Source organism: Amborella trichopoda, chromosome 9 (assembly GCF_054954075.1).
Source record: "Amborella trichopoda isolate Santa Cruz 75 chromosome 9, AtrichopodaSantaCruz75HAP2 v2.0, whole genome shotgun sequence".
NCBI classification, from domain to species: domain Eukaryota; kingdom Viridiplantae; phylum Streptophyta; class Magnoliopsida; order Amborellales; family Amborellaceae; genus Amborella; species Amborella trichopoda.
In genome coordinates this window covers 36,433,217-36,577,395 of record NC_142344.1, presented here as the reverse complement: position 1 = coordinate 36,577,395, position 144,179 = coordinate 36,433,217, and the positions used below count along the sequence as shown (strand labels likewise).

Below are 144,179 nucleotides of genomic sequence, written 5' to 3'. Positions count from 1 at the left end.
ACAAATTATATGAAAATGAAATTTGGTACGTGCCATATTCTCATTGGGGCGCACCTATAAAATATATTAAAAATAATTTTTCTATAAAATATAATGACAAAATACCCCTTAAATTTTTAAGGGTATTTTGGTCTTTTATTTTACTAAAAATATATTTTTTACATTTTTTGCTAGTGTAAGTTTAGTAAAGGATTGGACGTACAAAATTTGGTGTTAAAATAGTTTGTAGAAAAAAAATTAAAAATAAAATAGTGTAAAGACATGATATTGTGAATGTGGCAATCTTAGCCTTCTATTCGGAATAGACGGTTGGATAAGGGGAAGTATATAAGTCTTATGTTGTAGGAGAAGCATCGAAAGCTTACCTCACTTATATACCTCAAGTTCTCTCTTTTTCTCTCTTCCTGAGTCTCTCTCACTCTCTCTCTCTCCTCTTGTGTTTCTCCAAACACCTCTCTCTCCTCTTGGTAACCTCTCACCTCCATGAAGCCCTTCTTTCTCTAGAAGTTTGGGAGAATGGTTTTTAAAAAATGCATGTCTTTTTAGATTTGTTTGGCCTAAAAAAATAGGTTTAAATGAGCTCAAGGGGTAAGAAGAAATAAAATCTACAATTTTTATGCCCCAAAATATCTTTTAAAACCTTGGGTCTATTGTGAAATAAAACTTAAAAATAGGGGCTATGGAGATATTTTCCCTTTTTTTTTCACCAGTGCTCAAAGGGCCCTTTTGGAGGCATTCGTAATCACTGATAATTCGCTGGTTCAAATACAATTAATCGCAATAATAAATTATCGATTATTTAACAATATCCAACATAAAGTTACTTGAGATAAACTTGTAGGTAGTTTTAATATAAGGGTCTGTTTGGGTGTACACATTATCACTGATGATTCACTATTTAAATAAATTTTTTCTTTAACGAACTATCTATTGTTTGGCAGTGTCCGTAATAAAGTAATTTGAGATGACTTATAGGCAATTATATATATATATATATGTGTGTGTGTGTGTGTATGTGTGAGTGTGTGATTTTTTTAAAAAATTGTTTTTACTTTATTCAAAATAACTTGTTGAAGTACCATATTTTTAACTAAAAATAATTTTTAGCTAAAAACAGTTAAAAATAATAAGAAATCACTAAAAAGGTTTAATAACTACATAGTATTATGTATAATATAAGTAAGTGCAAACAATTGATAGTATAATATTATCCAGAGTTTATTAATTTCAGATAAGATAATCTATTTTAGATCAAGTTAATTTTCATCCAAATAGACCCTAAGTTGATATCATCTATTTCTACTTTCTTTATAGTAATTTCTTGAAAAATCACATGTTTTTAGCCTGAAATAGCTAAAGGGTGCGGTTTGCATAGAGCCCACCTTCAAATAGTGTCAAGAAATATGGTTTCAATACTGAAAATCTTTATAATAGCCTTATAATATATTTTCATGTTAAATTATAAAATTTAAAATTTAAAAAATAGTGTAGATCGAGCAAATCTATGAAAACTTGAATAATTTAAAAATTGACGATCCAAAAATGCGTTACAAGATACAGTATTTCCAAGACTTGAAATCCATTTTTTCTCAAGTCTATGCATCTTGATGTCGAGATAATCAATTTGAGGATGTTTTGACATCAAAACAACCTCTTCCATTGAAATTTTTTAGCTAAGCTTTAATTTGATTGTTTAGAGCATAGGCTCTATATAAACTTTTCCCGTAGCTAAAATAGCAGGAAATCACGGAAAATATCAAATAATTAAATAATATTATACATAACATGGCATAACAAACAAATAAAAATTTAATTATATAAATAGTATATGAATTTTAGATAAAATAATCTATTCTAAATAAATTAATTCAAATAGGTCCAAGGTCATGGATCATACAATTGAGAGAGAGAGAGAGAGAGAGAGAGAGAGAGAGATTCTCTCAACATTTTTCCTTGCACAAAATAACCCAATATTGCATCCTTTCCTAAAAGCAAAGCCCAATGCTCAGAAATGTCATACACCATGAGCCATGTCCTACTACAGAGGGAAAAAAAACAAAAAATAGTTTTGCAGATTAGGTACATCTTTTGCGCTTGGTCCTTCCATTTTGTAGTTTGTTCATCCCTTTTAAGGGTCGAAAGTTTAGTGTTGCCTCCATCGATCTATCTCTTTTGATTACTACAACCACAAGGATTCATTCACAAAAACAAATTCCGAGACTTGATGGATGGCTTACAGGGTTCGCGCACATGGAAGATGGTTCTTTTACTAAAGTTGTGCGACTCTCAGCCTCGATGGATGCTTAATGGTTTTTGCTTGCTGGGAGATGATTCTTTTTCTAAAATTTCTTGAAAGGAGAGGAAAGAGATGGAACGGGGTTTTTTAGGCTCTTATTAAGACAGATAATCTAGAACAATATGTTATTGTTTTTTCATCTTAGAAAAATAACTCTTTTATCTCTCTCTACAACTCCTTTTACCGATGAGACAACTAGAGAGAGAGCTCTGAAACCTAGAGAAAGAAATCTATGTGCCTCCTCCGGTTCTATGGAAAACAATAGATCTTAGTTGCATCTCACAGTGCGATAGCAACTCTGGGAATAATAATATATCGGCAAACCAAAACATTGGTAATAAATCGTTTTATTTTAAAATGTAGTATGAAAAAATCGTGTAAAAAATGTAGATCGTCCAAAATAAGGTGAGTTATAGAATCGTGAATATTTTGGACTTTGCTAAAAATTCGGACTGAAAAAGTAGGATATGTAAAAATGATATAATATAGGATTATGATTTGTAGTTATTGTATAGATAATTTAGAACACTAATTTAATGGCCTCACCTATTGTCATTAGAGTAATAATAGATAATTCTTTTGTCGAATCTCTCAATAAATCCAACAACAATGCTTGTTCCGTTGTCACAACACCAAACCTATAATAGATTTATTCGGGTATAAAAATAAACAACAATACTAACAAGAACTGTAAACCCGTCATGTATAGGATTATTGTTCATACAAAAATAAAAAAACAAAACCCCTAAGTATAGCTTTGTAGTTAACTAAAACAAAATACAAACATTCAAATCTGTAAAATAATGGTCTAATTCAAAATGCTATATTATATACACTGATAAAATAAAAAATAAAAATAAAAATAAAAATATGAATTTAATCAAACTTCTCTATGCATAAAGAAAGCAACAAAATGCTTAAGCAAATTCAACTCTCACATTGATTTCCTAGCTGCCTAATTTTTTAAGTATCATTGTATATCCCTCTTGCTCTTTATAAGGACGTTTTAGGTTTTTTTTTTTTTTAAATAAAAAAATAAAAAATAATATATATATATATATCATTGTGTTACTCATCTTTTAACTCTATCTATTATTATCAGATATATGACTATTTTGATATCTTAGTTATTAGGGAACATATACATATTATTGTTGACCTCAATTAATTGGAAAAAGGCTTTGACAACGATGATAATGATAATACTGCTTGTATTTTTCGCACATTTTTTATAAGAAACTTATTGATGAAATTTTTGATGAAATATTTTGTTAAATCAAGATTCTTAATTTACTCCCACTATTAGTGCCCTTATCTTAAACCAAAAGTTAATAATATTAAGTTAATGAAGAAATAAATTTATAATGAAAAAAAAATTTGAAATTTTTTTTGAAAAAATCAAAATACGGAATCACATAGGTTACATTAAAAAAAGTGATTTTTTGAAGATATTTTGAAAAGCTCAGAGTTCTTTTTAAATAGAGACTTGCTAACTATGATTTTATTGCAATAAGGATGTTTAGTTATTCAGCAGATTCTCTTTTCACATAAGTGTCAAAAATAGAAGTAGAACGGGAAATACTAATGCAAAGGCAAAAATTGTGAGGAAAAAGAAAAAACCTAATTATAAATGAAACCAAATCCATGGTATCTTCTGGTTTTAGAACCTTACTCCTTACCTGAATTGTTTTTACTGCTAGGACTGTTTGTTTCTTAAGCTATTTCTTTTTGGGTAAGTTACAAAGAGTCTTTGTTGTGGAAATAATGGTAAGGGAATAACCTGCAAATACAACTAAATTCTAGAGAGAGAATCAACGGAGAAGAAAAAAAAAAAAAAAAAAACCGAGACCTCGATCATGCACAATCAAAGAGAAAATAAAAAGATGATCCATATCTCTTTCTCTATGTGTTTTTATTCACTTACCAATTCAATGTTTCAAAACAAGCCACACGCCCTCCTCCCACGTAAAAGAAACAACCTAAAAACAATTTAAAATAAGGTTTGTGGTTTTTACAAGGTTGCAACCTTAAACAATCAAAAGTAAACAATCAAAAGTAAGACATAATACTGGTGTTAAAAATTCTTAAGATGGTCCGAGAATCTATTTTCATTTCAAAATAAAAAAAATTATACTCTAAAAGTTCAAATTAAGTACATCTATAAACACATAAAAATCTTGAAAATGGAGGGTCTATGTAATGTGTCGCAAGATGCACTATTTTTAGGACTTGAAATCTGTTTTTTTTTCCTTTCATATTCATACATCTTTACATCAAGATGATCAATTAGAGGGTTTTCTAACTTCAAAACGACCTTTAATAATGGATTTTTTAGGTGCATCTTAATTCTACATTTTAAGATTGTATCTTTTTATAAATAATTTTCCTTAAAAGAAAATGAAAATAAATCCAGTATTTGTTAGAAAGAAGAGAAAAAAAAAAACTAGACTTAACAATTTCTCTAATTATTTTTCTTTTGATCCCAATCTACTCGCTCCAATTATTTTAATCCAACCACCTTTGCTGCAACATCTTCCTTTGGTTGGAGAGAATTTGCCATCGCGTTAAGCTTTTTGTCACTAGAGGTATCTCCTTGCATAAGGAATTAAGTGCTTGACATTGAAAATATCGGAAGTCTTCATATGGCTTGGTAAGCTTTTTGTCACTAGAGGTATCTCCTTGCATAAGGAATTAAGTGCTTGACATTGAAAATATCGGAAGTCTTCATATGGCTTGGTAACTTTATCTGAGAAGCATTGTCATTTATCATCTTTGAAATTTCACATGGCCCAAATCTTTCAATTGTTGAGCTTGTTGTACTCCCTCGTAGGATAATGTCTTTGGTCAACAAAACACAAACATAATCATTGAGTTTGATTCTTGAATTCAACTTTATGAAATAACTCAAAATAGGAATCACCAAATTCATTGTTACAAAATAAATAAATAAATAAATAAATAAATAAATAAAAATGATGCAGTTGTGGCATCGTCAGCCAACAACCAACAAATACATGCACGCTCTAGAGAGAGAATGAATCAATTGAGAAGAAAGCCAAAGAGAAAAAGTCACAAATGTAGAGAGCCGAGACCTATACTATTCCCTTTTAAGAAAAAAAAGAGTACAACTTTCTTTTAAACTATTGTTCTCTTTTTTAAAAAAAGAGTAAAACCTAACAATTTCTAATTCAGGGGTGGTAATGGACTCATACTTGATGGGTAGACCCGACTCGAGTGGCTATGAGTCCAAACATTGGACCCAATGTCCAAATGTTGGTCCTGAATCCATGTAGACCTGACTCGGACCCTGACCCGAATAGTATTGATATTTAAATAATATTTAATATTTGTTATATAAGTTATATTTAGATAAATATTATATATTTTAAGTTGTAATTGTTTAAGCGCAAAAATTTTGGCAGAGCAATTTATAAGCTCCACCTCATTTTATGGGCCTAAACTTGCCGTCTGTAGTAGATAAAAGGGTTTGGACGAATTGTAACCCGGGTGAGAGACTGACCACAAGACTGCCTCATACGGATTAGCAGTGGTGCAAACTTGTGAAATAGTTGAATTGAAATTCACATGAAAGTTTTGAAAGGGGATTTTTCGAGAAAAGAGGGGGAGATTGGAAAAAGGTTTTAGAAATAAACTGGAAAATGAAAAGAAGGAAAAGGAAGAGGGGTCGAACCTCAAGCTAGGACCCCAAGCCAACACTTAGAGTCGATGCCAATAGGATGAACCTTAGGGCTTTGGGGATATTAGGTCTAAGGTTTCAATGAACTACGATTAGGGTTTCAGTGTAATTGGATTAAAGGGGCTCAGGGTCAGTATTCAGTTCAATAGAGTTCCAGTGATATGTTCAAAAATATGGGTGTCAAAATGGGGTGGGGGCGAGGGCGGGGCCGGGGCCGGGGGAGGCAGAGGCGGTTGCGGGGGGGGGGGGGGACCTCTAATTTATAGACTAGGACTCCCTTAAATAATATCACATATTTACGATAATAATATCAGATATTTATGATTTGATATGGGCCATCTATTTCCATTGCCATTGGTGGTCATGTTGGTGCTCCTACTAGCAACACCCATACTTGGCACCATCAAATCATTTGAAAATTGAGCCGTCAGTGATGACATTGGGGCGAAACGAGCAACCATTCATTAAAGAAAATGTGATTCTGGGTGGAGGTGTGTTGTTAGGGGCATGAAATGATCGACAACACAGGTGGCAACGCTGAGCATTACTATTGGCAACACCTATTCAATATCAATTTCAGTGTTGCTGGTTCTGACCCGAGCATTAGCACCCTTAGCACAAGAATAAGGATGGTTACTTTCCACCACATTCCAAGGTCTGACATTTGCTAACAGTTTGGGCCAATGATAAAGTGACATTGCTAGTCATGACACCAATGTTGGTACTCCTGGCACTGGGATAATCGTTGTCACTTTCCATCACATTCCAGGGTCTAAGTTTGCCAGCAATTTGAGCATATGATGGTGCAGCATTGTTGGTCGTGGCATCAGTGTTTTTATCCCTTTCATCAGGGTAATAGCGAACTTTTCCTGCTGCATTTCGAGGCTTGATGTCTGGCTTGCAAGTTTCTAACTTGTGCCACCATTTTCTTAGCGTTGCTCCTCGTGTCGCTGGCATTACTACCCGCTCACTTGTTTCTATGTTGGCCTGGACACCCCCATCTTTGGCAGTGCTACCCTCAGAGTTGGCGCTGCTATTCATGGTGTTGGCTTCTGGAGGCTCGATTTACATGCTTATGACTTGAGTCAGTGATTTTCCAGCACTACTCCTCCCAACTCAGGTGTTGGGACCCTCGTCGTCAGTTTCTATGCTGACGTGGGCACCCCCAACTCTACGTTGCTCCCCCCAAAGCTGGTGCTATTTGTCATGGCGCTGGCTTCTAGAGGCTCAATTCGAAGGCTTGTGACTTAAGTTAGTGATTTTGCGGTGTTGCTCCTCTCAACTCGAGAGTTGGCACCCCTATCGCCTGTTTTTGTGCTAACGTGGGCACCCCGAATTTTAATGTTGCTACCCCTGGAGGTGGCACTACTAATCATAGCGATAGCTTCTAGAGCCTCGATGGGCTATATCAGACAATTTCTTCTAGATTATTTAATGCATTAGGGTGGTTCTTGACCTATCAAGGGTTCCTGTTGAAGTTCAACACTTGATTTTAGGCCTAAATTATAGAGCCTATGAGTGTTTATAGGGCTTGGGTTCTAGGTTATTGGTTTGCAACGCTCGAGTGGCCTTAGGGTTCGTGGTGACTAATTCGGGATCCATCAATTTCTGTTGGGTGTACTTTTACCACAATTCAGACCAGATGACTCATACTTCGCCTCTGGAAAAGTATGGATACTTAGTCCCAATGGAAGACTAAGAGTAAAACCGTTTGGGGATAACGCAGTGAACCTACGGAGGATGAGTATGGTTCTCATTCAAGTGAAGTCCTGATTGACTATGATTGGAGCATGGCTTAGTCTTTGGATTTTGAGAATAGGTTGAGGATTGTTTTAGCGGTTGTTTAAAACTGCCTAGTGATGGCTTAACCCATCTCAATCTCCCAGAGATGGCTTAACCATTTCAGTCTCAACAGCAGTCTAGAGCTGCTTAGAGATGTCTTAACCCATCTCAGTTTCAGCGGCAGTCTAAAGCTTCCTCGAAATGAATTAACTCATCTCAGTTTCAACAACAGTCTAAACCTGCCCAGAGATGGCTTAACCCATCTCAGATTCATCAATAGTTTTGAACTACCCAATGATGGCTTAACCTGTAAGGATCAAAACCTTTCTCAGTTGGAGGAGCTTGTGCGGTAGTAAAACTCCAATGAAAGAGGTGGAGAGCAGTGTTATTGCCTTTTGTGTTATCGCCTTTTGTGTTTTCACCATTTGTGTTATCGCCTTTTGTGTTATCGCCTTTTGTGTTATCGTTTTTTGTGTTATCACCTTTTGTGTTATCGTCATTTGTGTTATCGCCTTTTGTGTTATCATCGTTTGTGTTATCGGCTTTTGTGTTATCGCCTTTTGTGTTATCGCCTTTTGTATTATCGCCGTTTGTGCTATCATCGTTTGTGTTATCGTCTTTTGTGTTATCGTCGTTTGTGTTATCGTCATTTGTGTTATTTCCTTTTGTGTTATCGCCTTTTGAGTTATTGCCTTTTGTGTTATCGCCATTTGTGTTATCGCCATTTGTGTTATCGCCTTTTGTGTTATCAAAATTTTGTTTTTGTGTTATCAACATTTGTGTTATCGCCTTTTATGTTATCAACTTTTGTATTATCTCTTTTTGTGTTATCGTCTTTTGTGTTATCGCAGTTTATGTTATCGCCTTTTGTGTTACCGCCGTGCATGAACAAGACTGCCAATTGCTAGATGCATACTGCCACACATGCCACTTGTACCACCCCAGCCAACGGGTACTTGAGCCCTCTCTCGAACGAGCCATTCATTCCCACCCTCCCTCTCTCACTAAAGCCCCACACTTTGAGCCTTTTTACCTTTGTGCCCACTATGACTCCTTGTAGCAACTGATGGAAGCTTGAGTGGACTGCCAAAAGGAGTTTTGAGGCACCTGTCATACAAAGTAAGTGAATTAAATCATCCTTGTACCGATAGTTTTGATGCATGAGATTAGGGGAAATTTTAAGTGTGATTGTTGAGGTAAGAAGTGATTACATGTTAGTAGAATCATTAATTGTTTTTACAGATTGAAGCCTTATTGTTTGATGCATTTTAGAGTTGTAAATGACTCTGTTATTTATGAAATTTGGTAGAAAAATGCCCCTGTAAATTTATAGTAAGAAGGAAGGAACTCCATATTGTTATCTTTTGTGAATGGAAAAGTTTTTGAGTATTTGACGGGGCATGTTCATGAAGCATGTTAAGTGTCATTGTGAAATCCCAGGAACACATATATGTACTTGTAATAGGTTTTTGAATAAATAAATGATAAACGAGCTCAAATCACTACCATTGGAAAGATATGTGAGTCTACTGAAATGTTCATGGTTAAATAATGTTCAAATTCCCTATAAATGAGAAGTTAATGTCTCAAAATGTGTAGGTATATCACTGTTAACATATTGTACTGAATTTCAAGCTGTCACTGCCATTACCATGAGTTTTGACTAGTCAAATGAAATCCAATTTCTCTTAAACCATTTCCATTTGAAAGATCTCTAAGTTGACTTAAAGTTGCATGTTGAAGGTATTTCGAAATTCCTCCTAGATTGAAAGTTATGCGTGAAATTATGAGTATATGTCACTGTTGGCCGAATTTACTAGATTTCTAGAACTGTCATTTTCGTTGTTATAAACTTGTGAATAATTGCATAGAGTTCAAATACTTCCAGAAGATCCTTGTTGAAAAGATACATGTCTTTACTCGAACTTTGGCTTTGAAACCATCTTAGAATACTTAATGGATTGAAAGTTATAACTTTTCAAAGAGGGACATGTCACTGTTATCATTGTGCAGCAGATTCCAAATAGTATGTTTCTATTGTACTAAGCTTTTGAAGAGGCAAACGAGGTCCAAACGCTTTCGAACCACCCCCATTTAAAAGCTATGTATATCCAGTGTAAAATTAGTTTTGGCACTCTCCTAATTCCAAATGGATCGGAAGTTATGATTGATTATGACCGGATGTCACTACCTGAAATTGCAGAGAATATGAATATGTGATAGTGTAATACTGAACATGTGATACTGTGATACTGAATATGTAATAGTGTGATACTGAATTTGTGATAGTGCGATACTAAATATGTGATACTGAATATGTGATAGTGTGAGACTGAACATGTGATACCGTGATACTGTTACTGATACGGTGATACTGATACTGATATTGTGATACTAATAGTAATACTGATACTGTGTTATTGATACTGATATTGATAAATGTGATATGAAGCACTATGCAATGGGTTATCTATTAACAGTGCGATGTGACACGATGACATGTGATGTAGGAGCATAGACTTGCACCACGATGAGATGTGATGTGGGAGCATGGACTTGCACCATGATGAGATGTGATGTGGGAGCATCGACTTGTACCACGATGAGATGTGATGTGGGAGCATGGACTTGCACCACGATGAAATCTTTCCATAACTCCTGATGAAAGGAAGGGAGCTAGGATGCGATGTGAACTTGGTTGGGTCGTGCCCCCCAAGATGTATGGGCACTATCCATTGGGACCCCTTTTGTAGTGTTACGCTCTCTAACAGGATTCAAAAGGCCCAGAGCCTATCAATAGAGTATTGGGGATTGTGTGTATGTGAGGATAATATGAAGTGGGTCACCCACTTATCATTATCTTCCTTCCTGAGTGATGATAGAGGTCCTAGCAATGGGATTGGCTTGGCCTGATAAATAAGACTTCTATTTCGGGAGTAGGTGGGTTAAGGAGTGAATTAGCTAGTAAATGTGGTATTTGGGTAAGCATATGATTTTGTTAAGATTAATACTGTTGAGTAAATAAATGATCTCCTTCCGTATCGTATCCAGTGGGATAACATGTTATTGTTGCACTGTGAATTATCTGTGATACTCTGATGGATGTGGTTTTAACATATGACTCATGTTTATTGAGGATTTTGTTATAATATCGTGTAATTGTTATAAAATGATATTCTTAGGCAGGGAAGTAAGGTGTTATGATCCACTTACTGGGCTTTGTAGCTCATTCCATTTACTTCCCTCTTTGTATATTGACAGCTGTAGGGGTTGAGGACAAGCGTGTGGCAATAGAGGTTAACTACGTGAAGATCTGCTCAACGAGGAAGCTTTCTTAGGCTATAGGTGTCTGGTGGCGATGCCACTGTGTTGTTTTGATTGATGTACTGTTAAGTCAGGCTTGTAAGCCTTGAACATTTTTGTAAAGAATCTTGGAATTGAATGAATACCTTATGGTTTTAATTTATTCAGTTTATAATGCTTGATGTATGAGTTTTACTTACTTTTTCGTCGTTTGCTTTGATTTTGTACTTCTAACACGCGTTGAGCCATTCCCACCTGAGTGATATTTGTGACCTCTGGTCGCGATCCTGCACTCTTTCGCCCTTCATAGAGTATGATAGGGGTCAGAGGGCGAGGTCGTGACGTAACCCATCATCAGTATCATTGTCCAACAGTTAAATCCTTAAAATCTTTACGAATCACGACTAATTGATATCTATAAGAAGGGAATTGTTTCTTCAAGAATAAGGAACTCTCTCGTTTAATCAGCACCGTTGAACTCTAGGCTCATTGTTTTTATCACCTTTAAAGTTTCACATGGATTGAGTTGAAACAATGGACGTGGCTATAGCCCACTACCACCGCCATTGATGATAATGATGAATCTTTGGTTCCGCTCTTGCAAAATCATAGGGTTCGAAGGTTCGAGAAACGTTAGAAATTGCATAGTGAAGGTAACCTAGCAGAAAGATCAACAGGTGAGAAGATAAGTACAAGAGGTAAACCGAAGGTAAACTGCATATGAAGATAAAGATCGTGCCCTGCAAGATTTATGCGTCAGTTTAGTATATAAACTCAGACGAAGATGGCGGGTGAAGATTCGAAGATACGAAATACATAATTATCCTTGATTCAACACTATAAAAGGGATACTCTTCGGTTTAAGAGGGGGTCACACTTTTTTTAGAGACACAGGGGGCACTTTTATGAGAGACACAGGTCATGTATTTTACAGACACTGTCTAGAAGAGATATAAAGAGTTCTTCAGAGGTTGTACCGCGGTAAGAATAAAGAGAAGAGAGTAGTATTCAAGATGCCAAGAGAGTGATAATCTTCTCCTACAATTCGCTTGAGACCTATTCCCTTTTAAAAGCCAGACTTGAAGGATAACAAGTCTCTGCTTAACAGGTATACGGGTCGATATGCATTCGAAGTTATCCTTTCCCTTTAACATGTCTATATTTTCTTGTTTAGAAATGAATGTATGGGTTTCAAAGTCATAATCAAAGGTGTTCGACTTATTTTAATTCTTCAAAGTCGATGTAAATATACCATATGATCAAACCTCTAGAATTGCTCAGTACCCAGTATAAGTAATAAAGCATGTATTTTTTATATGATTTGCATAGGTGAATTTGGTCCCAAATGTGATGTCCTCTGGTTTTCCATCTGGAGTCTAAGGTCAATTTAAAAGAAAATTTCGTATTTCTTTTGACACCTACACATTTCAGAGCAACCAGTTTCTTGGAATTTCCTCAATGGGGAATGTAGTGTCTACAATTGCCCCTCTTTGTTGCTCATGCTGCACGCACTTGGTGTAAGACAAGTGGCAAAAAAGTAAACTCCTGAGGCACAAAGACAGAATAATACAGAGTTAAACACAAGGGGCTTTTGAAGCGGATGTTATTTGAACATCTGACAAATGTTGATCCGTGGCGCCTCTGCAGGACCTGGATATGAGCTTAGCTCATCAGTCAGGGTGATCGTTGAGAGCTCCATTGTCAGCAAGCTTAGCTCATGGTGTCAAATTCCAAGGGAGATAGAGTTCTCTAGTATTTGAAACATAATTTTTTTATAAGGGAATGCAGAGAATTCCCAACTGAGTGAATTACGGGCTACCTCGTGCCCAGGTGTTTCATATGGTATTGGGTTGCAGGTTGGCTTATAAGGATGTCCAAGAGGATTCAGTGGACTTTAAGAGAGTTTGTGGATTTCAAAGGGGGTATGCAAGCTTGGTCTCCAATTCAAGATACTTTCCATCCCACGACGTCCCTTTCTGAACTAGAAAGTCTTTTTGGTGGGTTTTGATCATCATTACTAGGCATGGCTCCGAAACCTTCATGTTTTTTAAAAACCTTTTTAGAAAAGTTTTGAAAACATGGAGAATTTTTAGAAACTGATACCTATGCCGGGTTACGATTTGAATCAAAGAATTAAAGTTTTTTGAAACAACAAAAGTAATGTTTTGAAATTGTCCAAACTGGGATTGTTCCTTGTATTTGGAGTTTGAAATCAAGAATTTTAAATTAAGAATTAAAATTGAGAATTTGAAATTAACAAATTGAAATTAACAAATTGAAATTAAGAAATAGAAAATTAAGAGTATTTTGAAAAGAGGGAGATTTTTTTAAATGACTTAGTTAGCAGTTTTAGCTCGTGCAACTATGGAGCCAATAACGTCATATAGTGATGGATTTGGCATTCTGTTGAAGTGGTGGTTGTCGCATAGCGATATACTTCCTCAAATAGACAGCTTAGGGGTCTTATTAGGCTGGCTAGGATTCACCTATACTACATATCCATGTTGTGAAAGAGTACATATCTTTGCCAAAAAAACTGAAGTTCAGCGCTCAATACTGAGGACTATTCATATGGGGAAGATTATATCCACTTCATGTCCCCCCTTCCCTCACAAGGGGTTGGGTCGTCCTTCTAGCCCTCATGGCCATCTCGAATGCCCGGGCCTCCATGGGGTAGAGGGAGGGTTTCTCTTCTTAAAAAGAAGTAAATAATATTGGGTCCCTCATTTGTTTCATTAGGGTCTTCTATAGAGATAGAGAGTTTGTTGCCCCTTTCAAACTTTGACATGGTTGGGACTTGTCTAGGATTTTAGTAACATCTGGTTCCCTTTTGAGGAGTGGAAGGGCTCCAAGAATGCCCTCGATGGCCATCGGGGGGCTCCATGTGTCATCACGGGGAAAGATATCCCCTCACTTGATGAGCCAAGGTGTTTTTGGAGGGTCTTGAAGTATTTCGCCGCTCATTCGGTCTTCCTCTCTTATCCTAAAATTTATTTGGGATAGAAAATATAGTAGAAAGCTCAAATTTTTAGCTCAAGTTTCCTTGCCCTTGGGATCATCCTCGAGTAGGTATGGCCCTTCCAGGGTTTCTTGTATAAATCCTTCATTTCCTAGACTCTTTGTTTAATGCTTAGGCACATCGTGATTGGATGGACTTGTTCCCTGACAGTTGCTTACTTTTTACAGTTATGCCATGTCTTCCTTTTATATTTCTGTGCATGACTGTTTACATGATCTGGATTGATGACCACTGAGTACACACATACAAGTAAGGCCGGGTGAATTTGAAATGCTGCACCCCCCTTATGAGTAGATTCCTTCAATAGACTTATAAAAAATACCACATACAAAAAACGAGTCAGCCCTTTTTTCCTCGAGATGAGAGAAAGGATAAGCTCTTTACACTGATTAATTTCATCATCGACAGGAAAATCGTATTTTCATAACGTGGTGGTTAGCAATTTAGACTCATGCAACCTTTTAGCAATATTTAGAGGTGTGCCTTACATGACCCCTTCTATAAAGTGCACCCTAGACATCAAATAATAGAGTTGAAAACTTTGAGCTAGTGGCAATGAGGGTTTTGAGCACCCATTAAAGCTCAAAAATGCTTTTGAACACCCCATCTATGCTCGAAAGGATTTTGTGAAGAAATATAGTAAACTGCAAAGGCAAGCATACCCGAATATTGCATGGGCATAGTGCATGATTGTATACTAAAATTGTATAAAAGCTGTATTTTACAGATTTAACAACTATTAAATGTATAGTTCATGTACATGCAATTCTTTATGTATAAATCCACCATTGTAACATCAATTTTAATCAATCGAGAGAAACAATATTCTTTCATGGTATCAGAGATAGTTTAAGCAAAGATATTTTTTCTAAAGAAAGAGTTTCGTTGTTTTTTTTATCGATGTCTTTATTTGTCTGCAAAATCGAGCAAAGAAATCAGGCTTTGCAAAATCCAGCAAAGAATTTTAACTCTTGTTAAAAGTTGGATGGCTCCAACAATTTTTTGATGGTTAGTACAACCGAAATATTCTTTCTTGTTTCCAATTGTATTTTTGTTGCTTGATTGACCCATCTTCCTTGGTAATGTGTCTGTCTTTCTCTCTTTGTACTATCAAGTAGATCTGTTGGGGGTTTAGTTCCTCTATTATATTGGAGTTTGATTATTATTTTTTTGGAATATGTTATTTGCGATATGTGTTGGGGCCTTCTATTATTTGTATTTTGAGGCTTTTTCTTTAGTGATTTGTTGGGGTTTTTTTCTTTTTTGTGTGTTTGGTCCTTCTGATATTTGTTTTTGGGGCTTTTTCTTCCATGATCTGTTGGGGTTTTCTCCATTTTTTTGTGATATGTGTTTGCTCCATTTTTCTGTGATATATGTTCGGGCTTTCTGTTAAGTATGTTTTGGGGCTTTTTCTTCCATGATCCGTAGAGATTTTCTCCATTTTTCTTCTCCCTATGCTTGATGTTTTCTTCATTGTCTCTGTACTTCTCATTTCCGTATCATTTATTTTCAGTTTTGCAAAAGACCATTGGTGGAGAATTTGCAAGACATATTTTCTCTTGTTCCACTTCAGTGCTTGTTGTCTCTTGGAGAGCAAGGGAGATAGCACGATACCTAATAATTGATTTGATAAATATATTTATAAAGGTGGGGAGGATTGCACCTTAGTGGTCCATTATATTACTTTGGTCTTGCACCTATTAGGTATTTCTCTCTCTCTAGATTTTTGGCCTAGTCACACCTCTAAACTTGTACCTACTTCCTAGCCGTGCTTCTGAACTTACATCTACTTAAGTCAATAGTTATTTTCTTTTAATTCTCTTGTTTTCTTCGTCGTGCGGCTATAAGTGTTTATCACTTTCTTATTTAAATGAAAAAAATTGAGTCTTATCAGCTTATACCTATTAAACTCAATGAAAATAACTACGCTTTTTGGGTTTCATTTATGCGGAATGTAATTCATGAAAAATGACTACTCAAATATATAGATAACACCCAAAGGAAACATGATGAAGCAAAAAAATAGAAGAGTGGAGAGTAAATAATGCTAGAATTATATCATGACTGAGGGGCTCATCAGATAGCACATATGGATCAATTTGAGCAACTTCAAAATTGCCCGAAAGCATGGATCTTTCTAGATGAGATTTATTATCATATTAACTAGGCACAAAAGTACCAACTAGTATAGGAACTGCACTGACTCAAACAGGGAGAGCAATCTATTTAGGAATTCTATTATTCTATGAAGATATATTGGGATGCTCTAGCACTCATAGAACCTGCGACTGAAGATGGTCCTAGTGCAGAAATAGTTGCAAAATCTCGAGATGCATTTTAAATTATTGAATTTCTAATGGCACTTTGTCCAAAATTTGAAAGTGTCAGAAATGCTCTGTTTGACAAAAGCTCTCTCCCTACTCTGAATCAAGTATTTTTTTAGCTAATTGTAAAAGAAACTAAGATTAAATCCCTTAGCTCAGTTTTTATGGGTGAAACAATTTTTGTTGCTACTCATCCTCAAAGACCAAAATGAAACTAGTCATCATCAATAAAATCCCTCCTATGTCCCTCAAAAGAACATGTCATCTACCAGATGTAATTTTTGTAAAGAACTTGGACACATGAAATTCACATGCCCAAAAAAGAAGAAACATGTCTTAGATATTATTGTTGATACAAGTCAATCATTGAACAATTACATTTCAACTCAAGCTGCAGATCACACCCCTAATACTACTCCACCCACTGTGATACTTACACTTGAACAAGTGCAAACTATGCTTCCCAGTCTTACCTGACCTTTGAACCCTGCCATCCTTCTCAGGTAACTCTGCTTCCACTTCTTGGCTGATTGACTCATGAGTCTCTCGTCATATGACATCTAATGAGTCAATCCTAGTAGACTGTATATCTTTTTCTGATACTATTTATACTGTTGATGGAGTTACTATGAAAGTTTTAAAAATTGGCTCTATATCTCTTAGTTCTGACCCTTCTGGTAAATTAAGGGTTTATGAATTTGTTTCCTATTAGTAAGATTACTCACTCAAATTGTAATGTTGTTTTTTTTTCTTCTTGTTGTTACATACAAGATCAGCAGTCAAGGTAATTGATTCAGACTGGGTATAAAGTTGGAAATCTATACTGCCTGGACTACCTTGATATCCAACATCTTTTATCTATGTTGTCTCTACTGTTGATGACATATCTTTATGGCATCAACGCCTTAGTCACATCTTTAGTTTTCAGTTACAATTTTATTATCTAGTAATGTTCTTGGTACTGTTGAAAATAAAAACTTTACTGATGTCTGACATTGCGAAACTTGCAAGCTTGCTAAATCTCATGATTTACCCTTCTCTCGAAATAATTTGATTTCATTTTCTATATTTGATCTTGTTCATACCATGTGTGGGGACCTGAACCTCTTCTATCTAAAGGAAGATCATGATATTTTTTTAACCTTTATTGATTATCACACTCATTATACGTGGGTTTTCTTTATGAATAATCACATTAAATTTTATAGAATTTTCACTCAAGTTGATTCATATGTAGAAACCCAACTTTATACAAAAATTAAAATCCAATGCTCAGATTCTGGAGGGGAATGATTAGTGGGTTGCTTCAAAAAAAATTTCTGACAAAAACATTCAACACAAAAAAAAAAAAAGATCTTATACTTTAGTAAAAATTGTGTTGTAGAGTGTAAAAAGCGCCATATATTAGAAACCACAAGAGCACTTCTTCTATCTACATTTGTCCCAAAAGAATTTTGGGTAGAAGTTGTTCATACATCAGTTGATCTCATCAATATTATGTTATCCTCCATTTTATCTGAAGAGTCACCCTTTGAAAAATTGTTCACTCGACCACTTAACTATTCCCTTCTGCGTGTGTTTAGTTATATTTGCTTTGTATTGTTACCCTCAATTGAGAGACAGAAGTTGTCTCCCAAGACTGTCAAATTCTGCATCATATGTTACCCTAATTAAAAATGATATAAATGCTATGACCTTGTGACCAAAAGCCTTTGGGTATCCCGATATGATTTTTTTTTAGCATATTTTTCTTTTAAATAAAAATGATAACTCATCCTCGCCTTTCTTTTCTAGTTTCATTTTCTGATTCTGTTTCAACTTCTTTCGAACATTCTACTTTTGTCCCTCAAATTAAAAACTAAGAAGAAATTCAACCAACTCATGTTGACAATCTTGATCAGAACCTGTTATTCCTATGTCGCTCCTTATTCTTAGACGAAGCACCCGTGTATGTATCCCACTTGTTTGACTTGCTGACTATGAAACCTTTTTACCTCAACGTCAAGTCTTTCTTGCTTCTATTCATTTGTACTTTCAACCCCAGATTTACAAAGAAGTTGCAAGTCAGCTTGAGTGACAACAAGGGATGACAAATGAGCTAAATACTCTTTATCACATGCATACTTGGGACCTCTTACCTCTTTCAAAAAGAAAGACTGCTATTGGATGTTGATCGATATATAAAATCAAAAGAAAAGCAAATAACAGTATTGAGTGATACAAAGCTTGCCTTGTGGCAAAAGGTTACAACCAATAATATGGAATCGAATTTGTATAAACCTTTGCCCCAGTGGCCCATATGACTATTGTTCAGACATTGATGTCAATAGCTTCCATTCAACAATGCCCCTCTATCAATTAGATGTTAAAAATGCTTTTCTCAATAGTGATCTTGTTGAGAAAATATATATTAAGTTACCTCTTAGGGTTGTGGATTCTTAAAAGAGGGTGTGTAAACTTTGACGAGCCCTCTATGGACTCAAACAAGCACTCCTGCTTCGTTTGAAAAATTCGCAGTGAAGTCCTCTTTGTTGGATTTCGTCAGAGTCATTATGATCCAGACATATCTATGACTAAAACTTCTGAAGGGCGAGCCCTCTTGTTAATATACATAGATGACATAACCATTATGGTAATGATATGGGCACAATTCATAAAATTAAACTGAAGCTCAATCAAACATTTGAAATGAAAGATTTGGGGTTCTTGCGCTATTTCCTTGGATTAGAGGTTGCATATTCCCCTCTTGGTTATCTGCTCTAATAGCTAAAATATACCTCAAATATTGTTTTCCAAACTCGATTAAAGGATCATGCAAAGATAGTTGATACCCCTATTGAATTGAATGTTAAATTTCACGTTACATATGGTGAATCTCTTTCTGATCCAACTTTTATAGACAACTGGTTTGAAAAATGATATATCTAACAATTTCACACCTAGATATTGCTTATGCAGTTCATGTAGTTTGTCAGTTTTGAATGCTCCTTATACTGTCCATCTCATTCTCGTCTTGCGCATCATTCGTTATATCAGGGATACCCTTTACTAGGCTTTATTTTTCTCTTTTTCTTCCTTACTTGAGCTTCGGGCCTAGGAAGACTTGGATTTTGCAAGGAACCCAAATGATCACAAATCTACCACAAGGTTCTGCATTTTTTCTTGGTAATTCTCTTATATTTTAAAAAAGCCAGAAACAAAAAATGTATTGCTTAATCTATCACGGAAGCTGAATACAAGGCTATGAGACAAACTACCACTGGGATTGTTTGGCTCCGTTAGCTGCTCGTAGACATGGGTGTCACTATTACTACTTCCACTCCACTTTATTGTAACAACAAGAGTGCTCTTTATATTTCAAGAAATTTGGAGTATTATGAATGCACGAAACATATTAAAGTTGATTGCCACTATATTCGACAATAATATGTGATGGGCACAATTTCTCTGTCTATATCCCTTCTGTTACTCAACTCATGGATTTCTTTGCCAAGTCTCATTCTCCGCAACCCTTTTCGCAGTTTGTTTCCAAACTCTCCTTGATTCCTTTCAAATCATCTTGAGTTTGAAGTGGAGTATGAACAAATGTAGTAGCATGCAAAGGCTAGCATAACCGAATATTGCACGGACACAGTGCATGGTTGTATCTAAAATTGTATAGGAATTGTATTTTAGATATTTAACAACTATTAACTGTATATTGCATATATATGCAATTCTTTCTGTATAAATTCACCTTTTTAGAATCAATTTTAATCAATAGAGAAAAACATTATTCTCACATGTTTCAGCCAAAACCTATAGATATATTTCTTTAGTTTTCTTTTTTCTGATTTCCTTAAAAAGAATTTCCCATAAACCTGCTTGTAAAGATCCGGGGCACATGCATTCAAGGGACTCAATTAGTAATTATGAAAGGTTAAACATCTTACATTCCCAATGGTGCATTTTCCGCATGCACTACCTTGAGTAAGATCCGATCTATGAGTATTTTTGTGGCCACCAATTTTGGGATGTAACCTCTTCATCCGAACAGCCAAACTGAAAAAATGTATATAAAAATAGTCATGTAATAATCATAAAATATTATAAAAAAATATTCTCCGAGGGAATAAATATAAATGTCGGGACCTTTGCATCACAAACTTTACTAGAACACAAGAAGTTGCTGACTTTATACATGAATAGGTTGCCATTCTGCTAAAAAGAATACATTTGATTAAGTGATAATAAAGCATATGTGGACTCCAATCAAATGCAGAAGAATGAGAATTAGAATATAAGAAGGTGGTTTTGGGAATGTTGTTATTTTTATTTTTATTTTGACTAAAGTTGCTTTTGATGGCTGAAAAAGCATATGGCCCCATTGGCTTTTGAATCCGTTTTACAGAGAGCTCACTTTCTTCTGATGGGTTCGTGGGAAAACCACTTTTACTGAGATATGAATTAGTGTGGAGAATATGATTCTCTCTCTCAATTATCTTGTTTTTCATATTGTTATGGCCATGAACGATGCTCCAATGTCAACGCATGGTTGGGAGATTAAAAATTGAGCACCCCACCATCATTAGCATCCCTTGGTTTTTTTGGCTTGGAGATGACAAGTTGAGCACCCTTTATGTTTTTTATATATGTTAAATATGGGATTGGATGGTGGGACGTTATGTTGAGGCATCCGTTTAGGGGTGGCAATGGGTCGGGTCGGGTCGGTTCTGGGTTCTGTCAGATCTAGACCCAGACTCGAAAAACTGATATGGGACCTGGATCCGAACTCACCAGATCCAGACTCGGACCCAGATCCGAGACTATAGTGTAGGACCCGACCCAAAAAATAAAAATATTTATGTATTTAACTATATTTAAATGTATTTCATATATTGGGACCCAATTAATATTACCGGACCCAGACCCGAATTCAGACCGGACCTAAATAGTGTTTGAGTCCAAGATTTGGGTGACTGGGTCTAATTTTGGACCCATACTCTACCCCTCGGGTTCTGGGTCCATTGCTACCCCTGCATTCGTCCTAAGAAGTCAAATGACAGTGCACTTCGGTGGGATCATTTATCTTTGTTATAAGGAGTTCACAATTGCTACTAGCCATTAGATATCAAATCGAATGGCTTGAGGTGTGTCACAAAATTTGAGAAAAGTTAGTTTTTTAAAAGTCTAGTCAATAACATACTTACAACCAACCAATTTGAAATTTGACAAATAGAAGTGATTGTGACATCATTGTATTAAATAAATGGTCTCTTTGTATACCTTTCCAAAACTTAATCTAAAAATAATTTTAGGCCACCACTCTTCGGGATGTAAGATTTTCAACGTATTGATCCGATCTAACTTTTAAAAAAGAAATCAAACGCATCGTATGTGCTTAAGAAAATAATATACTAATATTCTATAGAGATCATCTAAGTATTAGATGGTCATATTCAAGAGTTAAAGGACTTAAAAATCTATTTTTTTCAGATAATTAGTCAATAATTCATAGATGGATCCAAAAAATTCATATAAGAAAATCGTCGTAACTCTTTTTACTTGTAGTTTGTTTGATTTAGGAGAAATTTGTGTACAGATCGTCTTGGAATTAAAAGGTCCAAATTTTCCAAGAAGTTATATTGAGATTCTATTTGTTCAAAGTTATTATTATTATTATTGTTATTGCTGTTTCAAAAGCTCAATTTCGAACCTTCCAAGTACTTCAAAGTTCAGAGTTTAACACCATTTCAATATATATATATATATATATATATATATATATATATATATTAGGAACCATTTGGAAAGTTAGATATTTTTAGGGTTTTTAGAAAAAAATTATAGGCGAAAACCAAAACCGAAAATTGGATGATCTCCTAGTAGCGTCTCTGGTAGTGACTTCAACCAAAAGAAAGTCAGAATGATTCGTTAGGGAACTCGGCTTGGAGATAAGAGGGTGTTATAGGGGAGATATAGTTTTCCAGGTTGGATTTTTGAGATCAAATAGGCAAAAGAGTGGAAACTTATAATAATGAGAGAAATTAAGGCGAGAGTTTATACATGTGGTTCCAAGTGTGGATTTCAATTTGATTAATTATTTGCCTTTAATCGAAATATCGAAGTGTTGGGAGAGGCTTTTATCTTAGATTTATGTCATCAGCTTCCATGACTATTATATGATGGCGTGATTAAATACCTTTATCACCAATTTTCCTATAATTCCCACCAAATTTTCCATAGACTTAATTTGCATTTCAAAAACTCTAATTTTGGATGGACCTTTAAGCACCCTTGATTTTTAAAAGGCACAATCCGGATCACTTCATAAAATATGGGATATCCCCCTCTTTATTCTCTCTCTTCCTCTTTGAAAATTTGTATTTCCATCACTTCCATGAGGACCACTTCACACATGTGTCATAAGATTTCATAAATCACACGTGAAGTCATAAACTTTATAGGCAGCCAATAGAAAATCGACACACATTGAAACTACCTATCTCCTAAAAAATCATTGGCTAGATTTTTTAAATTAAAATTAGTATTTAGACGATCAATTTCCCATGCACATGTGCATAGATTGATGGGTTTTTGTGAAATTTAAAAGCTTTATGAGAGCATGTAATGAATTTTATATAGTGGAACAATGAACTCTAGTAGGAGTATTATCTAAAGGGATAGAAGTTTGCGATTCTGATGTCGACACTCAAAAGACTAGATGAGATAGGTCGAGTTAAGTTGTAAAACCTTATAACCTTTGATTCTTTTAAAATTTTGAAAATCAGCTATGTTCAAAATATCGGATGAAAATTGGCCCCAAAAGGACCTTCAAGTCGTGCCCGGATAACCACTTTCGTATACCGTTTTGAAGGTCTTCAAGTCACGATCGAAATGCACCCATTTTAGGCCCAGGATAATGGTTGGATGGGGAGTTATAGTCGAAGAAGGGAGGAGAGGTCGCATAGATTGTTTTTTGCATAAGCATGGAAATTTGCTAATCTCTTTAAGATCGCTTTAAATCCATCCCTTCATCACGGGCGAGGGTTTTTGCAAATGATGCTCAGCGAGGAGTACAACATATCCAAATTTCATCCTGATCCACATTGTCAATTGGAAGACACATGACCGTCAAGTTTGCTCAGTTTTGGGGTATGGTTGCAGAATTTGTCATTTTTGTCTATCTTAAACTACAATGTTGGAATAGTATGCTATACACCCATTTTCAAAAAGTTGGGCCTACAGGCATCCAATTGAGATGAAATTCATGGGTTAAAGGTTTTGGGACCTCCCGAATCCATTCGTGATGTTTCCAAAACCATCGAGATCAACTTCTAGGGGTTTTCAATGATTTTGTGCACTTCTACCTATACACATAAGCTGTACAATCCCCTTACGTAGACTTTCATGTTTTGTTGAGCACGGACATCCGAATGAGTTGGAATTTGGGGATGTCTTTTGGGGCTATAGAATCTGCCTTCAAATTTCTTTTCACACCAAACCGGGGTCATCTAGGTGCTTTTCAAAATGTGGGTCTTATTGCTTGCTCCACAGAAGTTTGGGGGCATAGAGGTTTGGGTGTGCCATGGTTTTATTGGGTGAGTCCTGGGCCATGGAAAAGTAGCGTTTTCACTCTTTTTTAGCCCGAAGGAATCTTGAACGGGTCTCATATGTGCTTCCAGAGCTGTTTCGAGCTACCCAAAAGCTGCGGTTGCTGTCATGGCCTCTTGTGTTCCCATGAGTCAAAAATATGTGCAAAGATGCGAAAGTTTGTATCTTTTCGACATCCTGAACACACGAGACGAGATGTTTTTTGTTTTAAATGTTTTGAAAGGTGAACTTCTGAACCGTTTTTCAGATAGATTTGAAAGTTGGAATTTCAAAACTCCTAAATACATTATTTTTTATGTTTTGGTTGGTTACTTTTGAACTTTCGGATAAAGTAGAAAAACAATCAAAAATGTAAGACGTCAAAGTAATATCGCACAAAATATGGGTAAGGCGGAAATACATCAACTTTTCTTGGTCCATAGATAAATTTCTTTTTTAAACTAATAAAAACTGTTTTAGACAAAAATCATAGTTAAAAAATAAAGAACTAAAAAATTATATTATTCCCTAAATTTATTTCAAAAAATAAAAATAAAAAATCCATAATACTAACTTAATTTATATGTAAAGAAACCTTCCTTGGAAACCTTGTTATACTGAGCCAAACTTATTTTTCAAACTAGTGGATTTACGTGCAACACACGTGTAACTGTAATGAGAGACAATAGAAAGAACAAATAGTAAAATTAAATAATATAAAGAATTCAAAATACATAATAATACAACAAATGATTTTCATATAGCGGATCAACCACAAATTGATTAAAATAGCAATAACAATAGGAATAAAATAATTAGACAATGAACTTATATAAAAATAACTACAAACATATTTAAAACAATGAATAATTGGGATTCCATGGAGTATACAAAAACAATGAATAATTGGGATGCCACATATTTAGTACAAAGATGGGAAGAGAGAGAGAGAATGTATACAGGCTTTAGATTTTCGATGAGCCCATCTCTAGCTCGAGCAATCAAAATTGGGAAAAGTATGAAAATAAGAGAAAAGTCTCACCTTCTTCTCTTGGCTTTCTGATTCTCTCATGAGATAAGGATAGTTTTTCTCAGTTGGAAACCACCATTAGACATGGCGTAGGAGAAAGCATAGTCCATGAGACTACCATTGCTCCCATGGCTCATTGAGCCACAATCTATCAACTCTTGCCATGAGGGAAAGGTTAGATTCCCTGTAGCAATCTTGTTGATCCCATCCATATCTACCATTATTGGGAAGACCCAGCAACTCCAAGAGAGTCAAAACCATCACACTCCAAGAGAGAGTCAAAAGGGGCATAGTACGAGATGTGTGTAATATATATATATATATATATATATATATATATTCCTAACGCCTATAGGTAAAAATGAATAATGATTTCGCCTACTCTCATCGCCGTCTAAGTTTCATCACGCGGTCACGATTGTTTGGTTGCGTTTTATTCTTCATTTTTTTTATAAATCGGAATGACCTGAAATTTGGAGTGTATGTACATCTTACTGAGGCGCATCTAATAAAAATATAAAAAAAATATTCAAGAAAAAATTATCAAAATACCTCTGAAAGTTTAGGGGGTATTTTGATCAATGTTTTTCATGTAAAATAATTTTTTCATATTTTTTGAAGATTCCCCTATTTTTTATGAATACACGCTCCAAATTTCAGGTCATTCCGACTTGTAGAAAAAAAAATGAAAAATGAAACACTATCGGATAATCGTGACTGCGCGATGAACTTTGGACGGTGATAGGGGTAGGCGAAATCACTGTTCATTTTCACCTATAGGCGTTATATGGAAAATACTACGCAACGCCTATAGATGAAAATGAACAGTGATTTCGCCTACTCACATCACCGTCCAAAGTTCATCACGCGGTCACGATTGTCCAGTAGTGTTTCATTTTTCTTTCTTTTTTTCTACAAGTCGGAATGACCTGAAATTTGAAGCATATATTCATAAAAATAGTGTAATCTTTGAAAAATATGGAAAAACTATTTTTACATGAAAAAATTGACCAAAGTACCCCCTAAACTTTCGAAGGTATTTCTTGGATATTTTTTTTTATATTTTTATTAGATGCGCCTCAGTAAGATGTACATACCCTCCAAATTTCAAGTCATTCCGATTTATAAAAAAAAATGAAAAATAAAACGCTACCAGACAATCGTGACCGCACGATGAAACTTGGACGGTGATGAGGGTATGCCAAATCACTATTCATTTTTGCCTATAGGCATTAGGAAAACTTTTATACTTATAGATGCACATCAAAACTCCATCAGAAAAGGTTGTTTTAATGTTGAAAACCTCTCTAATTGATTATCTCAACATTCTAGACCATCAATTTTCAAAAAATTTATACGTTTATAGATCTATTTGATTTTAACCAATTTTGGGTGTTTAAAAGTTTATAATAAGGTATGAAAATAGATTTTGAGATAATTCTAAGAATTTTTTACACCAAAATTACATGTTATGATAAAATTTGGAGGTGCGCCTTAATTGGATTGTTTAAGGTTGAAACCTTGTAAAAACCACATGCATATATATATATATATATATATATATATATATATATATATATATATCTAGGAAAAATCTTCAAAACACCTATAGGCGAAAATGAATAGTGATTTTACTTACACTCATCACCGTCCAAACTTCATCGCGGGGTCACGATTGTCTAGTAGTATTTTATTTTTCATTTTTTTTTTACAAATAAGAATGGCCTGAAATTTAGTGGGCATGTACATCTTACTGAGGCTCATCTAATAAAAATATAAAAACAAATATCCGTAAAAAATAATTAACCAAAATACCCTCCGAAACTTTTTGAGGGTATTTTGGTCAATACTTTTCATGTAAAATATTTTTTTTTATATTTTTCTAAGATTTCCCTTTGTTTTTATAAATATATGCTTCAAATTTCAGGTCATTCCGATTTGTAAAAAAAAAATGAAAAATAAAACACTACCAGACAATCGTGATCGCACGATGAACTTTGGACAGTGATGGAGGTAGGCAAAATCACTATTTATTTTCACCTATAGGCATTGCGTAGTGTTTTTCTTATATATATATATATATATATATATATATATATATATATATATATATATATATATATATATATATATATATATAGAGAGAGAGAGAGAGAGAGAGAGTAATTTCATGCCACGGTTATATAGTAATATAATACAACAATATTTAAAAACTATGTTAAGGTCATTTGTTTGATCCAAAATTTAAAATATACACTATTTTCATTCTAATTAAAATTCAAAAAAAAGAAAAATTTGAAAAAGCAACTTAGAAAGTATTTTTTTAGCCCAATTAATATAAGCCGTCCATTTTTATGAGATGCTTAGATCTAGGCCTTAGAATAATATTTTTTCTTTCCAAATTTTTTAGATAATTTGATTATCATTGGATTGACAATATTAAAATAATAATAATAATTTTGAATTCATAAAGTTATCGATCTTAAAATTTACTGAATGGATAGCCTACATTCATTGTTGGAGGATACTCATTTTGACCACATATATGGTGCAAATTAGTTCTTTATTTTCTTAGAATTGATTATTGCGAAGAAAAGAGCGTGCGTAAAATTTTGGATATTATAAATACCATAAAAATATATATAGGAAAAAGCTGGGATTAGCCCACTAGCTCATATGAACATATATGAGCCCAACGGCCCAGATTGAATCTATGTCGATCTGACAATCACAGATGTCTTGTAGTATTTGAAATTTTTTTTTTTTTTCTACAAATCCAAATCACTTGAAATTTTAGGCGTGTGTTTATCAAAAATAAGTGAATCTTCAAAAAATATCAAAAATATATTTTATATGAAATAAATTGATCAAAATACCCCCAAAAAATTCAGGGGGTATTTTGATCTTTTTTTTGCAAATAATTTTTTTTATATTTTTATTAGGTGCGCCTTGATGAGAAGAACATACACCTAAAATTTCAAGTGATTTGAATTTGTAAAAAAAAAAAATATTCAAGCACTACCAGACATCTGTAATCGTCTGATCGACCCAGATTCAATCTGGGCCATTGGGTTCATATGTTCATATGAGCTAGTGGGCCAATCTCATCTTTTTCCTATATATATATATATATATATATATATATATATATATATATATATATATATATATATATATATATATATATACAGACACACACACACACACACCCTTCACAACTCATTCTATCATTGAAAGTAATTGTTTTATATTTTTATATTGTGCGTAATAATGTTAGGTATATACGCCCAAAATTTCATCCTAATTTGATTTATATAAAAAATATTTAAATTAAAATAGTGATATGAATTTGAACTATCCGATGAAGATATAATAGTTGGGAGCTAATAGTTTATGCTATTCACTATAACTAGTAGCTTATGAAATCTTTATATATATATATATATATATATATATATATATATATATATATATATATATATATATAAAAGATTGTGTACGCCCATAGGCGTACTGCTACAGTAAACATCAACGGCTCAGATTCAATCTGGGCCGATCTAACGATCATGGATGTCCGATAGTGTTTGAATTTTATTTATTTTTATATAAATCCAAATCACTTAAAATTTTAGGCGTATGTTCTTCTCATCAAGATGCATCTAATAAAAAAATAAAAATAATAATTGGTGAAATAAATTGACCAAAATACCCAACCATGTATATAGGACCCTAAAAGATCACCATTAAATTTGGCACGGATCTATAGAAAAGTCAAGTCCCACACTCATGTGATAACTTTTCTAAAGATCTATGTCAACTTTAATGGTGATCCTTTGAGGTCCTACACACATGGGTGGGGGAGGGTCCTATAGGATAATTACCCATATATATATATATATATATATATATATATATATATATATATATATATATATATATATATATATATATATATATATATATATATATATATATATATATATATATATATATATATATATATATATATATATATATATATATATATATATATATATATATATATATATATATAGGAAAAGATGGGATTAAGCCACTAGTTCATATGAACATACGAGCCCAACAGCCGATCTGATAATCAAGGATGTCCAGTAGTGCTTGAATTTTATTTTTTCTTTCTACAGATCCAAATTACTTGAAATTTTAGGTGTGTGTTCTTCTCATCAAGGCACACATAATAAAAATATAAAAGAAATATTTGCGAAGAACAAAATGATCAAAATATCCCCTGAAACATTTTTTAGGGTATTTTGGTCAATTTATTTCAAATAAAATATTTTTTTGATATTTTTTCGAAGATTCACCTATTTTTTTATAAACACATGTCTAAAATTTCAAGTGATTTGGATTTGTAGAAAAAAAAAAACTAAAATTCAAACACTGCCGGACATCCGTGATCATCAGATCGGCCCAGAATCAATCTGGGACGTTAGGCTCATATGCTCATATGAACTAGTGGGCTAATCCCATCTTTTCCCTAATCTTATTCAAAGCCTAAAAAACCTTAATCTTATTCAAAGCCTATAAAAAGGGTTTGTCTCTACCAAAAAATCTCTATACCTTATCTCTTGTACCTAATTCCCATCTTTCTCTCTCATATCCTAAAAAAAAGGGGTACGCACCACTCTCTCATGTTTGATCTCTCTCTCTCACACATTGTGAAAGAACCTAAGGGTTTAGATTATGGAGTTCTTCTCTCATATTTCTCAAATATGGATTTACGGCTAAGGGTTTTAGGGTTTAGCAAAAAGAGAATTCATCTCTCTCAAATTAGGTTGCTAATAGAATTCTCCTAGGGTTTGAGTTTGTGATCAAAGGGGTTCATGTTCCATTGGTATGGCTTGGCCGAAATTTGCTTTCTCGGTTCGAGATTGAAGCTAAACCGTTGATCCCACGCCATCGGATGGTGGTGACTCGGTGTGGGGTGTAATAAGCCCGATTGAGGTAATCTCCGGCACTCTTCTTTTTGTTTCTTGCAATCTTGTCAAGCATAGTGCAGAGTTGTTTCAATGGCATCAAGTTGTTAAGATCTTATTTTTATTGTTATGTTGATTTTATTTTAAAATTTATCTTATTATTATAAACTACCTGTAAGTGCTCTTTTATCAAAAGAAAGGGGTGAAAAAAAAAAAAAAAAATGTATCCCCCGTAAAAGATCACATAAGTCTTTCTTTCAGTTTGGGTAGCAGAAAGGTTAAACTTATAAATTGAGTGCTTCTATCTAAATAGTTGTGGAAAATCTTTCAAGACTCTTCTTATCTCTAGAAGGATGTGCTAATTGCTAAATATGATTTCGATCATCTCACCCACTCGATTACAAAACGTAGAGGAGGCAAATTCACCTCACAGTTTCGGAATGATATTTATAGCGGCAAAAATATTGTTTTCAGCAACATCAGATGACTTATTGGCAATGAAGATAACACTCTCTTTTTGTTCAACAAATGGCTTGGTGATGCACCTCTCTCTTCTACTTATCCTGACCTCTTTGCCAGAGTTGCTCAACCTGATGCAAAACATTCAAAGTTGATTTCTCTTTCCCCTTCTAATTGTATGGTCTAGAATATTGGATACGTCTACAATAGGCTACCGGACATGGTTATTTCGTTGCTTCATAATCTCCTCCAATAGCTTGAACAAGTTTATATCTCTTCTAATGCCGAAGACTTGGTCATAAGGGAATCAGAAACTGACGGACTTTTTTTTTGTCAAATCAGTGTATGGGCTCCTTTTTATAGATCGGGTCCATATTATTGATACTTCTTTGGGTTCCATTTGGAAATGTCCAGTTCCAGTTAAAATCCAAGACTTCCTATGGGTTGCATGTCAAAGGAAATATTTAACAATAGACAATCTGTAAAAGATGGGTAAAATTCTTCCAAACATTTGCTTGATATACAAAAATGATAAAGAATCTTGCTCTCATCTTTACTTTCAATGTCCTTTTGCCTCTAGCTCATAGCTCTGGGTCTTCTCTTTATTGGTTTTTTCCTCATAATACATTTGAATTTTATCAACATTATTAACCATCTTTTTGCCATTGGATTACCAAAAAAAGAAGTTGTGATTTGGAAAACTTTCAGAAGTGTACCAAAAAAAGAAGTTGTGATTTGAAAAATTTTCAGAAGTGCAATCTTATGGCAGATTTGGTTAGAACGTAACAGGAGAACCTTTGATGGGGTGTCTCAGAGTATTAAAATATCTCATTTTACAATCTCTTTGAAATTGGTTTTCCTCCACGCCTGAAGGATGGGGGCTCTTCAGACTGATATTTATATCAATCTAAATTTTTTGGCTCAGTCCTCTTCTCACTTTAGTTGTCCCCTTAGAACTTAGATTGCACCTCTAAAAGCTTGCTTCAAACTTAATTTTGATGGCAGCTCATTTGAAAATCTAAGGCATGCAGGTGTGTTGGTGGGCTTATTTGCAACAATTTTGGATCGGTTATTTTTTCTTATTTGGGTCGCTGTAGATCTACCACAACCAATCATTTTGAATTGGCTGCTCTCCTTCAAGGCCTTCATATTATCATCAACAGGGGTTTCATTGGTGATATTTTAATTGAAGGGGATTCCATGAATGTTATCAAGTGGTGTAAAAACGAGAAGGATCCCCTGATTCCTATTTACTCTTTGGTTAAAAATTCAAGACCTATACGTCTGGCCTAATTTGAGGATAAACTTCGGCTACACCATACGCGAAGCCAATGATGTTGCTGATGGGCTTGCTAAACATGATGTTTCTCTTCTCTTTTTACAAGTTTCTAACGATTTGATCCAATCTTTGTGATCTCATGCTCTTGAAGCATTGCTTTAATAAAAGTTTGTAACATTTGTCAAAAAAAAAAAGATATTTTTCTACTATTATTTCTTATCCAATGTTTTAGGTGCACCAAATTTTCTTTTATGCTTTAATAAAATTCTAACAATAAAAAATTCTTGGAGCAATATCCGGACTCTTAAAATTTATAACTCCTAAAAGTCCTCCTAGCAAATTCATTAAGCCCATGTCAATAGCTCTTATTCTTCCCACTCAATTTCTATTTATTGTCTGAAATATCCAACTTAGTTCTAAATACATGGGCATCCCAAATCTATCTTTTAAAAAATTTGCTCTCTCTACATGGGTATTATCCCTCTCTACTTTTGCTATTCTTTTGGTATAGTTTTTATAAATGAAGATGTCATCTTTATTTAAAATTAGAAGGAGACATATCTGCTTACACAAGACAAAACTTCGTTAATCTCTCTCTCTCCCCTTGATTTCTTTTCATTTCCTTCTCTTACGTACTTCTCTCTCTCTCTCTCAATCTATCTCTCATTTCTCTCCCTAATATTGAACTATCTCTATGATTTTCTCTACATCCCTCTCTCAATTTCCACTCCACGTAGACTCTTTGTTTCTTTCTAAATGTCTTCTTCACATTTTTCTCTCTTTTTCTAAAGATAGGAAGCGTCCTACCATCTTTATAGAAATAAGGCCCCTTTTTATTTTCATGACATGTATCTACTTATTTTCATGACATGTATCTACTCCTTAACTCCGAGTATGGTATAGATAACTTATTGTGTTAAAAAACATAAAAATAATTTTACTTGACGATTAAACGATGCCAACAAAAAGTATTTTGGGGAGATTCCTTGTTTACAAGAAGACCACACAAAAAAAATCATAATTGCCAATGATGAGCGGCGTATGTATGTCCTCTAGGCTCTAGCATACCCACATGATCCATATCGACTCTGGCCATGTTAACACTCGCGCATGGGCTTTATGAATTTGAAAATTGTTTCAAGTGGGCTGGACTGTATTTCTATATATGCAGTCCAGAAAATGTAAGGCCTCCATCTTAAATATGGATGAAGTAGGTGTTCCATCTAAAAACAATGGAAATTACTATCAAAATGTTTTCTTACTAGAATTGTTATTTTTAGTTTTTAAAAATTATTTATTTTTTCACATTCATGATCTTCATGTTAGATATTACTTGTCCTTAAAACGTAAGTCCTAAAATCCATCTCAATAATAGATTTATTAAGAGGCCCGCATTTTCTACATATGCGAGCTTGGCCGCAATGAAACCAAGTCCTAATGAATTTGATGCCATATTGATACTCAAGATAATCATGTAATTTACCATTGCACCTACTGTATTACATAACTAATAAATATAAATTGTTTAATATATATATTTATTAGATGCGCCTCAATAAGATGTACATATCCTCCAAATTTCAGGTCATTACGATTTATAGAAAAAAAATGAAAAATAAAACACTACCTGTAACAATAAAATATATATATATAATAATAATAATAATAATATTAATGTTGTTAACAAAAATAAATACAAAAAAAAATAAATAAATAAATAAATAAAAATAAAATAAAATAAATAAATAAAATAATAAGTATATATTAGTAATGATTATAATAATAATAATAATACTAATATACCGTTAGGATATTGTTGCTTTTATATTAACAATAAATAAAAGATATTATTGTTAATATATTTGAAGGTCCAATTTTACTTGGGTGGACCTTAGGTCCACCACCTTAAAGGTTTATAAGAACACTCATTTAAACGACACCTTGCGTTGAGGTTGTCACTCCCCAAGAATTTACAATACTATTATTCCTGAGATGTGACGGACAAAACATATATACATCTATTGATAGGACAAATTTACAGTGGCGAGGTCTTACAAAGTGAATAAAGAAAGCTAGCACAACAACAGTATCTTCCAAAGTTGATCTTGACTAGCACTCAAAATGAATCCGCAGTTATCCTGAAAAATGTTTACCATAGTTTGATGAGTTTGGCTACTCAGTAAGTGATCATCATAATCCTAAAAATAATCATGATTGAAAGATATCAATATTTTCCAAAATGAGATATATTAACAGAAATGCATCAACAGTTTCACTTTCAATAAATGCATAATTAAGTATAATCCGAGTAATTGAAATGCTTATAACACTTTTAACGGCGGTGCATAATTCAAAGGATTTCACAAAATACCCTACTGGCGTCCCAAGTAGGTCACCTATATACCCCATCAGCGTCCTGATGGGTCCACTTAATCCCTATCGGCGTCCCAGATAGGTCCACTTAATCCCTGCAGGTCCACTTATACCTCACCGGCGTACCGGATGAGTCCACTTAATCCCTACCGGCGTCCCAGATAGGTCCACTTATACCTCACCGGCGTACCGGATGAGTCCACTTCTATACTTAAATTATTTCTAAATCTCTTTAAACATTTGGAAGCAGCAATATCATGTACTCAACATATCACTGAAACCATTAATATGAATTTCACTTAAACCATTAATAAAAGTCACTCTCTATAATATTTCAAAAATAACCAATCAAATATTTTGGGTTCAAATTTAGAAAGGTAGCAGTTTGTGAAGGCATTCTAGCATAATTGCCAATTTAATATGTATAGAAAAACTCTTACAGAAATTCAAGAATACGGAATTATCACAATTTATGGGATATCAATTCACAAATAAACATTTCACAACAATATTATAATCAATTGCAAAAATGTCAATTTTTAAATAATAAGGCAGTCATTTGCACATGAATTTTTCAATGTCTAAATATTCAAAACAGTAGAAGGAAATATCACAATTTATTTTTTTTTACTAAAAGCAGAAATATCACATTTATTTCTAACAATAAACAAGAAAAATAAATAAATTTATTTTTCTAATTTACAGCATTCAAAATTTCTAACATAGATAAAATATCACAATTTTTATCAAAAAGATTATTTTTCAAGATAATGAGGTCACGTGCGCATAAAATTTATCGCGTCTAAAATTCATGATAATAAGCAGAAATAATTATTTCATTTTATTTTTAAAAAGAATGGATTATTTTTCGAGACAATGAGGTCACTTACACCCAAAACTGATAAAATAAAGATCCTAGACGGAAATATCACTATTTATTAAAAATAGACTTTTTTCAGAAAGACGATGTCACTTACCCACAAATGTTTGAGAGGGAGCTTCCGATAAAAAATTCGGTTCAAGAGAGGAGTTCACTGTGTTTCGACCAGAGAGAGAGAGATCTCAAAATTTTCTAAGGTGGGAGTGCTCACCTCCCCTATTTAAATTCTTATAACGTATTATTATAATATTTTATTACGCTCTACCTCATACCTGAGGTGTCGCGTTAAGCGTCAGCTTTTAACATACGAAAACCACGTCCGCTAAAGGACGTGGCCAGCAGTAAGCAGCAACTGCAAAGGCTGCAAACAAGAGCAGCAGCAAAAGTTTAAACCAAGTAAAAAGTTTTGAAAATAGTGATGGTCCCCAAGGACCATCATACTCAATCAGACCATCACCTATTTAAAAGCATCTTTTATCCTTTTTTTTTTTTTTTTTTTTTTTTTTTTGAAATTTTAGGATTGTTACAGAGGTGTTCCTTTTTTATACGTCTTTTTCTCTCTCTCTCCTATGCACATCTCTTTTCAAAAAAGCCCAACCTTTTCGCAAGTTTCAGAAGAGGAGAGCAGAGAATTAGGATTGGGGTTAGGGTTTTAGCAGAGGCCCCCGATTGTGGAGTTAACGAAGCGAGGGGATTAAGGTTAGGGCTACCAGAATTTTTTCTTTTGTGGAGTGAGCTCGTGGATTTGCAGAGAGAATTACAGAGAGTTTTGGATCTAGGGTTTGCTAAATTTGTAGAGGGAGGGAGAGAGAGATGAATGAGAAGGTATCGTGCAGTTATCCAACTACGTTCTCTACCTCTGCTAACCATATAAAAGGAAATCCAAAAGCTTCTCAGTTACGGACTCCTCGCTCTTGTTTCTCTCTCTAGACTTCTCCTTGAAGCTTGACTACTCCTCATCTTCTTCTTATTAAGTGACATCGTCTTCTTGAAAAATAGTCTATTTTTAATAAATAGTGATATTTCCGTCCAAGATCTTTATTTTATAAGTTTTGTGTATAAGTGACCTTATTGTCTCAAAAAATAATCTATTCTTTTTAAAAATAAAATGAAATAATTATTTCTACTTATTATCATGAATTTTAGGCGCGATAAATTATGCGCACGCGACCTCATTATCTTGAAAAATAATCTTTTTAATAAAAATTGTGATATTTTATCTATGTTAGAAATTTTAAATGCTGTAAATTCTTAGAAAAATAAATTTATTTATTTTTCTTGGCTATTGTTAGAAAATTTTAGATACTATCAAATTATTAGAAATAAATGTGATATTTCTGCTTTTAGTAAAATTGTGATATTTCTTTCTACTGTTTTGAATATTTAGACATTGTAAAATTCATGTGCAAATGACTGCCTTATTATTTAAAAATTGACATTTTTGCAATTGATTATAGTATAGTTGTGAAATGTTTATTTGTGGATTGATATCCCATAAATTGTGATAATTTCGTATTGTTGAATTTCTATAAGAGTTTTTCTATACATATTAAATTGGCAATTATGCTAGAATGCCTTTACAAACTGCTACCTTTCTAAATTTGAGCCCAAAATATTTGATTGGTTATTTTTGAAATGTTATAGAGAGTGACTGTTATTAATGGTTTAAGTGAAATTCATATTAATGATTTCAGTGATATGTTGAGTACATGATTTTGCTGCTTTCGAATGTTTAAAGAGATTTAGAAATAATTTAAGTATGCAAGTGGACTCATCCGGTTCGCCGGTGAGGTATAAATGGACCTATTTGGGACGCCGGTAGGGATTAAGTGGACTCATCCGGTACGCCGGTGATGTATAAGTGGACCTGCAGGGATTAAGTGGACCTATCTGGGACGCCGATAGGGATTAAGTGGACCCATCAGGACGCTGATGGGGTATATAGGTGACCTACTTGGGACGCCAGTAGGGTATTTTGTGAAATCCTTTGAATTATGCACTGCCGTTAAAAGTGTTATAAGCATTTCAATTACTCGGATTATACTTAATTATGCATTTATTGAAAGTGAAGCTGTTGATGCATTTCTGTTAATAGATCTCACTTTCGAAAATATTGATATCTTTCAATCATGATTATTTTTAGGATTATGATGATCACTTACTGAGTAGCCAAACTCATCAAACTATGGTAAACATTTTTTCAGGATAACTGCTGATTCATTTTGAGTGCTAGTCAAGATCAATCTTAGAAGATACTGTTGTTGTGCTAGCTTTCTTTATTTACTTTGTAAGACCTCGCCACTGTAAATTTGTCGTATCAATAAATATATATATGTTTTGTCTGTCACATCTCAGGAATAACAGTATTGTAAATTCTTGGGGTGTGACACTACCGGACAATCGTGACCGCATGATGAAACTTGGACGGTGATGAGGGTAAACAAAATCACTATTCATTTTCGCCTATAGGCTTTAGGAAGACTTTTCCTATATATATATATATATATATATATATATATATATATATATATATATATATATATATATATATATATATAACAAAATAAAAGAATAATATGCGGCAAGCTTTCTATGCTTCCCCTATAGCATAAAACTTCTATACTTCCTCGCTATCCAACCACTTAGATGGCCCCAATCATAATGTCACCCTTTATACTATTTTATTTTAAAAATTTTTTCTACAAAACATTTTGAAACCAAAATTTTTTGAACTTGCACCTATAAAAATATTAAAAATATATTCTCAATAAAATAAAATAACTACAATGCCTCTGAAAGTTTTAGGGGTATTTTGGTCATTTTATTTTATTAAAAATATTTTTTAATATTTTATTTACTTGCGGCCCATTAAGGTGATGGCATGTACCAAATTTTATATTAATATATTTATTAGAAAAAATTAAAAATAAAATACTTTGAGGCGTCAGATATAGATTAAATGATTAGTGGCTCACTTGATTTAAATTGGACGGCTGAATAAAAGGGGAAGTATGTATCTTTTATGTTGTAGGGGAAGGATAGAAACTTTTCCCATTTGTACGACCCCAAAAATTACACACGTCTGCTCTTCATCCTATTAATCAATCTTCTAAAAAATAAAATTCAATTTGTACATCATATATGGTCAAAATAAGTACCCCTCCAACAATGAATCCACACCATCCATTTCATAAATTTCAATATCTAGATCGTTACTAGTATAGAATCATTTTTTTTCTCTTTTTTAACATTGTTCACCTAATCATAATAAAGCCATATAAAAAATTTTGAAATGGCAAAAAATTCTAAGGCCTAAATCTAAGCATCTTGTCAAAATTGACGGCCTATGTTAATTAGGTCAAATAAAATACCTTATAGCGTGTGTTTTCAAGTTTTGTCTTTTTTTTTATGGATGAGGTTTCCATAATGCCTAGGATTTATGAAAACGTAATAAACCCTCACCTCAAAATCATTGTCCTGAAAATACTTTCGGCAACGAAAATCTCTATGATGGCTCTAGAATCAGTTTTCAACACGAACAATAAAATTTGAAACTAAAAAAATAGTACAGATCTTGTGGATTTATGAACACTTATTTTTTAGGCAAAGTAGACAATCTATATAATTTGTTTATAACATATACTATTTCTAGAACTTGAAATCCTAATTTGTTTTCACAACCATAATGTTCAAGGTTTCAAATACTTGACTTAAAATTTTCGATGAGTTATTAGGTGATGATTTATTTATTTTGATAGGGCTGCAACCCTATCAAACTACTTTTTTTTTTTTATTATTCATTAGAATGAAAAGAGTATATATTTAAAAGTGGAAAAGTTTATAGAAGGTTGCAACCTTAAAATGTGGAAGTAAAGTTGCACCTCAAAAATCTATCAATAAAGTTTGTTTTAATGTTGAAAAACCCTCTAATTGATCATCTCGACATCAAGATGGATGAATATGGAAAAAAAAAAAAAAAATACTTCGAGTCCCAAAAATAGTGAATGTTATAACACATTATCTAGACCATTCATTCTCAAGATTTTCATATGTTTATAGATTTACTTGATTTTAACCATTTTTTAGTTTAAAATTTTATAATTAGATATGAAAATAGATTTTTAGATAGCTCTAATAATTCATTACACCAAAATTACATATTATGATAGTGCGCCTTAATTTGGATTGCTTAAGGTTGCAACCTTATAGAAACCACACCCTTTAAAAATTAAGATCAACCAAATTGCCTTAACATGTTTTTTAAAGGTTGTTTTATTATATTATAGTATGGAATTACTCCTCAGCAAAATATGTTATGTTATTGCAAAATTATAATTATATGACCGTCTATTCCTGCGGCCTCGATTCCTTGCTACAGCTTTTGACGCGTCGGATTGGATCACCGACGTACGGTCTAGATTCTCTAGATGCTATGGACATGTAATACAATTGGGACAAAATCGCGATCCATGAGGTCACGGTGACATTGTAGTCATTTGGGGACTAGGGTCATTATCACCTTCCCTTTGATGAATGGGCGGGGATGCCACATTATATGGTGCCGGGACTCACTCTCCCTCCTGCATGGTTCATGCATACTTTCCGATTGGAGTAGTCACCACTAAATACCATCAAGGTCCCCAAAAAAATATCAAAAACATTTATATTTGTTTGTAATTTTGGTACACTTCAAAATTCCTATATAAGAGAGTTTTTCAATATTAGACAGCCCTCAAATTGATCATCTCAACCTAGGTGTCGTTATGAATAAAAAAAAAATTTCAAGTCTTAAAATAGTATATCATGTAACGAGTTATCTAGACTATTTATTTTTAAGATTTTCAAGTGTTTATAGATCTTCTCTATTTATACTACTTTTTAAATTTTAAATTTTATAACTAAAAATTAAAAATATATTTTAAGATCATCAAAAGGGTTCCGGACACTAGATTTACATCTTCAAATAAATTTTAGAAGTCCACCTTACTTCTATAGTATAAAGACGGTGCCTTATCCAAACCTCACCCAAAATATATTACATGGATAAGGTACCAAGTGGCACTCATATAAAGGTCACATAACGTCTTCCGGTCTTTAAGAGGCATCAAGCAATAAAGTGAGTGCGACCAAGTAAATAAAGAGGCACAAGCAAAGTTAGTAATTAACATTTATGACCAAATTTTAAGAATGCAAAATATGACTAAGAATGGATAATGTTGCTCCAATTACGCAAAAGCATTTTCTATATGCTAAAAGATTTTATGCTCCCGTACGAGTATACTGTCTATTTATTCTTTTAGGTAAAAATGCAAATTTTGGGAAGCCTAACCTCCACAATCCATAGTCTAACTTCCAAAAAAAAAAAATTTCCAAACCACAGTCTATATAAACTTAAAAGAAAAAGATGTGTCAAGATTGAACTAGACCATCCAATTTCTTAAGGATGAGATCAGAGTATTAAAATACTCGAAATGTAAACTTTTTCTTTTGAAATAATTAATAGGTGGTTCTCAAATTTTCAAATCAAACGAATCATTAGGTGATCGGACTGAGGGAGTATATGTACAGTTTGCTCCCTTATAAAATAGTTTTACATTCTCCATTTTATAACGGTAGAAGCATTTTTGCTTTTGATGGAAAGTTTGAGGGGTACACGCATTTCGACTCCATCCACATCCTTTTTTTAGCCAATCATGTGAGGCACATAGCATGCTCCTGTGAGAGTATACTATACGTTGAGTCCATCAGGTGAGAGTTTTTCGCAAAACAAAAATTACAAAGTAGGGCCGTTTCGCTGGAAATCCGACGGACTGTAATTCAAACGCTACGCGTCCGTTACTTCCGTGACACGCTTAAGGCAACCTCTGCATGAAAACATCCTAGAACCCCCTTCCCCTCCCCAAGTGTTTCTTTTTCTCTAACACCACTGCATCTCTCTCCATTTCTCTTTTTTTCTCTACAGTTCTCATTGCATTTTTTCTTTCTCTCTACAGTTACCACTACATTTCTCTTTCTCTCTCTACAGTTACCATTACATTTCTCTTTCTCGCTCTACACTCCAAGTTTGGTGGTAATGGCTTCCCCTCACAACCAGCAACCGAAATCTCTCTACCCCACAGTGATCGAAACAAATCCAGAGCGAGACTCCGCCTTCTCCACATCCAAACCATCTCCATCTCTTTACCCCGTCGTCGGCTCGGGCCCCCCTCTAACTGCTCCATCTTCCTCCGCAAAATCCATGTATCCTTCATTCGATATGAAAGACCTCGTGGAAAACCTCTTCCCTGATGAAATCAACGAAAAGGGAAGCAGCGAGGCGCCCACTGCGCCACCGGAGGCCTGTGAGGAGGTACTGGTCTGTGTCCCGGGTGCGGTCGCCCACCTGATTGATGGTCAGCACAGCATCGAGCTGGCATGCGGTGTCCTCAGCATCGTGCGCCTCGTCCAAGGCCCCAATGTCATCGCTGTCTTTGCTCGCATTGCCGATGATATCCAGTGGCCTCTTGCGAAAGACGAGACGGCGGTGAAACTCGATGAAAACCACTATTTCTTCACCCTTAGGGTTCCTGATTCGGACGAGGAAGTTTCAACTGATCCATCAGACAATATTGTCAGTTATGGCATCACCTTTGCATCGAAAGGTCAAGAAAATCTCTTGAAGAAACTGGATGGGATTCTTGGGCAATACAGTTGTTTCTCTGTGCAAAAGGTTTCCAAGGGTTCGTCCGAGGTTTTGGATAGTTCTGTGGCCAAGGGGCTTGAGCCTTCGGAGGTGGTTTCATCAGAAGAGAAGAAGAAGCTGATGGAGGCGACATCGGCTGCGTATTGGACGACTCTGGCCCCGAATGTGGAGGATTATAATGGGTTGTTGGCAAGGACAATTGCAGCAGGTTCAGGGCAGCTTATAAAGGGTATACTGTGGTGCGGCGATGTGACAGTGGATCGGTTGAAGTGGGGAAATGACTTCTTGAAGAAGAGGACGGAGCCTAATGCCAAGCCGGCTGAGGTTAGTCGCCAAGCCATGAGAAGGATGAAGAGGTAAAGTCTTTCTCTCTCGCTGGCTTTGTAGTATTTCTTTTATATGTTTTCATACGTTACATTGTTTTTTCATTTAATTTCATGGGCCACTCCTCTCTTCTTGGGTTTTTCTGGTGATCATTGTACCTGTTTTTAAGATTTTCTTAGACTTCTATTTAGCAATTTATTTATGGGGTAGTTGTTTATTTGTTGATATGGTGATATTGGCTTTGTTGATTAGGGTTAAGCGAATGTCAAAGATGTCTGAGAAAGTAGCATCTGGAGTACTATCTGGGGTGCTAAAGGTATCTGGGTTTTTTACTAGTTCTGTTGTAAACTCAAAGGCAGGGAAGAAGTTTTTCAGTCTTCTACCTGGGGAAATTGTTCTTGCCTCTCTTGATGGGTTTGGTAAATTACTAGTCTACCTGTTGCTCTTTACTTTGGAAAATGCTTAATGGTTTCAGTGACTTATATTTATTTCTCCTTCAACTCAAAACACTGCAGATTACATTCGGAAATTTCAATCTTGGTCTGCAACAACTCCTGGCTCTACATTTACTGATACAAATGTTTGTTTGTTCATTATCTTTCTTGAATCTATGACCACTGTCTGCACTACCTAGTATCTGCTCTTTGATTCTATGGAATTTATTATTCACAGTTAGATGATTTTTGGCTGATTCTTGGACAACCGTGTGCTAGCTTTCATTCATTTCTTTAGAAGAAACTTCACGTTTCATTTAGTGAGTCTACTGCATTTCGTTTTTCTTTTATATGTGTTAATTCCCTTTGCTAAACTAAACATTTGCTGAAATTCTCTGCTTGTTCAATTTCTTTAGTGCTTTTTTATACTCAACAATGACCTTGTCTAAGATTCTCTTCGAGTGGAGGCAATTTGGTAGTGCCTTGTTGATCCTCAACTATTACCTTGTCGAAGATGTTCAAGAAAGGACTTGGGTGATACAACTCACGATTTTCCCAAATCCATAAAGCATGTGCTCTATCCTAAATATTAATACTTAAACGGTATTAAATTATTATGCACATATCTATTATGTTAATTTTATTCAAAAATTATAGTTTTAGCCATATTATATGATGTGCTCTAGGTATAAATTTTTATATGTTTGTAGCATAGTTTAGATAAATGACGCTTATGTACTTCATGTTACATGTGGCCAGTTTACTTAAAGTATTTGAGGAGTATACAGTATTGGCATCAATGTCTTATCGTGGTATCTTTGGGACTCATATAAAGCATCCTGGTCTTTCGAGTTGTTGATTATGATGAAAATTCTCTTGAAAAGACAGCCTCAGACACCAAGTATATCCTCATCCGCAAGCAAAGAATCCTTCCTGTGCATTATTTAAACTTTTTGGTGGATATATCTAGTGGTTGATTTGTAATCTCGTTACCTTCAATTGCTAGGGTTGTCGAAAATGACAATAGGGAACTGGAACTCAAAGAAGTGAGCTCTTCCCTTTTCGGATAAATTTGGGCTCAAGGACATGATTTGCAAAGTCTTCAAGTCCATGAGTCTTGTTTGTATTGATCACTAGAACCAGTGGTTTAAAAAACGAATCGGTGATCAGGATCGGGCACCTCAAAAACCCATCCGGATCGGTGAATGGGCGATTCGGATCGGGAATCAACCGAATCGGTAGGATTAAGCCTTAAAAATAATTCGAAAAAATTATTAAAATTCATTATAAATGTTGTTTTTTAAGAATCCAATTAGAAATGGGGGTACTCCATTAGAGAATTTTCATTTTTTTGCATGAATATGCGAATATTGATATGTACTTTCCCTGCATGAACTACTGTTTACTATTTAATTTACATCACATAAAAGGATAAGCATAGAATTATCGTGGATTAAGTATATCATCATACATGGACTACAATAAAGCATACAATTCGTAAAAAATAAAATGACAGATAACATCGTTCTTCATCTTGGTCACTCTGATGCCATTGATTGAATTCGCATGACAATTCATTGACTCGATCTAAAACGAATCATCCAAATTAGTGGGCACCTGATTATACTCAAATCCCTGATTGTTAGTATTTTGTTGGGCTCCTAATCCAAAATCCCCCAAAGCTTGTCCATCCTTCATGTTCACCTACACTGTCGTATTGTGATATGTTGGCGGGCTGCGTCCTCTTTCATACTGCTCATCACCTTCTTCAAGATCTTCCTCACCGATAGCCTCAAGGAACGCTTTTTGTGCAACACTGGCTCCTCTTCCTATATTACCCATTGTTCTGCTGTGTCTGTGACAAATATTGTGTCCAAATCTATCAGCCCGTAGTCTTCAAGTTTCCTTTTTATTCGTTGCTCTCGGAGGTTTAAGTTGTTAGGAACATAGATTAGTTTATGAAGCCTCTTCGAAGTGAGTCGATTCCTCCTAGTAGTGTGCAACCATTGGAACGTACTCTAGTTTCTCTCACACCCAATAGTAGAACATGTCTGAGAGAGCACCTTGATTGCTATCCTCTTTATGTGAGGTGCATCACTACCATATATCCCCCACCATTCAGCTGGATTAAAATGCAAAAAACATTGTAAGGGCAAGACCAATTCATAAGATTAAAGATATGAATGAACAAAATATTAGTTAGGGGTTAACCTGGATCCACCTTAGTTCGAGAATTACTGGCAAGTCTAGTTCCGAAAAATCCTATAACATCCCTATACATAGCAAGCTAAAACAAAATATTTCGTTTTAGTGCATTATTCCTCACAAATATAATAACTCAATGAAGTTCTTATCCAAATATTAAATATTAGCTCTTATATTGTTGTTACTTGGTTTCGATGGCTTATCTCCAGCCTGGCAATAATGTATCTGACCCCTTCCATAATCTTGTAGGGATGTTCAAGTTTCAAATAAAAAAAATTTGGGTTGATGTAGTAACCTAGAAAATACATAGATAGAGAAAGATCATTTAAAATTTCATAAAAAAATAATTTAGAATTAAACATTCTAAGGATATAAATATATATGTACCTGTATAATGAATTGGACGGCCGAATTTGGTGTTCCACCTTCTTTCTATAATCTCAATCACTTTACTAACAAAACTACACTTCTCCCCAATAGCTCATTTGACTCTCTCGATACTTTCGTAAAGGATAACCATGGTAGCTTTCTTGTCAGTATCCACCATTCTTAAAATCGTGACCAAAGAGGCAATGGCCTCTACGACACTGGAACTTCGAGACCAGAACTTCCTATTTGAGACTATGTTGTCCACTTTTAGCCCGGTACTAGACTTCGAGAGGCGGTCATTTAACCACTCTTCACTGGTAAACAATCTCTTTAATGCACCTTCAGATTCCCGAATGGAGTCCACAGCCAAGTAATCTATCGCAAAGCAGGTCATGGCAGGTCTGATTAACTCTTTTTTCTTAGACTGTTCTCTGAACAAAAATAAGATTGTAGAGTGGTTGTATATAAATTTTGATACTAACCTCGCTTCCTGTAGAGTATCCTTCACAATTTTGATCTCACTAATCTTTTCTAACATAAAGATCGATGTTGTGTGCAGCACACGGGGTCCATACTAGATGATTTCTCTTATCCATCAACTTGCTGCCCGCAGAAACACATGCACGTGCATTGTCGTAATAAATTGGATTACATACTTATCTCCCACCTCCTCCACTATCTGATCATATAGTCGTACCAAGAAGTTTGCATCCTTCTTTATCCTTGATACGCCTTTGTTAGACAAAAAGGTTGTACCTTTTGGGGAATAGGCCAAGAAGTTAAGAAACTCCTTTTTGCTAACTTTATTCAACCAACCATCACTCATGAGAGTAATGTTTGTTCTTAGCCAACTCTGTTTATATTCTTCAATCTACTTTCTAACTTCCTCCACCTCTTCATCCAAGATCGACCCACTTAGCTCATATGCAGTCGGGGGCTTTACCCCTGCCCCGGCTCTCTGGATTTCGTTGACCATAGGTGGGAAATATAGGATATTGGCTGCATCAAAGGGGTTCCCTTTATTGTAGAACCATTTACCAACATATCTGCCCAACATGTTTCTCGTACCTTTCACTATGCCTTTGAGGGTCATTTGTTGTGACTTTTGCTTTGAGAGAAATGGGTCTATACGACCATGACCTGCAATACTGGCACTCCTAGATAAGCTAAGAACAATTTTTTCAAGGTCTGGTTCCTCTTGATACGTATTGTCACCAACCCCTCCATACATATTCGAGCTGGGCCAACTATGCATGCTCGAGTTGGGCTTGCCATGCATGCTTGAGCTAGGCCCACCATACATGCCCATGTCATAACCACCAGGCATTCTAAATCTGCTTTCCCTCTGGTACGTTTCCTGTAAACTCATTCTTGTGGCCATCTCCAAGTTATTGTTATATTGCTCTTCTGGATCATTCCCGCTCGATGGCATATATAAACCAGCTATCTCTTCATCCATCCTCTGCTTTGCAATTTTACCTTTGGTAACTTTGAGAATGATCGTCATTTGCTTTCTTACATTACTAGGGACACTATTGCATGCACAAACATCTCCCTTAACCCCTGTCAAGTGTTGCTTGAACCTATGTACCCCACTACTTAACACTTTTTGGCAATAATTACAAATAATTTTGTCTTTTTTGTTGGGATCAAGTCTGACCCCATGTTGCCATGCAGGGTCTTCTCTGGATCTTGCCATGGTTCAACTGTTTTAATATGTAAATGATTAAAAATTAACTTGATAATTCTAAATGAAAAATGTTGAAAAATAATCACCATGTGTAGTGATAATATGTAAAGGTAGTTCATGAAGTTATCTTTGTTGTTAATGCAAAATACTTCTACTGGCAAAAATATTTTAGTTTTTACTGGCAAAAATAATTTATTTATGCAACATTATAGATAAAAATAGTCTATATCAGCCACTACATATACGACAAAAAATTTACGATGATATTTTTTATTGATTTACAATGGTATAGTAATTCACAATGCCAATACATATGGACTCGTTACAAATCTTCATTTTGACAAGCATTAATTAGTTTCTACTGGGAAAAAAAATTATTTATGCAACATTATAGATAAAAAGAGTTTGTATAAGTCACACTTAGAATCAAGAAAAAAAATTACAATAATATAGTCATCCATAATGCCACTACACGTACATTTGGCACAAAAAATATTTACAATGATATAGTCATTCACAATACCACAAATAATATTTACAATGATATAGTCATTCAAGATAATATAATTATAAAATATGTATCAAGAATATACATACATTTTTTTGCATTAAAATTTTAACAATAACATTGAAAAATACAAGTTAATTTAATCACTGGTTTTCATGATAGCACCGCCTAGCCTATTTACAAAACCTCTTTTAAAATTAGTCTCTAGCAAGTATATAACAATATGTCGACACAATCCAAAGATTAAAATGAGCACAAATTGTTCTACAACTCAATTACAAAAATGCAAGATAATATAATTAAAAATGCAAGCTCCAAACATACCTACAACTCAATTACCAAGAATATACATACATTGTATGTATCAACATGTATTTTTTTGCATTAAAAACTTAACAATAAAATTGAAAAATGCAAGATAATATGATTATCATACATGCCACGATTTTTTTACAAGGATATTCATACATTTAATACCAAGAATATACATACATGGCACAAATAATATTTACAATGATATAGTCATTCAAGATAATATAATGATGAAATATTTATCAATAATATGCATACATTTTATGTATCAACATTCAATTTTTTGCATTAAAACTTTAACAATGAAAATAAAAAATACAGTTTAATTTCTCATGATAATCAAAACCTGGTCACGATTTTCACAATTTTTCAGAAAATCCTGATTTTTCAAAAAAATCGATCATCAAAAATAAAAATTCAAAAAACGCAGCCACAACTCCTCTTCATCCGAAATTGAGCAATAAAAATTGCTTAATCCGACAAATTACACCCAAAATTAATTGAATAACAGTATTACCTTCAAAAACCCTCTAAAATAATTCATAATAGTACTTTAATTCGTCTCCTATTTGTAGTTTGGCAAAAAAAAAAAAAAGCTAACTGTTCTTCACAAAATCGTGACTCAAAATCGAAAATCCACTACAAATCCACCAAAATCAACACAAAAGGTGTACAATTTCTGATGAATAACACAATCACAACTAATTTCCCTCTTACTTCATACAAAATAGTGATCTATTTCATCTGAAATTCAAAGAATGGCGGAAAAAGAAAAAACGCAGAAAAAACGCAAACCCAACCTGACATCAGTCATTTGAACTCAAAAATCCACCTCAAATTGAACAAATTAGATCAAATTGAATACATATTATGATAAATAACACTATAAGGAATCAAAACCCTATAATATTAACAAACGATTTGCAAAAACTTGAATACAATCGATTGAATGGCAGAAAACCAAACTTCTTACCTGTTTTTCTGCAATCGTAACTTCAAATCAAAATCTGAGTTGTAATGGACCAAAATACTCGCAAAGTATGATTAATTTCTTCTAAGAACTCGAAAATCCATCTCTAATTGAACAAATTAGATCAAATTGAATACATTTTATGATAAATAACACTATAAGGAATCAAAACCCTATAATATTAACAAATTTTTTGCAAAAACTTGAATATAATCGATTGAATGGCAGAAAACCAAACTCCTTACCTGTTTTTCTGCAACCGTGGCTTCAAATCCAAATCTAAGTTGTAATGGACCAAAATACTCATAAAGTATGATTAATTTCTTCTAAATAACACTCTTAAGATCAATAACCCTCGGATTTTACAAAAAATGATGCTCTATTTTGCTTGAAATCAGAGAAATGGCAGAAACCTAAAACAACGTGTTGTTCTTCACAAATCCGCCGATTTGTGATCGATTTGTGATCAAAATTGAAGATTTCAACTCCAATTTATCGAATGATAAGGCTGAAAAGCTAAATCAAAAAGCTGAAATATTCGATTCACATGCTGAAAACACACAACAATTATCATGAAAAGGCCAAAATTTGATGATTCCCATCACAAAACACTGTTCACCGGTGTTTGAACAGTGACTCAAGCGATTTGCTGTTGGGAATCGCCCCGGTTCTCTCTAGACACGGGCGATTCCTTGTGTTTCGCTGGAACCAGTACGGGTAGTGCCGATTCCTGAGTCGAACTGGGCAAGTCCAGTTCGACTCGCCGACTTTTTGAACACTGATTAGAACTATTAGAGGCTTGTAGGTGCCATGTTATCATGTCCTAGATAAGTTAAATCATTGTAGATTTTAGTGCAGTATTAGGTGTGTCATATGATCACCCTTGATTCTAGTCTTTTAGCCCAAGTGCTGTGCTGATATGAGTGCTAGGGGTGCCCAGACTGCCTCCTATGAAGTGTGAGTTTTTTGATATGGTCCGACTCATCACTTACAAAACTTTTAGCAAGTTCCAAGAGCAACGAGTTTGAAAACAGCAGTGGACTGAAGGTAAGATATTGATCTGCATGCGGCTATTGAGTGATTGTGGATTGTAAGTCGAGTGCAGCTCTTGTATCATGATGAAATTATGGGATGGAGCAGCTGCCAAGTGATGGTCGCCTGCAAGTTGGGAGCAGTTGTGAAGTGATGAGTGGTGTCAAAGTGATATGGGTTATTGAGTTAGAAGATGGTATCAATTGGCATAGCTGCTGAATATCCTAGCTTGCAAGTTTGGGGCGGTTTCATAGTGGTGCTTGGCTTCTGTATAATGTAAGCTGCATTCCGAGAGAAGCTGACAAGAGTAGCCAGTGCGAAATACGATGACTCGGTAGGAGTTGCCAAGAGATGACTTCTTTCAAGTGATAAATTTACTTAAGTCTGGGAATAATGGGTGGAAGAACTTTGTTTCCCTGAGGTTTAGGGTTTCCCATTTCGAGCTCACCCTTGTAGTTAGATTATATGTAAAAAGTCAAGGTGCTCAACTGTTCTGTTCGATATTTATTGAAAATTGTGGAGTTCCCTTTCTCCTATGTTTGCCTCAAAAAAAAAAAAAAAACCTTTCATGCCAGAAAATTCATAAGACGATGGCAAATAAATGATTGATTTACCGAAAAGGTTTAAGTCCTCTATTTTTTAAAAGTGATATGAAACCATCCATGCCAGAAAGGTTTCCCACCAGTTAAATTGCTATCAACCTTACATAGATCGTCATTGTTTTTTCTTTTTTTTTTTAGAATGTTCTCTTGTACTAAGTATATCAAAATTACAAAAATTGGCACCCCCTCTACAGGGGTGCCTAAAATATCGGGGCCCAAAAAATTCTTTACAAGAGGGAAGAAAAATACAGCAACTGAATACAAAAGAAGAGGGGATTGGCTTCCCTCCCTGGCTAAGACATCAGCTGCAGTATTGGCTTCCCTAAAGATGTGATTCCACGACACTGAAGGTTCCTGGAAATGTGTGCTATCTCTTAAAAAATGTGATCGTCTCCAAAGGCAAGAGGGAGGATTGGATGCCCAAGCTATAACGTTCCGTGAATCCCCTTCCACGCAAAGCACAGAACTCCAGGAGGGGTCAAACTTGTGAAGGCCCTCTAGTAGGGCCAGGGCCTCAGCAAGAGTTGACTCAGCTGTATCAATCGAACGGGAGAAGGTTAAGAGTGTGCTGCCATCGTGGGATCTGAACAAGCCCCATATACCAGAGGGTCCAGGGTTGCCAAGGGAACAACCGTCAAAATTTAACTTGATGCTTCCCTCCGGTGGAGGTCTTCAGAGAGAGGCCCGAGAGATCCTCAGGGTTGATAAAGATAACAAGGAGTGCCAATTGCTGAAGAGGTCGCAGTATGCAAAGTCTTTGAAGAGCTTGTGATTTTTGGCCCAAAAGGAGACCAACCTTCAAATCTTTTCGATCATAGAGGCAACGGAGGGCCTATCGCTCCCTGAATGTTTTATTGTTTCTTTTGGTCCATGTGACCCAAACTGTGGCAGCAACAGATGCCCTCCACAGAATGCGACCGGCTTTAGGCCAAGGCGGGGAGAGGAAGGCCTCGAATAGGGGAGGAATAGACTGAGGACTACCTCACATAGATCATCCTTGTTCAACTAGGGTCACAACAAAAATAAACTGCTGAACTAGTACCAACGTTCCACCCACTTTCTGTGCTCGTCTCGGTACTTCTTCATAGCCTAATGAAGTACATGGATTTTTATAAATCCACATAGGAATTTCTTTGAATCTCTCTCATAATCCTACTTGTTAACGAGTTATGGTAATAAAGTGATGGTCATCCCAGCTTTTGTTAAAGGAGAAATGTTTGAACCTTTATGTTACCTTATACTTTAGTTAGGATTGCAACTGACATTCCAGTAATAAGTCAATTGTCCAAGGAATAATTTTCATATCAACTTGGATACTATGTTTGGTTCCACTGTAGTGATCTGATGAAAGATGGACCAGCTGTGACCATGCAGGAAATGATGAACAGAATTTCGAAGTCTGAATGGAGAGCAGGGTTTTGGTTAGCGGTAAAAACTTGATTTTCCGACTAATTAACAGCAGGCCAAGATATGGGGAGTCTATGTCTTTCGTGGTTTGAGACAATTTAAAAAAGGTGCAGGGCTCTTCAACAAGCTAATCTAAGCTCTGGATGAGCAAGAGTTTTGTCCAAACATTCATGAAGTCACATGAGGACGAGCTAATAATCTGAATGTAACAAAGGCTGTCTAATTATCACTTAAAATCGAAACTGATACAAGACCAGAGCCCTCAATTGTCATGTGGCTGTTTCATCTAGCACGAAAAAACGTAAAAATATTTTTCCTAGGTTCCCATTTGTCCCATTTATGTCATAATTTGGCTCAGCAGTTCTTTTTTAAGAAGGGGGGAGTAAAGAACAGGCATGTACACCAAAACTTGGATGTCCACTTACTGGGAGCTCTATAAAAAACCACCAAGGAGTGTGAGACTAGAACAGAAAACTGGTTATACAGTTGCGGGGAAAAGGGTTCAAGGACTCGGTCTACAAAAATTTTTCAGTCACTCGAGTTAGAAGCACTGACTTTTGTGAGCGAATCAGCTTCTGAGTTACCTTCCCTCCATATGTCGTTCCAAGATACATTCAAGCTCGTACTTAAGTGGGAGATTTCGTCGAAGATATGAGCGAGGGACCAAGGACAGGTCGCGGCACCAGAGGCCCAGGATATCATGTTGTTTGAATTGCCTTCGACAGTCGAGGATGGGCTCCTAGAATGGTCGAACAGTTGACTCAAAAGTCCAGTTAGAAACATATATTCTTCCAATCCTTAGAATCGTCCAAGTCTTGCAAAACGTTTTTCGCTCTCAAAACTGTTTTTTCATTTTCACACTCTAGCTTCAGTATGGCAGGATCATCTCCTAATGCTGAATTTAGTGAAATTCTGTGTTAACCAACATGACTTAGTATTGTAGATGGTTTCCGTGCCTCTGCACAGATAGTGTTTCGCTTTAGACCAGACCCATCTGTTGAGACTGTAACAGAAGCTTTAGGGTCCTTGGGTCTTCATCCTCAGTGGAGTTTCAAAGGTACAAACTCCTGATTTTTCTCATTGTTCTTCGACAACTATTTTTTGAGTGGATATGGAAGGTAATTTCTTCACACAACTTAGACAACAGTGTCAGATAAATCTTTGTGTGCCTGTTGATGTCACATTAGAAGAGTAGATTAGAATCATACAGTATAGTGAACAGAAGTGACCCTCATTTTAGTCTGTCTATCTATGGATCCGTGGTCCAATTGCATGCTGGGTGTCCATTTTGGAAACGCAGAGATGATGATATAGTATATACTATACGGGCTTTCACACATGTTGAAGCTTGTCTACCTAAAGAGCACCCTTTTAGTAATCTGAGATTGTTCCCAATATCTTTTTATTCCTGATGTTTAGAAAAACCGGAAAAGAAAAGAAGAAAAAGAAATGAAAAAGAATCTCTTTTTCCCAAGTAATGTTCAACTTAGGCTTAACAAACAATTTCAGTTTCTAATTCATAGTCAATAGTATGCAATGGTAAACTGGCAATAATTGAAGACATTGAGTGGGTGTGGAAGGGGATATTTCCTTGCATTCTTAAAGAAGGGTTAAGGCGGAGGCATAATGCGTGAGCTTAATACTGCTTACGTATCTTTCTATGGTAAAAAGTTTCTCTTGTGAGATACTGCATCAATGCTTATACTATCTTGGCTTTGTAGCTGCTTAAATAACTTATCATTTTGGCTCTGTGATGGTGACTGAGATATCTAATCCAAGTTCCAGTTAGGCGAACTCTATAGCTGCAAGTATATAGCTTTAAAATTCCATTGTGTAACATCGCAAACTTACAAGTGATCCGAACTTTGAATGGATACATACAGGTAAGGTCTGTGATGCTTTTGAGGTAGCTGGGAAGAACGTCTTATCAACTTCTTCAGTTGTGACAACAGGACTCGTTTCTCATAGGTAGAGTATCCTTCCACGTCCTCAACCATAGAGAATCAATCTCTCTCTCTCTCTGTGAATCATAGTGTTGGGGTATGCAGGTATGGCGAAGAAGCTGGGCAAATCACGCATGAAGGACTCAATGCAGCCGGGCATGCACTTGGCACTGCATGGGCTGTGTTCAAGGTAAGGCAAGCTCTCAACCCCAAGAGCGCAATAAAGAAGACCACACTCGTAAAGGCAGCTGCAGAGGCAGCCAAATCTGATGCCAAGAAGAAAGAGAAGCGTGCGAAATAAGGGGCTCCCTTCTGGAATCTGATCTACTTTGATGTGTCATGTATTCTTTTGTATATGTGAATAATCTGCATATTCTCTCTTTTCTTTCATCACTGAATGAAATGGTTCTAGGAGGTTTCATGGTTTATGCCCCTGTTTGAGTGGTGGCAATTGTGAATAGTTTTTGTTTTAATGTGAGAGGATTGTGATGAACTGAATTTTCTCTGGTTGGTAAGGAGTAAAAAATTGTTATTCATGTTTCTGGAATTGAATGAATGATCATAGTAATATTTGATTATTTTCGAGTGGAAATAGCTAAATATGCCCATTCTTTTGGGCGCCTTTTTTTGGGTTTTATGATAGTGTGATCCATTTGTTTTTATGATATGAGTAATCCATTAAATTTGATTTGTATAAGGTCGCAATCCTATTTGTAGAAATAAAGTTGTCATGCTATGCAGTATTCATTTTATTTAGATGATGTAGATTGGACATGTTTTTTAAGACTGTTAATACATGATACATCTTTTAAGAGAATGTTCAATCTAATCGGTCTACTGCAATCTTATTTTTACAATCTTATTTTTACAAATAAAGGTTGCAACCTTATTCAAACCTGTCCAAGGCCTCAAATCCAACTTACATCTTTCATTCTTAGGCCTTCTCACTAACATACTTCACTATTCTCTCTTCGCCCTCTCCCTCATAGTCTCTTCTATCTAAAATCGTCCCCCGCTGCCATTGAAATCGAAACACGTAGAGTTGTTGAGCTTGTGCTGAGGATGCAGTAAGGAATCTCTCTCTCTTTCTCCATCGCTTTTGCTAAGGATGCAGTGAGGAACCTCTCTCTCTCTCTTTCCAATATGATGTTACAAAAAATTTCCATATCTTCACTGGTTTTTCCACTCCTTTGATATGTGGAATGGGATCGCTCTCTCTTTTTTTCTCTCTAAGAGCTAGCACGCATTCGGCTTTCATTATTTTTAGTCTTAGTAAGTGTTTGACTAATGTTTTTCTTTTTTTTTTTCTCTTTTTTTTTTTAATACGTGGGAATGAAGGTTGGGCATTGTGTTGAGACATCCGCCCCCCTAATCACAGATGCTCCAGCTCCATTGCCAGTGTTCGATTACTTTTTAGGTGGATTTTATTGGGTCACATATTGAAATGGGGTTACGCAAGGCTAGGATGGATGGGTTTCATAGTTGATGCTGCGAATACACGTGGAGTTGATGCCTTCGATGATTTGAGATGAAGAGGGGGCATTCTTTAATGAAGCATTATTGTTTTTATTGTTATTTTTAACGGTAATGTACGATTTATATCATTAATTCAAATATAAAGTACAAGATGTTACACAAGATTACATAAATGAAGTAACCAACAGAGAAAGAGTATGGACTCATCTTTTGACAAGAACATCGACATAGGCCATTATTGCTTGTTGATCACATGGAATTTGATCGAGAGATCAATCATGAATTCTTTTTTGTGAACAATTTTATAGTGTTCTTAAAAACCACATTATAGTCTTTTTGAGTGTGTGCTCTTTTTTTCTTGCATTTCCCACGTTGACTCCACTCGGCAAACCCATGCCTTGAATTTCAGCACCACGAGATGGTCTTGTATGGAATCTCGGTTTCTTACCAGGCTTCTTAGCTTTATCATGCGAATTTGGGCTGCCATTGTTGATTTTGATTATCAAGCTATGACGGTTTTGCAAGACTAATTGTGACATGAATTAGAGTTTTCTTCACTTATCATTGGAAAATTTTATATGAAGTTATATTAAAAAATAATGTTTAGAAGTTTTAAAACTTTATAAATTGACCATCTCAACCCCAAGATGTATGGATATGAAACAAAAAAAAATTTCAAGTTCTTAAAATGATATATCTTATAATAAGTTATCCAAACCGTTTATTTTTAAGATTTTAAAGTACATGTAAATTTGCTTGATCTCTACCATTTTTAAAATTTTAAGTTTTACAATTAGAGTGGAACATAAATTTTTAAGCTATCATAAAATTTCCAACACCTAAACTACATCTTCCAGCAACCTTTAGATGTGTATCTTCCACATGTTGTATAACGTGGGCACCTTATACAGACTTTTAATCATTTGAATCTTTTCAAAGGGTAGACTGATATTGATATTTACCATTTGAGTTAGTTATCTTCTCATATAGGATGTCCCTGAAAAGCTTGGTAGGAATGAGATCAATATCAGCATATTTGCAGTCGCTTTTACGGCTCCGAAAATGCAAGTGTAAAAATGGGTGTGGGATTGTGTGTGTCCATGACGTGATGGCACATGGTGCCACTCGTGTGACATGATGCTATATGGTTTAACATCATAGACGAAGAAATTTTTAAAACTAAAACGAGAGAGAGAGAGTTTTTATTGTCTATTTCCTATTGAATAGAAGAATATTTCTCTGGGGCCAAAGAAAGCAGAAGGGAGAAAGTTCATACAACGTATCTAAAACATATCTTGGCATGAGCTATTTACACGTGGGAGACTTTTATGAATAAAAAGAAGCCACTCTCGTACCAAAAAGATGTCAAAGATATTACAGTGCTCTGACGGCAGAGTGAGACCGAGAATAAGAAGCAGAAGAATTACAAGCATCATAGTCTGGCCCAAAGAATAAGAAAGAGAATAATTACAATGATCATACTGTGATGGCACAGTGTATCTTGCAGTGAAGACACTGTTGGGGTGGATAGATTCCATTACTTGTAAAAGCCAATGGCATTACATAATCTTCTGCTCAGAATCATGATCCACAACCGGAAACAAGCACCAAAGAAATTTGCACAGATTCTTGAAAAACTGTTGGAACAAGTAAGGAAAAAAATAATGATAATATTCTTCAATAAAAAACAATAGACCAATTCATTGAAGTGTCTGTCTTCGGTTTGGTGACTTCAACAAAGATAAGAGAGCTCTAAATATCACTAAGATGAAGAATGATCGCCCATCAGATACATTATAAGAATGCTGGCTAATCACTCTAGGCATTGAAATAAACTCTCAGACTCAAATCACAAGAACATCAAGATCATCGAAGAAATCTGATATTTCCTTTGCATGCAAATGTATTACATGGTCAAAAAAAAAAAAATGATACTCACAATGGGACCATTTATCTTTTACACATGGAGGTCACAATCATTCCCACTCATTGAATGTCAAATTGGATGGCTTGGGGTGAGTCATGAAGTCCGAGAATTTTTTCTTTGAAAATTTGTGTCTATTCAATGACACTCTTACAACCAACCATTTTGAAATTTAAAGGACGAGAATAATTGGGACCTCCACGTACAAAAGATAAATAGTTTCTTTGTAGACAATCCCTAAAAACATTGCAACTTTAATAGAAACAATTTCAGTTCATGTTCCATTCAACAATCTCTAAGCAGATATTCAATCTTCTACCCTAATCTTATACAATTGAGGAAAAAATCCCCATAAATAAACATCCGTGCATAAAAACAAAAAAGAAGCACACAGAAAAGCACAAAAGCAGCCCTATATCAGTAGATAATGAAAACTATATCATTTGGATACACGAGTCTTCCACAGTAGGAGGAAAAATATCTCCATAGATAACACCAATATATATGAACAAGAAACACAATAAACATTGAATTGATAGATAATGGAACAATACATTACATCAGCTGAATACCCCAATATTCTACAAATGAATAAAAAAACCCCCAAGGATAAACACCCATGTATAAGGACAAAAAATCTCCATAGTGAACAGCCATGATAAACATGGATCTAATGCTAGTGTGAAGCTCGAAATAGCAAGGCTTCGTTCTACGAACAGGGCTATTAAGATAGACACCTAGTTGAGCATAGCAAGAACTAAGCAACGGAGGGAGGGAGAGACAGAGAGAGAGAGAGAGAGAGAGAGAGAGAGAGCTTATTGTTTCCTCAACAAAAGTGACAATTGCCACCAAACCTAATTGCATTTGATGGGTTTCAAAGAGAACAAGAGAAGGCTTTGACAGAGAAAGAGTCTGTGAGAGAATGGGGGGGAAAAGAGAGAATGGGGAGCATTTTAGAGAGGGAGAGAACGTCTGAGAATGAAGAGAGATTGGTTGATTAGGGCTTTGGACATGGCTGGAAATTGAAAATTTATAGGGTCATAATGTGGGAGAAATCAATGTCAAAATGGGAAGAGGCATACGGAAGGGGATCCATGAAAACTAATCTCAAAACAACATACCGCTTGATAGGTAAGTAAAGGGAAGGTTTCATATGGAATCTCTTACTTTTGTGGGGCTATTGGTGATATTTTTCCTAATTTTTACGAAGCAATCATTTTTGTGTGGAAAAGCCATGGAAGACGAGATAGGGTACTTGAGAAAATAAGAGTTAGAATATGGTTCGTTGATCTAAAAGAAAAGGTCAAAGGATGCAAATGGGTGTATAAGGTTAAACTGCACCAAATGGAACAAAGCAATGGGCAAAACTCGGCTTGGACTCAGAACATGATCCCTATTGGAGCTGAGTTACTCGGGCAAGTCCAAGTCCATTTGGACTTGCTGGAGTTAGGCCTGAGCTCAAAAATTCCTTCAAGAAAGAAAAAGTTTATAAAAAAACTCCCAGAAAAAAAGGGAATGGGGGGAGGGGAATGCATAAAGAGACGAATGCAGAGAGAGGAAGAGGATAAGAGATAAGGAATACATTGATGGGAAGTCTAGAGACAGACTAAAAAGAGATTATAAAGATAAATCCTCGAGACAGGTTAAAGAGGAGGAGGGCAGAGAGAGAAATTCAAGAAATGCACACTTGACAGAAATGGGGATTGGGGCTTTTTAGGGACAGACTAGAGAGATGGAGTCTAGAGAGACAGATTACTTAGATGGATAATGCATGGAGAGATTACAGAAACAACAAGGCTAAAGAGATAGGGAGAGTACCATTTTTTGCACAGATAGAGAGAATACAAAGATGGAAAGTCTAGAAAAAAAGGAGATGAGACAGATCGAGAGGCTAGAGAGATTATAAAGATAGGGAGCCTGGAGAGAGAGACAGAGAAAAGGAGAGGCTCGAGAGAGAAATTCAAGAAATGCAGTAGAGAGTTTTGGAGAGAGAGTCTAGAGTCAGAGAAAAATAGAGATAGCAGTAATGGATAACGTATGGAGAGATTAGAGAAAAAAAAATGACAGATAGAAAAAAAGTACCATTTTTGTGAGTTCAAACCAAGAGAGGATTTGAATTTGGACAGCAACCTCTGGTCAAATCAATTGATGATAGGGGGAAGAGAAGAATAAGACAGAATGAGGTTGCTAAGAGAGAGAGAGAGAGAGAGAGAGAGAGAGAGAGAGATGAATAGGGGGCCCGGATTTCTGTGCCATTTTTCTTGCTTGTTTAGTAATAGTACTTGAGTGAGAATTATATAGACTAGCCCAAAAACTGTAGAATGCGCACGACTATTCCTAAGTTCTACGGTAATCAAGCGAGTATAGGGCAAGTTTGCATGAGTTCTACAATACTAGGGCGAATTCATACAGCACTGGCGGGCGTACTGTACAGGTGGCCCTTCCCAGAATGTAAACTTGTTCTCGCCTCAGCACCCTAGGGAAGACAAGTAACTTGGCGGAGTCTGAATCAACTCGGGCTGATTTCTCAAACACTGGTACAAAGTTTGACTCTTCTCACGAAAATAACAATTGTTTGAATCCTTCTGTCAATGCAGCAAACAAGAATTGGGAATTATTCCACGTGGTTGTTGAAAATGCTTTCCTAGGAGGAGATCTTACGGAAGAAATCTACATGCAATGCCCACTTGTTCCTGGTCACAAGGCAAATGGGTGTAAAAGGTTAAACCGCTCCCAAATGGTAACCACAATTGGTTTAAAGTTTGGCTCCAATCACTGAAATGGCAATTGTTCACATCCTTTAAGTTGTGGCAAATAAGAGTTGGGAATTCTTCCAACTAGACGTTAAAAATGCTTCCCTCGGTGGGGATCTTGAGGACGAAGTCTACATGCAATGCCCACTACCCATCACAAGGCACAACCAGGCCTTATACGTCGCCTTAAGAAAGCCCTCTATGGTCTAAAATCATCTCATCGAGCACTGTTTATGAGATTCAGCCAAGCCACATTCCTCATTAGAAATACAAATAGCTTGTCAAATTATTCTCAGCCAAGCCATTTCCATCTCTTCAATCGTGCAACCTCAGTGACCAGAGTAATAGTCTTTTACATCTATTTCTTCACAAACAGGAAGAAATAGGGAGTATCTGCCTACAAGTTTGAATGTTTGATATTAAGGATATAGGAGTGTTTAATTCTGGTCACTGAGGTTGCATGATTGAAGAGATGGAAATTTATATCCTAATATAAGTACAGCTTAGATCTCCTCAAGGAGACAAGGAAGTTGGCAGCCTATTCCATATACTCTCCAGTAGATTCAAATTTAAAACCAAATCTTTGGTACTTTATTTGAGGACATTGATCAACATCAGAGCTTATTGGGTTGTCTTATCTATTTGACCATTACTCACTCCAACATCATGTTTATGGCTACCTTAGCGATACAATTTATTCACTCTGCATGCAGAACCGACCTTGAAGCAGTCAATCGCATCTAACTACTTAAAATCATCTCCAAAGTAGGGAATAATAATGCATCACAATACTCGCACTGATTTATGGAGATATAGTGATCCCAATACAACAGGAGATCCTCCTGATAGAAGATCCACCACAGGCTTTTGCACTTCTGTTGGAGGTTATTTGTTGCATGGCATAGCGAAAAACAAAAGGTTGCATCTCAATGTGATGCAGAAGCAGAGTATCCAGCAATGGCATCAATTTACGGTGAGCTTGTGTGGTTGAAAGCACTTCTTAAAGATATGCATTACTTTCACGCCCTAACATGAGGGAGAGCGTAAACCCATGTGACCCTAACATGACGGGAAATGTAAACACATGTGACCCACAAGGGCATATTTGTCTTTTATGCATACTTTTGCACTACACTTACGTTAGAATTATGTATAGCCGATACGAGGACTCAAAGTATACAATGTAAAACGTCCAAAGGAAGTTTCTATAAATGCTACAAATACAAGATATAAAATAGTTGTAGTTGTTCCATTGGTTTTTCTGTCTTGTTTCTCTTCTTCAACATTGTTGCTTGGGCCAACACCCATTCAACTCTCTCTCCAAAAAATCAATTAAAATATAAAGGGTTTAGGTCTTCCAAGATGACTCGTGGTATGGTCTAGATATTAGCCTAGTTGAGGTCACATAACTTTAAGGCCCATGGACCATCCTTTTCCGGTGTCGTAAGTAGCCAAGTAGCTAGGTTTTTTGTGTGAGAAGCGAAGGCCAAAGGAGGACAAGACCCAGAAATTCTCAACATTAGCCTCATCACAGCATAAATAACTCAATCATGTGCTCAGAAAGCATCCTTTGTATGGCAGCAAAGTTGTTCTGCTATTTGTCAATAAGGGATAGTTTAACCTCAAGAATAATCTTCACTTTGCTAAGTCGGGTTGAATTGTTTTTTGCCAATCATGACAATCCGCCACTTGAGAGACGGTCATGGGTGATTTGAATCAATCTCGCTTTTTTATGTGGTTTAGTTTGCAAATGACCTTAGGAAACTTGATCCAAATACACACTATTTGACATGCTATCATCAATCTTCAAGCAAAGTTTACTTTCAATGAGTCAGTTTATCTAAATTGGATTCGACAGTTTTTTTTTTTTAAGGCAACCCTGTTTTGGGCAATTACAGTGAGTATAATTTTCATAAGAACCTATTTGGTATCTTTTAATATATTGTACAATTTTTAAAATTTGGGAAGACTGCAACACGAACTCCAAGCCAAAAAGACGAGATAGCATCCTAATTGAAATAGAAGTCCTATGGGCCAAAAGAAATGCAGAGAGAAATTTGCACAAAATACTTTTTTTTTTTGGTTTCATGATTAAGGGATAAAACTCCACCTTGCCAGCCCCATGCCAGTCATGGCGGTCCCAAGCCCGGAAAAAGAGGAGGGTTGTAGTAAGTAGGCAACCAACATAAAACTTTCGCGTATCTTTTCTGAATTATGAATTATCTATGTTATTTGCTCATGCTAAGGTGTTCCATGTACGCAATGAGTTGTACTGGCAACTAGGTGCAATAAGAAATGAGTAAGGGTTAGCTACTATGTTCTCTAGAAGCGACGTGCCGCAATGATGCCCGGTTGCAGTGATAAGTATGCAAAGGTTCCCGCGTCATTCTTGATGAGCGCGGTTTAAGAAGGCAGTTCAAGAAAATAGGATGTCTAACCACATGGAATGTAGAAACGCTAACAGGTAAAAGAATATGGAGTTAGTAGACATAATGAGACAAAGGAGAGTTAACATAGCTTGCATACAAGAAACTAAGTGGAAAAACAAAAAACTAAAGAAATTGATGAATATAAACATTAGCATATACAAAGGATAACAATAGAATAGTGTAGGCATAATAGTAGATAAAGATTTAAAGGATAAAGTAGTTAATGTCAAGAGATTAGGTAATAGGCTCATATTAATTAAACTTGTGTGAGGAGAGGAGATAATTAATGTAATCAGTGCTTATGAGCTACATGCTGGACTAGATGAGAGAATTAAGAGACAATTCTGAGAAGACATTGGATGGACTAGTCCAAGAAATACCAAATCGAGAAAGGACTTTTTTAAGCAAGGACTTAAATGAGCATGTAGGAAACGATAGTAAAGAATATGAAAGGGTACATTGATATAGTTTTGAGAAAAGAAATGAGATGGGTAAGGCTATTCTAGATTTTGTTACGGCTTACGACCTAGCAATAGAAAACACCTATGTTGAAAAGCGAGACAAACATTAATAACTTATAAAAGCGAATCATATAAAAACCAGATAGACTTATTTCTCGTTAAGAAGGTAGATCGACCATCATGTAAAGGCTGTAAGGTTGTCCCAAGAGAGAGTTTGACCACGCAACATAGGCTCCTAGTTATGGATGTTTACATAAAGAGATGGAAGAGGAGTGAAATTAATATGTGTCCAAGAACTAGGTGGTGAAGTTTAAAAAAGGAGAAAATATACTTATTTAGGGATAAATTGGTAAAATAAGGAGAATGAAAACCTGAGCACGAAGTTAATATTATGTGGTATGAGAGTGGCAAAAGAAGTTTTAGGAGAAACTTGAGGGAAAAGAAATTTTAATAAGGGAACTTAGTGCTAGACCGATGAGGTTCAGAAGGCTATTAACGAAAAACGATTATGTTATAAAGCTTGGTACTATAATAGAAATGATCAAAACTTAGAAGAACAGAAAAATTCTAAGAAAAACGCTAAAAAAATAGCAAGTAAGGTTAAACTTAAGGCATATATTCTATACAATAAATTGGGGACAAGGGAAGGTGAAAAAGATGTCTTCAAACTAATAGAAATGAGAGAGAGGAAGTGTAGGGATTTAAATCATATTAAATGAATTAAGTGTGAGGATTAGAGGGTATGGTGAAGGATGTGGAGGTCAACGAAAGGTGGATAATTTACTTTCCAATTTATTAAATAACGAACACTATGGGAACACAGTGTTAAGTAGGAACCTTTGACATAGAGGAGGGTGGAGGTCATAGATACATTCGTTGGATTAAGATAATTAAAATAAAAAAAGCTTTGAGAAAGATGAAGATAGGAAAGGCATTAGGATTAGATGGTATCCCGATAAAGGTTTGGAAGTGTGTATGGGGAAGATTGGTATATGCGGTCTAACCAACCTATTCACCAAGGTATTGAGAACAAAGAAAATGACAGACGAATGGAGAAAAAGTATTTTGATACTTATTTAAAAAAAGAAAGGAGACATACAGAATTGTACAAACTATCAAAGAATCAAAATTATGAGCCACACTATAAAGCTATGGGTGATAGTGATTAAGCAACACCTAAGGCATTATTCGAGGTATAAGAAAATCAGTTCGGTTTAGGCCAGGGAGGTTAACAATTGAGGTCATTTTCCTACTTTAGCAACTGATTGAAAAGTTAAGGAAGAAGGGAAAGACACATAGTATTTATTCATTTCCCGTAAGGTTTGCAAATTGGTGATCTGGATCAAAATCGACCGATCTAGATTCGACATCGGTCGGGAAGATCTAGATCCCAAAAATATTAGGAACCGTCTGGCTCCCCCCATGAACAAGCTGGTTCCGTTCGGTCCATACGCTTCAGAGAACTAGTATGAACTGGTTCCACTTTTTTTTTTTTTTTTTTTTAATCACTGAATTAGCTAGTTGGGGCCGGTTCCTGCCAGTTCTCTGACAGAACCGATCCAATTAGAACTGGCCCCACTTAATGTTTTGAATTCTTTTTTTTTTTTTTCAAATCAACAATCCGGATCATCGATCCTCAAAACTGGATCGATAATCCAGAGAGGTGATCTGCATCACCAATCCCTTTTTTTAACCTTGATTCGAGAAAGCATACAATAGGGTACGTAGAGACTTAATTTGGTGGGTATTGAAAAAGAAAGGATCTTTAGAGGCTATATTGACATTGTCAAAAATATATATGAGGGAGCGCTAACTAGTGTGAGGACAACTAGTGAAGAGACAAGGGAGTTTTTAGTGACAATAGGCCTACATCATGGTCAGCATTGAGCCCATATCTTTTTGTTTTGGTTATGGACAAGTTGGCTAGGCCTCTACAAGATGAGGTATCTATCAACGTAAAGTTAGAACTTTGGAGCTCTAAAATCAAAAGGTTTTAAAATTAGCCGGACTTAGACGGAATATATAGAATGCAAGTTTAGTAATAATAGGAGTAAAAATGAAGAAGTAGTTAAGATTGATGGCCAAGAAATACTTAGAAAATATTATTTTCAATATCTTGGGTCAAGAATAGGGAGATTGAGGATGTCACGCATAGAATTAGAGTTGGGTAGGAGAAGAGGAGATATGCATCCGGAGTTTTATGTGATCACTGCTTACCAATGAATCTGAAGGGGAAGTTCTATAGGACAATTGTAAAACCAACCATGCTTTATGGGATGAAAAATTGGACGGTCAAAAAATTACATTCCCATAGAATGTGTAGCTGAGATGAGGATGTTGAGATGGACAAGTGGCAAGACAAGAAATGATAGAATTCAAAATGAATATATTCGAGGGAATTTAGGTTTGGCTTCAATAAGCGATAGGATGAGGGAAAGTAGGAGGTGTGCTTGGTGGCCATATACATCGTAGGTCTAATACAACACTGGTTAGAACGTGTGATTTGGTTCAAGTGAAAGGCCCTAAAAAGGCAAGACGAAGGCCCAAAAGGATATGGATGGAAGTGAGAAAAGATATTGTAACTTATAGTTTCACTCAGGGTATGCCCCTTAATATAGCAGAATGGTGGAACAAGATTCGTCTAGCCAACTCCAAGTAGTTGAGATAAGGCTCGGATGAAGATGATGATCATGATTAAGGGCTAGGGTGATTGTCCTAGGTATGCTTAGATTAAGGAGGTATATGCAAGTGGAATCAGTGGATTTCACTCTTCCTGGTTAAGAACTTACCAAGAATGTCGAACAGTTCTCACCACATAGAACTGTCAAGAGTAATGAAAGTTTGTTTTTACCTCTTATGGAACCTAAATGACTCTCAACAGGATAGCTTATAAATAGATGTAGATACCGTCTTTTAAAGTTAGCTTATTACAGGTCTCAAATTAAGATAGAACTATATCTCAGTTTCAATAGGGAAAGTCTCAAATGCATTTCATTTCTTAGGTTTCTACAAGCCTAAAATTCATAGATTAAATTGTCTTAACACATAAGAAGGTAGCCTTCGAAGCCAATCTCCTCAAAAACCAACAAATCTTTTATGTCCTATGTACCTTAAATATGAGTGAAAGGACTCCAATTCATTCTTCATAGGAAAGCGTATTCATCATAGGCATCATAACCATCCTCATGCTCTATTTTGTACGAATTTTGTGATTGTTATCAAAGACAAAGTAGAAGGTCACCATCTAGGTGTCATCTAGATCAATGATCATCATGAAAGCATATTCATGATCTGTATTGTTTCCATTGAGCGCACAATCTACCCATTCCTCATACCAAAACTTGAAGAACTTGGAAGGAGATTATAAGGCCGGCAACCAGGCATGCCTGAACTAGGCTAGTTGTGGCCCGCCAACCCTGGCTTGATCTAGTCCAGGTTAGGCCAGACCGGGCCTATAGACTCAAAAAGGATATATATATATATATATATATATATATATATATATATATATATATATATATAGAGAGAGAGAGAGAGAGAGAGAGAGAGAGATAGAGAAGAAAAAAAGGAAAAAGTAGGTTCTAGCCGGGGATGTCATTATTAACAAACGTGTACAACCACATCCACTGCACTTATCTTCACAACAAACAAATATTTGACCATATCAATTTGTTCCACAACAAACAAATATTTGACCGTATCAATTTGTTAGGAATGTACATGGTCACACTCATCTTGTAATGTGTATAAATACATCAATAGGATATACCACCTCTCTCGTCTTAAGAAAACGTGAGAGGGTTTCAAGTCTCTCTCTCTCTCTAGAGTTTAAATCTCTCTCCCTCCCTCTCTCTCTCTCTCTCTCTCTCTCTCTCTCTCTTTAACTTTCATAGTATCAGAGCCATAAGTGGGTTGTTTTTTTTTCCTTCCACATTTCCTTTCTTCAATGGGGTCTGCAATTTGTTCTCGTCTTTAGTTGTGGGTTTCTCATTCCCACAATTGCTTTCTTTTGATGAATAAGCACTGCATATATCTTTGGGTCATGCTTAATTGTCTTGGCTGCCATATTCTCCCTCTTGAGATCTAGTGTCCCTTCCCAGCTCTTCCTCAACACTTTAACCTCCCAAATCAAGAGTAAGAACCAGACTGTGCCCACTGTGCTTGCACTAGAATTTCCAGCAGATACCCGCTTGCCCACTGTGCTTGCCTGGAAAACTTAAACACCTTTTTTCTCTCTACCTCAACCTCTAAGCACCCCTACTTTGCTGAAATTTTCAGTTCTATAGCTACAGCATCTCCCCAATTCTCTAACATCACCCATTTGGCATCCACCAAACTTGATCGAACCAACTATCTACTGTGGCGGTCGCAGTTCTTACCTATTCTGTGCAGCAAAGACCTATATAGTTATGTCGATGGATCAACTCCCTCACCACCCAAGTATTGTGAGGGTGATCCAAACAAGAAAATCAATCCCGCATTCACTGCATGGGAAAGACAAGATCAACTCTTATTGAGTTGGTTAATTGCTACAATAAAAGGAGTGCTGTCACAAGTGTCGGCCTCACTACTTCCAAGGACATGTGGCAAACTTTGGAGAAGCTCTATGCGTCACAGTAAAGACCTCGTATTATGCAACTTAAGCTTCAACTTCAAAGCCTTAAGAAGGGAACAATGTCCATTTCAGACTACCTCAGCAAGGCAAAAACTATCACAGACAGTCTTGCTTTTGTTGCTCATCCTGTCGATGACAATGACCTTATCCTATGCATTTTGGGAGGCCTTGGTCCAGAATATGATTCATTAGTGACATTCATCACAACGCGTGCTGATCCGGTAAGCTCAGATGAGCTTCATGGTCATCTTCTTAATCAAGAAATTCATCTTGAAACCCAACAGCAAGGTATTCTAGACCAGCCAGCAACGGCCCTTCTTACCAACCGTGCTTCATCCCAACCACTTCGAGGACGTTCCAACTATCGTGCCTGTTCGTCAAACTATCATGGTAGAGGTCGTGGTCGTGGCCCATCCTTGGATTCATCTTCCAATAATCATTCTTCAACACAAAAAAAAATGTCAGATCTGCAACCGAGTGAACCACTTAGCTCTTGATTGCTTTCATCGCCTGGATATGTCTTTCCAAGGTCAACACCCTCCTCAAACTTGTTGCCATGACTACTGCTCCTTCAATAGACATTGCATGGTATACTGATACAGGGGCAACGAACCACATCACCTCCGATCTAGCCAATCTTTCTCTTCACTCAAAGAGTATCCAAGGACAGATCATGTGGCAGTTGCCAATTGTACAGGTTTGAAAATCCATCACATTGGATCCACCACTTTGCACCATCCCACCTCTAAACTTCACTTAAACAATATTTTACATGTTCCTAACATTTCAAAAAACTTTCTTTCTGTTCAAAAATTTAGTCACAATAATGATTGTTTCTTTGAATTCCATGCTTCTGATTTCTTTATTAAGGACAAGCGAACAGGGAAGATCCTTTTTCCAGGACAAAGTAAGGATGGTCTCTACCCTCTTGAAATAAAGCATAGCCACACGAATAAATATGTGCCTCCTTTAGCTCTCATCAGTGAACGAGTTTGTCCTCAAACCTGGCATCATCGTCTAGGCCATCCAGCACATGGTACCTTACAACTTCTTCTCGCTGATGGACTACCCACTGATTGTTCTCGTCCACCCTCATTCATTTGCACTTCTTGTCAAATGCGTAAAAGCAAGTGATTGCCATTCACCTCTCAACCATTGCAACTTTTTCATACAGATATGTGGGGTCCCTCCCCAGTTATGTCAATAAGTGGATATCGTTATCATATTGTTTTTATTGATGATGTAGTAGATATTGTTGGCTCTATCCTTTGGTCCTCAAATCACATGTCGTTGATGTGTTTGTTGCATTTAAAAATTTGGTAGAAAATATGTTTGCAACTAAAATCAAGAGCCTGCAATCCGATGGAGGGGGCGAATTTACAAACTCCTGCTTCAAACAAATTTTATCTAGTAATGGCATCTCTCATCACTTATCATGGCCATACACACTGGAACAAAATGGCACTGCAGAACGCAAACATCGTCATGTGGTAGAAACATGGCTCTCTTTATTAGCCCATGCTCATATGCCACAAAAACTTTGGGTCGAGGCATTCTACACTGCTGTTTTTCTCATTAATCGATTCCTTACAAAAGTCATTGGCAATATTTCTCCACATGAAAAATTATTCCGGTAACCAACTGATTACAATATTTTGCGCTCATTTTGCGACCATATAACACACGTAAATTGGCATTTCGGTTGATTCCATGTGTTTTGTCGGGTATAGCTTAAACTATCACGATTATCGATGCCTTGATCCTGCAATAGGGTGCATTTTTCTCTCTCGGCATGTCGTATTTGACGAGTCGCAGTTCCCTTTTGCTACCAGTGCCCCATTGAATTCCATTAATAATCACACACAAACTAGTCACACCTCGTCAGTGGTCATTGGTCCACTACATGTGCCTCATGGATCTTCCCCATCACATGTCCATGCTTCCTCGCCTGTCCCTACAACCTCTAATTCTCCACCCAATCCCCCTAATACATCACATTCTCCCCGCACTAACTCTACTCCAAACAACCTTCCTACGACACTTCATTCCCCCTCGTTACAACACATTGCTTCCACCGCACATGACCCCTCTGACACCACTACCTCTAACATATCCCTTTCCTTATCCACCCAACCATTTGTTCCTCCAAACAACATTAATGCATCATCAACCCAACCATCCACTCACCCAATGATAACCCGAAGTCCAGATGGGACACGCTACAAACGTGTGCTCCTATTTACATTGTATCCAATGCCTGCTGCCCATGCTACATCTACTACTCCTAGGGAGCCCACATGCCACACTCAGGCATCAAAGTTACCGGCATAGAGGACGACTATGGCTGGTGAATTTGATGCACTAATTAAAAATGGAACGTGGGTACTTGTGCCGCCTCACCATAACCAAAATGTGGTTGGATGTCGATGGATATACAAAATTAAACATAACGCAGATGGGACTATTGAAAGTTATAAGGCTTGCCTAGTAGCCATGGGTTTTAATCAGCAACCTGGCATAGATACTCAGAGACATTCAGCCCAATTGTCAAACGTACCATTATTCAAGTGGTTCTCTCACTTGTTGTCAATCATAATTGGCCACTTCGACAACTTGATGTACAAAATGCATTTTTGCATGGGGTTCTCTTTGAGGAAGTATATATGCAGCAACTACAAGGGTTTGTTGAACCCAGATTTCCTACGCATGTTTGCCACCTTCGAAGGCCTTGTATGGTCTCAAACAGGCTCCTCGAGCCTGGTTTGAGGGGTTCACACAGTATCTTATCAGTCTCAGGTTTGTGAGATCCAACGTCGATTCCTCTCTATTTACCCGCTTGACAGATGGCACTCTTACCATTGTTCTAATATATGTCGACGACATTATTATCACTGGCAATAGTGGCATCCAATTAAATATCTCGATTCATGATCTTCGGCGCCTCTTCGCTATAAAGGACATTGGGCCCTTGACTTGTTTTTTAGGCATCGAGGTACATCGCTCATCTACAGGATTATTTTTGTGTCAATTTAAATATATTGCAGACTTACTTGCACGATCCAAAATGAGTGGGGCCAAACCTTACATGACTCATGCTATTGTTGGTAGCAAATTATCTAAGGACGCAGGTGATCCACTCCCTGATGGTACTGAGTATCGGAGTATTGTTGGTGCTCTCCAATATTTAACAATAACACATCCCGACATTGCTTTCCCATCAATCAAGTGTGTCAATTTATGCACCACCCCACCATGACACACTGGGTCGTCGTCAAACGCATTCTGCGATATCTTAAAGGCACGATTGATTATGGTCTTCCCTTTCAGCCAGGACAACTAAAACTTGTTGCTTATTCTGATGGGGACTGGGCTGGCAGTCCGGATGATCGCATATCAACAAGTGGCTATTGCATATACTTTGGTAGCAACCTCGTCTCATGGAGTGCCAAGAAACAGCCCACTGTTGCTAGGTCAAGTACAACATCCAAATATAGATCTTTGGCTCATACCGCTGCCGAGTTGTATTGGATTAGCATGCTTCTCAAGGACTTGCACGTTGTTTTACCTTCTCCACCAATCATTTGGTGTGACAACATTGGTGCATTAACTTTGCTGCTAATCCAGTCTTTCAAGCCCATACTAAGCACGTGGAGGTTGACTATCACTTTGTTCGAGAAAATGTGCTTCGTAAAGATCTTGATGTTTGCTATGTCTCCACCCATGACCACGTGGCAGACGTATTCACTAAAGGATTGCACTCGATCAGGTTTCACATGCTTCGTGACAAGCTGACCGGTCGTCCCACTACACGAACGGTCTGCTTGAAGGGGCGCATTAACAAACGTGTACAACCACATCCACCACACTTATCTTCACAACAAACAAATATTTGACCATATCAATTTGTTCCACAACAAACAAATATTTGACCGTATCAATTTGTTAAGAATGTACATGGTCACACTTATCTTGTAATGTGTATAAATACATCAATAGCTTATACCACCTCTTTCATCTTAAGAAAACGTGAGAGTGGGTTTCAAGGCTCTTCGTCTCTCTAGAGTTTAAGTCCAACTCTCTCTCTCTCTCTCACTCTCTCTCTCTCTCTCTCTCTCTCTCTTAACGTCAAGACCATGGACCAGGCCCGGCCTGGCCTTCAGGTCACATTCAATGGCCCAAGCCCTAATATTTTAGGGCCGGGCCAATCAACCGACGCCTGCTCAGGAACAAGTTAAACAAAGGAGTTCTTAAGGCAACGTTTTTAGCCTTAGGAGTTTTAAGGCAATTTTAGAGCCCCAAATGCCTCATGAAATGGACGAGAACATAATATGACAATCACACACATAACAGATTTACAAATACAAGTCTCAAAGAGATTGTAAGATATTAAAATGCTTGAATTACCAATTGTCATTGTAGGAAACTAGAAGTCTAGATTAGAAACAATACACAAAGTCAACAATGCAAAAACAAAAAACAAATACATTAAGTCATCAACCAAACTCTTTGGCATCAGTCGCATCACCAGCAGGGTGTTTAAGTAGATCATGAGGAGCATCTGATGATGATGATGCCATGCCATCATCATCAAAGTCATCGCCCTCAACATATTGACGGTCATCACTCGTCTCCTCTGAATCTACTTCTTCCTCTTCATCATCCTCTCTTGATGTCATCACCCTCTTCCTCTTCTTCCCCACTACGTTCCCTTCCTGGGCCTTCCCCATCCCCTTCCTTTGGCTTTCACTTTGAGATTGAGCCCAAGTGGTACGCACAGGGGGCAGTGATATCCCAACAGCCTCGTGCACCTGGCCACAGGTCAAGCCCTCTTTAAGGAATACCTCATCATCATTGGTATCAACCGGCTACTCGCATGTGTCATCAATATCAAAAGCTTCAATGGCCTTCCTTTCATTGTGCTCCAGCTGTCCATGGCACTCTTGCAACCTTTGATTATACTGAACAAAAACTAGGTCGTTCAGTCATTTTTGTTTTAGTTTGTTCCTCTTCTTTGTATGCACCTAATAGAAAAAAACTCACTTATTTATTAACTTACTAAGTACTAACTATTAAGTATGTATGAAATTAACTATTAACTTAAGTATTATTATTAACTATTAAGTTATTAAGTTAATAACTAAATAAGTAATATTACCATTTCAAAGGTGTTAAAGTTGTGCTCACATCCAGAAGAGCTGCAAGTCATATTTTTTATTTTCATGGCCATCAGCCTCAAATGAGGGGTGCTTCCACCATGGCCCATCCACCATGCACCTATTTCATGTAAATGCAAACTTGAAAATGTAGTAATTTAGTAAATTAGGTATTTGGATAACTGAAATTAAATACTCAAATCATAAACTCAAATTTAAGAAGTTCTAAACTTACTAGGAGGGATCTTGGACCTCTTCCTGACTGCCACCTCCTTACCTAGAGATCTAGTAGCGAGCCTATACAAATCTAACTCCATCATGGCCTTATCTTGCACTTCAGGATCAGGGTTGAGCTTTACAATGCATTGGTTGAAAGCATCCATGAACCCAAGCTTGCTATGAACCTTACCATCGGTGTAAAAGTGAGCAGGCTTAAGGTAGTATCCTGCAAAGTGTAGGGGTCTCTCAAGCTGGTAGTTCCATTTGGCTTAAATAATCTTCAAAAACTCCTCATACCTCTTTTCATCCCCCAAAGATCTCTTGATTTCTTCCTTTGCATCCTCCATGAATTTATAGATATGCCCTATAACAAGTTTCTTCTTAGTATCAACCAACTTTAGAACCTTTACCAAAGGGAGAAAGACTAAAAATGCATACTGAACCTTGTTCCAAAATCTTGAGTCCATGATAATGTCCATAACAACTTTTCCATCACCTTTCCTGGACCACTTAGACTTGGTCCAATCCTCAAACACAAACATGGAGCTCAATTTTTCCTTTTGCTCAAATAAAGATGGCAAGAACAAGTACGAGGTGGCAAATCTAGTCACCCTAGGCCTCACCAAGTTCAGAGTAAACTTCCTCCTCATGGCTAAGACCTGACCAACATAGAATTCCCTAAATTAAGTAAATTACCCTCAATAAATCAATGCATTAAAAATATTCAAAAAAAGTAGCAAATAACTAAAGAAGCATAATATATTAATATCATAAACAGGGTATCGTACTAAAATGTATACCTGAGTGTGATTGTACAAATAAACTGACTTTCTTTGCCTTTTGGATGGTTGTCATGAACGTCTTCATCTTACCAAAGGCCTCAAGCATGAGGCCTATGCAGTGTGTTGCACAAAGGGACTAGAAAATACACGGCCTCTTATCCGTCAATAACCTAGTAGCCACCATATTAGCTGAATACATATCGATCACAACTTGGAACATTATATCCTCCCCTATCTCCTCTATACACTGGTCAACCAAATTAAAAATGAACTATGCATCGGGACTTGTCTAAAGCATCAATAGAACACTTGAACATTGTCCCTAATGGACAATTTACCATCAAATTCATGATGTTTTTGTGCCTCTTATCCCTCCAGCCATCGGTCATAATTGTGCAACCACATACACCCCACATACACCCCATGCATCAGTGTGGATCTTCAAATAGTTATTCATTAGCTCCACTTCTTTCTTGAGTACTGGCCCTTTAAGCTCATAAGCAGATGGAGCCCTCAACCCTAGCCCAAACCAGTCCACTGCTTCCAACATAGCCTGGAAGCTACTCAAGTTAGCAGCATTAAAAGAAATGCCTGCTTGGAACATCCACCTCCCCCCCCACATATTGGATGATCTTATCTCTATCTTCCTTCTTAAAATGCGTCTCTAAGCTTGTTGGACCCCTTTCTCGTGGTAGTACCTCAGGATCAGGATGGGGGAAGAAAGCATCCGTAGGCCCTCTTGTTCTTAGCCTACTAGAAGAACCAACCTCAGTATAAAAGTCTTCTTCCTCTCCTAGAACTCCAAAAACATCTATAGTCCTTACAAGTTCATCATGTCTTAATCTCACCTCTTGTTTATTGGTTTTCACCCCCTCCAAGTTCTTTAGCAACTCTCTCCTGACCTCGGCAGACACTGGAGTGCATGCGGCTACATCCCCTTTAATGCCGGCTAAATGCTTCTTCAATCTATTGATGCCAGCATTATATTTGCAAAACTTGCACTCTACCCTATTCTTGTCTAGAGGATTTGGACAAGATCCATACTTCCAACTTGGATCACTTTGCCTGCTTGATGCACTAGAAGTCCCTATCCTCAATGAATGATAATTGATCGAGTATCAATCAATGTGAATCAAAATCACCTAATCAACAAACCTATAAAATACATAAGATTATATAATTAAGTCAATAACTATTAAGAAAAACTTAAGAATTAAGTTTCAAATGAAGATATAAAAAACATAAGCAACTCGATATGAGTTTTAAATGAATATATAAGATTAAGATGTTACTATGTTAGTTTTACAATAAGACTTGACTCATTAAGATATCGTATAATTAAGATTTAAGATATGTGATATCATTAAGATGTTAGTTTTAAAACAGTAAGACTTAATTTTACTTTACAATAAGACTTAAATGAATATATAAGATCTTAGTTTCACTTTCACATAAGACTTAACTCATTAAGATATCACATAATCAATAATTTATCAAATAAAGTAAAACAAAAATAATAGAATATCAAAACATGACACATTGTACAAAAAAAAAAAATCAATTATTCATAAAAGAATATAATATATGCCCAATTTCATCATCCAAATAAGGAAAAATTCAATTAATCACAAAAATCAATCTTTCAACTACAAACATGTAAATATATCGTAAAGACCAAAAAAAAAAGTAAAAGAAAAAAAAATGATTCACAACATAATACGTTGTAGCAAAATCAAATCAAAACCCTTTTTCAAATATCATAATACTTTAAAAATATCAAAATCAAATCGATGTCAGTGCAAACCTCGTCTATTGGGTCGCCAAAGTTTCTCAAAATCAAGTACTAGAAGCTCCAAATCCACCCATGAACTATTGCCTTTGTTTTGGGAAGAAATTGAAAAAAACAAAATTTTATCGATCTTTCGACAAACCACAAAAGAGTGGTTTGGGGAGTTCTCACCATGAAAGGCACGGTTTTGGTTTTGGAGGTTTAGAATACCCTTTTCCCCCCGTTTTTGGGGGGAAAAGACATTCTTTTTTACCCTCATCGAGACCCTTTTCTGCCTTTGTTCAAGTAGTCACGAGGTGGCGCCTATGCCAAAGCCTAGATTGTAGCGTGCCTAGGTGGGCACCTAGACACAGGACGCATAATGGTCCTGCCTTGATAGCGCCTAATCGTTTTTAAAAACTTTCCACCTAGGTGGTCAGGCGGCCGAATTTTTAAACATTGCCCGTGAATTGTGCAACTTCTTTGAAAGCAAAGGTTATTTCATGGATTAGTAACCATAAAGTATGAATATTAAGGTTTTGATATTCTAGACTTGATAACCACCAGGCTATAGAAAATGGGCAAACTACCTTTACCTTGTGACTTGACAATCCATTGAAATAGTGATGAATTTTGACTCTGCAAGCTGTTGAGCAACATTTTGGGGCTTGATCCACTGTGAGTCTTAAATGGTGAGGCAGCTCTATTAGACCAATCTAGGCACTCGGCAATCCATTGAGAGCACAGTCTTTTTTAACTACTCCACAATCATGGGATTTGATATTGTGACTTGAAGTTTAAAATGAGTTTAAACCTCCATAAGCTACCGACCAACATTTCCAGTGGTCAATCCCCAGGAGGCCGATATTGAAAATGAACATTGGAAGCACAACAAGAGGATCGTCTCAATCTTGTCTCATGGTGGTCATGTGCAACAATTGTCCTCTTGCTCGTTCAGTTGGGCTTTTTTATAGCATGAGTGGGTCATTGGGTACTTTGTACTTGGACAAGTTAGTGATGCATATTGAGAGATATGAAGTCAAGATTTGAGCAAAAGAATGCATCATGGCCTTCGAGCTAAGGTGACATTATAAGGATAGGTGAGTTCCTAAGTGGTGAATGACAGCCCAGAGTTCTACGGGTTTCTTAAAAAGTTTGAAGGGGGTTCTTCTAGTTGAAATTAAAGCAGATAAGAAAACAGTTTGGTAGGGATCCATAAAGAGAGAGAGGAAAGAAAATAAAGATGATGAAGAAGAAAAAGGGGGGGAGAGAGAGAGACGCATGTGAGATAGAGAGGGAAAGTGAGTGGCTTAGAGCTCACTTGTGACCTATACCTCTCTAATAACATTAAGTAACAAACCTAATTACGATTTATGGACAATATCACCTTATTTAGAGACATAAGACAAATAATGATTAAACAAAAGATAAACGACAGTTCTATCCATCAAATATAATAAAGCTTATTCCTTTTACCGCCAACGCTCCCCTCAAGCCGGTGAATAAATATCAATCATGCTCAATTTGCTTGTACTATCATGTAAATTGTTCTGTCCAACGGCTTTAGTGAAGATATATGCAAATTGATCTCTAGACTTCACATGAGGTGTCTGAATGATCTTGGCAGCAACCTTTTCTCAGATAAAGTGACAATCTACTCCAATGTGTTTAGTCCTTTCATGAAAAACATGATTTTCTGCAATATGAATGGTGGCTTCATTGTTGCAATATAGAATCATGGGAAACTTAACTCTAACACCCAAATAACAAAAAACACTTTTGATCCACATTACTTCGCATTGCATCATGAGCCATTGCTTTGTATTCTGCTTCAGCACTTAATCTTGCCACCAAATTTTGCTTCTTGATTTTCCAAGCAACCAGGTTTTCCAAAATGAAGGTACGATAGCCAATTGTGGATCTTCTATCAATTTGGCAATTAGCCCAATCAGCATTTGTGTAAATTGCAACATTTGGATATCCTTGATTTGAGGAAAATATCCCTTTCCCTGGTGCAGACTTGAGATATCTTAATATATTGTACATAACATCGATATTCTACTAATTAGAATCTTTGAGTAGCTCTACCCTTTCTCCATGAAGTTTATGATTGACTTTTATAGGAGTATCTACAAGTCTAGATCCCAACATCCATGTTTGTTGTAACAAGTCCAACATATATTTTCTCTAGGAAATGACTATCATTTTCTTTGATCTTGCCACTTCAATTCCCCAAAAATACTTAAAGGGTCTTAAATCTCTGATATCAAACACCTTGCTTAAATAAGATTTAAGATCCTCAATGCTCTTCATATTATCCCCTGTCACAACAATATCATCAACATACACAATAAGGCAGTAATCCAATAGCATTCTTCTTCACAAAGAGTGTATGATCTGCTTGACTCCATTTAAACCCAAATTTCAGCAATGCCTCACTAAATTTTAAAACCATACTCTAGGAGACTGTTTAAGTCCATATATTGCCTTCATTAACTTGCAAACATTTCTGAAAGCCAGGAGCATGGCCATGTGGATTTCTTCTTGGATGCCTCCATGTAAGAATGCATTTTTAACATCTAGCTGATGGAGGGGCCAAGATTTATCCGCAGCTAGTGAAAGAATGATCCTCGCAGTGTTCAACTTGGCCACAGGCGCGAAAGTGTATTGGTAGTCTACACTAGGAGTCTGGGTGAAACCTTTTTGCAACCAATCTTGCTTTATACCTTCCAATGGTACCATCAGCTTTGTATTTTACAGTGAATATCCATCAACAACTCATGAATTTCTTACCATCAAGATGGTTAGTGATTTCCCATGTATAATTCTGCTCAAGTGCTCTCATCTCGTCACCTATGACAGCTTCACATTGAGGTTGTGAATAACTTCTTACAGGCTCAGTTTACAGGGGTGCTCCTTGGTGCCAAGGGTAAGATGAAGTTATTGACTGAAAATCGGCTTAAATCAAATTATGACTTGGTTATGGAATAGTATGAAACCCCATGTGAGGGAAAATGTGATGTTTCTAGACAGTGCTAAAGAAGTTTAGAAGGCTAAGCATGATATATACTATCTTGATAAGAACATCTCACGAATTTACCACCTTTTATGAGAACATTTTTCTTTTACAGCAAGGTGACAAAAGTATTAGCGACTATTATAGTTCTCTTTGGGGCATGTGGAAAGAGTTGAATATGCATCAGCCATTATCAAATGATATGGAGCTACTGAAGAAGGAAAGAGGAGAATTTCAAGTTGCAAAATTTTTTATCCAGCCTTAATTCTGAGTACCAATCCACTCATGAACAAATCTTAGCTAGTAATGAACTCCCCTCTCTTAATAATGTACACTCTCACTTTCAATGGGTTGTCATATCTACACCTTCATCTGCCTCTAGTGTTAGTGATGGGTCTGCCTTGACCTCCATGGGAAGAGGTGATGGGGGCAGAGACTGGGGTGGTGGTAATAGAGGACGTAGTCGTGATTCAGTGGAAGTCGTAATTGTGGCCGTGGTAACCAAAAATGCACCAGCTATGGATGGGCTAATCACGTGGCTGATAAATGTTGGGATAAATTTGGAAAGCTGGCTTGGGCTAATCAAGTAACTTATACATCTAACGGTGATTATATCATCCAATCAGCTCCAATGATCATCACCAGGCTCTTGATTCTACTGGGGATTCAGTTTTGTTCTCACGTGAAGAATACAATAAACTTGTAAAAGATAGTCAGCAGCCTACCAATTCATCATCCACTTCTACTTTTGCAAATATAGGTACTTCAGCATTCCTTAGTCTCAGATACCATCTCCTTGGGTCAGTGACTCAGGAGCCATTGATCATATGATTGGTGAGTCTTCTATGTTCTCTTTTCTTGGTCAATCAGTTCCCACTATATCTGTTACATTAGCTGATGGTTCGCTATCAAGTGTGTCTGGTAAAGGCATTGGTCTGCCTACTACTCCTTCATTGTTCTCTGCTCTTTATGTACCAAAGTACCCTTTTAGCTTAGTGTCAATCAGTGTATTAACTCAATCACTTCAATGCTCAGTAACATTCAACCCTTCCTATTGTGTTTGTTAGGTTTGAAAGATAAAGACGATGATTGGTGGCGGTCGTGAGTCTGATAGTCTTTAATACCTGGATAGGAATATTATTGGCATTGCTCTTTATTCAAATGTTTCTCCTCTTCAGTGGCATTGTCATTTGGGTCATTTCTCTATTAATAAATTGGAGTTGCTAGTTCCATCCTTGAAGTTTAAGTCAGTACTAGAGTGTGAAGCTTATGAGTTAAGCAAGCATTACAAACTGTCTTTCCCTCTTAGAGTCAATAAGAGGAAGTCTATTACTTTTTTAGTTGTCCATTCACATATTTAGGGTCCTACTCAAATTCAGAGTTTATCTGGTCTTTTTTTTCTTTTTTCTTTTTTGTGGATGGTTATTCTCAAATGACTTGGTTATATTTAAGGAAAGAAAAATTTGGGGCTTTGCCTATTTTTCAGTCATTCCACAAAGATTCAAACTCAGTTTAGTAAGAATGTTTGCATTCTGTATTCTGATAATACGAGAGAATATTTATCCCAAGAATTTCAAAAATACTTGGCCAAACAAAGGATTTTAAACCAGAAATCTTTACAAACTCCTCTACATAATGGGGCTACAGAATGGAAAAATCGTCACATAATAGAAGCAACTCATAGCCTGATATTAATGAATGTGCCAAACGTTTATTGGGGAGATGTCATATTAACTATTTGCTATTTCATAAATCGCATGCCCTTATCTGTTTTAGATGGAAAATCCACCATTCGATTCTCTTTCCAGATAATACGTTATTTATAGTTCCTCCTCGAGTATTTGGTTGTGTTTTTTTTATTCATGTTTAGGGTTCCGATACTGATAAGTTAGATCCTCGAGCTATTAAGTATGTATTTTTATGATATTCTCATACTCACAAAGGTTATTGATGCTATCATCGTGGTTTGAGAAAGAAACTTCATTTGTGCTTACGCTCTTTGAGAATACTCCATATTTTTCTGATAAGGGTCAAATGCTTGATATTGATTTCATGTATCCTGTTCAAGGGAGGACTTCACATAATGCAGTACATTCTTCTTCATCTTCCTCACTTGATGTTCCCATTCTTGTTGATGGTTCTCTATTACCATCCCAAGTGTCTGACCCTATAGAGTCCACCTCTTCTCCTCATGTCAATGTGCCACAGGAGCAACCACTAGGGTTTGTTGCTGAGGGGGAATCAAACAAGGTATGCAAGTTGAAGAAAATCCATTTACAGCATTAAGCAGTCCCCATGTGCATGGTTTGATAAGTTCAATGAAATTGTTATAGCATATGGGTTCCTGCAAAGCCATGTGGATCATTCAGTATTTATTCAGAGATGGTTTATGTTGATGATATTGTCATCACAGGGAGTGATCAGGAAGGAATTATTAGGTTGAAGAGATATCTGCAACAGTATGTTCAGACGAAGGATTTGCTACAACTAAGATATTTTCTTGGAATAGAGGTAGCACGGTCCGAGTAAGGAATTAGTTCGTCTTAAGGGAAATATTCAACAGATTTATCGACAGAGAAAGGGATGTTAGGTGCCAAACCAGTTGATAAGCCTATTTAAGTACTAAATTATTATCAAAGAGAGGTATTTGAAGATCCAGGCAGATGCAGAAGGCTTGTACGTAGACTTATCTATCTGACAACTACACGAGTGTAGTGAGCCAGTTCATGCATTCTCTCAGGACACCACACTGGGAGGTTGTGAAGAGAATCTGGAGATATCTTATGGTGCTCCAGTATGAGGATTTATCTATAGGCAGAATGGTGATTTCAACATTGAGAGCTATTCTGATGCCGATTGGGCAGGATCTCCATCAGATAGAAGATGTACCACATGCGATTGTACTTTTGTTGGAGGGAACTCAGTAACATGGAAGAGTAAGAAACAAAATGTGGTAGCCAGGTCTAGTGCAGAGGCTGCATACATAGCAATGGCACACTACATGTGAGGTATTGTGACTAAAAACCCTGATGCAGGAGATATGATTCATAGCTACTAAGCCAATGAAGATTTTTTGTAACAATCAAGCCCCATCTATATAGATAGCAACCCAGTAGTCCATGAAAGAACAAAGAATATTGAATCAGATTGTCATTTTGTTCAAGAGAAAGTAGCAAGGAGATATCTACTCCATATGGAAAGTGAAAGGAACATTTGGCTGACATATTCACCAAGGCTCTCAATCAAAACCAAACTCAGATGATTTGTTCCAAGCTGGGCACAGGTGATATTTATGCTCCAGCTTTAGGGGGAGTGTCGGGAATTAGATCTCTTAGTTATATGCCTTATTTGTGAGCCAATTGGGCATTATTATCCTTTTTATATACTTAAGGGCAGTATAACACCTAAGGCATTACTGTAATTTGTACATTTCATTATAAATAAGATAGAGAGGGGCGTGGAGGCTTTGAAACCCTAACTGAACTGACTCCAGCCACCTCTCTTCATCTTCTTATCTCCTCTCCCCAACTTTCTCTCTCTCTTACTTTTCTCTCATTTCTTCATCTGATCTCTCTTCTTTCTCTTTGATATTATACTTCTAAAAACATTTGAACAAAACAAATAACCTCAAGTAAATCTAACTGTTTCCTTGGGTAGGTAAAAATGTGGAGAATAATAGTGTTGAGGAATATGTATATGCTCTACCAAGGGCATACCCTAGGACAACAAACTATAAAACCAACTGTGGCACCACTTATCTAGCCAAGACATAGAGGAACTTGGATAAGGATAATATCACTACATCTATCCAAAATGTAAATCGGGGTATACCTGAAAAGTCCTGCCCACGCTGTACCGGTTGCTGCAGGTGGTAGATGATTCTGCTCTTCTGTAAATGATATACAAGAGGGAGCAAGAGGGAGCACTGGTGCCCAGGTTTAAGAGATCCTCTAAGGCCTTGTTTACTTCTCTCCAGATGTAGGCTACTAGTCACGTGACTCCTGGAGATGATCACACCATGGCCAAGCTCTCCAAGGTAAGCACGAGGTGGTCAAGATGGCATGCAAGAGGTGGCTGAGATCGCATGCATGAGCACCTGTGAGTTGCTCTCCAGTATTCTGCAGTCTAACATCATCAAGAAGAATAAACTCAAGCTACTCAATAGGATGCAGTTTGGATGAATTCAAACACATGTGATTTCCCTAAAACATGAAAATATGCTGCATGCCTCCCAGAAAAAGAAACAAGTGTGTAAATGAATATAATAGATCAAAAACATGGGCACATTGCCAAGCAGAGAAGTTTGCATCTCCCATGAGGCCCTTTCTCTATGAATAATGATACTTGGATAAGACAGGAAGTATTAAGAGTTGCCCAAAGGCAAAGCACCTGTGTTGGCATAACAGCCTATAGCCATGTGCTCGCTAAGAACTGCAGACAAACTACAATGGACTTTAGGTCAATAGAAGAATATGTTAAAGCATTGCTCGTATAAAATTAATAGAATTTAAAATGAGGAAATAATTACCCAATTATGACTTGCCTAACTATAGATATGCCACTCAGGGCATTTTATGCTTGACAAGTTATAGAAAAAGATAGAGAACTAGAGGAGAGGGATAGAAAAACATCATCCATTCGAGTAGCATTATAAAAATTCACTGAGTTATTCAAAGGTCAGACCTTCACATCTTAGCATCTATAGTGTCAACATGAATCAATACCCAGGGATTTCATACTCCACATATCTTTCTTAGATAAAGGTTTTTTATTACACTTCGGTTGATAAACACTACATGCGATTCTGCATGACGGGGAAGATTTTCCTTTCACAATGTCTATGGTTCTTGAAATGGATTTTGCATAAAGTGAATCACTTACAATCAGGGAGGTTTAATAGATCAATCAGGGTACTAACTGTGATGTTGAGTTCAATGTTATCATGGCGAGGATTCAAGGGACATTAAATGTCAAAGGATATGGATAGAGGATGCTTTTTCACCCATTATCAAGCAGTGTCATAGTTAATACAAGGTGAGATGGAGATTCAAGAGAACGAAAAGAGTTCAGAAACTCAGAATGCCAAAGGTTGACAAGTTATGTTCATCAACATCTACAATAAAGAAATCCACAAACGGACAGTCCTTCAAATGCTCCAAACCTGGAACCAAATGCCATACTTTTTTGGAAGACATTCACAAAGGGAGACAAATACCCGTCACTTCATATTTGGTAAAATGCCTGTTGTCCAAGGTGTTCTTTTTGAAGCACACAAGCTACACCCTCGGAGTTTATTTCAGAAGGGATATGCAGCTGGGGAAGGGGCTATTCTTTGTCCCTTTCTCTATCATCGCCATAGTTTCAAAAAGCGCTAGGCGGGTCCTAGGCAGCCTGGGGGGTCCAGGCCGCCTAGCGCCTAGGCAGGTGCCCAGGCGAGCGCCCAGAACCTGGGCGGCCCAATTGAATCCAAAAAAGATTCTACAATTATATATTGTATAAAATATAAAAATTAGGTATTTAGGGCACATCAGAATTCGAAGTATACTACACATTGGTACACACTTCATAAGCATAACCATAAGTCGGTCCATATCCAATTAAAACTTAAAATTTACCAACCAAATTACCAAACCAAAGTTATCAAATATCAAACCAGTGGAACTACAAATCCACTATCCACAAGATCACAATACATAACCAAGAGGAAGAAAACAAAAATGAAAGTAATACTTGAATACTCAAAAGAATCTTCAATAGTTCAATCAATGTTCAAAGTTTAATCATTATTCAACATTCATCATTCATCATCAGAAAAAGTAGGGTCAGCTGCATTTGCATCATATTCATCGTCATTGGAGTCGTCACTCTCCTCGACATATTGGTCATCATCCTTCGTCTATTCTGAATCTGCCTCTTCTTCTTCCTCTTCCTCCACCCTCGTCCTCTGTGCAGAAGATCTAGTGGCCCTAAGAGGGTCAGTTAATGTCCCTGAAGCATCCATGACCATAACCCATGTCAATCATTCATGCCCCCCTCGACCTCATCATCAACTAACCACTCCATAGCATTGTCCATATTTTTTGATCTGATGGGGTCTCTCTAATCTCTCTTAGCAAACTTGTCCTTCAAGAATTGATTATACTAGACATAGACTAGATCATTGAGCCTCTTTGTTTCAAGCATGTCCCTTCTCTTTGTATGAATCTGACAAAATCAAATAAAACTAATTAAAATCTATGGCTTATGTATTATTAAAAAAATTATACAAATTACCCTTACGGCTTTACCCCTTCCAAAGTACTCCAATTGTGCTCACAACCGAATGAGGAAGTGGTTAGATTTAAGATCTGAATGGCCAAGTTTTATAAATTTGGAGAACTACACCCATGTTGGCTCCACCAATTGGCTGCAAAGATATAGAATAAAATCATAAATAAATAATAAAATTATAAAAATGAAACTTGATTACTTGAACTTGATGAACGTAAGAATATTATTATTACCTGGATCAATTTTGGTCTTTTGCCTCATCGTCATTGGACTCCCAAAAGACTTTAATGAGCACTTGTAATTTATCGGCTCATCAGCGCACATAATATCCTGGATATCAAGATCATAGACTAGTACATCTACACTTATTAAATCCAGTCACAATTGTGTCATTTCAGTGTATATCCTTGTCAACATAAAAAAACTGGGTTCAAATAATAACCAGCTGCATGCAATGGCCGATGTAGCTGCCTATCCCACTTCTCATCAACAATCTCTCAAACAGGCTTATAGCGATTCTCATCATCATCAAAATTTTGGGCTATCTCTCTTTTGCATTTCTCCATAGCCTCATATATGTAGCCCATAGAAGCCTTGTCACTATCAACCATGCGAAGGACTTTGACAAGAGGAAAAAATACCTTAAGAGCACCCTTCATCCCTTGCCAAAAAGCCTTAGAAAGGATAATATCTCCCACCTTCTTCCCAACCTAATCCTTGGACCACTTGCATGCTCTCCAGTCATCCGAGGTAAACATTTGCCTCAACTGCACTCTCCTTGAATGTATGTTATCTAGGCATAAGTACCAGGTCGCAAATCTCGAGACCTCAGGCCTCACAATCTCTTTCTTCTTTGTGAATCTACGCATCATGCTGAGGGTGAGATTGTAATAATCTTGAAATTCAAAAAAAATATATATATATAATAATAATATTAATGGTGTTAACAGAAATAAATACAAAATAATAAATAAATAAAATAATAAGTATATATTAGTAATGATAATAATAATAATAATAATAATTTTATAGCGTTAGGATATTGTTGCTTTTATATTAACAATAAATAAACGATATTATTGTCAATATACTTAAGGGTTCAATTCTACTTGGGTGGACCTTAGGTCCACCACTTAAAGTTTTATAAGAACACCTCTTTAAGCAACACCTTGCATCTGAGGTGTATCGTTTTTATTAGCCTGTCTCTCTCTTTCTCTCTCTCTGCGTTTTTTGGTCAAGGGGCTTCTCTTTTTCTCTCATTAACAGCTCATCAACCCTCCCTCAAGAAGCATCCTCTGCTTCAACAACAAAGCAGATTCGTTCGCTTATCTCCTCTACCCAACCACAACTCTCTGTACTGGACCTTCTCCATTTATAATCTCTCTCTCTAAGCATGGTCTATGAACCATACACATGAGACTACGATAACACATATGATAAGCCCACATCCAAAACGGATACTCCCTCAATTTCGAAATTAAAGTAAGTGACATCATCTTCCTGAAATATAGTCTGTTTTTAATAAATAGTGATATTTTCGTCCAGGATCTTTATTTTATAAGTTTTGTGTGTAAGTGACCACATTGTCTCAAAAAATAATCCATTCTTTTTAAAAATAAAATGAAATAATTATTTCTGCTTATTATCATGAATTTTAGGCGCGATAAATTTTATGCGGACGCGACCTCATTATCTTGAAAAATAATCATTTTAATAAAAATTGTGATATTTTATCTATGTTAAAAATTTTAGATGCTGCAAATTCTTAGAAATAAATTTATTTATTTTTCTTGTCTATTGATAGAAAATTTTAGATACTGTAAAATTATTAGAAATAAATGTGATATTTTTGCTGTTAGTAAAATTGTGAGATTTCTTTCTACTGTTTTTGAATATTTAAACATTGTAAATTTCATGTGCAAATAACTGCCTTATTATTTGAAAATTGATATTTTTGCAATTGATTATAGCATTGTTGTGAAATGTTTATTTGCGAATTGACATCCCATAAATTGTGATAATTCTGTATTCTTGAATTTCTATAAGAGTTTTTCTATACATATTAGATTGGCAATTATGCTAGAATGTCTTTACGAACTGCTACCTTTCTAAATTTGAGCTCAAAATATTTGATTGGTTATTTTTTAAATGTTATTGAAAGTGACTGTTATTAATGGTTTCAGTGAAATTCATATTAATGATTTCAGTGATATGTTGAGTACATGATATTGCTGCTTTCGAATGTTTAAAGAGATTTAGAAATACTTTAAGTAATCAAGTGGACTCATCCGGTTCGCCGGTGAGGTATACGTGGACCTATCCGGGACGTCGGTAGGGATTAAGTGGACTCATCGGGTACACCCGTGAGGTATAAGTGGACCTGCAGGGATCAAGTGGACCTATCTGGGACGTCGATAGGGATTAAGTGGACCCATCAGGACGTTGATGGGGTATATAAGTGACCTACTTGGGACGCCAGTAGGGTAATTTGTAAAATCTTTTGAATTATGCACTGCCGTTAAAATGTTATATGCATTTCAATTATTCGGATTATACTTAATTATGCATTTTTGAAAGTGAAACTGTTAATGCATTTCTGTTAATAGATCTCCTTTTTGAAAATATTGATATCTTTCAACCATGATTATTTTTAGGATTATGATGATCACTTACTGAGTAGCCAAACTCATCAAACTACGATAAACATTTTTTCAGGATAACTGCGGTTTCATTTTGAGTGCTCGTCAGGATCAACATTGGAAGATATTGTAGTTGTGCCTAAGCTTCCTTTTGTTACTTTGTAAGAATTCTCCACTGTAAATTTGTCCTATCAAGAGATGTATATATGTTTTGACTGTCATATCTCAGGAATATCTGTATTGTAAATTCTTGGGGTGTGACAGAGATGGTGGCTATAATTGAAATTTGTAATTGACTTTGCCTTCTTCATTGAACCTGATATCTCGGTTAAACCACCAAGAGCCTCAAGAATGAGGTCTATACAATGTGTTGCACATAGTGTCCAAAAGATTCTAGGTTAAGCTATGCACAACAAATTAGCTGCAGCAACATTAGGAACAGCATTGTGTACAACAAGATGCTCCCCAACCTCCTTGATTCCCTTCTCTATAACTTGGAATATGCAATGGGCATCATGGATAAGAACAAAGATATCAACAAACCTCAAAAAAATAGTCCCTAAAGGACAATTCATGAGCAAATTCATCTGACTTCTTCTTTTCCTATCACTCAAAGCATCAGTCATAATAGACACCCCATATTGAGCCCATGCATTTTTCTTAAAGCCTAAATTGGCCAATTGCCTCTACCATGGCATAGAAGCTACTTAGGCGAGCGATATTGAAAGGAATGCCTGCCTCATAAAACCATGTAGCAACATAATATGCAGCTATATCTCTTTCTTCCTTCTTCATTCTATTTTCAATGGTAGTTTGCATCTTTGTTTTCTCTCCTGCAACCTCAGGGTTAGGCCGAGTCAAATAACTATCCATAGGGCCTCTAACTCGAGGCTTCTTACTCCCAGAAACAGAAGCAATTACAACTCCCTTTCCATTCCCCCTAATAATGGATTGCTTTACCTCTTGACATCCCTCCCCAATCCCATCCTCATCACTATCACCATCATCATAATTGACCCGAACCCCAGACCTAATCTCTGCTATGGAGACAAATCTCTCATCTTTTTTCATGTTTACCATACTCAAAAAATTGGTTATTTCCTCTTTAACAGCATCAGGAGTCTTTTTACATGGGGCAACATCCTTCCTGATACCAGCAAGATATTTCTTGAACCGGTTTATGCCCCCTTTTGTATCCTTCTCACAAAACTTGCATCTTATGAAATTTTTATCATTAGGATCTGGGATATAGCCATATTTCAACCGAGATCACCACTCCTATCAGATCCCAAAGAAGACATCTCAAAATAATACAACTTATACAAGAAATAAAAAAAATCACTTACTTTAATTGCCCAATCTCCAAACTTCCACCTCATAGATGCTTCTAAGGAATCAAAATCTTCAAAAAAAAACCCAATAGATTTATATAACATTAAAAATTAAATCTAACATCAATGGGTGATGGTTTCATCAATTTCTCATAACTTTGAAAAATCCTTCAATCCTAAAGAAATCATCAAAAACTAGTTTTTTGGGGGCTTTCTCTCTCTAAAATGGGCTCTAATGAGTTTTAGGTTTCAAATGAACCTAAAACCCCCATTTTTTGTCCCTTAATATAAAAAAAAGGACAAAAATAGACCCCATCGAAAGCTTTTTCCACCTCTGGGTGGGGCAGGGCGTTGTACTTGGGCGGCTGCCCAAGTCTGGACACTGGGCCGCCTAGGCGGTTTCCTAGGCGCCTAGGCGGCGCCCAGAAGCCTCCGCTTTTTTTGGGCACCTAGGCCTGGGCAATGTGCTCAAGCCCCCAGATCCGCCTAGGCGGCCGCCTAGGCACTGAGCAGTCCGCTTTTTGAAACACTGATCATGGCTTCAGTCTAACAGTCAAATGTGCATTACTTTTTTTAGCAATAAAACAGGTGGGGACTCACAATCCGGGATAACTTAGGAAAACAACAAAAATTTACCCATAATATGTAAATCTTTCAGCACCCTTGTATCTTCAGGCTACACAAGAACCACCCAATTATTTTTTTGAGAATAGTGAGAGTGACAATCCACTATAACCAATGCAACGGTTTGGAAGAGATGAAAAGACAAAGTGAGCAATATACACATTGCCTAAATGGACATACACTAAGATTAGATGGAACATATCTCAACCAAGCCAAAAGAAAGGATGGAATACAACCCAACTTAGACAATAAAGAAAGGAGGGAACATAACTTTGCCAACATGATACAAAAGGAGCACCATGCCTAAATCGATAGAATATGAGGCTTGCAGATACAGAGACAAGGATGATGATCCCCAACATATGATGCTTTTCAAGATCAACCTCAAACCAATGTGTCCAAACTAGAAGGGATTTAAAAGTTTGTCATAATATACAGAAGCAAGGGTGTTGCACAAAGATATTATTGAATTGTTTTTTTCTTTTGGCCAAGTAAACTGTTAGTTTAGGTTAGAACTCACGCTTTTATCGATGTAATTCATGACCAACTCAATTCAATAATAGCGCAATAACAACCAATAACAAAAGCTACTATTGATCTCACTTGGCCCCAAATTAATCAATTCAAATTTAACAAGCGAGAGAGAGAGTGAGAGAGCGAGCTTCACCAATCATGAATTGATATACTGGAAACATGCAAGTGATTCGGGAAGCGTAACCTCTTTCCCATTTCAAAACTAGAGCACCAGGTAACACAATATTGAACTATTGAGGCCAACTACTGCTAATAGTGCCCATCATATGGAACTCAAAGTAACCTGCATATGGAGAATGACAAATAACAAAAAAGACGATTGCTGCTCTGGTTAGACATGAGGTGCATACCCCTGATAGGCCAAGCCTGGAATGAAATTTTTTCTGAAGAGAATCAAATGCAATAAATATGATGTATATATGTTGATGAATATCTTTGCAAGGGAGGTGTAAATTACGGCAGGAGAGTGCAAATTTTGAAAATTGCCATAGCTTGAAAAATTACTTGCCAGAATGGCTCTTTCAGAGAAAAATATATTTTAAAAGTTAGCATTAAAAAAATAACAAACTTCAAAGTTGGATATGACTGCCACTATGTAGTCTACAAGCATCTCCATGTAAGATAAATTATTCGCATGTACTGCTATGCGCCCACTTCCAATTCAGACTCCTATAAGAAACAACAAGAAGTAGCATAGCTTATTCGTATGACAGGTCTCTCCCAGTTATATGAATGGAAGTAAAGCCAGCTTTGCAAAAAACATCATTCTGAAATGAAGGTTGAGAAAAAAATTTTGAGTGATGTTATCAACTTACATAAAACTGAAGATATTGATCCTTGAATTTGCAATAATATTTCCAAGAAGAATTATGCAATTCACTTATGAGTCGCTAGCCTTTCAGCCTGATTAATATAGGCATCATCCCAGTCACATTCCTCACCATCATCATCATCAGAACTGCTACAACTCACCCCACTAAGGCTTGGATCAGACTCTTCATTATGTAAGCTCTCTAAAATAGGAATAACCCATTCTCCATTAGATGGATCTCTGCCAGCCTCTTGAGAGACCATGTTTCTTTCTTCTTGTGACCCCATCTTTTTGGTATTGCGAAAACCCATCAGAAGGAGATCTAGAATCTTCCTCCGAACAGTGTATACAGGGTTTGGCTCAATCAAACAACCTTTGCTATAGGAATCTCTAAGAAAAACATTTTGGATGTTCCCTCTGGTTGATATATAGAATATTCCAGGGTGCTTCAGTAGAAGCTCTCGCAAGTTAATTTCCACGCCAAAGTCCTTTCTGAAATGTGACAATCGCTCTACCTCAACCATTTTCTCCACTGTTATGCTGAGAAACTCGTGAAGAATGCCAACTGCCCTTTTCTTGAAACGATCGACACCCCCACAAGTACGTGCCCGAACTACCTCTTTACGCTCATAAGGCATCAAATAATTGAGCCTTTGCCAAGTCTTCATTCTCTCTCTGGCTCCCTTCACTATCTTAAATCCTGTTGGATAGTTGAATGGGAATGCATACCTAGTCTCGAACTCACTCAACCACTTTTCTCTATATTCTCTCTCTCTCCACTTCTCTACCTCAGCAACTGCTAAACTTTCATCCCTTTTAACCAATTTTACAATCTCGAGGTTTACCAAACTGAAATCTTCAGGATACTTGAGAAAAATGGAATCTCTGAAGTTTTCTGGCAAACCCAATTCTCTACTTATCAGCGATATGGCATGCACGTGCAGAGTGCCATTGATGGACACCATTAGCAGCTTCTTCAAGCGTTCAACTGCCATGAATTCAGTCTCTCTTATAACTCTTTTTTCTTCTTCTATCAAACTAAGCATCATCTGGGTAAGCCTGCAACAAAGGGTCCTCTTCAGAGGGTGAGTATAAATCTCAAAAATGTGTGGATACTTTCTGAGAAAAATACCAATTCCAATATTCAACCCCACTTTGCGCCTCCACTTCGAAAGCAATTGGACCGACACATACCGGTCTCTTCGAGACATCATCAGTTCTTGAATCCTCAATACTATCTTCAGTCTCTTGAGGCTTCTCATCAGCTTGTCCAACTTGAGGTCTCTTGTTCTGTCCTCGAGGCGCATTTGTGCAGTTATCACAGGTTTCTTCCATCTCTTCTGTATAAACAGATTAAGAGGCCCAAAAGAAATGTCTGATAACCTAATGTTCTTGGTTACAGGAGGAGAAAGCTTGAACAAGAGAGATGTTCCATGGGTTTTCAGTGTTCTAAGTTGAAAACTTGCAGAAGACAGCCGCGGATTTTTGCAGATGCAGCCAATGAATCCAAACATTTGAAAGACCAAATAAATAACCAAATCCTTCCAAAACGACCCACTTATTCACTTTCAACAACAATTTTCCCTTTTTTCTTGATTGGTGACTTTCATGGACAAATATTCCAGTATTGTTCTCACATACTGAACCAAATCCGATCAAGGATGGGGTGGTAGCTGAGCAATTGAGAGGAATAAAAAAACACTGTAAATTGATTCAGAATTATAAGCTGGTTTTGGATATATTTCAGGTTTCAGGATGCAAAATACAATGTTTATTCTCAGATTTGCACTAATTTGGGAGTTAAGAAACCCACCCTTGAATTGCTTCTCACAAAAAAAAAATACCACCCTTTAATTATCAAGAAACACTCCAGACATTGATTATATTCTGAAAAAGAAAGAACTTTTGAGGAACACTGTTGCTTCTTCTTGTCAACAAAGTTATACTCATGAACCAAACCTCCAATTCCATTGCAATCACAAACGAGCAATAAACTCGAAAATATCATTAAGAATATAATTTCAGGGGCTAAAACATATTTAAAACCCATGCCAAGCCATTAAACGGTAAAAACATCTCGCGCGTTAGAGGGTTTAACCTTTAGGTTTTCATTTCAACCTGCTACCTCTTCGAAGTATATGTATTGATTGGGAACACTAACGGATATTTGAACAAGGATATTTCAATAATTTGACCTCGGACTAAAGCAAAATATCCTCTTATCTCCAATTATTGTGTAATTAAACTCGGGAATTGATAATATTACTTATAAGCGAAAAACTCCATATTTTCTATCTTTCAACCCTCAAAATCCTTTTGACCATTTATTATTGGTGACCTCAACAACTTATGAAATGGTTATCTCTCTTTTTAAAACTCCATCTCTCTCACATCATCGTCTCTCTCTCAAGGCTCTATCTCTCTCTAAAACCTAAACTCCATCTCTCACACTCACATCATCGTCACTCTCTCTAAACTCTAGCTCTCTCTCTAAAACGTAAACTCCATCTCTCTCTGAGACCCAAACTCCATCTCTCTCTCTAAAACTCCATCTCTCTCACAAACACAAAAATGTGGGCTCATGTTCGAGCTCAAGCTAAATCTCTTGACCGTTAAACTCATCGACAAACGAAGAGAGAGAAAGATGGAGTTTTAGAGAGAGAGATGAAGTTTAAATAGGATATCATCTTAGTGTTTGTTTGGATAAAAAATTTAGGTCAAAGAGGTGCAGAGGGTTATAAGATAGAAAAGATAAAGACTTTTTGCTTACTGGTAATATTTACAATTTTTGGGTCTCAAAAGATATGTAAGTTAAAAATAAGGGATAAAGAGATACTTTCTTTTTGAAATATGTTTTTTGAAGAAGTAATTGAGTCGAATGAAAATTCAAACATAATTCATATGTTTAATATTTCTCAATTGTTAATCAATGTTTCTTCAAAATTCCAATGAGGGAGATGATCGAGGGTTCTTGGGTGGGGGGACCCGACGCGTATACCCGACCTCAGGTATGGGTATGGGTTCAAATTTTTGACCCAAATACCATTCGGGTCTAGGTATGGGTCCTAAGAATTTTATAATTAGATATGAAAATAAATTTTAAGATAACCCTGAGAAATTTTTACACCAAAATTACATGTTATGATAAAATTTGAAGTGTGCCTTAATTGGTTTGTTTAAGGTTACAACCTTATAGAAACCACACCTTTTATAGTATTATTGGCCAGAAAAAAAAATCATAGTTATAGATAATATGATGGTAAAAAGAAAGCCAAAATAAATAAATAAACTCATAGTACATAGATCCAACCAAATACGGGACCCAATAAGTAGACCCGGGACCCAATGGATCGGTATATGGGTCCAAATTTTGGACATGAATATTATTCGAGTCCGAGTCTGGGTCCAGTCGGACCTAGCATGTACCTGACCCGTTGCCACCCCTATTCATGGGAGCGAGAAAGGAAGTGGGCTTCTAAGACAGAGAGATGACTGGGATTGAAAAATATTAATTTTCCTACAATAAATTATCCACCTTTTTACAGGGACAGTAGAAAGATTTATCCCACAATTTGGGTGTCACCTATTGGAAATAATTGGAGATGTCTTATTTATAAATAAGAAATTACTGGGCATTATGTTTCGACCCAAATAGGCCCTTAACAAGTATTTCTATAATGTTAATCGCGACTTCCTTAGGACTTGTTTGATTACTGGTAACTCGAAATTCCTCATGAGCTAGAAGTTTTGGATTTGTAGAAATTGGGAATTTTGTATTATGATTTGGGAAATATTGTTTTTTGATAACCTGTCATGAATCCTAGAAGGTCTTAGAACATGTATTTGGTTAAACCTAAAATTATAAAAAACAAGATGATTTAAAACTTAATTAGTTTTAGCTCTTATTTGAAGCTTTAATTGATGAGAGGGTAAGATTTGTCAAATGAAGGAAATTTCAAAGCCATGACTCATCTACAGTAGGTCTAACAAATTGGACTGACTAGATCACATAAAAGGAAATAACAATATGATTGTAGATGATGGGTAGCTGAGAGCCTGTCTAATTGTCTCCATTTTAATCTTTTCTGTATGTTCGATTAAACAAAAATTTAGACATCTATACTTCTCACCCTCATACACATGCAAAAATTGTAAATAAATCTTTTAAAAGAAAGAAATACCAAAATATTTCTTAATTTTTTTTAGGTATATTTTGGCCATTTTATTTGTTTATATTGTTTTCTTATGTGTTCCACATATGCACCCCAATGAGGCACCACACACTTCAATTTTATCTTGATCTAATATCAAAAATCAAAATGGATGAACGTATTGGCCAATATTTTTTCTGAAATCACAAAATAATTCACATTGGATATCACCTAAAAGGTTATCGGTCTCAATCATCGATCTCGATTGGATGGTTAAAAGCATGTCTATGTATTTGAATTTTGTCCCCTTCTTATATACATGGGAATGATTTAAAATTTGGGGCAGCCTAGGCTCCAAACAATCAAATTAGAGCCTACCTCAATAATTTCACTAGAAGAGGTTGTTTTGATGCCCAAATATCTTCAAATTGATCATCTCGACATCAAGATGCATGGGATTGAGAAAAAAATGCAAATAGTGCATCTTGTAACGTATTTTTTTACCATCAATTTTTAAGTTATTCAAGTTTTCATAGATCTACTCGATCTACATTATTTTTTAAGCTTTAATTTTTATGATTAAAGATGAAAATATATTTTAAGACTAGTCAAAGATTTCTGGTATTGAAACCACATTTCTCAATACTATTTGAAGGTGGGCTCTAATTTGATTGTTTAGAGCCTCGGCTCTATACAAACCGTACCCTTATTTAAAATGTAGAAGTAATATTTGAAAAAGTAAAATGTCTCAAATACTCTTGAAACGTTGAGGAGTATTTTGATTATTTTATTTTTCTCAAATTATTATTGTTATTTATTTACAAATGTGTCTCCAAGAGACAAACAAACGCTGCAATTTTCACTTAAATATAAAACTTGAGAGTAAAATAGAAAAGCGTGCGTGCTATAAACTAAAAAAGACATTGTAATCCATCATCACTACCAAATATTGGTACTTAACGGGGGCCATAGAACTGTCGGTATGCACTTTTAAGAAGTTCCTGACATGCCTCCTACTGTAGCACTTCCTATTGTGAAACACATTGACAGTTTTGTACCTTCAAATAAGGACACAGTTTCGATGAATCCATATAGAAATGAGTCAACTCTTAAATATCTATTTTTTAGATGAATTTTTTGACCCAATTTTTAAGGACATGTAATCTCTAACATGCAGACCATGAATATAACAAAAAAATTAAGAAATAAAAATAATGATTTTGTGAAGAAAACATTTAGACCGTTAGTTTAAATTGTTTTGAGCACAAGAAATTGCAAAAAAAAAAAAAAAACCAAAAAAAGGAAAAAACTTCTCAAATATTCAAATGCTAAAAGTGCCAGTATTTGCACTTTAAACTCAAAAGGAAAACAAGAATTATATCACATGAATCACAATCGAAACATGACAACCCTGACCACTAATTATCACTACTAATAATCCACTGATGGCCAAATAAATACTGCTAAAAATCCAAGGAAATCTTAGGAATTTGATACGAATCCGTTAGAAATCCTTATTGACCTAAACAATAAAAAAAGAAAAAGCTAGGCAACTTATACACAACATTTCATGGTAAAATCAAACACATTTTCTCCTCAAAATAATCAAGATGAAATAGCTTCCTTAATTAAAGAGGTTCTCTGTTGCAGATCTCTATACAAAAGAATCAAAATGATACAGATTTCATCAACTAAGATTTCAACAATTAAAAATCAGAATTAAGAACATTTGCCATCCAATACAATCAAAATCTCAGTGATTTCATCAACTAAGATTCAAATTTACATATTTTCAGTCAAGATAATTAAAATGATATGGATTTCATCATCTAAGAATTAAAACTAAGTGGCAGACCTCTTCTATAAAAAATGTCAATCTTTAATCATAACTACATAAGATAGCCCCTAAATCTCATTTTGATATGACTATTATAAAATAAACCATTATAACTTAGACCCTATTTCGATAGTGTTCCCACATTCAAGTTGCTCCTCTCTCAATTATGTACTGACATCATGATCGTCCCTACATACTCTAAAATAAATTTATTTGTATAACATGTTCTTATGGGAACATATTATACTATTATTCTATCATAATTGATAAGCATTTTTAGATCTAATGTTTAGAAATTCGTTTTTAATCACAAATGAATACTTATGGTTTAAGAAATTAAATTATTATTTTTTTAAATTAGATATCTAGTTTTCAATTGAAATTGAATATACTCGAGAGAACACAATAGTTTTATGTTAACTTACTATGTAATAGATACCTACGATACTTTACCATATATATCATCACAACTATGTACATAATAAATATAAAATTTTATCTGAACAACATTCCTAACCAAGCTTCTAACTTTGAAAACAATTTTTTGATCGATAGTTGTTTCCAAACCTGTTCCACGCATTATTTGAATTCTTTTAAAAAGAATTAGAAGGTTTTTAATATGGGTGTGATTTACATAAAGTTGGACCCTTAAACAATTAAAGTAAGGCACACCATCAAAATTTATCATAAGATGTAATTGGCGTAAAAAATTATAGGATGTCTTGAGACATATTTGTCGTGGTGATATGTTGTGTTACAGGGGCATAAAAAATCATAGGATATCCTGAGATATATATGTCATCATAATATGTTGTGTTACCTGCTTAACTTGTGTGAAGAGTTTAGATGTCAATGCTAAGTGGCCCTAAAGATACCTAATGAAAAGCAATAGTAAAAAATTTTATTGTAAGAATGTTAAGAATAACCTATGTAACTTATATTGAATTAGAACAAATGAAAATTAAAAGCTCAATTTTTTTAATTTAACTGATAAATTGATATTATACTTATAAAGGTATAAATGATTGATTAAGATCCAAAATTAACATTCAACTAATATTAATCTGAAGTAAACAGCTATTTAGAACAATGAAATGTGTCTTTTTCTTAGTGGCACTATGTTGTGCTACCCGCTCGACTTGTGTTAGATTATTTTTAAAAAGTATTAATCCTAAATAAACTATTGCCAATTAGTAGTTAAATGCATCACTTTTTTGTGCCATTACATAGTTAACTTTTAATTAATTTTATAGCAGTATAATGTGTCATTTTTGTGTTGGCACCATGTTGTGCTACCCGCTTGACTTATATCAAATTTATTTTAAAGAAGTCAACATGAATTTATAATTTATTTAAAATGGGCATAATGTTTCATTATAGATTTTAAAAAATATGTACATTACACTATGACGTGGGGGCTTTATGCTTCAATTGCATATAAGATTAGAAGTTCTTTATTGTAGTCTTCACGTACTGTATTGTAGACTTGTTTGTAATTAATATTGTATTTTTTAAGCCATTTAGATTTATTAATCAACTCTTTTAGGACTTTGTTCTAATTTATTATAACATATAGAAATTAATTTAAATATTTATTAGTTATTAGTTATAATTTATGTTCATATTATGACAATTTAAATTTTTTTATGTTACATATATATTAAAGTCCAATATATGTAAAATGATAAATTAATAACCTTATATGAATATAAGTTACAATATAATAATTTTATTATGAATATACATTCTATTGTTTTAAAAGAATTTTATTTTACAGTAATTTGGACACTCATCAAAGATTGGTGGTGAGTTTTTAGTAATCTTAAGTAAACTTCTACTTAGAACTATGTAATGTGTCATTTTTATAGTAGCACTATGTTGTGTTACCCACTTAACTTGTGTAAAATTTATTTTAAAGAAGTTAAAATAAATGTATAAATTATTTAAACTTCATATATTTTCATTATAAAGTTTAAATGGGCATGTGTATTGGATTGCCTAGAAGTTAAATAAGGGAAGTTCTTTATTGTGGTTTTGCTATACTATCAACTTGTGTCAAATTTATTATAAAAAAGTAGGAAAAATATCTCCTTACCCTTTATTTTTTACTTTTATTTCTAATCAAATCCAAGGTTTGAAAATGTTACTTGTAGAGTAAATTCTTCATTTTTTCTATCTTGCAACCCCATGTACCCCTTTCACCTTTAATTTATGACCCATAAAAATACTAAAATAACACCTATCTCTCAAAGCACTCTCTCTCTCAACAATCCATCTCTCTCTCTAATACCAAAGTTAACCCTCTGCATCATCACTGTCTCCTCTCTCTCTCTCTCTCTAAAAATAAAACCACTAACCCTCTGGGACTATAATCCTCTGAAACTCAACTCCCACCTCTAAAACCTCTCTGGGACTATAATCCTCTGAAACTCTCTGGGACTATAATCCTCTGAAACTCAACTCCCACCTCTAAAACCTCCTTCAATTCCCCCTAATATCACTTCCTTTTGGCTATTAGTGGTTTGGCTATTAGTGGTTGGCCAGTACTTCAACAACCCCCTTATAACTGTCCTTGCTAATTTGGGTTCCTTCTCTACGAACTGAATGACACTAAATGATAACTGTTGAAGATAAGCCCCCATATTTTTAGCCTTACGAAGTGGGATCAAAGCTCTTACTAAGAACATCTTATGTTCTTCCTTTAATGGCAAAGCAAACCCGCTAATTACACTCCCAATAACCTCTAACAACTCGGCTATCCCATTATGCCTATCTGTTTCAAAAACAAATCGATAGAATATAGTACTCAGTTTTTTCCTTATAAATGGCCTATGAACCATGAATTTCCCATTAATTCTATGCAAGATCTTCTTCAAGGCCATGAATATATTACTCACTTGTTCATTGAATTTACAGGAACCCAAGTTGACAAATTCAAAATCAAGTTGATACATTATACCATTTATTTTCAACTCCACTCTCTCTCTCTCTCTCTCTCTCTCTCTCTCTCTCTCTCTCTCTCCCATGCTTCATCATCTGAACCATCTCAGCACAATTCAACCTAGGGTTTCCTCCATTACCCTTTTAAGTACCAGCTCTTCTCTGTTAGTACATACCTATCAGATCTCTCTTTCTCTCTAACATACCTATCAGATCTCTCTTTCTCTCTATCACACACACATTCTCAAGAGGAGGAAAAAGAAGGGGAACCAAAAATTTCAAGCAAGATCTCAGCTCCTTGGCTTCTTTTTTGCTCACTCTCGCTACCTCCTCTTTGCTCCAAAGAATCGAAAGCAGGTCCTCCACAATCTTATAGGGACCGGAGTTGCCCTCGCTGAAAACGCGAAGAAAGCCATTTTTGTTGGGTGTGGGAGAGAGGGGGTAGAGAGAGAAAGAGAATAGGAGAACCTTTAAGCTTTCACGGCTACTCTATTGCTTCTTTTTTTCTCCCTTTAGAATGTTGGCTCTCTGCATTTAGTGGCAACTAGCAACTGGCTTTCTGGATTAAGAATCTGATTCTCCAATGGCAAGTAGCGTGGGATAATTTTTCATAATTGTTAGAGAGAGAAAATTGTTAGAGAAAATAAATTTTAGAGAGGGAAATTTTCTCTGTAACTTTGAGGTTTAGAGGAGAGAGAGGTGGAGGTTAAAGAGAGACAGTGATGTGAGAGAAAGATGGATAGGATGTCAATTTAATATTTTTTTGGGTAAAAAATTTAAGGGGGTTATAAGATAGAAAATATGGAGGCTTTTTGCTTACAAGTAATATTCTCAATTCTTGGGTCCGATGAGATAGACAAGTTAAAAATTGGGGGTAAAGGGATATTTTCCCAAAAAAGTAATCATGAATGTAGAATTTATTTAAAATTGGCGTAAAAAACCATGTTTTAATCTTCTAATCCGAGAAATACATTTTTTCCTTTCTTGATAAAATTTTACAGCTCCAAAATTTAAGGATTTATCATCCGATGTAATATTTTAAAGAAACTAATTGAAATTTTACCTTTTTAAAAATTATACATAGGATTTTTAGTTGAGAGATCATGTATATGAGGAAATACATGACCTATTGACATTTTATAAGAATATCATTATTACTTATGTTATATGCGAGGTTTTAAAGTCTTATACATCTATATTGTAAAGTTATTACCGCAGTATACGGGTAGGGGCCTGTCTTCCCTACTAAATTAATTATATATATATAATTACCAGCGAATACCACCCGGCAAACATGAACCGCCTTTTAAAGAGAAAAATAAAAACGATAAAGGAATCACAAGAAGAAAGAACAAAATGTGTGGATTCGAGTAGTCCAGCATGGGCCCACAAGCATAAGAGGAAAAGAAGAAAACAAACTCACAAGTAGGGGTCTTTTTCTCTCTCTCTCTACACTCAAAAGTGGAAAACCTCTACAATTTTTTATTCAACATCAAAACTCCCTTTTGCAATATCAGGTCCCTTCTTTTTATATCATATTTCCTTCCCAAGATGAAGACGTCCAAAATAACCTCATCTTTTCTTTTTTTTTTGATAGAAATTCTACAACTTTATTGAACTAAAATGTAATTACAGAGTCCGAAATAGAAACAAAAGGAAGGGAGGAACCTCCTTTGGCAAGAGAGTGTGCGACTACGTTAGCCTCCCTGTAAACATGATCAAAAGAAATAGAAAGAGAGGATGAGAGATCCAAAATCTGCAACAATAAAGTCTTGAAGTCCCATGGAAGTAGTCTTTCCTTTTTACACCACAAAATCACATTAAGAGAATCACCCTCAATAATGAATTAAGTCCCTAGCATCCTCTCCACAATAATTCCTAACCCTAAGAGGAGGGCATATAGCTAAACATAATTAGCAGTCCTAACTCCAAGTGGCCTCGTATACGAAAAAATCACATTGCCCAGTTAGTCTCATAGCACCCCTCCAAATCCTGCTTGTCCCGCCTTTCGAATTATCATTGAAGTTAAGTTTAGATACCCTTGCTAGCGGAGCCATCCATCTGCCTATAGCCCGACATTTATAAATATTGAAATGGAAGAGAGTATTCAAGTTTCTCTTGACATCCACTTCAATTATGTCCTTACCACATCGAGTAACAGAAAGATAGAGCCATATAGCATGTAGAATTATATCCATCACTTTTCCAAAAGGTGTCCAAAAGAACCTTATCCCATTAAATAAACCCAACCTTCCGACCTTTGTACTTATCTCTTTATCAATTAATATTCAAGGCTACAAAGGATTATTCCTTGCAAAAGAAAAAACGCAACCCTTTTCAAAACTAAAACGTATTTATCCTTTTTTGCTTTTAAAACAACTCAAAAAAAAAGAAAAAAGGGCTCTAACTTGATAGATACAGACCTTATCTCCTAATAACCTTTCCTAAACTATTCCCTAAGGAAAACAGATTTCCTAAACAAGAGACAATTAACAGAGTCATAAATAAATAAATGACTCCAAAAAAAATTATTTCTTCTTCACCTGATCACGATCCAGCCACTCCAGATAGTTGAGCACAATAATCTCGACTGCATCATCCTCCCCTGGTTAGCGAGAACTCGTCCTCGAGTTAGGCTTTTCACCACCAGAAGTATCTCCTGCATTCGGAATTAAGTGCTTGACATTGAAAACATCAAAAGTCCACAATTAGCTTGGGAGCTTTGACTTGTAGGCATTGTCATTGATCTTCTTTAGAATTTTGTATGGCCCAATCTTCCGATTACTGAGTTTGTTATACTTCCCAGCATGATATCTGTCTTTGATCAAAATAGCCCACACGTAATCTCGAACTTCTAACGTTTGCATGCGACGAGGCCTATCTGCAATAGTCTTATATTTTGCATTGTTGATTTCAATCTGCCTCTTAACCTGCACAAGAATGTCTTTGATTTGGTCAGTTAAATCTTTTGCATTACCACTAAATTTCCCTGCATGAGGTATAGGAGTCAAATCTAGCACACTGCTTAGATTATATCCATAGACAACTTCAAATAGGCTATTTTGAGTACTTTGATTATGGGTCTAGTTGAAAGCAAATTCAGCTTGAGGTAAAGCCAAATCCCACTGCTTTGGCTTGTTTCTTGCCAAACTGCGCACACTATTTCTATCTGATCATCAGTTTATGGATGATATGTGCCATTAAAACATAACTCAATTCCCATCAACTTCCATAAAGATCTCCATAAGTGACTTTTGAATTTTGTATCTCTGTCTGAAGTGCTTGACTTTGGAATGCCATGCAATGGAACAATCTCTTTGAAATAAATTTTTGCAATATTAGAAGCATCCATAGTTTTCTTGCAGGCAATAAGGTGTGTCATTTTAGAGAATCTGTCGACTACCACAAACACCGAATCCATGCCTCTCTGTGTTCTTCTTAACCCAAACACAAAATTCATACTGATATCCTCTCAAGGTGCAGACGGCACTGGTAATGGAGTATAGAGTCTAGTATTTTGCGCATTTCCTTTGGAGACTTGACAAATGATGTCTACAAATCTATCAATATCATGCAACATTTTGGGCCAAAAATAATTATTAGATGCCAAGGCCATGGTTTTGTCACAACCAAAATGACATTCATTATGTAACTCCCTAAGGATCTTATCCCGTAGTGAGCAATCTAGTATAGGTAGTCTCATGCCTCTAAAGAGAAAACCATAATGCACAAACTAATCATCACACTTTCTTGCTAAGATTTCAGTAAAAATTGCTTCAAATTTAGAATAATCTTGGTACAACTCAAGTATGGTCGTTACCTTAAACTGATCTACTTTCAACCCCTCCGAAGAAATAGCATAACCCAAAAATACTACACTTTCTGTCATGAAGCTGCATTTCTTAATATCAGCATATAGTTTTTCCTACTTTAGAGTTTCAAAAACATCCTTGAGGTGTTGCATATGAGTCTCACATGAAAGGTTGTAAATTAATATGTCATCGAAGTATACGACAACACACTAGCCAATAAATGATCTGAGTATATGGTTCATTATTCTCATAATGGTATTAGGAGCATTTGACAATCCAAATGGCATAACAAACCACTCAAATAATCCATCATGCGTTTTAAAAGCCATTTTCCACTCACCCCAAGGCCTACTACATATCTAATGATAAACTACTTTTAGGTCAATTTTGGAGAAGACCTTGGCACCAGAAAGTTGGTCCCATATCTCATCCAACCTAGGAATAGGGAAACGATATTTCGCAATGATTTTGTTTATGGCCCTACTATCCACACACATTCGCCAATTACCATATTTCTTTGGTGTCAATAGAGTAGGCATTGCCCACAGCTCATGTTAACCCAGATAAAACCCCTTACAAGTAATTCCATAACCCGTCTCTTAAGTTCCTCATGCTCTTGAAGACTCATGCGGTAAGCTGGCCTATTTGGCAAGCTAGACCCTGGAATGAGATATATGTGATGTTCTATGTCCCGCATGGGTGGTAAACCTGAGGGGAGGTCATTTGGCATGACATCACTATAGTCCTCAATAAGAGATTTAACGTCCTCTTGAATAACATAATTTAAACTCTCCTCATGAGCTATTAAAGCAAACATTAACCCAGTCTCCTGAACCTCCTTCATAAAACTAGCCATTGAGAGTAAATTTACACCCTCGCCTTGTTTAGGCTTAGGTGTAAGTTCCTCTTTCATATGAGGTAACACAATTTTATTATTTTATTTCCAAATAGTATATGCATTCCTCCTCCTATCATGTATAGCTCTATGGTTATATTGCCATGGTCTACCCAATAATAGATGACAAGCATCCATGGCAACTACATCACATCATACATCATCAAAATATTTCTTTCCAATAGAAAAAAAAACATGACATCTACTTTCTACTTATACCACATTGCCCTTCTTGAACCAAGTAACCTTGTATGGTTGAGTATGTTTCTCAATTTTGAGCTTGAGTTATATGATAGCATCTTGTGAGATTACATTCTCACAACTCCCACTGTCAATAATAAGCTTATACACCTTGCCTCCAATTGTATATGTGGTGTGAAAAATATTGGTCCTCAACCAATCCTTCTGGGTTTCTTGCTTAGGCGTTAGTAGATTCTTTCAAATATCTAAATACTCTCCAACATTTCCATAGACAAGATCATCTTCATTTGGCTCACCATCATACCTATCAGAATCATCTAGGTTCTCATCCACAATTATGAGTTGCTTGTTTTCATCAGGATGGCTATTCGGCTTCTTACAATCTTCAGCCATGTGACACGCCTCCCCGCACTTGAAATAACCGAGAGTTGAGCTACTACCCTGAACTCTAGCACTTGAACTAGTAGTATTTGGGCAATTAATGATTACTACAACTTCATCCCTGCGGTCCCCAAATGGTGCCTCTTCAGACCTTGCACACGATCTTGAAATCGGCTGATTCGGAGACCTGAATCTCGTCTCGTGGTTGTACCAACCCTGCTCTAGGACTGTTGTTTCTCTATTGTTAAAGCCCATTGACAGGCTTCTGAAATAGTCCATAAAGGGTGTAAACTTAGGACATCTTGAAATGATTGTCACAGTTTCTTTATGTATCGGGCAACTAGCTACTTTTCAATCTCAGACAAGTTGTTCCGTGCAACTAATTGATGGAACTCCTCAGTATAATCACCAATGGACCGCCTCGCTTGCCGAAGGGTATAAAGTCCCTGAAACAACGTTTGGGTATGGTTAAAGGACAAGAATTGCTCCCTTGATTTTTTCTTTATCTTTTCCCAATAAGAGATTTTCGATTTTTCCTGTATTTCCTGAGCCTTTTTCAATTGCTCCCACCATGCTGATGCATGACCCTTAAGCTTAATGGTCACGAGATTAACTTTCCTATCATTGGGCACCTCTTTGCATTCGAAGATGCACACGTTAGAATCAATCCAATCAATAAATTCTTCCGTTTGCATTCCTCCCGCAAACTTTGATATATCAACTTTAATACCTAGATCCCAATATCTACTATCCCGAACATTGGTATCCCAATATGGAGCATGTCCATGAAATGGGTTCTCAAAAAAAACATCTGACTCACTACCGTCATCATAGTGTGTCAGGGTTGGAATTTGTGTCAAGCGTAGGATTAGTTCTTTGACTTGCCTTCTCAAATCTTTATTCTCTATCTCAAGGAGGCCCCTCTCTCGTTGGATCGGCTCATTCCCCACACCTTGTTGTCGCAGGTATCCACAAACTATGATGCTTTGTCAAGAGCACACGATCGCACAATAATCTAAGCTCTGATATCACCTGACGCATTGTAAAATTACTAATGAATACCACCCGATAAATATTAATCACGCTTTAGAGAGGGAAGTAAAAACGAGAAGAGAATCACAAGAAGAAAGAACAAAACATGCGGATTTGAGTAGTCTGGCATGAGCCCACAAGCATAAGAGGAAAATAAATCTCTCTCTACGCTCAACAGAGGAAAACCTTTACAATTTTTTATTCAACATCAAGACTTCCTTTACAATATCAAGTCCCTTCTTTTATAACATCTTTCCTTCCTAAGATAAAGACATCCAAAAGAACCTTATCCCATTAAACAAACCCAACCTTCCTACCTTTATACTTAACTCTTCATCACCAATTAATAGTCAAGGCTACAAAGGATTATTCATTGCAAAAGAAAAAAAGCGCAACCCTTTCAAAAACCAAAACGAACTTATCCTTTTTACTTTTAAAGCAACTCCAAAAAAGCAAGGAGGGACTCTAACTTTATAGGTATGGACCTTATCTCCTAATAACCTTACCTAAATTATCTCCTAAGGAAACATATTTCCTAAACAAGAGACAATTAACAGACTCATAAAAAAAAGACAAAAAAAAGGACTCATCAAAAAATTTTATTTCTTCTTCGCCCGATCACGATCCGACCGCTCCAGATAGTCGAGCGTGAATAACCTCAACTGCATTAGTTGTGTAGACAATATTATTATGGAATTGTCTACAAAGAGACTATTTATCTTTTTTATATGGTGGTCACAATCATTCTCACTCATGTCAAATTGGATGATTTGGGGTGAGTCACAAAGTTTGAGAATTTGTTTTTGGATTTTTGTGTCTATTCAATGATAGTCTTACCACTACCTATTTTGAAATTTAAGGCACAAGAATGATTGTGACCTCCATGTACAAAAAATAAATAGTCTTTTTATAGACAATCATTATTATTATTATTTAAGTTATGTATGAGCTTATAAAATCTTATACATCTATATTGAAAAGTTAGGTAGATACATACACCTATTTATTTGATTACCAAAATGCCAAGTAAAAAAAGAAAATGTGTGATCTTTTGTATACTTTTTATAAAAACTAATTTTATTTATGAGTAAAAAATTATCTACATCTAATTTTGTATATTAATTATGACATTGGACAATTATGAAATTTAATTCATATTTATAACTTTAAATTAATTTATTAATTAAAATTGAAATTCTTGTTATAATAAATTTATAGTTTTTAAAATAAATATCTAAAATTAATAATAATAAAAACTATAATTTACTTAGTACCTATTAAAATTTATTATAAAACATGTATTTATTTTAGAGAAGTTCTCTTAAGAAAATTATAAGCAGGTAAAAGAATTTTTTCAAAATGATAAAGACTTCTTGTATTTTCAAACAAACAATGGTAATTAAAAATGAAGCAACCAACCATGCCCGAGCACTCCTAATTCATCATATTATATAATTATACATTTAAAGTCACTTTTTAGGTTTTGATCTACTAAAAGTGCTCATAAAGTGAAATTATTTTATATGTTAAATATTTATAATTTAATTTATAATATGGGATTAATATGCAAATTAAAATTATTTACAACATACTTTTTATATAAAAATAAATTTTGTTTTAGAGAATTTTCACTTAAGAAAGTATAAATCGGTTAAATACTTTGTTTCAAATAATTAGATATTTTATAATTTTTTCCTTCAAATAATGATAATTAAGAAATTTTAGTAGCTTTCTAAACAACTATTAGGACATGCTATATAATGTAAATTGACTAAATTAGATATAATTTTTTATTCTTTTTATTTTATAATGTAAGGGTTTGACAGGGCTAAAATCCTATCAAAATAAGTAACCTCAGCTCATAATTCATCAAAAATTGGAATTCAAGCATTGGAAAACCTTTCAATCGTTCATCTTGGCTTGAATGTTATGGTTGTAAAAAAAATTAGAATTTCAAATTCTAAAATAGTGTATATTGCAACAAATCATTTAGACCAGTGGTTGAAAAGTCGCCGAGTCGAACGGACGACACAGGAATCGGCACCCCTGTGCCGGTTCCAGTAAAACACGGAGAACCGCCCGTGTCTAGAGAGAACCAGACGGAGAACCGCCCGATTCCCGTATCTAGAGAGAGAGAATCGGGCGGGTTCTCCCGATTCCCGTGTCTAGCGAGAGAGAATCGGGCGGTTCATTGCTACATTGACTCAATGATTTCAACTGTTAGGGGCAAGTTTGAAATTTTGTAAAAATTTAAAGACATACATGATGCCGCTCAACGATTTCAATTGTTAGGGGCAAGTCTGAAATTTTGTTAAAATTTATTTGAAATTTTGTTAAAATTTAAGGACATACTTGAAGCCACTCAACGATTTCAACTGTTAGGGACTAGTTTGAAATTTTGTGAAAATTTAAAGACATACATGATGCCACTGAACGATTTCACTTGTTAGGGGCAAGTCTGAAATTTTGTTAAAATTTATTTGAAATTTTGTTAAAATTTAGGGACATACTTGAAGCCACTCAACGATTTCAACTGTTAGGGACTAGTTTGAAATTTTGTGAAAATTTAAAGACATACATGATGCCACTGAACGATTTCACTTGTTAGGGGCAAGTCTGAAATTTTGTTAAAATTTATTTGAAATTTTGTTAAAATTTAGGGACATACTTGAAGCCACTCAACGATTTCAACTGTTAGGGACTAGTTTGAAATTTTGTGAAAATTTAAAGACATACATGATGCCACTGAACGATTTCACTTGTTAGGGGCAAGTCTGAAATTTTGTTAAAATTTATTTGAAATTTTGTTAAAATTTAGGGACATACTTGAAGCCACTTAACGATTTCAACTGTCAGGGGCTAGTTTGAAAATTTGTTAAAATTTAAAGACATACTTGTTACGCTTCAGGCGCAGGGTCACAACGTTGCTGAGCACCTTGCTATACAACCAACCTATGTTGCATTGCCCAGCCAGCAGGATTTATAGGATACAAACATAGGTTAAATCTTCGATGTGGGATAATTCCCACATGCACCAACAATGGTTAAAAGGCTTATACGGCTATTACACGTACACTACTATTACCTAATGCAGTTGGTTATGACTCTCAACATCTCCTTTGATGTCTTAGGTTCTTGAGCCCTTTGGGCGCCATCCTTTTTTGTCCTCTAGAAACAAAATAAAGTAAATAAAATAAAATAAAAGGAAAAAAAAAAACTCCTTTTTGGTCTAAACAAAATAAAGTTAAAGGAAGAAAATGAAAAAATAAAATAAAATAAACTCTTTTTTTGAAAAAAATATGTCCTCTAGAAACCTAATAAAGTAAAATAAAATAAAGTAAAAGGAAAAAATAAAAAATAAGGGTTTTTTTTTTAAAAAATCTCCATGTTTGTCCTCTACAAGAAACAAAATAAAGTAAAAAGAAAAAATAAAAAATAAAAGGTTTTTCAAAAATAAAAAGAAAATAAAGTAAAAGGAAAAAAAAAAAAAAAGGTTTTTCAAAAAAAATGTAATACAATATATATTTTTATTTTATTGTCAAAAAAACAAAATGCAATATACCAAGAATTAAAAGGTAATATAATCTTGTCAAAAAAAAAAAAAAATGTAGCACAAAAAAATATAGCACAACATATTCTTATTTTTTTGGATTTGTTATTATTTGTATAATAAAATAATTATAAAATATAAACCAACAATTTCAATTTTAGTATATAATATCATATTTAATTAGGTTATAATAATTTGGGGTTCTTTTGGCATATTAGAGTTTTCTGCCAATTCAAGATTTTAGTGGCCATTTTTTCATCGATTTAATTCACTATTTATTGTAATCCATGTATGATTATATATTGTTTTAATGATAATTCTATGATTTTTCTTTTGTATGATGTAAATTTAATAGTTAACATAAGTTCATATAGGGAAATAACATCTCAATATTCGCAAATTGATGAAAAAAATGAAAGTTAATAATGCAGTACGCCCATTTTTTACTGGATTCATAAAAAAACAATATTTATAATGAAATTTAATAATTTTCTTGGATTTTTTTAAAGCTTAATCTGACAGATTCGGCCGATACCCAATCCAGATTATCTATTCACCGATCCAGATGGGTTTTAGGAGTGCCTGATCCTGGGCATTGATCTGTTTTTTAAACCACTAATTTAGACTATACATTTTGTCGTAAAAATAAGTGTTTTTGATCTGCAAGATCTGTATCATTTTATGAGTTTACAATTTCATTGTTTGTGCTGGAAAATGATTTTAGAGCGATCATGGAGATTTTCGATGCTAGAAGTGCTTTTCGGAATAAAGATTTGAGGTGATGTTTTATTTTGTTTTCATAAAGCCTTGGCCTTACAGAACCTTCTTCATCCATTATTTATAGGGAAAAAATATCCATATCCCCAAGTTTCATTTTTTGATAAACCCAAGGTTTTAAAAGATATCTTCTAACCCTCTGGCCACTTTAAACCAAAACAAATGTGAGAAAAATATGCTTTCTCTAAACCCAATAATTTGTCTCTTCACTTAAATACCCAAACTTTTATCTCTCTCTCTCCCCTCTCGTGTTTCCTCAAACCCCCCTCTCTCTCCCCTCTCGTGTTTCCTCAAACCCCCCTCTCTCTCCTCCTGATAACCTCTCACCACCGTGAAATGCTTCTCCAAACACCTCTCTCTCTCCCCTCTCGTATTTCCTCAAACCCCCTCTCTCTCGTCCTGATAACCTCTCACCACCGTGAAATCCATGAAAGTCCTTTGCATAACACCAATTCAAACAATAACGTTTTTTGGGAAAATATCTCCATAATTCCTCCCTACACAAATCAATGTCAAATAGCCCAAATCCCTAATAAAATACTCTCCCTCTTCTATAATTCCTCTCTCCAAACCTCATTGTCAACCAATACCATCAAGAGCCCCACTCTTTCTCCAACAAAATAATGGCAAAAAAGACAAAAATTGGCCAAAACCAGGTAATGGAGTACGAATATTTTGCTTCCTATCATGGCCAAAAAGCTCGATGCTGATGCTTACAATGGAGTGGATTCAAGCTTTGGTTGACCCATCAAAGGGTTTGATAACATTTGAGAGCTTGAAGAAAAATTTTGTTCTTTTGGGTTTAGATTATCTCAATGATAGAGAACTCATGACCATGGTTAGAGAGGGAGACAAGGATGGTGATGGAGCTTTGAATGAGCAAGAGTTTTGTCTCTAAATTGTGAGATTAAGCACAGATCTTATGAGAGAGGCTTAGGGTTTGCTTGAAGAAACTCAGAACCATAAGATTCAGGGAGTTAGTGAGAACAGATCGAGTTTATGCGGGAGTAGCTTTCTCTGCGCTCTCTTGTTTATCTCTCTATTTGGTGTTCTCTTTCTCTCTCTGTATGCTATGTATTTGGGAGAGAGAGATGGGAAATATGAAGAGAGCAAAAGGAGAGAGAGTGAAGGGAGAGAGATGGAAAAGATGGAGAGAGAGACAAGGGGTGCGGTGAGAGAGGTTTGGGAGGATGGCTTTTAGAAAAGGCATGTCTTTTTATCTTTGTTTGGCCTAAAAAAAAAAGGTTTAAATTAGCTCAGGAGGTTAGAAGAAATAAAATCTGCAATTTTTATGTCCCAAGATATCTTTTAAAACCTTGGGTATGTTGTGAAATAGAATCTAAAAGTAAAGGGTACGGAGATATTTTCCCTTATTTTTATTAGATATTCAAAGACAATTGTCTGTTTTTTTAAGTGTGTAGTTTGTATAGTGCCGAGGCTCTAAACAATCAAAGTAAAACATACCTTCAAATAGTGTCAAGAAATGTGGATTCAATACTGAAAATTTTTGTGATAGTCTTAAAATATATTTTCATCATTAATTATAAAAATTAAAGCTTAAAAAATAGTGTAGATCGAGCAGAGCAGATCTATGAAAACTTGAAAATCTTGAAAATTGACAGTCCAAAAATACATTACTAGATGCACTATTTTCAAAACTTGGAATCTTTTTTTTTTCTCATAACTATGCATTTTGATATCAAGGTGATCAATTTGAGGATATTTGGTATCAAAACAACCTATTCTAGTGAAATTTTTGATGTAGGCTCTAATTTAATTGTTAGACCGTTAGCTCTATATGAACTTTTCTTTTTCTTAAAGATGTTGATTTTTAAAATGAAAAATAAAAAATAATTATTGTTGATTTTGGCACAATTGTATAGCAATAAATGCTATACTCTTTTGATTTTACAAAGTTGTACAACATGCTCTTATGGGAGTATAATATACACTTATTCTATCAATTTTTAGATTTAATATTTAGAATTTTTTAATATATTTTAACATTTAAAAACTAAATTTTTATTTTTACAAAATGATATATCTATTTTTCAATTGAAATAGAATATTCCCGATTTTATGTGAATACTTTACCATATATATAATCACATAAATATAATATTTTCTTGAAAACCTCCCAATCTTGAAAATGACAAATAATCTTTAAAATATAAGGGGAAAATTACGTAATTATCCATTTTTATTTCTATTATTACCAAAATACCTAATACTTTCTATTATTACATGCATGTCTTGTTTTTTTCACTTCATAACGATTTTTTTAAAAATGATGCTTTTACCCTTTTTCGATTTTTCAAAAACCGAATTTAGGCCAATATCGGTTTTTGACTGGCTTGTTTAAACACTATGAACCCTGCTTCTCTCACAACAATCGAACTTTGGTGCTCTTCTCTCTTCTCTCTGTACTTTTTTTTTTCTCTCGTACCTCTATCACTAGATAACTCATTATGTAATAAAAAAAGTAATCGGATCGATTTTAACTGCATTTGACTGATTTTGAAGGCATTTAACGGTTTTCAAATTTGTCTTGAAGGTATGCATATAATGATTTGTTGTTCGATTTTAGCTATTTAGATTGTATAAGATTATGATTTAAGGTTTCACACTTGAGTATAAGAGGTCGATTTAGGGTTTATTTGTTGGAAATTTAAGGATTTTCAATTTTTAAAAAACCGAAAATATTGTTTAACCTAAGATAAGGTTAGTTCTATCAACAATGGAAAAACCGAAAACCTTGCATTTTCGATTTTTGAAAAACCGAAATTTAAGGATTTTCAGTTTTTGGAAAACCAAAAATATTGTTTAACCCAACATAATGTTAGTCCTATAAAAAATGGGTTTTGGGTTTTTCAAAAACCAAAATTTAAGGATTTTCGGTTTTTGAAAAATTGAAAATATTGTTTAATCCAACAGAAGGTTACTCTTATAAAAAATGGGTTTTCGGTTTTTCAAAAATCGAAAACCTTACATTTTAGGTTTTTCAACATAACGTTAGTCCTATAAAAAAATGGGGTTTTCGTGGTTTTCGGTTTTTCAAAAATCAAAAACCTTACTTTTTTGGTTTTTCAACATAACGTTAGTTTTATAAAAAAATGGGTTTTCGGTTTTTCAAAAATCGAAAACCTTACATTTTTTGTTTTTAAAAAACCAAAATTTAAGGGTTTTTGATTTTTGAAAAATCAAAAATATTGTTTAACCCAGTGTTTGAAAAATCGCCAATCCAGACCGAAATCGCCCGATCCGAATCAAATATCATCCAAAGCGATCTGGATCCAATGATATCTGAATCATATGGCTATTTCAGCCCTTAATCGTTGAATGTGGTACTATTCGTGCTTGCTTTTCAAGTATGATGGAAGACTTAATTGGACCTCATTTATAAGAGTGTGGTTTCCATAAGGATGCAACCTTAAACAATCCATTTAAGATGCACCTCCAAATTTCATTGTAGCTTATAATTTTGATGTAAAAATAGTATTAAGATTATCTCAAAATCTATTTTCTAATTATAAAATTTTAAACTCCAAAAATGATTAAAATCAAGTAGATCTATAAACATATGAAAATCTTGAAAATGGACGGTCTAGATAATGTGTTGTAAAATACATCACTTTTTGGACTCAAAATCCTTTCTTTTTTCATAGTCATACATCTCGGCATTGAGATGATCAATTAGAGGGTTTTTCAATACTAAAACAACATTTTCTGATAGATTTTTGAGGTGCATCCATAGTTCTACATTTTAAGGTTGCAACTTTATATAAACTTTTTCCTTTTTGGGTATAAAGGCTTCGTTGGACTAAGGCAACTAATTTCTTTTAGAAACTAAAAGAAAATTATTTTTAAATATTCATAATGAATTTTTTTAAATATTTTGAGACAAAATTTTGCTGATTTGGCCAATTCTCCTAATTTATTGTTAAATTTTTAGATTTTTAAATTAAATGATATTATAAGATAAATTTCAAATTTATTTTTATTTGCATAGTAAAATAATGATAAAATAGTAAAATACATATCAATAATTCTAATTTTAATGTATAATATTGTCTTTAGTTAGATTTTAATAAATATTTGATGGGAATCTTCATAGAGGGAACGAAAATCTCAACATTCTCAAATTGATGAAAAAAAATGAAAGTTAATAATGTAGTACCCCAATTTCTTATTAAATTATTAAAATATAATATTTATAATAAATTTTAATATTTTTTTGGGATTTTTTTAAGGCTTAATCCATCAGATTCGGTCAACTACCAATCCGGATCGCTGATTCACCGATCCGGATGGGTTTTTGGGATGCCTGATCTGGGGCACTGATTCGTTTTTAAACCACTGGTTTGACCTAACAACCTATAAAAAATGGGTTTTCGGTTTTCAAAAACCAAAACGCAAGACCAAAAACTTTGCATTTTCGGTTTTTGAAAAACCTAAATTTTTTAATTTTCGGTTTTTCAAAAATTGAAATTGGCATGATTTCGTTTTTGAAAAATCGAAAAAGGATAAAAGCATTATTTTTTTAAAAATCGTTATGAAGTGAAAAAATAGATATGCGTGTACTAACATAAAGTATTAATTATTTTGAAAATAATTGAAACTAAAACGGATATTTATATAATTTTCCAAATATAAATATAAATAACTCTAAAAAACCACTTAATCTTGAAAACGATTTCTAGATCGTCCTTGGTTACCAAATTCTGCTCGTGTTATATATATATATATAAGGAAACGTTTATATAGAGCCGAGGCTCTAAACAATCAAATTTGAGCCTACCCCAAAAGTTTTTCTAGAAGAGGTTGTTTTGATGCCCAAATATATTCAAATCGACCATCTCGACATCAAGATGCATGGACATGAGAAAAAATGGATTTCAAGTTTTTGAAATAGTGTATCTTGTAACACATTTTTTGATTGTCAATTTCAAGATTTTCAAGTTTTCATAGATCTGTTGATCTACACGATTTTTGAAGCTTTAAATTTTATAAATAAATATGAAAATATATTTTAAGGCTATCATAAAGATTTTCAATATTAAAACTATATTTCTCGACACTATTTGAAGGTAGGCTCTAATTTGATTGGTTAGAGCTTAGGCTCTATACAAATTGCAATATATATATATATATATATATATATATATAGATATGGAAGATACTACAAAACACCTATAGACAAAAATGAACAGAGATTTTGCCTACTTTCATCACCATCCAAAGTTAATCGTACGGTCATGATTGTCCGATAGGGTTTCATTTTTCATTTTTTTTTTACAACTCAGAAGGACCTAAAATTTAGAGAGTGTGTTCATAAAAAATAGGCGAATCTACGAAAAATATTAAAAAAATATTTTACATGAAAAAGATTAACCAAAATATTTTCGACAAGTTTTAGGGGTATTTTGATCAATTTTTTTCTCAATTTTTTTTTTTATATTTTATTAGGTGTGCCTCGCTAAGATGTACACACGCTCCAAATTTCTGATCATTCTGATTTGTAGAAAGAAAAAATAAAAATAAAACACTACCGGACAATTGTGATCTTGTAATAAACTTTGAACAGTTATTTCGTCTACTATCATTTTCGTCCAAAGTTCATCGCACGTATAAAAAAGTTTATATAAAGATGCAACCTTATAATGTAGAACTATGGATGCACCTTAAAAATCCATCGAAAAATGTAGTTTTGATGTTCAAAAACCCTTTGATTGATCATCTTGACATCCAGATGTTTGACAATGAAAAATTTTAAATCTAAAAAATAATACATTTTACAACATATTATCTATACCGTCCATTTTCAAAATTTTCATATGTATATAGATCTACTTGATTTTAACCATTTTTAAAATTTAAAATTTTATAATTAGATATAAAGATAGATTTTGAGAAAATCCTAATAACATTTTACATCAAAGTTATATATCAAAGTTATATACCATGATCAAATTTGAAGGTGGACCTTATGTCTACTGCTACGGATTCATCCGTCTGCCAACTGCACCCATACACAAAATATCGAGAAAGCCACTTTTGCTTTCAGGGCGAGGCGAAAGCATAGATTTATAGGAGATAAAATATCGAGAAATCCACCTTTGCTTTCGGGGCGAGGTGAAAGCATAGAATTTAGGTGGAATAAATAATAGGGTCTTCAACAATTTGCAGAGCCAGAGGAACCCTTCACTCTCTTCCTTATCGTTTCCCGTCACTCTCTTAGTTATTCTTTCCTCTACCATTTTTTAGGGTTTCTCTTCTCTTCGATAATGAAGACCACAAAGGGGGGAAAGGTTATGAATCCAACCGATGCATATCGGAAAGAACTCAGGAAGAAGGAGTTGAAAAGGGTAAGTAAAGAGCATTTCCTTTTGTTCCAACTCATCTGAATTGGTTTAGTCTTTGCCTTCGTAGTTTTCTTTTCTTTGCTTTTCATGTAATTGGATACCATAAAGGTTTACTAAGTTGTTTCTTATTCGTATATTATTGGATACTGTTAAAGTCTGAGTAATGGTTCCTTGTTATGCTTTTGCATTTGATTTGCAAATAATGCAACACTGTAGGTTTTGTTATGTTTGATTTGGTCTAGTTCTGATTGTTTATCTGATCAAATAGTGAAAATGACTCCGAAAAAGTTGTCATACATCTCACAGTAAAGACTTATTTCCATTAATCCTCTTAAACTGTTGAGAATTATTATGTGTAGTTATGAGTATATGACTCCAGAGTTTTTTTTTCATTGTCAGGCGGCTGAAATAATTAAACTGACCACTCCTAATGTTAATAAAATTGGATGATTTGTAAATTCACGCAATGTGTGAGGCACTTTATGAAGAGCAGTAATTTGGTTGCTTCAAATGCATTTATGCACTGGCATGTCTTTCTTTATTCTGTCAATTAGAAATCATTGAGTTTGCAGAAATTGTAAAAATCACAACACATATGATTTCCTTCTCGCAAGTATAAGGAATCTGTACAGAAAAGTTTTAGATAATAATACCTTGAATTTTTGACGCTTAAAATGATTCCATATTTGCATGGAGAACTCATCCATGAGGATATTATAGCAACAAAGTGTGGAATTGAGTGGATAATAAGGTCTCATGCGCGTTAGGTTGTGTGACTTCAAACGGTTCATGTGGGCAACAAATTTATAGAAGGTGCAGGACTTACCCGAAACAAGGGATTCTATGAGATAGAAAAGTAGATACTCTTTGAGAAAGGAAAAAGTTGCAAATGAGACAGTCAACATATTTCAAAAAAAAAAAAGCGTTGCAAATGAGATTGAAAAGAAAGTCTTTGAGTGTTGGAGGGTATAGACATAAAGCAGTTTGCAAGCTTAATGTTTGATTGTAGCTAATAGTGTTGGGACTTGGGACACAAATGCAACAACTAAGAAATAACTGTAATGCTCCATTGTGAATGCACATTGCTGCTTGACATAGGCCATTTATGAATTAATGGGAAATGTGTGATTCATTTCCCTTTGTCCAATCAGATGGAATCAACTTGTTGTACCACATCTCTAATTGGGACCAAAGCTGTACAGTGATTCTCGCTATTATACTCAGTATGAAATTCATAAAAATCCTTTATAGTCTTATCTTTTATGAAATGACCAATTTTTTTTTTCCTCATAAAAACAATGATTATTTGTCTTATATAGTTGCAATTTCTTTTGAATTTTATGTTAGTGATTTATTTTTATGTATTTTTTATTGAGTTCTCATTTTGTTTCAGCATGTAAATGGGGAGCAAATGCAACTAGTTTGTATTTGCCTTTGAGCTTTCTTGCAGGCATGCTACTTGTATGTGTCTGTGCCTTAGAGCTTGCTTGCATGCATGCATGCATGCCTCTCTCATTACCAAGGCGGCAAGGCCTAATGGTGCATTAAATGTCTTTAATACTTTTTATGCTATGGTGCACTTGAGTTGCATTCTATTTGTTGTTGATTTGGTAGCTTAGTTCTCCTTAGATTTGTTATATTGCTCAAGTATTAATGGAATAATACCTTATGGTTGACTTGTCTATGTCTCATTATTGTTACTTAAATTTGTGTATTTCTATTTTGTAAATAATTCTTAGAATCTTCAATACAAATGGTACATGGTTTTGTGCTTTGCTTTGAATAAGCTTTCGTTTGCATCTTTTTATGCCACAGAATAAGAAGGAAAGAAAGAAAGTTCGTGAGGTTGGAATTCTTAAGAAAGACCCTGAAACCCTGAAGGAACAAATAGAAAAGTTAGAAATGATGAGTAAGTGATTTTGTTTTCTGTCCCTTTTTTCTCTACATTTTGCCATATTATTTTATGTCTAAAGCCTTGAGTTTTTAACATGTGTAACACCAAGTTCATGCATACAAGGAGTTGCTTGTGGTATGTGTGTGCACTTGTATGTGGGATTTCCTTGATACAATGATTGATGGGAATCTTATGTTGTATCCCTAGTACCTTGAAGTGAAGTGCCCTACTTTCACAGCGTCCGTTCTTGTTCCTTAGCTCATTGATACTATCTTGATATCCCTCTTAATTTTTGTATTAGTGGTTTTCAATTACTAATAAAATAGCCATTATTTTCTCTTGTAAAACTGACATACATAAGGTCGAGTCGTTGTATTATGTATGAACTTGTTTATCTTCATTGATTTGTAATACAAAATAACTTACATACATATGTACATGTGTGTGTGTAGGTGTGTGTTTGGCGGGGGGGGGGAGAGAGAGGTTCTCTTATGCCTTTTTCGACATTGGTACTAGTAGTGATTAGGAGTTAAAAGCATGCTCACCTTCATTGTGTTTTGGGAAATAAGGAGTGGTCATATTCACTCGAGTGATATCCTGCAGTATCGACATTTTGGCAAAATTTTGTGAACTAGTCTCGTTGCCTGTCTACAGCCATAGATGGCCTTACATATTTTGCAAACTGAATGGTGACCAGGGATTAAATTCTTGGATGTCCCTGTGATACTTTTTTCCATCCACGGGCGATCTAAAATTTATCTTAAAGTTGGGAACAATGTTATCAAAATTGGATTGTCTACTAAACTAATGAGGGGTCAAGTCCAATAAAAACTGGTTTGACTGGGGGTCGAACATTTTTGACCAGTTTTAATAAATAAAGAAAAATTAGAATAATAGTTTAGAAATGTGAAATATATTACATAAAATGTTGCCTAACTTTCTTTAGCCTGTCCAACTAATAAAACCGTCCGGTCCAATCGGCCAAAACTGGTTGAACCAATGTTAAACAATATGGATTCGGCAGCCTAGGTGGCTGGGCGGGCGCCTGGTTCACTAAGCGGCTTGTCTAGGAAGCGTAGGAGTAGGCCTCAAGCAAGGTATTTAGAGGAGTTTGGTTGCCTCAAAATGATCTTAGAAACCATAATTTTTTAGAAATACTAGTAAAACACATTATCTCAATCTCCGATACACCGTATTTCATACATATATCAAATATAAACTTGCCATTGAATTACTTGAAGTCTAAAAGGTAATAAAAAAAAGAAAAAGAAAAAGAAAAAGAAAGGATGCCCAGTAGGTGAATACCCATTTCCCAAAATCAACATTCCACTATCAATTTATTATAACCAAGTGAAACAATGAAAAAGAAGAAAAAGTCCAGCTCCATACTCCAAACATTACATCAGATGTTATTATGATGAACTGAAATTTGAAATTGAGTTTCATCACCATTACCAACAATGTCTTGCTTTCCACCACCACCACCAAAACCACCATTTGATGATGATGGCATCATCATCAAAGTCATCTCCCTTCCCTACATCTTCTTCCTCTTGCCCAGTCACCTGTGAATCTGCCTCATCCACCTCCTCCCTCAGTCTCTTCAATTTCTTCTGGTGAGATTGAGATTTTGTGGCCGTCTTGGGCCTTAATTGACTTCCAGCTGCCTGTCGTACTTCGCTTAAGTCAAGTTTCCTCCCTCGAATATGGGTCATCTCCAGCATCGACCAACCACTATACTAAAAGAAAATGAGGTCATTCAATCTTTTCTGTTCAAGCCTGTTTCTCTTCTTTGTATGTGTCTCTTAAGTCAAATATAATGAGTAATGAATGATTTTGAAAATATTAATTAGTGGACAACAAATTAAAATTTTAAGATAAAGAGATTACCATCTTGAAAGAACTAAAGTTACTCGCAACCAGATGAGGTCCATTTCAAGCTCAAAATGTGCATGGCATCTTCTGTAAGTGCCTAGAGCTTTGACCATGATTGGTCCACCAAAAATAAAATAAAATACAATAACAAGAAATCAAACAAGAAAATTAAATAGAAATAAACCATTTCGATTAAGTTTTAGAGATTTTACTAAGATTGGGTTACCCAATATTAGTAAAATGCCACTAAGCACAAACAAAGACCCACTATGGATTATGAGGCACAAATCAAAAAACCATTAAAAGAACAAAAGAAAAAAAAAAGAAAGAAAATCGAACAGAAACAAACCTTTTTGATTAAGTTTCAGAGATTTTATTGTGATTAGGTTACCCAATCTTAGTAAAATGCCATTGAACACAAACAAAAACGCATTATGGAATATGGGGCACAAATACAAACATAAACTCAAAATAAAAATACAAGAACAAAATTGAAACAAAAAAAAAAGAAAGACACTATTGGTCCCTTTCCAATCAAGATTATGGGCAACAAATACAATCCTAAACTTGAAATAATTTACAAGAATAAACAAACCAAAGAAGCAGGAAAAAAGAAAAAACACTATACCCAATATCCAATGAATATCATATGAACCATAGACAAAAAAGTAAAAAATACGAAGCTTTTAATATGCTCTAGATCTTGGCTCAAATCGATGACCGGTGAGAGCCAGAAGTCTTTCTTTCATAACCAAATCAACCTAAAAAAAGTATTAGGTTGATTACTTTTCGATTTTGCAAGAAATTGGAAACTTTGAGAAAAATTTCAATCTTCAACTATAGAAAAAAATTCTCTCTTTCAAATTCAAACAAACTAGGTTTTGGGGGTTTACAATGCCCCATAAACTATGTTTCTTGCCCTCGGCTGAAGGCATATTTCTGCCTCTCGCCGATGGCATGGGTGCCTAGGCTCTAATGCGGGTGGGAAAGGCCTTAAGCAAGCGGCCGAAATTTTAACACTGGTTTAAAAATTAGTTTTGGCCAATTTTTAACCAAATCTGGTTTTTAACTTTGGACCAGGCAGATGCACCGGTTAGCGATCCAATTGCCCTTAATTGCTATGGTTGGAAGATGCAACTAAGCAAGAGCCAAAAGGATTGAGTTAATGATTATTTTGGTGTGGAGGCAGGTGCATTGTCAATTCGTGAGGTGGGATGTCTTGTAATAAGAACCAAGTGACTCTCAATCTCTTGAGCTGCTTTCTTACATCTGTGCTTTTGAGACATCTTTTTTTTTACCGTTCTTGCACTCTTTACTACTTCAAATAAAAGGCTATAAGATAAAAGAATTGGTCATTTTGGCTATTGGTGAAAGGGTTTCTTCTAGCAGTGTTAGTGTACGTTGAAGGAAAAATTAGACCATCCAAGGAGGTAGTGATGAAAACCATGCTTGTTGATTTGGGGGGATGGAAGGACAAGTGAATATTTGTAACATAATGATGTAGGATGTCTTGCGGTGAGGCTTAGGAGGTGCCAATTCTAGTTTGTCAATAAATGGTCTGGAATTAAAGTTAACAAGTTCAAAAAAATGGTCTGGAATTAGGCATATTAAAAAAATTATATTTATATAGAGGTGAGTTAGATTTAGAAGAAGAATACATTAAAGGAGATGTTCAAGAAGGGTATTTGATGTTTGACTATGTCTGTCATAGCATTGTTGAACCATTTGGACTCTTAGACTAGAACAAATAGGATGTTGTCATATATTCAAAACACTCAAAAATTACTGAAGGGTTATATATGTATATGATATATGGATGTCAATCTTCTTCTAAAAGCATTCATGAATATTAGATTCAATGAGTATTGTATCTGCGGTTGCAGTTCTGTGACGTTTTTCTCTTAATCGATCATCCCATTTATTGGGCAAGTTTTTTAACAAATAATACCTTACGAGAAAAATCTTAGTCTCATAAGAAATCCATTCTTCTTTTAGGTTGTTTGAAGATTCATGCTTTATGTGGATAGTGACTGTTACTTGATTAGGAGCTTGTTTATTTGATCTAGGAATAGAATTTCCTAAAAGTTCTGTAAGGGGGTTTTTCTACACTTTTTCCGACTTCGCTTTTTGTTGTCTGCAATACACTGATATTTTGTGCTTATTGTTGATGTTGGCAAAAATTTTATATAGTTTATTGTTTTCTTGTGCAGAAGCAGATGGTGCTTTAGATAAGGCAAGAAAACACAAGAAAAGGCAGCTTGAGGACACACTAAACCTTGTTTTGAAGAAGAGAAAGGTATGGATGGATTATATCAACTTTTCGTTATTGAGTTGTAGTTTCTGTTGCATTATGTCATCTTTTGTCTAAACCTCCCTAACTATGCAACTATAATTTATATTCTGCCTTAATACCTAAACTATATGACTAACGATGATCGGAAAGGTGATGGTACTGTTTGTGTTATTAAGGGTTGAAGTTTTAATGCAGCTTTGAGTGGTGCTGTTTAAATGCTGCTGAATTAAATCCATTCTAAGCTTATTATGTTACGTGACTAACATAGTCGATGAGAATTTGGGATGATAACATGTTCCTTATTCGCTACTTGCCAGTCATATAATCTAGGATTATGTTATGCGATGGTGGTTGGCTGAACTGGGACATGTCTATGAGAAAAACGAAAAGAACCTCTCACATGTTTCTAGGTTAGGAGTTACTTATTGAAGTACATAATCAGGCTGTTTAGTCTCAGTTAGGCAGAGCTCGAGTCCCTGTTTATCTCCGATAATATCTTCTTAGAAGCTCAAACTTTTCCTTGTGAAGGCCTAATAGTTTTTGTGATGACAATTATGTGTTCTACATTGAAGAAGTTGTTGAAGTGTGGCGGATTGTTGAGCTTATTGTTATTGTCACCTTTGTGTGTTTCTGTCTCTGAACAGACTTTGCAAACCATCTGTGTGGTGGTTTGAAACTTTAGGAGTCCAGATGGAAGTGTTTCTTGGGGAATTACAGCCGGAATTTTAGTTTTGTTCAAGAACGAGGTACTACTACTGTCGGAAAGGTAGGAATATTATTTCCCAGTGCATCAGCTTGTACTGGAAAATAGGGGTAGATTTGAGACATCACTTTGGAGTTGTTTGCAAGTAAACACCTACAACTTGAGATAAAGTTGTTTGTATTGATAAAAATGGAAAGTCTTTATGTTCCACCTGGCATTCGAAAGAAATGTGTGCATGAGGAAAGTATGTGGAGAAAATTCTTTTTTATTAATTGATAAATGAAATGGAAACAATTGCAAGTTCTCAAATTCGAAGAATATATTGAATTGTGGATTTTACAACCCTAGTGTTTTGGGTGCTGACAAGCTACACATCTAACACGGAACCTGTATATGAAATTGTCGAGGCTGTAATGTCTGTTTAGATATACAAACTGACCCCATATTTGGAATATTAAAAGGAAAGTACAAAGTTTTAAGTGAAGAATAAAAAGGGAACACATAACAGCAAAAGAATGTTGCTTTCTCCTTGTTCTTGAAAAATGCTTATGTTATTGTTTGTTGTTTCAGCTTTCTAAGGATTCGCCAATATATTTTTATGTATATGAGAAGCTAATAGTCCTTTTGTTCATGGACTTTTATGTGTTCAAACTTTGTATTATTGTTCTTATCATTAAGATGACGAGAACAACAACAGTCCCAACAACAACAACAGTAAATTATTATTATTGTTATTATTATTATTGTTGTCATCATCATAATTATTATTATTATTACTACTATTATTGTTATTATTAATTTTATAATGCTTCTCACGGGATACTTGGATCGACCCTACCAAGGGAGGTTGCTGATCCTTTTTTAATTCAATTTATACTTAGACTTTTGAGTATGAGTTTGTAGTTCTTCAAAGTTCTTTTTTTTCTTTGGAAGAAATTCACTTTATATTTATGTAGAGGCATACAAAATAAATCTCATGGGGCATGAGTTTGAGGCAATCCACATGGGGATGCCCTGTACAATATGAACAAAAAATAAAACAACGCAAAACAGGCTCGACCACCCACACATTATGTGCTCAAAACCTACCCAAAAAATCATGTATTTTGTGGCAGCCCACAGGCCGTGTGCTCAGCACACTCAGGGTGGCAGCCTACAAACCAGGTGCCCACCCAAAAAATGGTCTGCAACCGGTAGGTCGGAAAGGGAAGAGCAAGAGACGGGGAGAGGAAGAAAGGAGAGCGTGAGCAGGAAACGATGAATATGGAGAGAGAGGGTCTGCAACCAGTAGGTGGGAAAGGGAAGAGCGAGAGATGAGGAGACGAAGAAAGGAGAGCGTGAGCAGGAAAAGATGAATATGGGGAGAGAGAGAGAGAGAGAGAGAGAGAGAGAGACGGGAAAAAAAATCCTCTAAAAAACATAGATCAGTACACTTAGGAAGGGCCCCGGCTTTACTGAAGCGGTGGGACAACGCTAGCAGCAGCGCGCTCCTCAGCTAGAGCATCTGCTGTCGTATTGGCCTCCCTCCAGATATGGCGAAAGCCTACTCGAAGAGATGCAAATGTATAAGATCTTGTCAAATAAATGATGGCGCCAAGGGTGAAGAGACGAGCACTGAGTCCATAAAATAACCTTTTTTGAGTCTCATTCCACAATCAGGTTCTGGCACCTTGAGATTCCTTCCAAAAGTGCCATAGCCTCGACCCAAATGGGCTCACCATTAAAAGACAACAATATATTAGCCTCACATCTACGAAGACATCCCAAAGCCACAGGGACCTGGGTTACCCAAAGATTGGCCATCGAAGTTGAGTATGATGTAGTCATGGGTTGGGGGAGACCAAAAGGGGGATCGAGGCTGCCTGGTCGGTCTGGAGTTGTGCATGTCTTTCCAGTTGGTTGATTTCATGTCCTTCCAGTTGGTTGTAAATCAGACCTCAAGAAGTGCTTGAGGAGCTTGTGGTTGGAAGCCCAAAAGACAGTTGTGCTGCGGATTTGGTTTAAGATATAGGAAATTGGTTTGTGGATACCTTGAAAGGTCCCAGAGTTTCTCTCCTTCCAAATATTCCGTAAGGGGGCCAAAATAGTAGCTCTCCACAAAAAATGGCCCTCCTCAAGGTGAGGAAGATTAAAAAAGCTGAAAATCGGTGCTCCGTGGAATGGGGAGTAACCTCACTCGCAGGTGGAGTCCTTAAGCTTAGAAGCCTAAATAGTTTATGTGATGGTGCAGTGCAAGAATAGATGGTTGTGGGATTCCTCAGCCTCCAAACAAAGGCAGCAATGATTGGTGAGAGGCAAACCTTTTCTTTGCAGTTTATTAATGGTAAGGTTTAGGTTTTGAATTGTAAGCCATCCAAAAGCATGTATTCTAGGAGGCAGGGGATCAATCCAAGCAGAGTTGAGGGTGGAACTATTGACCAGTGTATCAAAAAGCGCTAGGCGGGTCCTAGGCGGCTTGGGGGGTCCAGGCCGCCCAACACCTAGGCAGCCCGCCTAGGCGGGCGCCCAAAACTTGGGCTGCTGCCTAGTTGAAAAAAACATACTATATTCCAAGTTGGAAAAAAAAGAAAAGATAGAAGTCGAGAAGAGAATTTTGATAATCCATATTGTTAAAACAGTAAACTGTAAAACCATACAAGTGTAGGATACAAAAGTCAACACTCAACACAATAAAATATATAGAAATTTAGAAAATATACAGTCTAGGATGCAAAAGTTAACACTCAACACAACAGTCAACAGTCAACACTCAGCACCAAGAGGCAAGAGTCTTCAGTCATCATCATCATCATTATCATCATCATCAGAAGGAATATCAATAGGGCAAGCCTCATCATATGCATCAGAGTCGAGGCCATCATCATCAGAGTTATCTCTCTCTTCAATATAACGCTTGTCCTCCTCTGTTTCTTTTGAGTCTACCTCTTCCTCCTCTTCTTCTACCTTCTTTTTATTAGTATGTGCAGTTTGTGCAGATGTGGCCCTAGGAGTCTTGGTTGCTCTATCCTTTTCTTTGTGTTTCTCTGAACTCAAATATTGTATAATTTCCTCCCTGGTAGCCTCAGGAACATTCCTAAACGGGACAACATATTCCTTAATACCGGCAAGGTGTTTTTTAAACCGGTAAATGCCCCCATTAGTATCCTTTCCACAATAATTACATGTAATATGATTTTTATTATTTGGATTCGGGTTATAACTATACTTCCAACCCGGATCACCACTTCTAGAAGAACTTGGAGAAGATACTTCCATAGAACAAGGCTTATTTTTATCCTTTTCTGGTTCTTCTAACTTCAGAAGATGTCTAATCTCATCCCGAACTGCTTTAACTCTAAAGCTAGGTGTTTTTTGAATCGGCTAATACCCCCATTGGTATCTCTTTCACAAAAATTACACCTTATACAATTTTTATCATTTGGTTTGGGGTTGTACCCATACTTCCAACCCGGATCTAGAAGTAGCAGAAATAGATCTATGACAAGGATTTTGTTCTTGTTTTACATAACTTATATATTGCTTAATCTCTTCTCTGATAGCTTCAGGAACATTTTTATAAGGGGCAACATCCCCCTTAATACCGGCAAGATGTTTCTTACCAGTTTATGCCTCCTTTTATATATTTTTCACAAAAATTGCATCTAACGCAATTTTTGTTATTTGGATTCGGGTTGTATCCATCAACCTGGATCTCCACTCCAACTAATTCTTGAAGAAGACATCTCAAAATAAAACAAGCAGTCTAAAAAATAAGTTTTGCACTTACTTTGATTGCTTGAACTCCAAACTTTGAGAAACACTTCGATCCAATGAAATGTAGTTTTCTGGACGTTTCTTTCTTTCTAAAAGGGTTCTTGTGGGTCTAGGCTTCAAATGAACCTAAAACTCCTCATTCTAACCTTTGATATATTTAAAAAAAATCAAAAGAAACAAAGAAATTTTTTTTTTCGCCTCTGGGCGGGGCGCAGGCCCTGAGCGGCTGCTTAGGTAGGTTCCGTACCGCCTAGGGTCGACCGCCCAGATTGGATGCCTAGGCGCTGGGTGGTCCGCTTTTTGAATCACTGCTATTGACAAAGTTGGTTGCGAGGGTCTTATAGAAGGAGCTAACAATGATGGTTCCTGATTCAGAAGAGTTCCAGATGAGCCTGTCAGGTGTCGAGGGACCTTCAAAAGCTTGGGTTTGATAGCCTCTGCTGATGAGAGCATTCAAAAAATTGAGCAACTCAGGCTGTTAGTAGGTTCGATATGTAATAAATCAGCCACCTGTCCTTGAGCCCAAAAGGAGGCCCTATGGCCAAAATTCACCTTGAACCTAGTATAGGAGAGAGAACGTTGGCGAGAGGGACATATATTTCTATAAAAACCCAAGGACCTAGAAGTGACTCTCCTCTGAGGAAACCAGGAAGGAGAATTGGTAGGATATTTTTCCATGATGACATTCCTCAATAGTAGCAGTTCCGCCACCACTTTCCAAATAAAGCGAGGTTCATGACTCAGGCTTCGAATATTTCCAAACCACCTTGGTGAAGTGATCCCAAGCCCTAGATCTTCCTATTATGCTTGTTATCAGGCCACAAAAAGGCTTTCATATTTTCTAAAGAATCAACAACAATTAGTCATGGAAAAGAGGTAAATGGGTGAATTAGAGAGGGTGGCCTTAATAAGGGCAATATGAGCCCTTAGGGATAGGAAGCATCCTTGCTACATGTTGAGCCTTCTATGGAAATTTTCAATGGCTGGCTCCCAATAATACTTACTAGGACTGCCAATACAAATGGGGAGGCCAAGGTACAACTCTTCAAAGATCTTGTTTATATAGCAAAGTAGCAACAGTTTTCAAAATTCATACAACTCTTCTAGGTTACTCATCTATGGGTTGTTTGGTATGTGTACTAATTTTGGTAACACAACATAGAAGGATGAGGAATAACTATGGTATTAAGAATCTAAGATCATCTATGTTTGCATGTAAAAGTTCATTTGTGGAATTGGTCTGTGATCTCTGAGATATTGTGTTCTCTTAGTGTATGTAAAAGTAAGATCATCTATGTTTGCATGTAAAAGTTCGTTTGTGGAATTGGTCTGTGATCTCTTAGATATTGGTTTGTGTTGTCTCTTAGCATAGAAAAATAGGAATAGTAATAGATAAGTATTAAAGATAAATAAAAAAGAGATACAAAGATAAAAAGGAAAAATTAAGGGGAGATGAGGATATTGATAAGGATAAAATAGAAATTATTAAAAAAAAAGAGGAAGAGGAAAAGACACGTGTCAAAATAATGAGGGTACCTCCTCTTGCTTAATATGTAATAAATGTGGCAATTCAGCAATTTTATAACAGATGGTGTATTATTTTGAAAGCTCTTGTTAGATCTCTGGGTAGCCTGTTTGGCATGCTGTGATCACCTTGTGATCTGTTCAATTCCTCTTTCATTATCTTGAAATTCATTAATCTATGAAGCCGCTTCTATTCATTGAAATCCATAACTTGCTGATATAATCATGTCCATGAACAATTCAAGTTGAGCTTTTGAAAAATTGAGTAATATATTTACATTTCCAAATTTCAGCTGTTCAGTAATACTTGTTCACTACTTAACTGGATGTGGTTCACTTTCGTATAGGAGTATGAAGAGAAAATGCGCGACAAAGGCGAGACACCTGTGATGTTCAGGTATGCCACTATTGTTTTTGTCTTCATATTATTTTGGATGGTTCTTTTGGTGATATGTTATATTTCATGTCCATGCAACATCCACTATTCTGTGTGGCATGATGCTGCTTGGGGGGTCTTATTTTTAATTCCCATGTATTATTACTTTTCATGTTTCAGCCACTTAGGACCTCCTCGGAGACGGACAACTGCAGAAGAAGAGGAGAGAGTGAAACATCCTAAACCAGAGGTAAGATGCTGCCCATATGTAATGGTCATTTGTTATTTGGTAAGCAAGTGTGGTTTGAAAACACAACTTCGAGTTTTATGAAAGTGCACATCCAAGTGACTGATTTAGTTGACGTGAGCACTGTCTGGGGTATTGTGCATCTTTTTTATTCTTTTCAGATATAGCAGATGACTAACAGTTTTTCCTTTGCAGGATTCTGTTTACTATCACCCCACTCTCAATCCTACGGGTGCCCCCCCTCCTGGAAAACCACCTATGTACAAATCATCAATAGGTCAGGCCTCACCTCTTTTGCTTGAATGCAACACTCCTAAGTAAAATTAGCTTTTTACTCCTCTTACTTTCTCCTTTTTCTCTTTAGTATATTAGTCATTCCCTTCACATATTAGTTTGATTGACTGTGGACATAAACAGGACCCAGGATTCCCCTATCAGGTTCAGCAGCATCCTCATCAAAAATGGATCCAGAAGAAGTACCTTTGGTTGTCCCCCCTCCACCACCTCTACCACCACCACCAGTACCAGATGCTGGTGAATTGGCTTCTACAGATGATTCTTCGTTACCTTCTTCTCTACCTCTACCTCCACCACCTCCAGCTCCTCCAAAACCACCTGCTGCAGATCCAAGCTTGTCACTGCCTTCTGCATCAATGCCTCTGCTGCCTCCTGGGCCTCTACCCAAAGACACTGTCACTCTGCAAAGTTCAATGCTTCCACCTCCACCACCTCCCAGACCTCCTCAGCCTCCAACTTCAGGTATTACAGGAAATGAGAGGGAGAAGAGTCAGAACTCCACATCTGATGCGCAGATTCCAAAAGACTCTGATCGGGTTAGCTTTTCTCTTTCCTATATTCATGTGATTTGTGGTTGACCTGTCAATGGGGTGGTAGAATGCTCTTAGATGCTTTCTTAGGTATCACTAATAACTGGCTTGAATAAACTAGCAACGCTTAATGATCTTTGGCCTTTCGCACTTGACTTTCTTCTCAACGCTTGTGGTAATTGGTTCTTTCTTTTTAAAATTTTGAATTTTAATTGCGGTGATTTTTTGGTGTAGTGTACTATGTCATTCAACTGGTCTTTGAGACTGACAGATCTCCTGCTATTTGCATATAACGTTTTGTGAGCCTTTATGTTGATTTTCGTTTTTTGGTTCTAATCTTCGGCCCAGTTTTGCATTTTCTACTTTGCCTTAGAATGTCTCATGACATGAAATAGAGTGATTGCTCATCCTTCGTTGGAACAAGTGCCGCTTTTGGCATTCACAATACACCTGCCAACATTTTCATGGCAGCATAAATATCTATTTTTCTTGTTCCTTTTCTTTTTTCAAATTAATAGTATAAAATTTCAGTTGCTTTATGTTGTTTATGACATGTTTTATCGTCTGGTAGGGACCATTTGCATCACACTGTTGCTGCTGCTTGAAAAATATGAAGAATAGCTATAATCATTCTATAAGAATGAGCCAGCACTCCTTTACTCCCAGTAGAATTGATGTCATTATACTCAATTTGTTAGGAAGAAGTATGATTTTCAATTTTCAATTAGTACTTAATAAAAACATGGTCTGTATTTCTGTAAATCTGGAATTTGGCTTTTGAAATGTTAACATACTTCTCAACTTTTGTACAGTTTAATGATCATCTCTTTCTGGCAGACCATGGCCATACCTCCTCCACCAGGACTCCCGCCAATGTTAGTAAAAGCCCAATCAGAAGGTGAATCTGCTGATGTTGAAGTGACTTTTACTAAGGACACGAAAGATACTTTGAAGAAGATTCCACCCCCACCACCTCCACGCCCACCATTGCTGCAGAGGCCCCCTTCACTTCCTCCTATGCAGACTGATGTCATGCCACCTGGTGTTTCTCGCTTCCTGCCTCCCCCTCCGCCACCAATACCATCTGATATGAGGGCCCCTCTTCCTGGCCCTGCTATCCTGGCCAATCGACCACCCATTCCTATCGGACTGGCACCCCCACCAATTCCAAGGCCTCCATTTGGTCCACCACCTGTGCCTTCTGCTATGTTTAGACCTCCACCTCCAGGCATGGCCCCTCCTTTAGAAGATGACCAAGGGGCACCCAAACATCTGTTGCCACAAAAACCATCATATGTTAAATCTGCGGCTTCGACAGTTGTCAAGAGGCCACTTGCACAGCATACACCAGAACTTACAGCCATGGTGAGCGTTTCCAATCTCTATTTAGTAATCCTCCAGTTGAATTCAAGATAATTGCATATTGCATGCATTGTTTTGTCCTATTAATTTTCATATGATATTGCAATTTCTGGTTGTTTTTAAAACTGGGACCCAGTGGGCTTAATTTTTGTGGTTTGCAGAGAACTGGCCGTAAATACTGGAAACTCTTGAATATGGCAAAATTAACATGAAGTTTTGAAAGCGAGGATACTCTGTTGCAGCATGATCTCTCATTTATTGAATATTATGGCTTTGGAAATTCACATGGTTGTTTGTTAATCAATGACCTTGAGTTGAGGGCTTGAGGGGGCGTCTTGCTTTAGTTTTCTGGTGGTTGTCGTAGCTGATTTCTGGCCATGGGCTGGGTTGAGGAGCCCAGTTGGGTGGGTTCACTTATGGTGGTCAGAGATGGTTATTGAAAACATCATCCATTACGATGTGTCTTCCATAGTTTCTTAGTCAATGAAACTTAAGACCATAGAGATCCTTGGAAATTCCTGGAATCTATTCAAGATATCTTTTCAGTTCAGCATTACTAGGAAATTTGGGATCAACAAGGCTTCTTTTTTAGCCTTAGGGTTGTGTTTGAGGCTTTGAGGTTCAATGAACACCCTGCTGCCAGGACAGAGATGCAGGTTGGAATTGGTCAAACCATCCTTGATGGCTGAATACCCAAATGAAGGTGAAATGACATTGGTTCTATTTTCTTACCAAAACATGACGTTTCTGACTTATTTGGCATTTGCGAAGTGAAGATGACGTCCTTTGAGAATAATGTCTAAGGGACTAGGTTACCATCTATTAATGAAAAAAAATAAAAGCCCTCTGATTTTAAATTGTGTTGTCATCATTTATATGTTAGCAGTGTTTTACTATTTGGAAGGCGCCCTTAACTGGGTGCTTCATGAATGAGGCACCTCAAGCATAATGTGGTGGGGGTTAGGGGCATTGGGGGGTTTGGTTTTGATACCCCCTTAATTATGATTAAAAAACAAACTTCCTTAGAATTTAGAATTTTTTGGAGAAATTAGAATTTAGACTTCTATTGTGCTTTTTGTCCTTTTCTTTTTCTTAGAAAAAAGAAGACATTGAATCTTGAATTAGTAGAAAAGGATTTACAAAACCAAAATGTCCAAAATCTTAATCCGAAAACTAGAAAAAGAATCCTAAAACCATAACCCAAAATATTGTAAAAAGTCACCAAACCAAAACCCTAGCTTGAAAAAAATAATCAAGAAACCCTAATCCTGACTAGAATTTTTTTTGCAAAACTAGAAGGTCAAAAATTGAATTTCGAAACTACAAACAAAATAAAATTTACAAAACTGAAACTCAAATAAAAAGGTCACTGAATTTTGAAAATAGTCATCAAGGAACCGAACCCATACTAGAAAAGTAAATTCCAAAAACCATATCCAAAATCAACATTTGGGAAACAAAATAATTACAAAACCAAAACTCAATATTAAAAAAGTCACTAAACCAAAGCCCAATCTTGTAAGGAACCATCAAGAAAGCCAGACCCCTACTAGCAAATAGTTGAAGTACGAGAATGTCCAAAATAGGAAACTGTGACTAGAAAAAAAATTCACAAAATTAAGACGCAATCTTGAAGGAATGCCAACAACCCAAACCAAGCCCAATCTTTTAAAAGCCCAACAAACTCAAACCCATACTTGAAAGTAAAAGAAACACAAAACCAAATCCAATATGGAAAAATAAAATGTAACAAAAAACCCAATATTGAAAAGTATCAAGAAACACCAAACCCGAATTCCAAATAGACATAACCTAATCAAAGTTGGCTTGAACTGGCTAATGATTATTGTGAAAAACACCTTGTTTAGCATTTTTGAGTCTCATTTTCAATTGATTTTCATCCCTATTGATTTTGCAAGATTTCCAAAGAGTTCAAGAAAAAATTTCAATCTTTAAAAGAATATGAAATCCATGTTTTTTAGTTGGGATTTTCTCTCTCACTAGACTCACAATGGGTTTTGGGGCCTTTCCCCTTCTTTTGGGGGGCAAGTCCATTTCTTCTCTTGCATGTGTGCTCAGCACATACTTGGGCAGGGAGCTCTGGAGTGCTCAGCTCGGCCGCCTAGGTGGGTGCCTAGAGGGACTTCTCATATGATTCCACTCCTCGGCATTGTAGGCCATACTTAGGGCTTCAGCCTGCCTCAAGGCACCAAGGAGGGCCATTTTTGGAAACACTGTACGTTGGACGAACTCTTCAGTTTTTCTTGGAGCACTACTTTAGCAAGTGCGTTAAAGTGATATTTTTCCCGTTCTCATTATAGAAGTTAATCCATTATAGAAGTTAATTTACAATGTCGAAGTAGAAAAACAAAACAATTGCATTAGTCCATCCCATAGTTGTTGGGATCCAGAGTGGGATGGGGAGCGGAATCGTGATCGGGAGTGAGGGATCGTGAAAACCTAGAAGATCCCTACGGTTGGAAGTGCCTCTCGTGCCATGCATGTGTTAGGGATCAAGATCCTCAAATGTTAAGATTATAGATCCTAACCTTTTGAGGATCTCAATTTGACCTTTTGGGATCTCGATCTGAGTCTTCTTGGGAAAAAGAGTATCCCCCACGAGGATGTGGTTAAAGAGTACCCCCCAAACCCAGCCCTTCCACCCATATGAAATCCTCCCTTAGGTAACCTGTACTGAACTTCTACCTCCACCACATAGCCCTTTCCTGGCTACCTGGTTGGACCTGCCATTGAGACTATATTCTAAGATATAGTATTTTAATATACTTAGAGCCTAGTCCTGGATCATATGACCCAAAATTTTTCTGATACATCCATAGAAACCTATCAACCCAAACCAGTATACTCTGTTGTCTCTCTTTCTTTCTGTCCTTATACCTATATAAAAAAAAGTCAAACAAAATATTGAATTGATATATTTCTTCCTGTCTTTCCGGATTCACATGTCCTTTAGTTGCTTGTAATTTGATTGTCTGCGTTAAAGTGATATTTTTCCCGTTCTCATTTCCCCCAACCTTGAAGAACATATATGGTCTATGACAATATATACGAGGATCTCTTAATTTATAAACATCAAGCAATGCAGCTACTTGAAAGCATTAATAGCTGGCTATAAATAAAGAAAATCGTTACCTGGTCTTTAAGGTGTGGAATGAGATCCGTAATGGTGGGGATCGAGATCCTTAATAGTAGGAAGATCCCAAAATTTAAACATTGAGATCCCTTGAAGATCCCAATCCTAGAGCGCTGGTGGAAGATTATGTAGTGGGATCACTGCCTAAAGAGAAGATCCCAACACCTATTGTCCAGCTGTACTTTTCATCACCTTCTCAAAGCCTAAAATATTGAGATCTTCCGCCTATATGTGCTAAAGGTTTTTAAACCTGAAACTTGGCTGCGTTTCCTGTCGCTCTTGTGGTGTTTAGTTTGGGCACGTTTCTGGTCCCAAATGTTTCAATTGATTCATCTACAAATTTATTTTATTAATGAATAATCTTTGCATACATGATCTCTATAGAACCTAAAAAATGTAAACAACTCACTCTCCAAGGGTTTTGAATGCAATGTAAAAAAAATAGTGTGAGTTTTGGCACGTCTTTGGTCGCAAATGTGTCAATTGATTCATCTCCAAATTTCTTTTATTAAAGAACAATCTTTGCAAGCTCTTTTACACGATCTCTTTAAAACCTAAAAATGTAAACAACCCATTCTCCTAGGGTTTTGAATGCAATGTAAAAAAAAGTATTGTGCATCACTCCTAGGTGGGTGATCGAGGGGATCGATGCCTAAATTGCCTGTCTAGGCTGATGTGGCCCTCCTTGCCTGCTCCTGGCAGGGGGCATTGCTCCAGTGCCTAGGTGCTTGCTTTAATCGCCCATGGCTGACAGGTGGAAGTTGCCCTCGAGCTTTGGGAGGAATTGGTCCTTTTCTCGCTTCTAAGGGGGAAAGTAAATTTTTCTTAGGTGGAGATTGGGTTCAAATTTATGAGATTGAAAACATCAAGAAGTTTGAGAAATCTTATCAAATCTTTTTTTTTTTTTTTGGGAGATGATTAGGGAAGGTTTTGGATTTTTTATATACTATTACTGTTATTTTTTCTGTTGTCTTTTACTCTTTATGGCTATTGGTTTAATCTTTATGTTTACTGTTTGCTATTATTTTTTCTGTTGTCTTTTACTCTTTGTGGCTATTGCTTTAATCTTTATGTTTACTGATTTAATCTTTACATTTACTGATTTACAATGTGAAATGTGATTCTGCAGTGAAATGTGATTTTGATGTGTGACATGAAAACACTTAAAAAATGCCCACCAGTGAATTTCTGTAGTATTCTGCTCATGGTTCATCACCATCCAAAATTAGATCGACACAATTTTCTAGTAGTGTTTAAATTTTCATAATGTTTTTACAAACGGATTAACCTCAAATTTTGCAATTGTGCGTGCCTCAGTGAGGCACCTCTAAATATAATATAAAAATAATCAAATAATAGAGATGACCAAATTGCCCCTACAAATATATCAGGGGTATTGTGGTTGTTTTAATTTTTGATAATTAGTTTTTTGATATTTTGTTTTTGTGAGAGATGGTTAAGATGTACACTCCTCAAATTGCAGATAATTGTAGAAAGAATTAAAAAAATTCAAACACTAATGGATAATCATGATTATCTGATGGATTTTGGATGGTGATGAGCCATGAGCAAAATACTGTGTAAATTCACTCATGAGTGTTTCTAAGTGTTATATATATATATATATATATATATATATATATAAGGAGTGGATTCTGTCAGCCCACGGGCTGACTGCTACAGGGTCAGCCAATTGCCTAGATTCAATCTGGGTTGATCTGACGATTACAATCTCATTTCGTATTTGAATTGTTATTTATTTTTCTACAAATCTAAATCACTTGAAATTCTAGGCATTCATTCTTCTCATCAAGGTGCACCTAATAAAAATATAAAAAATATAATTCGTAAAATATAAATTGATCAAAATAGCCCTAAAATGTTTCAGGGGTATTTTGGTCAATTTATATTTTGGGAATTATTTTTTTATATTTTTATTAGATTCTTTTATTTTTGAAGAATAGACGCTCCACATTTCAAGTGATTTGGATTTGTAGAAAAAAAATAAAAATTCAAACACGAATGAGGTCGTGGCCGTCAGATCGGCCCAAATTCAATCTGGGCCATTGGTTGATACTGTAGCTATCAGCCATGGGCTGACAAGATCTTTTCCCATATGTATATTATATTGTGTGGGATACATATATATGTATATATAGCATTGTGTGGGGTGCCTTAAAACTGAGGCTTTTGCATCACTCCTAGTTGGCCAGCTCTCCATCATGCCTAGGTCGGTGAGTTGACCCCCACTAGATTGTCACCCCTAAGAACAACCTTTATGCAGTGTGTACATCAATATCTCAACTTGTACACCTAGTCCAAAAATGAAATGAAAAAAAAAAAGAATAGAAAAATCCAACATACAAAATGACTAAGATGCCTTACATGTTGAAAAATGCAGGATGAGACCCCATGCGGTGGGAGGTCCGATGTGGCTCGATGGGATCCCGATGCGGGCAGATCATCTTTTATTAATGCATGGGAAGAAATATAATGCATAGGAAAAAAACATAAATGTGAATTACTATGATCTTTTGTACTTTAATTTATTTAATATCTCTAATATATTAGCTGTTTGAGACTCTGAGTCCTCTGATAGCCTGATAATGTGTAATAGGGTTTGTTGTTCTAACTTCAAATTTGTTAAGTTCAAATGTCTAATATAAATCAAAGCAATCCATTCCATCTCGTATAAAATATCCAAAATTTCAAACTTCACATAAACATCCAAGATTACCAAACTTTAAGGTTGAAGTCCAAAGAGGCAAAAACCAAAAGTTTACGACATATAAAAGAGATGATCGACTCTCAACTTCCAATCAGACAAGTGTGGAACTTGGAATTTGGTATATCTTATATGAGATAGAATGGATTGCGTTGTTGTACATGTTCATTGTGTTAGACATTTAAACTATTAAAGATTAGAAGTTAGAGCAATGAAGTTTGTTGCTCTTTATCAGGTTATCAGGTGACACAGAGTCTCAAACAACTAAATGTTACAGATATTGAATAAATTAAAGGAAAATGTTTATATAAGTGTGAGGCTCTAAACATTCAAATTAGGGCGCACATAAAAAATTTCACTAGAAGAGGTTGTTTTGATACCCAAATATCCTCAAATTGATCATGTCGACCTCAAGATGCATGGACATGAAAAAAATGGATTTCAAGTTTTGGAAATAGTGCATCTTGTAATGGATTTTTGGACTGTCGATCTTCAAGATTTTCAAGTTTTCAAAGATCTATTCGATCTATACAATTTTTGAAGCTTTAAAATTTTTAATTAGACATAAAAATATATTTTAAGGCTACCACAAAGATTTTCAGTATTGAAACCACATTTCTTGACATTATTTGAAGGTGTGCTTTACTTTGATTGTTTAGAGCCTCGGCTCTATACAAACCGCACCATAAACTAAAATACTTATTATCACATAAATCACATTTATGTTTTTTTTAGGGAAAACAAAATTTGATAAGGAAATTTGGTGGTGGAGTGATGAGGTTAAGAAGGGCATTAGCGAAAACGATCATGTTATAAAACTTGGCAATATGATAAAAATGATCAAAACTTAGAAAAATATAAAAATCCTAAGAATAATGCTAAAGAAATAGTAGGTCTAACTTAAAGCATATGATAATCGACATAGTAAACTAGGAAAAAAAAAGAAGTGAAAAGTATGTCTTAAAATTAGCAAAATTGAGAGAGAAGAAGTGTACTGATGTAGACCATATTAAATGCATTAAGAGTGAGGGTCAAAGGGTCTTGGTGAAGGATGAAAGATGTCAACGAAAGTGGAGAGTTTAATTTGAAAATTATTAAATGACATGCACAATGGGAACACAGTTGTAGAAGGAACCTTTGGCATAAATGAGGGTAGAGGTCATAGATACATTCGTTGGATTAGGATATTGGAAGTGAAAGAAGCATAGAGGAGGATGAAGATAATAAAGGCTTTAGGACCAGATGATATCCCGATAGAGATTTGGACGTGCATGGGGGTGATCGGCATTGACTGGCTGACTGAGCGGTTCAACAAGGTGTTAAGAAGAAAGAAAATGCCTGACAAATGGAAGAAAAGTATTGTGGTACCGATTTACAAGATCAAAGGAGACATACATAATTGTGTTAAACTATCGAGGGATCAAGCTTATGAGCCACACTATGAAGCTATGGGAGAGAGTGATTGAGCAACAACCAAGGCATGAAACGAGTGTATCGGAAAATCAATTCGGTTTTATGTCAGGAAGGTCAACAACTGAGGCTATTTTCTTATTCAGGCAACTGATTAAGAAGTTTAGGGTGAATGGAAAAGACCTCCACATGATCTTTATTGATCCAGAGAAAATTTATGATGGAGTACCTCGAGATTTAGTTGGTGGGTTTGGAAAAGAAAGGAGTCTCTAGATATGATATTGTCTTGGTGACAGATATGTATGAGGGAGCACAAACAAGTTTGCGAACAACTAGTAGAGAGACGAGTGAGTTTTCAATGACAATAGGTCTATACCTCTTTGTCTTAGTTATGGACGATTTATCTAGGCACCTACAAGATGAGGTACTGTGGTGTTTGTTTGCGGACGTCATAGTTTTAATTGATGAGACCTAAAGTGGCATCAATACAAAGTTAAAACTTTGAAGAGATGCTCTAAAATCTAAAGGTTTTAAAATAGTCGGACTAAGATAGAGTATATGGAATGCAAGTTTAGTAACAATAGGTGTAAAGACGAGGAAATAGTTAAGATTGATGGCCAAAAAATACCAAAAAGAGCACACTTTCGATATCTTGTGTCTATAATGTAAGAAAATAGAAAGATTGAGGAAGATGTTGCACATAGAAACAACATATCCATTGGATAAGTTTAGTTAAGATAAAGATGTTGAGATGGATGAGTGGCAAGACAGGAAGGGATATAATTTGAAATGAATAAAAAATACATTTAGGAGAACTTACGTGTGGCTCTAATCGGGGATAGGATGAGAGAAAGTAGATTTAGTTGGGATGGCCATGTGCAACGCATACCTAGTACAACACCTGTCAGGTGTGCGAGTTGGTTTAAGTAGAAGGCTCAAAAAGGGCAATGGATAGGCCCAAAAGGACATGGTATGAAGTAGTGAAAAAAGATATGGGGACGTATAGTCTAATTGAGGTTATGACCCTTGATAGAGCAGGATGGCGGACTAGATTCGTGTAGCCGATCCCAAATAGCTGGGAAAATGCTCTAATGATGATGAGATGATTTTTTTTTGCGCTTTTATATTTTTATGATTTTTTATTTGTTATTTTAATTTGTTGGCTGCATCAGAGGTAATGGGCTTGCATCGAGCTGCATCACTTCATTGGATTCTCGTTAGCATCAGGTCTGCATCCTGCATTTGAAATTATCGCCCCCTAGGGTGAGCATTTTAAGTTTGGAACGTGTTGAGTTTTTTAGGGAGCTTGTGGGATTTCATGTTTGAGAGCTCAAGTGAGTCTGCTCTGACTCTCTCTAGTTACTTGGGCTCTCCTGGACCCCCGAAACTTGGGTGCTCCTTTGGAGCCGAAAATCGCCTATATTGTAATTTTCGGATTTACTATTTATTGGAAATTTTAAAGAGCTCGGATCTCCTAGATCTGAACTCGAAATCCGATTTTGGGGTTTCTATTGGTGTTGTCTGAGGAGGCTTTGACAAGGATTGGAGGCATCAATTTGTATCGAGTGTAAAGATTGGGGAACCTAGAGTTTTGTTCGAAATTGTGGGTAATTTTCTCTATTCTCTTTAAATTCATTAACATTTTCCATCTTTTACAAATTTTTACTACTTTGTTTTTTACAATTTTATATTTTATTTTATTTTTTCTATTTTTACTATTTTTTCAGGAATTTTCCTTTTTGTGAGGGGCATTTTGACAAGGAATTGGGTGAGTCAACTTAGATTCACCTGAGTAACTCAGCCAGGCTAGGGCCCCAGTTCAGAGCCCGAGCCAAGTCTGCAAACATTGGCAGGATCTTCAACCACAATACCTGATAGCCTTCTGAAATTGTTCACTGAAGCTTCTTTTTCTTCGTCAGTGAGTATCATCATATCAGGTTGCCCAATCTGGTTGCTCTTCTCCTTGCCTATTCTTGGAATGGCTGGAGGGAAACTGTGGGATTAAACAGATTGAGCTTGGTGAAAGGGTTGATGGTCGGTTTTTGAAATTCTGGTGCCAAGCCAGACGATATCCTCAATTATGGCAGAATGTAGAGGAGCTGAGGGGCTTAGTAGGTTTTCGAAGGAGCATGAGTTTATGGTGAGGGCTTTGAGCATTGTCAAGAACACCAGCAGACCTGTTGGTGAGGTGGTAGTTAGGTAGAGGGAATGAAGTGTGTTGAGATCTTTGGGGGAAGTTCTGGGTAAAGAGGGGAATTCCCATGTGTGGAGAATTGTTAGAGATGGCAGAAAACCATTGGTTGATGATCTTAGATAATTTTTCTATGGTGGAACAAACACCATACAGGTTCCTCAGGTTGAAAACTAGGTCAGATTGCGCTTGAAAGGCATGAAGGGCTACATGATAGATCTTTGTAAAATATTTACTCTTTAGTTTGTAAAGATAGGAGGTTCTGCATGATTTAGGGCAATTGGGCTAAATAGTTGGTGTTGTGAGAGCTCGATTTCCACGAGCTTGTGTGGGCACTGTACAATGGTCCAACATATGTTTATTTTCCATGCCTGATAATTAGAAGTTCTTTTCTGACTTGCCTATTTGTTATTCTTTTATTCTCACTTTTAAGAAAGGTAAAGAGCCTGAAGTGGAGAAGTTTCATTAAAATGAAGGATATTAAATGGACCAAATTTATTTCTTATCACTCTGTGTTTAGTTGACAAAAGACGGTGAAATAATTTTGGCCTGCATTCATGTAGTATGCTCGTGTTTGATAGTTGAAAACTGGGAATCTATAGTTAAGGTTGTTTCTGATTTTGGAGTTAGTTCATAGGGGTTTATTCCCTTTGATTGTCTGTCTGCAAAACATGTGATGATCATTGTTCTGTGGACACACTCGATAGTTGAAAAGAATATTTTCTTCTCAGTGGTTGACATTTGCTCTGTTATATATAGGTTCTGGCCAAGAATAATTTACTTTTAACCAAATCAATGCGTAATGAACTCCGGAAATATCAAGAACCAGTCCAAGGAACAGTGCCACTAATTTTCCTGCAAAGTTTATTGTGGTAGATGCGAATAATTCCTTCAAGGAGTTGATAAAAATAAGATAAAATGAGATTTAAGTAATGCTATTTTAGATTTAATTTACTCCAAGTCATTCTCTATACGAAACTTTGATCATTTGTGAATGAGGATTATCCTCTGCAATAAATGTTAGTGATTCATCTTTTGCAGAAAAGGCTCCATACATGCTGAGATATGGATATCGTTGATATTCTTTAAGGAGTTTACTAGCAAGCTAACAATTCAAGATGGTGAAATTTGTACCATCTGCTGGGTAACAATTCACTTTCATCATTCTTAGGAAGGTCAGAACCATAGTTACCGGTATCGCCTCCCTTGCTTGGCGATCCCTTGTAGAACCTCGATTCTCTCGATCCCGGAGCGGATCACATCTGAAACTCAATTTAGTGTTTTCGGGATCTCGCTTCATCTTATAAGGATGAATTCCTTACTATTTAATTTCGCGTTTTTGAACATTACAGGATCTAGTTCCTAGCCTTATGATTCGCACTCCAGAGTGCATTGGGATCCAGATTCCAAAATAACTGAACGCAAGCATCGCCATATATGGCATCCCGATCCCACTAATATGGGATCGCTTTAAAGTTCCTTATTTATTTCATAGACGGACTAAGCCTACTTTTTTTTGGTTAACAACACCGGGAGCTACATTTTAAAGCCATGGATCCTCATGTTCTAAGAAAATGGAGCTCACTCCTATAAAAGTTATTCCTCGCTCTGTAATATTTTGGATCACTTTTAGTAATGCGTTCCCCGAGTTAAGAAACTCAAAAAAATGCCCTTGAGAATGTCGCTTCTTATGTATAGGATCTCTCACTTTTATATAGTAATTCTCGATCCTATGCAATAAAAGAGGTCGATCCCCAACACTAATGGACCTCGGCCCCTTTGAGGCTGTATGGGCATCGATCCCTGACACAGGGTTCTTCAGTATAGCTTCGATTCGTTGATCCCGTCCCCAGTCTCAGAACCGTTCTCATACCCAACAACTATGGTCAGAACCTAATGGGCTCACTTTTCATAGGCCTGAGATATGGTTAGATAATAGTTTTTCTATTGAATAGGTGTTTTATTATTTTTTTCTTCATTAAAGATAGTTTTTCTATTTAACGAGCGATAGTTTTTCTATTTAACGAGCGTGTCCTTGGTTTTCTCTACTATCGGTATACATTTTTTCACTTGCTCATGTTTAATATACACTTTGGAAAGAACCTTAGAGCTATTTAAGTCATCCTCATTTGTGCCTCCATCCAACTGTTCCATGTTTGCATTGATGATGACAGATGAATCATGCTAGATACTGCTATAAAAGGACCTGTGTCTCTACCATGTGAAATAGCTCTGTTTTAGATGATAGAAATAACTCTCTCTCTCATACACACACTCTCTCTTTCTCTGTGAAATTAGGTTCCAGCATCTGTACGCGTAAGAAGGGAGAGTGCTGTTCAGAAAGCAAAGCCCAAGTCACAGCCGGCTGCACCTCCACATTCATTGGTTCCTACTGCCATTGGTAAATCAGAGCCTCTCACACAGTCAGGACCCAAGCCACAAAGTATCGATGACTCCTATATGGTATTTTTGGAGGACATGAAGGCACTAGGTGCTCTCGATAGCTGAGCTGCAGCCTTTGGAGATATGTACAGGTCCTGCTTAAGGTGCAGCGTGCTTCATTTTGTAACGTTAATTGTCAACGAATATCTGGCATTGTTGTCTTGCCAGGGTTGTTTTCTTTGCATCCCAGAGGACGTTCATGCATTTTCTGAATCATGCGTTTTCTGAAATTGATTTATTTTCGTAGTTGCATGTATCGGATTCGGGAAATATTTGGGACTTCTGTTAATTGGAAATGATTTAGGAGTAAATTCATATTTGACAGATTTAGGAGATATTCCACATCATACTTGACATGTTTATTAGCTACAAAATTATGGAGTTGTTTGTCGTGGATGTATCATTCTGTTTAGTTGTGTATATATACCATCTGTCACATATTGTCAACGACAGTGGACGTGAGTGGCCCGTTGATAGCGGGCAGCCTATGGTACATGCACCAAACTTGATATGAATGGTGCGTTACATGATATCCATTCCATTGTTGGATAACCGGTAACTGTTCGGTTAGATCGAAATAGGTCACTGGCGACCAGTCGGGTATTTTTTAAAAAATAAAAAAATAATATAAAATCTCAAAAAATAAGGGATTATTTTTTGAGATGTATTTTTAATATTTTTCATCATTATAGCAAAAATGGGAAATTGTTTTGCTCATTAAAATTTATTTTTATATTTTCCCATCTTTTTTAGAAACTTTAAAAAATACCTTTGAGTATCACTTGTTTTCATTAATTTTTTAATTTCATTTGGATGTGTTTTGTTTAATTATTCTTTAAATATACTCGTCATATTTATTAGATTTTTTTGTATTTCTTAACAAGTTTTTGACCGTCCGAGACTTGCTCGGTTAGAACAGTTGAACCAGCAGGTTTACCGGTTAGATCGGGTGAATTGTTTCCAGGTAGTCATTCCGATTTGAGTTTTTGAACATTGATCCATTCCCTAAAATTAATGGTAATTATAGAGATGAATTTCTATGATCTCTTTTATTTTGGGTTGTATATTGAGGTTATTTGTTTTTGGTACATAGAAGTCGTAACCACTTTTAATCATTAGAATACATGTAAGTATGTGACAACATTCGAGAAGTTTTGTTTTTGATTGTCTATGAACATCTTCAACCGCCCAATTAGTCATTGGTGATTGCAAC

At 35.7% G+C, this 144,179-nt stretch overlaps 4 protein-coding genes across 8 annotated transcripts; 2 read left to right on the top strand and 2 right to left on the bottom strand.

The window, feature by feature from the left end:
* Nucleotides 1-41,028: 41,028 nt before the first annotated feature.
* ERD7 (Senescence/dehydration-associated protein-like protein) lies at nt 41,029-54,025 on the top strand. 3 transcript variants are annotated; one of them, XR_016041525.1, is made up of 6 exons: nt 41,029-42,007; nt 42,228-42,394; nt 42,491-42,515; nt 42,648-42,729; nt 53,388-53,472; nt 53,553-54,025. XR_016041525.1 is itself a non-coding variant. In XM_006856684.4 (4 exons), the coding sequence occupies exons 1-4, from the start codon at nt 41,043-41,045 to the stop codon at nt 53,746-53,748; spliced, it is 1,413 nt and encodes a 470-aa protein (XP_006856746.1). In that variant the 5' UTR covers nt 41,029-41,042; the 3' UTR covers nt 53,749-54,025. The 3 variants fall into 3 exon arrangements, 1 of the variants encoding a protein (XP_006856746.1); XR_016041524.1 differs by having other exon boundaries at nt 42,491-42,555; XM_006856684.4 differs by lacking the exons at nt 42,491-42,515; nt 42,648-42,729.
* Nucleotides 54,026-56,247: 2,222 nt separating this feature from the next.
* On the bottom strand, nt 56,248-92,425 carry LOC18446615 (Ubiquitin carboxyl-terminal hydrolase family protein). Of its 3 annotated transcripts, none has more exons than XM_020675061.2 (3): nt 90,257-92,425; nt 81,875-82,168; nt 56,248-56,560 (listed from the first exon to the last, which is right to left on the bottom strand). In XM_020675061.2, exon 1 carries the CDS (start codon nt 91,764-91,766, stop codon nt 90,318-90,320), a length of 1,449 nt encoding a protein of 482 aa, XP_020530720.1. In that variant the 5' UTR covers nt 91,767-92,425; the 3' UTR covers nt 56,248-56,560; nt 81,875-82,168; nt 90,257-90,317. The 3 variants fall into 3 exon arrangements, with proteins under 3 accessions (XP_020530720.1, XP_020530721.1, XP_088704245.1); XM_020675062.2 differs by having other exon boundaries at nt 81,875-82,161; nt 90,257-92,406; XM_088848119.1 differs by lacking the exon at nt 81,875-82,168 and having other exon boundaries at nt 90,257-92,406.
* Nucleotides 92,426-98,696: 6,271 nt separating this feature from the next.
* On the bottom strand, nt 98,697-99,122 carry LOC18446573 (serine/threonine protein phosphatase 2A 57 kDa regulatory subunit B' kappa isoform). Its single transcript, XM_006856687.2, has one exon. The coding sequence runs from the start codon at nt 99,120-99,122 to the stop codon at nt 98,697-98,699; it is 426 nt and encodes a 141-aa protein (XP_006856749.2).
* A 16,891-nt stretch (nt 99,123-116,013) lies between these two features.
* Nucleotides 116,014-143,290, top strand: ELF5 (proline-rich family protein). The gene is made up of 9 exons (XM_006856688.4): nt 116,014-116,193; nt 118,006-118,099; nt 122,170-122,255; nt 128,580-128,629; nt 128,789-128,858; nt 129,051-129,132; nt 129,273-129,688; nt 130,520-131,047; nt 142,823-143,290. The coding sequence occupies exons 1-9, from the start codon at nt 116,113-116,115 to the stop codon at nt 143,030-143,032; spliced, it is 1,617 nt and encodes a 538-aa protein (XP_006856750.1). The 5' UTR covers nt 116,014-116,112; the 3' UTR covers nt 143,033-143,290.
* The last annotated feature ends 889 nt before the right edge of the window (nt 143,291-144,179 follow it).

What these genes read in the sequence shown, in the direction of transcription:
- ERD7 (XM_006856684.4), top strand. Translation starts at nt 41,043, where the DNA reads ATGGCTTCCCCTCACAACCAGCAACCGAAATCTCTCTACCCCACAGTG. An exon ending in GCCATGAGAAGGATGAAGAG is followed by an intron (nt 42,008 to 42,227) that starts GTAAAGTCTTTC and finishes TTTGTTGATTAG; the next exon opens with GGTTAAGCGAATGTCAAAGA. An exon ending in ACAGGACTCGTTTCTCATAG is followed by an intron (nt 53,473 to 53,552) that starts GTAGAGTATCCT and finishes TGGGGTATGCAG; the next exon opens with GTATGGCGAAGAAGCTGGGC.
- LOC18446615 (XM_020675061.2), bottom strand. Translation starts at nt 91,766, where the DNA reads ATGTTTGGATTCATTGGCTGCATCTGCAAAAATCCGCGGCTGTCTTCT.
- LOC18446573 (XM_006856687.2), bottom strand. Translation starts at nt 99,122, where the DNA reads ATGGCCTTGAAGAAGATCTTGCATAGAATTAATGGGAAATTCATGGTT.
- ELF5 (XM_006856688.4), top strand. Translation starts at nt 116,113, where the DNA reads ATGAAGACCACAAAGGGGGGAAAGGTTATGAATCCAACCGATGCATAT. An exon ending in TATGTACAAATCATCAATAG is followed by an intron (nt 129,133 to 129,272) that starts GTCAGGCCTCAC and finishes GGACATAAACAG; the next exon opens with GACCCAGGATTCCCCTATCA. An exon ending in CACCAGAACTTACAGCCATG is followed by an intron (nt 131,048 to 142,822) that starts GTGAGCGTTTCC and finishes CTGTGAAATTAG; the next exon opens with GTTCCAGCATCTGTACGCGT.